General features: G+C 41.6%; 2 protein-coding genes across 8 annotated transcripts; both read left to right on the top strand.

Annotated features, from left to right (window-relative positions):
- Window positions 1–3,702: 3,702 nt before the first annotated feature.
- prdm15 (PR domain containing 15) lies at window positions 3,703–75,858 on the top strand. 7 transcript variants are annotated; one of them, XM_048540692.2, is made up of 26 exons: window positions 3,703–4,163; window positions 14,255–14,325; window positions 18,473–18,515; window positions 19,825–19,918; window positions 21,656–21,809; window positions 22,462–22,614; window positions 24,666–24,765; window positions 28,835–28,948; window positions 33,293–33,385; window positions 35,347–35,556; window positions 36,879–37,026; window positions 39,510–39,691; window positions 40,571–40,665; window positions 42,366–42,453; window positions 42,822–42,989; window positions 44,341–44,429; window positions 45,698–45,829; window positions 51,321–51,455; window positions 52,499–52,668; window positions 54,326–54,405; window positions 55,632–55,751; window positions 57,014–57,145; window positions 58,347–58,430; window positions 66,580–66,755; window positions 73,503–73,757; window positions 75,001–75,858. In XM_048540692.2, exons 3-26 carry the CDS (start codon window positions 18,479–18,481, stop codon window positions 75,526–75,528), a joined length of 3,537 nt encoding a protein of 1,178 aa, XP_048396649.1. In that variant the 5' UTR covers window positions 3,703–4,163; window positions 14,255–14,325; window positions 18,473–18,478; the 3' UTR covers window positions 75,529–75,858. The 7 variants fall into 7 exon arrangements, with proteins under 7 accessions (XP_048396649.1, XP_048396646.1, XP_048396650.1 ...); XM_048540689.2 differs by lacking the exon at window positions 14,255–14,325 and having other exon boundaries at window positions 4,049–4,163; XM_048540693.2 differs by lacking the exon at window positions 14,255–14,325 and having other exon boundaries at window positions 4,049–4,163; window positions 39,573–39,691.
- A 7,057-nt stretch (window positions 75,859–82,915) lies between these two features.
- Window positions 82,916–121,449, top strand: zgc:112083 (uncharacterized protein LOC550461 homolog). Its single transcript, XM_048541084.2, has 10 exons — window positions 82,916–82,944; window positions 87,543–87,753; window positions 88,704–88,930; window positions 95,512–95,623; window positions 98,556–98,708; window positions 108,839–108,916; window positions 111,309–111,429; window positions 116,064–116,202; window positions 117,926–118,050; window positions 120,877–121,449. The coding sequence occupies exons 2-10, from the start codon at window positions 87,597–87,599 to the stop codon at window positions 121,388–121,390; spliced, it is 1,626 nt and encodes a 541-aa protein (XP_048397041.1). The 5' UTR covers window positions 82,916–82,944; window positions 87,543–87,596; the 3' UTR covers window positions 121,391–121,449.
- The last annotated feature ends 4,533 nt before the right edge of the window (window positions 121,450–125,982 follow it).

The raw sequence follows: 125,982 nt of genomic DNA on the forward strand, positions 1-125,982 counted from the left end.
TAATTAGTTGGAGGAGTCAGAGGGCTAAACTAAAGACAGAACGCCAAAGAAACTTGAGCTGTTTGGTTTTAAAAGACAGCATGATTAAATTTACACATTTAATCCAACACAGTAAAAACATATACCTTAATAAATTCATGATACTTCACATTGAATCCTTAAAAATTACTCTGATCATCATCTGAACTAACCAATCACCCCAATGGCCTGATTGTAGTAGACCACCATAATCATCTTGGTCTTCACCATCACCATCAATGAAGGTATCATATCTTGGGCACCATCAGTTCATAGGAAACATTGGGCACATTCGATAAGCCACATTTTTGAAATGACAATATTGGAGTCAAGTTCATTCCACATATCCATTGACACTATATTGTTAAAAGGTGCTCACAGAAATTTACTGAAATGAATGTTTCTCCGCATTGCATTATGAGACTGTTCCAAATCTTCCTAATGTCAACACTGAGAGATTTGTGTATACACAAACCCAAGGGCTGACCAACACTCGTAAGATCACTGGGAATAATTGCCAAACTGGATTTTGTTGATCTCATACAATCCAACAAAAAGGTCAGTATAGAACCTGTCCCGGAGGAGCAGGCACTTTTCTCCGTGCAGTAATCTTAGCCGCAGAACCTTTGATCCATTTCTTGCAATTGATTCTGTTAGGCTTTCTTGTGAATGTGGATATCAATACCGTTCTGAAATTTCTTTTTGGGAATGTGTTTGTGTTTGAATATCATCATTGGCTTTCACTTGTACCACCCACCAGGAACCAATGTGAAATGTGGCCTGTGGCCAGCCGAAGTTACCATGCCATTTTGTTCTCACCAAATTTTTGTCACTGGCATGTCGATTTTCATTGATGTTTAACTCATACCTCCAATGCAGTCTAACTGATTTTCTTGTTTCTGCAAATGTTCCAGGTCAAAACAGTGGATGTTTTATCAACAAATGCAGGTAGTAGATGTGAAATTTGTTAGTAAACTCAGAGAATGCTGCAGAAACTCAGTAGGTCTGGCAGCATCTTTGGGGAGAGAAACAAGACTTTTACAGAGATAATGGGAACTGCAGATGCTGGAGAATCTGAGATAACAAAGTGTGGAGCTGGATGAATACAGCAGACCAAGCAGCATCTTAGGAGCACAAAAGCTGACTTTTCGGAAGGGTCTAGGCCTGAAACATCAGCTTTTGTGCTCCTAAAATTCTGTTTGGCCTGCTGTGTTCATCAAGGCCTGGTTTGGCTCCTTCTGAACTGGGAAACATTAATTTTCTATCTTTTTAGTAATCGTGTGTACCACATAGCACATATTTCAAATTCCAGAATGCTGCTTTTCTTTACTGCTCTGAGGGCATAATTTTGGATGATTCCGCAGGTGTTAATGTGATAATTTTGCCCGCTCATTAACCCATTCCACTGCTTTGTGTTCTCTCAGAGAGGGCACTTGCTTTGGTCTCCATTGCTGTTGTCCTTATTCTTCTTCATACTTTCTAGTTCATTACTTATCTTTCTCCAGTCACTTTCTGGGAAACATTAGACTTTCTTGCTGCTGGATAATTATTAGTCTTCTTGGCTGTAGTTTTTATTTTAATTTGAGCCACTACTTGTTATTCTTCCTTGAAGCCATTGTGATAGACCATGTGTTGCAGGTTAGTCTTGTCAATTGACTGGGATTGTTGCTAGAATTAGTGGAGTGAAAATCTAAAGCTTCCCTTCAAATTAATAAATTGTAGTAAATACCAGTAAGTAATTACCAATCATAATATATTTGATCCCTGAAATACTTTTACATGAAGAATATGGAAAATTCAGGGCTTCTCCTTATGGCAAAAGTTACTTAATTGACTGTTTACACAATTATATATGGTATTTTCTTTTAGTTTTATTTTGTGTTTGGGTTACAGTAGGAACACACAGCTGCCCCACTTCCACAGGCAGTTCATTCGATACTTGCCCTCCGTCTGAAAAAGTCACCTCAGGTCCATTTTAAATCTTTCCACTGCCACCTTAAAACCAAGGCCTCTACTTTAGGACTCCACTAACCTGAGAAAAGACCATGGCTATTCAGCATATCCATTACCCTCATGATTTTATAAACTTCTATAAGGTCACCCTTAGCTTCCGACACTCCAGGGAGAATAGCCCCAGTCTCTTCCTATTACTCAAACCCTCCAGTCTTGGTAACATCATTGTAAATCTTTTCTACAATTTTTTAAAACATTGTTCCTATAATAGTCCTGGATCTAGATCTCTGAACTCCCCATCCGCTTCAAAAAAAGCCTTAAAGTTGGCAAACTTTTACAGGGGAGAAATACCAGCCCTTTTAATCAGCCCAGCCCCAGGCCTAGACACATATCAGGAACAAAAATAGAATTTGCTGGAAAATCTCAGCAGGTCTGGTAGAGTCTGAAGAAGGTGACTCTGAGGAAGGATCACCAGACCCGAAACATTAATTCTGATTTTTTGTTCACAGATGCTGTGAGTTTTTCCAGCAACTTCTGTTTTTGTTCCGGATTTACAGCATCCACAGTTCTTTTAGCTTTTATCTAGACATATCTCGATTGGTACAGGGCAGCAAGAGGCTTTTCTATGCCTGACGTACAAGCCAGCTCTCCAACTGAGAAATATGTACAGAAATTATTGAAGGTAGCAAGGGAGGTTGAGAAAAGGCAGTGGAGTCAAGGGGCTCAGGTTTCACATGCTCCTGGTGGGTGGTACAAGTGAAAGCCAATGATGATATTCAAACACAAACACATTCCCAAAAAGAAATTTCAGAACGGTATTGATATCCACATTCACAAGAAAGCCTAACAGAATCAATTGCAAGAAATGGATCAAAGGTTCTGCGGCCAAGATTACTGCACGGAGAAAAGTGCCTGCTCCTCCGGGACAGGTTCTATACTGACCTTTTTGTTGGATTGTATGAGATCAACAAAATCCAGTTTGGCAATTATTCCCAGTGATCTTACGAGTGTTGGTCAGCCCTTGGGTTTGTGTATACACAAATCTCTCAGTGTTGACATTAGGAAGATTTGGAACAGTCTCATAATGCAATGCGGAGAAACATTCATTTCAGTAAATTTCTGTGAGCACCTTTTAACAATATAGTGTCAATGGATATGTGGAATGAACTTGACTCCAATATTGTCATTTCAAAAATGTGGCTTATCGAATGTGCCCAATGTTTCCTATGAACTGATGGTGCCCAAGATATGATACCTTCATTGATGGTGATGGTGAAGACCAAGATGATTATGGTGGTCTACTACAATCAGGCCATTGGGGTGATTGGTTAGTTCAGATGTAAATAACATCTCTCAGTGAGTTTAATAAAATGAAGACAGATCCTGGGTTTTAGATGTAATAACAGACTGCAAAAGCAAAGAAGTTGTAATGAATTCAAACACCGGTTCAGCCTCAACTGGAGTAGTTCAAATTCCAGGCCACATTTTAGGAAAGATGTAAGGGGTGCAGAAACGATTTATGGGTTACAGGGATGACAGACTTCAGGTCTGACGGTATACTGTGAAGCATTTTCTCTGCGTTCAAAAGCATGAGGGGACTGGACAGAGTAGACAGGGTAAGACTGTTCAAATTGGTGGAAGGTTGGACAACCAGACACAAGCTTAAGAAAAATGACAGGAAGACAAACAGTTTTCCAAATGCAGCGGTTAGGATCTGGTATGCCTTCCCTGTGTGGATGCAGATTCATCTGTGGCTTTCAAAAGGGAATTGCGTGAAGAGAAGCAAATTGCAGAGAGAGACAACATTCGGGTTGCAAGTGCTACTGCGGATAAGTTGGCAGAGCAGAATTACAGGGCCTGCTTGTGTGCTGTGAAACCACGCCGGCAGCGAACTGGAGGAGCGAATGAGGGGAGTTGTAGTCCGCTTCTCCGCCGGACTTCTCTCTGCGAGCATACGGAAAGACTACAAAACCCGACAGACAGCGCGATAAAGCTTTGCTTTTGGGAGGGGAGGGGGAGGAGAACAAAAAAAGGCAAGTCAGGCTTCCGCTCCTGCGCAATTGGGGGCGGCCAGGAACCCGGAGTGAGGATTCAGCAGACTCGAACCTGCAAAATCATAAAAGAGAGCGAGAGAAAAAAAGCGGGGGGCAAAACCCGGCGCGGCGCGGCCCGGCTCCGGGCCCCGGAGGGAGGTATGTTTTTTGTGGTGGGAGTGAAGGTGAAGGGGGTGTGGGGAAGGGTGAGAGAGGGGTATCAGGGGGAGGAGGGCTGCGGACCGAGGGGTAATCTCTGATGGGAAGAGGTTGCAATCTGCCGCTGGTTACATTCTGGAAGGTAGCAGCGGGATCGATACAATGTTTCCATTCCGGCCGCCATTCCGCCTGTTCTTTGTTACAATGTTGCACATGGATCGCTCTTAAAACCCGGCTCCACATCAGCGCGACCGCATGGATCGGCAGGGGATCCGCGGCCACCAAGCCCCAGGACTTCACCACACCACAGTAAAGACAAGCAATCAGAATAAATGCACACCAGAAACCCATTCAACTACATCAACTTCCATTCCTTCCAACAGGACACCACCTCTCCTCTCTCTGGAAGAAATCAGTAATAATCATACACACGGGACAGTGTTTATTATATTCGAATTCACATCATTTTATATCAGAATGCTTGTACCTAATTGGGAATTCCCACACCCACCCCCCCCCCTTAAATTTAATGCATTAAAGATCACACCACTGTTGTGTTTGGTTTGCAATGTTTGTTTCTAATGTGTAAACGTTTGCAGTTTTTCTGAACTGATCACGACATTTTATGCTTTTTCTTGGACTTGGGTTAAGGTATGAGAAGTACTGTATATGATGTGGGAGCTGTGGACACGAGTTGGATTGTCAGGACAGGGTGCAGTCGCTGTGTTGGATGTGACCTTGTCGGCCCTGTCAAAGTGAGGCATCACTGTGAAACCATTGAAATTTTGGATGTTCACAAGGAGAGTTGTTAACATGATTGAGCCTCCCAAAATTGGTCTGGGGCAGATTCCATTGAGCCTTCTGTCTAGGCCTCAGCCATTTTTGCTACAAATTGTTAATTAAGTCAACTGTGGCATTTTGCATCCCCTAAAATTGAATGTAATTTTTTTAAGCCCTGGGAGTATGGCCGTGTAACGTCACTGATGTTGTTGCAGGCATACTAGTATCTCACTTTTGTGTGTGAGTGCCTTGTAATGTAAAATTATATTGGAATCAGGAATCCTCTGTTACTTGTTTGATAATGTAGAAGTGCAAGTTATTTGATGTATTTCATTTTGAATTGTAAGCCAGTGTGTCTTGAAAATGATTTGACTTGTACAAAATAAATTGTGCATGGAATTGTGGGTCAGAGGTGAGATTTGTCAACTTATGTTGAATGGGATGTTGTGGGACCACCATTTATTTATTCTTTGTGATTTGGAGCGTCACTAGCAAGATCGGCCCTTGTCCATCCCCAATTGCTAGACTATTTCAGAGGGCAGTTAAACCGTATTACTGTGGATCTGGAACCAGACTGGATAAGGATGACGATGAAGGGTCTAGGCCCGAAACGTCAGCCTTCCTGCTCCTATGATGCTGCTTGGCCTGCTGTGTTCGTCCAGCTGTACACCTTGTTATCTCAGATTCTCCAGCATCTGCCCCCAGAGCCTTAGGATGATAGTTAGTAAACCAAATGGGTTTTTCCAACAATTACTTCTGGTTTCATGATCATCGTTAGTGAGACTACCTTCAGTTCCAGAGTTTATTCATTGAATTTACATCCCACCAGCATTTTTTGATTCGTTCACAGGATGAGGGCATCGCTGGCTAGGCAAGCCCATCCCTAATTGCCCAGAGGGCGGTCAAAAATCAACTGCCTTGCTGTGGGTCTGCAGTCACACATAGGGAAGACCAGGTTATGATGGCGGTTTCCCTCTCTAAAGGATATTAGTGAACCAAATAGGTTTTTCTGACAATTAACAATAGATTCATGGTCATGACTAGATTCTTAATTCCAGATAATTTATTGAATTCAGATTCCACCATCTGCCATAGTGGGATATGGGATAACAAAGTGTAGAGTTGGATGAACACAGCAGGCCAAGCAGCATCTTAGGAGCACAAAAGCTGACGTTTCAGGCCTAGACCCTTCATCAGAGAGGGGGATGGGGAGAGGACCCTGAAATAAATAGGGAGAGAGGGGGAGGTGGATAGAAAATGGATCGAGGATAAGTAACGTGGAGAGGATTACAAGAGAGTTGCAGTGGGAGAGAGATCCCCTAAGGTTTGTCCAGAGCAAGGAGGGTAACTTCTTCAGGTTATCCAGTTCTCCAGAAAGTTATCTGGGTCTCTGGATAAACATACCAGCGATAATACCACTAGGCCATCACCTCCCTAGCTGCTGTGGTGGGATTTCATACCATACCCCCAGAACCTTAGCCTGGATTCTCAGGATTACAAATCCACTATGCCTCTATCAGTGCCAGGCTATACACCAGTTGTAAGGAGAATGCTCACAACAGGAACGTTTAAATGACAATATGGTTCTTTGAAATGATTTGGAAGTTTGTTGAAAGAAAAAGACATTCAGGAATGGCAAAGATTATGGAAAGGCAGAAGATTGGGAAAGTTTTGAAAGCCAACAAAAGTTGACCCAAAAATAATAGAGTGAGATAATAAACTTTATGGTTGAACTACCAAGTTATATCAAAATGGAAAGTGAGAGCTCCTTTACATATATCAAAAGGAAGAAAGAGGTCAAAGTAAACAGAAGCTTCCTTAAAAGATGAGGTAGGGAAGTAATAAATGGGAACTAGCAAATGGCAGTGGAGTTGAATAAATACTTTACATTGGTCTTTATGGTTCAAAATACTAATAGCATTCTAAAACCATAAAATAATAGGAAAGAAAATGGGGAAGATTGTACACTAACTGACAATAGAGGATAGATAATAGGGAAACACCTGGGAGATGAAGGCCAGTGTCTGCCCTGGACCTGATGGGTATCTACAGAGATAGGGAATGTACTGGTTATAATCTTCCAAGAATCCTCAGATTCTGGAAGCGCCTAGAAAGTGCAAAATGTAACACTTGTATTCAAAAAGAAAAGGAAGCAGTAACTATAGACGAGTTAGCGTAATATCTGTCATTGGGAAGCTGTTAGAGTATTATAAAGAGTGTTTATGTAATGTACTTGGAGATACATAAGAAAATCAAGCCGAGGTAACCAGGCTGTGTGAAGGGCAAATCATGCCTGAAAGAAGTGTTAGACTACTTCAAGGAACTAACAACCAGGATAAATAAAGGGGCACCTTTAGATGGAGTATATTTAGATTTCCAAAAGGTGTTTGCAAAGCTACCTAACATGAAGCTATTTAATAAGATAAGAACTTGTGGTGTTAGGGGATCGTAGATTGATACGGATAACGGATTGAATAACTAAGAAAAAACTGACAGTGAGATGAGAACGGACATATTTGCAGTGTACATTAGTGACTTGGATCAGGAAAGCAAATGAGCCATTGCTAGGTTTGTGGATGATGTTAGAAATAGGTGGGAAATACTATGGGGAAAAATGAATATGCATTTTGGCAAGAAGCATAGAAGAACTGAATTTTATTTAAATGGAGAAAGACTGAAGAAAGCTATAGCACAAAGGGATTTAGGAGTCCTTGTGCATGAATCACAAAATGATATTATATAAGTGCACATGATGGGGAAGGCAAATAGACTGTTGACCTTTATTTCAAAAAGAATTGAATATAAAAATAGGGAGGTTTAGCCAAAACTATACAAGGTATTAGTCAAATGATAGCTGGAATTCCATGAACAGTTTTGTACCCCTATCTAAGAAAAGATATACTGGCATTGGAGGCAGTCCAGAGGAGGTTCACTCAGTTGATCCTGGGTATGGAATGATTTTCTTATGAGGTGATGTTGAGTTGATTGGGCCTCTACTCATTGGAATTTGGAAGAATAAGAGGTGACCTTATTGAAACATACATACAGGTCTGAGAGACTTGATTGGGTAGATTAGATTAGATTAGATTAGATTCCCTATAGTGTGGAAACAGGCCCTTTGGCCCAACAAGCCCACACCAACCCTTGAAGCATCCCAGCCAGACCCATCCCCCTTTCACCCACACACCCCTGAACACTACAGGCAATTTAGCATCGCCAATCCACTGAGCCTGCACATCTTTGGACTGTGGGAGGAAACCGGAGCACCCGGAAGAAACCCACGCAGACAGGGGGAGAATGTGCAAACTCCACACAGACAGTCGCCCGAGGCGGGAATCGAACCCGAACTGCGCTGTGAGGCTGCAGTGCTAACCACTGAGCCACCGTGCTGCTAAGAGATTGTTTTTCTTGTGGGAGAATCATAACACCCCAGGTGGCATAAACTCAGAATAGGGGTTGCCTGTTTAAGACAGATGAACGTATTTTTTCTCTCACAAAAGTAGTGAATCTGTTGAGTCCTGTATTGCAGAGGCTGAATTGTTGAATATGTTCGAGGCTGAGATAGACAGATTGTTTTAATCAGTAAGGAAAAGGCAGGAAAGTGGAGTTGAAAGATTTCGGGTCATCCGTGATCTCCTTGGACAAAAATTTTTCGAGAAACTCAGCAGATCTGGCAGCATCGTTGGAGAGAAAGCAGAGTTAATGTTTCAAGTTCAGTGGTCTGTTTGATGAAGGGTGAATGGACTCAATGTTAACTCTGTTTTCTCTCTACAAATGCTGTCAAACCTGGTGAGTCTCTCCAGCAGTTTCTGTTTTTTGTTTCAGACTTCCAGCATCCACAGTTCTTTGTGTTCAGATCTTATTGAATCATGGAACAGACATAATGGGCTGAATGGCTGGCTTCTGCTTCTAAGTCATATGACTTAAATAGTGCCATCTGTCACCCCGGGATGCCCCTAAGATCATGAAAACCAACTATAAAACCTGAAGTTAAATTGTTGTTGCAATGCAGGATGTGATAATAACTTGGCTTGTAGCAGGCCCCTACAAACAGGAGTGACATAAATGACTAGATCATCAGCTTTTAAGCGAAGAACAGTCACGTTCAATTCAAAACATGAACTCAGTTTCACTTTCTACAGATGCTGCTGAGTTTCTGCTTTTATTCCAGGCACCTCACCATCTTCAGTAATTTGATTCTTTTTTGCTGTTTTTGCATGTTGTTTGAGGGAGCATTATTGAGCGGGAAGAAATAGGCAAACACAAACAGCAATAGGCTATTTATGGTCTTTAACCTGCTCCCCTATTTGATGAGATCTTGGCTGATCTGTGTCATGTTTGCACTTCCCCAAATCCCTGGGTACCTTTGGCATGTTCAGATTTTAGTTCCACCAGTGATCTTGCATCAATTGCATTAGGGAGGAGAGCTTTAAATGTCTACACACTTTTGCATGCAGAAGACTTTCATTTGCCAAAGATCTGGCTCTAAAGCTTAGGCTACATTTGTATATGAATTGAATATGACTGTTCTTCGCTTAAAAGCTGATGATCTGGTCATTTATTTCATTTCTGTTTGTGGGGGCCTGCGTCAAGTCAAGTTATTATCACATCCTGCATTGCAACAACAATTCAGCTTCACGTTTTATAGTTGGTTTTCATGATCTTAGGGGCATCCCAGGGTGACAGATGGCACTATTGTAGACTCCCCAACCAGAAGGAATAATTTGCCTCTCATTGCTTGTCTTCATGCCTGGAAAACTTCAATCTCTTCAAAAAGTTACTGTTCCGAATTCTAGCAAATACAACCCTAGTCTAATGTCTAGTTTCTTAATCTCTTAAACCTCTGGAGTCCATGCAGGTAACCTGTGCTGCACATCTTGAGGGCCACAATGCTGTGGGTTGGTTTATTGAGGGCTTTGTATAACTGAAGTAAGACTTTTATCTTCTCTCATTTTAGCCTTCAGTATAGAAAGGCCAGCATTGCACTAGATTTTTAGATTATTTTATGGAACTATTCATGACTGAATTATTTATTTCCTTGAATGTTAAGTGTCATGGTACTGTTAATGACTGATAACATTTAAGAAGAAATCAAAACACCAATTTAACTCTGCCACAAGATATTTAAACCGGAACATATTTTGTTATGTTTAAAAAAATGTTTAAAACAAATGGAACCAATTTAATAGTATTGTTTATACCTACATTTTATTTACTGAGCTTTACTTCTTAGGCTCCCACAACTGTAAAGAATTATCATATACTTTATGTTAAAGTAATTTACTTCTTCTGATACTACCAAAAGTTGTGCCACAGTCTTCTGGACGTTACTTTAAATCTCAGTTCCAGTTACTTGCCGATGCAAGGCTGTTTATTTAATGCCACTTGGCTATGGATTCCTCAGCCCCTCATTTTGGTCACTTTATCAGTGCTTCCCAGCGAATACTTTTGATTGCTTATGTTTTTACAAGACTCTGTGAGGATTACTGATGATGCCATTCTAAACTATTCCCATGGTCTGTATCCGCCTGTTCCCTGCCTGTTCAGTACTAACAAACCAAACAGGCAGGTTAAGTCTTCTGGAATGTTCTTTGCATTCCCCACTGTCCTCCAGGCAGGTGCACTTTCCTCTGTAGAATTCTTGTGTCAGGAATATTAGCTAAGAGTGCCGTAGTACCTTTATTTAGATGGTGCTCACTTGTGAGAGCTTAGATGTTTCTGTGAGAGCCAATGATTCAGGGTAAAAAAGAAGAGGTTATCTCAAAATCAGTGAGAGAGCCAAATGTTCTCTTTGCAGATGACAGTTGACTCTCACACTGATTTTGAGATAACCTCTTCTTTTTTACCCTGAATTACCTTTTAATTTCTTACAATAGGACTGGTCTGAGGTTGTCAAACCATCAGATTTAAATTTAGTTGGTTTTAGGTATCTAGGGCCTGGTTTAAATTAATTAGCTAAATTCAAAACTCGGTTGTTTTATTAACAATGCCTGCTAGCAGTATAGCCTTTTGATACAATGTTTCCATTTCAAGAACTCTCTATGCATCTATCTGTTGCTGACTGCAGACATTTTCTTAATCTCCAAGCCTAGAAAAAGCACAACATCTTTTAAAGGGACTATGCACTCTTCGCCCCTATCATTTTACAAGCAAATTCTAATATCCTGCCCTCCAATCCACAAGTATTATGCCCAGTTTTGCAAGACTTCTCCCTTCAAGGAAAAATGAACCATCATTATGAAAAGATGGCTTCAAGGTTTTTTTCTCGAAATGTTAATGCCATTAGTACGAGATATGTAGGTCATTAATCTAGAATTACACATTTCGTACTAATTCTACATACCTATATATAACATTCAATGTTACTGTTTCTATTTTATACAAACATTTTCCTTTTAAACCCTCTGTAACATTTTCGCACCCTGCAACATGCACAATCTGTAAATTAAATACTTGTAGAATAAGACTGCAATGAAAGAGTCTGGTGTTCTTGACTTTAAATCTTTCGAAGAATGTCAAAGGGTTGTGATCAGTGTGGAAAACCATCTGTGATAACATTGTTTGTAACATAAACATTAAAATGTTGTAAGGTCAGTACCAAGCTCAATAACTCATTTTCAGTGGTTGAATATTTTCTCTGATGGGTATTGAGTTTCTTTGAAAAGTAACTGTCTTTTCAATTCCACGATAGTCCTCCTGTAACAACACAGCTCCAACCCCTACATCACTTGCATCGATAGCAACTTTTAAGGGATTTCAAGAACTTGAGCATGGCTAAAATGGGTGCGATGGTTAATGCTGCTTTTTAAGTTCTGAAATGCATCCTGGCTTTATTCTCTCCACCGGAATTTCATGTCCTTCTTTAATAAATCTGTCAGTAGTGGGTGACACCATGCTACTAAAGTTTTTGATACAAATTTTCTGTAGAATGTGCTCAGCCCCAAAAATCGCAGCACTGCCTTCTTTGAGGATGGTTTGGAAACTCTTTGATGACCTTCGTCTTCATGCCTCTTGGCATCTCTAATGGCTTTGTGTAGGTCATATCTGGATTTCCTGTAAAGGTCTGGGTCATCTGACTTGAATGCCTGGTCTTCAGAGGTCAGTGGTTCATCCAAGATTTCCAGTTGGGAAACATACAGATTGACTTCTTTCGCATGGAATCCTGTACACACTTGCTCATGAAGTCCGTAATGGTGGAGGTATACACACCTCTAGGTTGTCCATTGAATTCTTGAGTATGGTCTAATCCAATGATTCTAAGCAGTTTTGGAGAAGCTCTCCTGCTGCCAGAGACCAGCACTGTACTACTATTGATGCTGGGTCTTCATGTGTTGGGGCTGTTCTCTGCTTTTGGACTCCCCGACATGAGCTTAAACCCTCCCGAGTAGCCCCAGTAACTATTTCAAAGAAGGGGAGTTCTCCTTAGTGTCTTCAAAGAATATTTATCTTTCAGTTAACATCAGATAAAGAATTCTCCTGGTCGTTATCATGAGGCTGTTTGTGACTTTGCAAAAATTGGCTGCTGCATTTCCTACATTGCAACAGTTGCTCCACTTCAAAAATACTCTGTTGGCTGTAAAGTACTTTGCTGTTCTTTGCGTCTTTCCCTTTTGCTAGGATCTCTGCTAATGTTTGTACTCTTGTATGCTTTTGATTTTAGTTTTATGCAGCCTTTTTATTTTCTGTTGTCAGTGGTTTTGTTTTGGAAATAGAACTTTTACACCTTAGAGATATAAACCAACTCTGTTTCATATCAAATTCTTTCTTGAACTCCCACTAACCTTCTGTCACTTTACCCCTTTAAAATATTTGCCAGTTTGCTGTGGGCAGACACTGTTTAGTTGTGTGGAGATCAGCCTTTCTTAAATCTAGAGTTTCAGTAGCAAAGAACGTAAAAAGTAAGAGTAGGGGTAGAATGGGTCATTTAGCTCTGCAAGCCTGCTCCTTTATTCAATATGGCTGGTATTTGGCCACAACACTTTTTTTCTCTGTCCATTCCCATATTGCTTAGTGGTCCTGGAGCTGAAGATGCATCTTAAATTCATCCGTAGCCTTCTGGTTGCAGAATTCCAAAAATTCAAAACCATCTATTGTGAGTCACTCACCTCCCCATTGTCTCTCTCTCTCTCATTTTCAAGGTGCAGCTCAGGAGTGCGATGGAGTACTGCCCATTGCCTTGATGAGTGCAGTTCTAGGACAAAGCAGCTTGCTTGATTAACATGCTGCTCACTTGTTCAGCAATTCATTCTGCACAAGATATGATGCAGCAACTCACCAAGTCTTCAACAACACCTTCCAAACGCAGCCACCTAGAAGAGCAAGGGCAACAGACACATTGGAACACCACAGAATTTAGAATGTAGAACTGTACAGTACTGGACCAGGCCCTTCGGCCCACAATGTTGTGCTGAACCTCCAATCCAAACACTGTTCTAACTTGGAAAAACATTACCGTTCCTTCACTGTCAGTAGGTCAAAATCTTGACGTCCCCTAACAGCACTGTGTGAGGGCTATACATAGGGTTAATGATAGGTGTCTTTTCCCTAGGATCGGGGATTTCAAGAACTAGGGCGCAATTTTAAGGTGGGAGGAGAGAGATTTAATAAAGACCAAGACGGGTAAATGTTTTTACAGAAGGTGGTTTGTGTGTGGAATGAATTTCCTGAGGAAGGTGGATGACCTTAAAAGACACTTAGATAAGTACATGAATAGGAATGGTTTGGAGGGATATGAGCCAGGAGCAGGCAGGGTTTAACTTGGGATTATGTTTGGCATGGCTGGTTGGACTGAACGGTCTCCTTCCGTGCTGTATGATTCTATGACTTTGTGTAAACTGTAGTAACTTAAGAAGGCAGTCCACTACCATCTTTTCAAGATATATTCTTGTTAGGCAGGGTTATTAAAGTATACGAAACTGGATATAGAATCATAGAAAGGCTATAGCACAGAAGGAGGCCATTTGGTCTGTCATATTTGTGTGGAGTCTTTGAATGAACAATTCAGTTGTGCTGCTTACCTGCCCCTTCTCCCTATAGCCCTGCACATTCATTCTCAACAGATAATAAAGTAATTGATTCTTAAGTGCCTCAACTGAACCTGCATCCTCCACACTCTGAGACAGTACACTTCAGATCCTAACCAATAGTCTTTGGGAAGGTATCACCTCGTGTTACTTCCTTTGCTTAAATCTGTGTCTTCTAGTTCTTGACTGTTTCACAGGTGGGAATGGTTTCTCCCTCTGCACTCTGTCTAGACCCACATACGTTTTGAGTAACTGTGCTGAATCTTCTCTCAACTTTCTCTTCGCTAGGGAAAACGTTCTCAACTCCTTCAATCTATCTGCGGACTTCGCTGAAGTTCTTCATCACTGAAACCATTTCTGTGAGTCTTTTCTGTACTTTCTAACACTCCGATATTCTTCCTAAACTCTGGTGCTCAGAAATGATGCCATATTCCACTTGAGGCTGAGCTAGTGTTTTCTACATTTTTAACGTGACTTCCTTGTGTTTGTACCAGTGCCCCTATTAATAAAAGCCTGGGGAACTCGAAACTTTATTACCAGCAGGTCTGGCACTGGTGAGAAATTCAGTAGAAATGTGCTGAATAACAGTCATACCAGACTCCAAATGTCAGCTCTCATTCTGTCTGCAAATACTGCCGGACTTGGTGAGTTTCTCCAGCATTCTACGCGTTTGTTTCAATGTAAAGCTGAATGTTTTTTTCCCTTTGCAGCTGCTAACCTGTTCAGTTGTGACAGTTCTTTGTTTGTTTTATTTTGGACTTTTAACTTTTGTTTATTGAGAATAAAAGTTGCTTGGTCAATGTTTGAACTGCATCATGTCCACTGATGTCGTCACCAAGTTGAGAGCACATTCGCCTCTGAGTCAGCACATGGTGGTATAGAGTGCTGATTTGTCTGAGAAATGTCAACCACAAACTCTGGGCTGCTGCTGTATCATGCAATAGTGAGGGAACAAACTGTAAACCAAGACCCCGTTTGCTCCTCAGATGGATATGGGAACTTCCAATGGCAGGATTGTGAAGAGAAAGGAAGTTCCCTGGTGCTGTCGATATTCCTCCCAATCTATATCACTGAAGCAGATAGCTTAAAGGCGTTTCAATGCATGAAAATTAACATGATCGAAACACCAACAAAAAAAAGCAGCATAGAAAGATTCCATACATTATTAATTGCTCATTTTGTGGTAACATGCATAACAAACTATTATAAGTGTGAAAATTCCAGATTCTTGGAGACTAGCCTGATGTCAGTTGCTAAGCGTGCTTCCACCTCCATCTCAATCATGTCAAGTAGCCATTTCTGAGAAAGCCTCACATTCTGGAGTATATGCAGAGTTATCTCCCATCGCAGATCAGCTCCACAGCGGCTACTCAGAGTTGAACATCAGACGTTTGGCTTGTAATTTGTTACCTCCCACGGCTGGAACGATTCAAGGTAATGGGACATCAGGATGCTTTTTATTTCTCACCGCCCCATTCACCTGCCCAACCCATAGTTTGGGAACCACTGACCTACGTGTTATCTCATTGTTATTTTCTCAACTTCCTGGGCGCATATTGGTTACTGAACTTCCCACTGTTTTGACCACCATTCAGGAGCGCTTAACCATCTACTGGGATATCCTGTGGTCAGGAGTGATGCTATATAATGCAAGTTCTATCTAGATATAGGTATGATTTTTGATGGTTATTTGGTGAGTCATAGTCTTTGTTTCTCCATCACTCAGAACATAGCTTTGCAGTGTAATGCTGTAGGCTATAAGAGGGAATCACTCAGTTTCCCAAATCTGTTACATTCTGCCTTATCATTTTGAGTTTGAATATGCACATGCTAATGCCCTCTCTGATGAAGGGTCTAGGCCCAAAACGTCAGCTTTTGTGCTCCTGAGATGCTGCTTGGCCTGCTGTGTTCATCCAGCCTCACATTTTATTACCTTGGAATTCTCCAGCATCTGCAGTTCCCATTATCCCTCACATGCTAATTCTGTTTATCTTGTGTTAACTCTATTGCTGCTAGGCAGCTTCTCAGCAGGTAGCACCCTTTTCTTTGTGTACTTAACATCTTTTGGAATTTAGAGTTCAGCACTCCATGGTTGTTACACTGTTTGCTCGGAATTCCAGTAATTAACATTAGCAAAGACATTGACAGGGTGGAAGGCTACCAGGAGAGTGGAATTACTTGAAGAGTAGCCTGTAGGACTGTGCTAGTATTTGCAGGGGTTGGTTGGAAGGAAGGTTTGGACGACGATGCAGTATTTGCAGTGAGATTGAGCATAGTGTCACAGGTAGTCTGTTGAACTGTGCCTGTATTTTATACACAGTCCCTGCATGTTCTGGCAATGCGCAGATCTCGGGATGAATAAATACTCTGCATCAATCTTCATTGTAGAGGGCATTAATGGCATTCCAGGAATACTAAATATTCAGGAAGCTAAACAAAGTAACAGTCACTTAGAGCAAAAGTATTTGGGGAAACTAATGGGACTAAAGACTGATAAGTCCTCTGAAGCTGATGGGTTATATCCTTGGATTTTAAAGGAAGTGGCTATAGAGATAGTGCATGCACTGATAGTCATCTTTTAAGAATCCTTTAAATTCTGGAAGAATCCCAGAAGATTTGTCTTGAGGAATTAACTCAAATGGTAGAGCACTGGCTTAGCATGTGAGAAGTAATGGGGTCGTTGCCCCCATTCTCCACCTTGGTTTTGGGTGACACGGTGGCTTAGTGGTTAGTGCTAGGGATCCAGGTTCAATTCCACCCACAAGCAACCGACTGTGTGGAGTTTGCACGTTCTCCCCGTTTCTGTGTGGGTTTCCTCCGGGTGCTCCGGTTTCTTTTTACAGCCCAAAGATGTCAGGTGGACTGGCTGTGCTAAATTGCCCATAGTTTCCAGGGATGTGTGGGTTAGGCGGATGACCCATGGGAAAACAGAGATGGGAGCAGGTGCTGGTTTTGGTTGGGATGCTTTTTGTAGGGTCAAAGTGGACTTAATGGGCTGAATAGCCTGTTTCCACGGTAGGGTTCCCTATGATTTGAAATCTGATGATGTAACACCTTTGTTCAAAAAGACGAGGAGACAAGAAAGCCTGTTAGCTTAACATCTGTCATTGGGAAAATGTTAAAGTCTATAAGGATGTAACAATAAAGCACTTAGAAATATATAATACCAAGTTGAGGCAACGTGGTTTCATGAAGGGGAAGTCACACATAACAAATTTATTACAGTTCTTTGAGGAGGTAGCAAACATGATAGATAAAGGGGAACCAGTAGATGTAATATATTTGGATTTATAACAGGTGTTTGTTAAGGAAGCACACAGAACGGTACGTGATAAGATATGAGCTCAAGGTGCTGAATGTAGTATACTAGCATGGATAGAGGATCGAATACTAATATTTGGCAGAGCTTGGGTAAATGGGGGATTTTCAGGATGGAAATCTGTATTGAGTGGAGTGCCACAAGGATCAGAGTTGGGGGCCACCATTACTTATGACATATATTAATAACTTGAATGAGGAAAGCGATTGTACTATAGTCAAGCTTTCAGATAAAACAAAAATAGGTGGGAAGGCAGGTGGTGATGGCACAGAAATTCTGCAGAGGAATTGAGACAGGTTAAGTGAGTGGGCAAAATGTCAGCAGGTGGAATGTGATGTGGGAAAATGTCAGGTTATGCATTTTGGCAGGAAGAAATAGAAGAGATTAATATTATTTTAATAGGGAGAGACTGCTGAAAGTTGCAGCACAGAGAGATTTGGGGCTCCTCATGCAGGAATCACAAAAAGCTAGTATAAAAGTTCTAATAGGGAAGTCAAATGGACTGTCGGTCTTTAATTCAAATGGAATGGAGTAGACCTTGCTAAAACTATACAAAGTACCAGTTAGACCACAACTGTAATGCTGTAAACAATTTTGGCCCCCTTATTGAAGGGAAAATATATCAGCTTTGGAGGCATTCCAGTGATAGATCAACCTGGTGAGCCTGGTTATGGCACGATTGTCTTATGAGGAGAGTTCAGTAGGTTGTGCTTGTATTCATTGGAATTTAGGAGATTTTCTTGAAGTACTTAAGATTCTTAAGAGGCCTGATAGGTGCAGAGTGTTTATTGACCCACTTGTGGGAAAGCCTAGGTCCAGAGATTATAATCTGAGTATGGGACTGTATCCATTTAAAACAGAGATGAGGAGGAATTTCTTCTCCCGAGGGTAGTGAATCTGTGGCATTCTTCACCTTGACGGGTTGTTGAATCTGGTTCGATAATTAACTGTATTGAAGGCCAAGACAGACAGATGTATATTCAGTTACAGAATCAAGGGCCATGTGGAAAAGACAAGAAGGTGGAGTTGAGGATTAAATCAGGTATTATCTCATTGAATGGCGGAGGAGACGTGATAGATCCAGTAGTCAACTTGTGCTCCTACATGTTAAACACACGCAAGTTTGAAATTAAAATACTACCTCGATTAACTCCCATGTTCATGGATTGTTTTCTTTATTCTCATAGATCCAGATGGCAGGCGATGGAACAGATGGGAAATTGTTTGTCTGTAAGTATTCAAACATTTGTGGATGAGTGTGCAAAAATTATTGTTGTCCCAGTTGATTTCAGAACCTGTTAAGGTTTTGTTCCTGGAATGTCTGGCAAATAGGTTTGGAATAATCTGTACACAAAAACTGCAATTTAGTGGATGAGCAAGTGAATTACTTTGTTTATACGGCCACCCACACTTGCTCTGAGCACACTGGGTGCGGGAGCCACACATTCTCTGATGTAGGCCTCCTGCATTTCTGGATAGAATCATAGAATCATACAGCACGGAAACAGAGCCTTCAGTTCAACCAGTCCACACTGACCATGTTCCCAAACTAAACGAGTTCCACCTGCCTGCGCTTGGTCCATACCCCTCTAAACCTTTCCTATTCGTGAACTTATCCAAATGTCTTTTAAATGTTGTACCTGTACTTGTATCCATCACTTCCTCTGGCTGCTCACAGACCACTCTCTTATTAAAAAAAAATGCCTCTCATGTTAATCAAATGGGAAAATTATCAGAAAACAAATGACACCAGGAGAAGTTTGTTGGTGAACTGGTTCTCACTGTCCCTTTGCTGTGTAAGAGTCTTGCAGGGAACTAGTTTTTACCAATGTCATCCAGCTCCTACAGTAAAAGCAAAGGACTGCAGATACTGGAAACCTGAATAGAAACAGAGAGCATAGGAAAAGTCAGCAGACCTGGCAACATCTGTGGAGAGGGAAGCATAATGTTTCAAGTCAAATTAATCTTCATTGGAGTTCTGAAGAGCTTGCTGTGAGCAATTTAGCCACTGTGCTTCCAGTGCTGAGCTGATACTTCAGGAGCACTTTTATCTGCTGTTGAGACATCCTGAGGTCAGGAGTGGTACAATATAAATGCACATTTATGTTGCTTCCTCAGCTCCACCTATATTGGCTGCTGTCATTGGAAGTTATTTGGTGAGAAGTAATCTCAGTTTCAACTGAAAATGTTAATTCTGTTCCTCCTGACGCAGACTTGTTGAGTTTTTCCAACAACTTTCTTATTTCATATTTCCAGTATTTTGCTTCTATGAAATGATACGTTTCAGCTAAAATGTACTGTATACAGTGAGAAAGTGATGGCTGCTGATAGGCGATCATTTGTCCTAAGCTGTTGACAACTTGCTCCTGATTATTCCACTGACAAGTTATACAGTTAGTATGTCACTCCTGCATTTGATCTGATATTGCTGTATGTGAATTAGGTATCCTGTCTGATCCAATATTTTTGGCGACATTAAATACTTCAGTGATTGGAAGAATGAATACTCAGAAGGGATCATCTCTCCTTTTATTTGCAGGGTGCGATGACTGTGGGGAGTACCATGACTCAGAGTGTCCTGAACTTGGTCCATTGGTGACAGTCAGCGACTCTTTCGTTTTGAGCCGGGCTCGGTAAGGAGCAAAGGCAGTTGTAAATTGGAAAAGAAATTGCAAACATTATTTTTAAAACCAATGACAATTTTCTATCCCCCTATTTCTGCTGTATTATAACCTGCGAGTTGGGATTGCCATAAGTCAAATGTCCCAGTTAGTCCAATCAAGTGAACAGTAAAGGAATTAAGGATAATGGTGAGCGGGCAGGTAAGTGGATTGAAGTCTCAGAAAGATCAGCCATTATCTTATTAAATGGTGGGGCAGGCTTAAGGGGCTGATGGCCTACTCCTGCTCCTAGTTCTTCTGTTCTTATTATGTAATCCCATCTCTGCTTTGTCCTAGTCTTTCATTCTGTCTTGTTTCAGATCATGGCAATATGGTAGCGCCTTAGGAATTTAGCAAATCCTGAGGCAACCATCTGGGAGATGGTGATACAGTGGTACTGATACTGAACTGGTAATCCAGGCTAATATTCTGGAGTCATGGTTCAAATCCCACTACAACCGCTGATTAAACTTAAAATTCAATTAATCAGATCTGACATTTAAAGTCAGTAATGGTCATATGCTCAATAATGTTGATGGTAACCTTGACAACTATCATTGTCTTAAAAACCCATCTGGTTCCTTAATGCCTCTTCTGTGTTGGGCAGGAAATCTGCCTTCCTTATCCGGTCTAGTTTGTATGTGATTCCAGACCCAAAGCAATGCAGTTAATTTCCGGGTACCCTCCATGTTGGTCAAACGGGCCACGCAACTCAAGAGCAGTTGGGGATAGGCAATAAATGCTGACCTTGCCAGTGATGCCCATGTGCTCTGAGAATAAGAAAAAAAAATTGAGAACAGAATATGTAGAGTTCTTCTTGGCTGCCTTTTGAAAACCTGGTAACTCTTGATCCAGCTGGACTTTTTAAATTTCTTTGCGCCAATAGGATAAATGGTTAAAGTATACTGAATATAGTTTCTGTTGAGCAAGGCTATTTCAGCACTTATCTGATCATTAAAGGAAGAACAGACCATTTACATGGTAAATCAAGGTAATGTTTCAACTCTCTGTGTTTAATTTGAAACCTCATGAGAATGCAGCAGAGGAGGTGTTAAGATTAGTGTGAGAGTGATAACATCCATTTCCTGCTTGACAATATCTTCAGCCACCTTGAGGTTGGTTGAGCTCCCTCTGCAGATTAGCAAGAGTCTAATTTAGTTGAGTTGGTAGAATAGGATGATTATCTTCTGCCAGATGAATGTGCCCATGTGGTTTCCTCCAGCTAAAGTCAACTAACCACTTCAGAATCTGTCATGCTGAAGAAGTGCAGATTGATTTATAAATATACTGATAACATTTGTTGTTTATTGCAAAATGAATAAAATGTAAAACTAGGGAGGTTTACATGCCATGGTGAGAGCATGTCTTGAGTACTGTGTTAAGTATTGATCTCCTTATGTCAGAAAGGACATAATTAAACTAGAAGCTGTTCAAAGAAGGAATATATTTTGGAGAACAGTAGATAGATTTTTGACTGAAAGAAGTCAAAATGTACAAGGGATGGACAGAAAAGTAACGTTGAGGCCAGAATCAGTTCAGCCATTTTCTTAACAACTGGCAGGGCAGCTTCAATGGGCCAAATGGCCTAGTCATGTTCATAATTGATTGTCATTTGTATATTCAAAATCAGATTATCACCAAGCTTTACTTTTCTGGTTAGTGGTGTGAAGTCTGATTTTCTGAAAATTTGGATGTTTTTATATTGTCTAGGTCCTCCCTACCATCTAGTTTGGAGATTAGACAACTGGAAGATGGAAGTGAAGGAGTCTTTGCATTATCTTCCCTGGTAAAACGTACACAGTTTGGACCGTTTGAAGCCAAAAGAGTTTCCCAACTGGAAAAAGAAGCTATGTTTAGTCTGAAGGTGGGTTGAACTTTTCACATTTATTCTGTGCCACTAATCCTTTAGTTATGGTGCTGTTCACCCTGTCCGCTCCTGGGTTTAAGTCCTGACCTGCAATGAGCTTGCTAACACTTGCTGTGGTGAGGCAGTCTTTCCCCTAGAGCCTTGAATAAAGTAATAACTTGCATTTACATGGTGCCATTCCTGATCTTAGCTCAAGATATCCTAAAGTGCTTTAGAGCTGATTTTAAATTATTTCATGAAACAAAGGCACTGTTTTGATGGAAGTGCAGAGCCAATTTCTGTACAGCAAGCTCCCATGAACAATAATAAAATAATGCCTAGATGATTTTTTTGTCTTTTTAAAGGTGAATATTGACCTGGAAGCGGGTTCAGGACTTTGTGGTTTATTCTATAAATGAGGAAACAGGCTCTGTATTAAATCATTGACAATCTAAAGACATGTTGAAACAGTCTCCAGATAATTTTGCTTACTTTAGCAATTCCTTTCCCCTTCATTAACAAATGAACAAGTCCTCTGTCTCTTTCTGCTCTGACCTTGTTGATGGGTACAGCCAAGGTCAGGGGATTTGTAATGTAATCTCTTGCATATAAGCTATTTTGAGAGCTGTACCTGTTACAACCTCTCTGTCAGCTAAATTTTATGTACCAGGTTTTCCAGAAGGATGGACCTGATGTTTATTTTGACACCACAAATGAAGAGGACTGCAATTGGATGATATTTGTGAGACCAGCGACAGATTTTCACCATCAAAATCTCACGGCCTATCAACACAGCCATGACATTTACTTCAACACTCTGCAGGTACAGAGTCAACCAACGATCCAGGCATCCATACGCTCTGAAACTCTTGAATGAAAGTGGAAGGTTGTGGTGGGATCAGATGTGCTTTCTGCATCAACAAGGGATATAAGTGGGATGTTTGGTTGGTCCCTTATCATCAGCCGTGATTGCCTTGGGGCAAGCTTGCCGAACTGAGCGTCATGTCCCCATTCTGGTCATGAGATAAGATTCTGGGGTCACGAACTTTGAGACAGCAGTGGTTATCATGGGGCTCAGAATCCTTTCTGGCAGGTGCAAGGCCCCTTCAAAATGCTTGTATATTTATGTTATTGGTGGGCATAGCCTAATGGATACCTCTCTGAGGCTGATTGCTGCAGCAGCAAAAATAGATAGGAGATTATTTCTTTTCATCACCATTTCTGCCTTTTCGTCACCTCCCACCATGCTTAACCTCTGTCTCTCTCTTCACTCCCACTCCATCATGTACTAAAACTTACCCTGCAGACAACTCTCATCCCACAAATTTCTAGGCTGGGTTTAAACAGTCTGAAACATTAAAATGGGTGCACAGCAAGAAAAAGTTTCATTGAGTCGTTCCTCAGGGGCACAGAGAGAACTTTTGTCTACCATCCCCACTTGACCAAGGGTTTTTCAAATACTTCTCATTTGCTTCTTCCAGAAGGTGGTATGACTGACTAATGAGAAAGATGGTCATAATTCCTCATTGCTGCATGGCCTTTTAGAATAAGCTTGATGAACCAGGCAGTGTTGTCTGGTTTGTCTCTTCATTTGAGGTGCTTTATTGAGACTTGTGAAGTCAGAATTTTTTTCCCATTAGTGCTAAGAATATTGTGGAGTGAGGTGACAGAAGTCTGTAAGAATAAGAAGCTGATAGGTGATTGGATAATATAAACAGTTATGCATTTTGTAAAACAGTAACACAAGGGTGCTAATTTAAAACTCAATTAAGAGTTAACAGAGATTAGCAATGTTATGTTCATACATAAGTCAGTAATAATGTGAGTCATTGGAAGAGAGTTTAAATAATAGCTTGAAATGAAAGGGTAATGTTAAAGATTTTAAGGATAAAACAGAGGACTGAGTTGATATGTAGTTTGAAAGGAAATCTGGGGCAGATCTGATAGACTGAATGACCTGTTTCTGTTTTGTTATATTCACAACTGTGTGTCTCCCCACTTTTCTGAGTGACACTGGTTCCTTAATGGCAGATGATTCCAAAGGCAATGGTGATGGTCCTGTGCCATTATTCATGAATGAGCATAGATGGAGTCAGGAGCTCACATCAACACTTTACAACAATCTATGTTTTTGTCGTGCCTTTACCTCCGTAAAACTTCCCAGACCACCTCACCGGTGCATAATCAGATGCACTGAGACATCGAGAATAGGACAAGTGATCCAGAATTTGTATTGAGGCGGGGAGTCTGGGATGAGGGAGGGTGTTAAAGGAAAAGAGTGAGAATACAGAATAAAAAATGAGATGGCGAACTCCAACTGCTTGGAGGTAAAGTGAGTTGGAGGTATGATCTGGAGCAAAACTCTGTTGAGGTGAGGGAACAATGACGTGTCTTGTTCCTCTCTGGTAGCAGAAGAGATAGTTTACCAGACCTGCAATGATAGCTGTGCCTTCCTAGAATATAGAAGTTTCTTTTGCTTCGTGAAAATGTGTTATTTAGTGATGTTTTCTTCGTCCTTTGCATCATTATTGACCGGATTGTCATTGCTCATGCAGCTGAAGGTGATTTGGATGGTTTGTCTTCTGGATTCTGAACCCAGGATTATTCGAGCAGGACTGTGATAAATCTGGTTTAAGTGAACTAGGAACTGGAGAAAATTGCAGCAGATTCTTTCGACCAGAGGAATTTGTACTTCCTAGTTTCAGAACCTTGATGAATGAGGGTTTAATGTGTGTTTTCTATAACTGGTGAAAAAGTAAAAGAGGTCTAAGACTGTTTAACTTATTGAAGAGGAAATCCATTTATACTGGGAGCTATTGGGATTGGTATGGATTTGCCTACATGTTTTCAGGCCATTTTTTTCCTCCATCACAGGATATTCAGCCTGGTACAGAGCTACGTGTCTGGTATGCTGTGTTCTACGCAAAGAAAATGGGTAAATTAATGCTCAAACAAGCAGCGAATCCTGTGAAAGGTAAGAAATGGGAAGATGGTGGCTGGGACTGGGGCTTGGACCCTGGAGCAATCTTGGGTGTTATTCTTCTCTGACTTCCCTGCTTCTCCTTTCTTATAATTTAACTGCTAAGATTTTGATGGTGTGAAGTAGCAGACCACTGTCCAGATTTGCAAATCACTAAAATGCATCAGCCCCAATTAATTAAAAGAGTTAAACAAAGGAACCTGTTTTTGCAGTTGGAGACAGATGTCAAGTACACAAGCGAGGAAGTATTGATAAATGTGCACAGGACCCCATATAGGTTGTTATTATTGTTTAGCCTTTGGGTGCTATATTATGGGACGGTTAACCATATGAAAAAGCAATGCAATCGATGGAATGTATAGTCACAAGAATGTTTATGGAGGTGAGGAATCTTACAAAATTGAAGATGATCAAGAAACTACTGTGCCTGATTGTGGTCTGCAGTGGTGATATGTCGTTGATATGAATGTCTGATGTATGAATTCTAAACAGGACCTATTCGTGGCTCATTGATAATTAACTGGGAAGCAAGTTCATGGCGATCAGTGAAAGTGTTGTGTGGACTGCATAAAATGACTCTGAAACTGGGTAAAATGGATGCCCACAAATGGAAGCAATTTGCTCGAGATAAAATTGGGGGTGGGGAACATGATGGATCAGTGGTTAGCACTGCTGCCTCAGAACCTCTGGGGACCCAGATTTGATTCCAACCTGAGGCTGCTGTCTGTGTGGTGGTTGCACATTCTTCCTGTGTCTGCATGGGTTTCCTCTGGGTGATCCACTTTCTTCCCACAGTCCAAAGATGTGCAGGGTAGGTGGATTGGCCGTGGGAAATTGCTCCATTGTGTCCTTGGATGTACAGGCCAGGTGGAATAGCCATGGGAAATGCAGGGTTATAGGGATGGGGTTGGGGGTTGGTGGGACTGGATAGGATGCTCTTCGGAGGGTCGGTGTGGACTCAGTGGGCCGAATGGCCAGCTTCCGTGTTGTAGGGATTCTATAATTTTTTTAAAATAGCATGGGACAAGAAATAACCATAAGGTTAACTCCTGGGGCCTGTCACGTTACTGGTGTTGGAAGTAGGTGCCAGCTGAGAAAGTCTTTCTTGAGAAATCTACATCCCCTTTCCATTCAGTGTGCCTGGGTTCCAGTGTGTTCAAATTGGAAACTTTCCAAGCAAAAATAGGTTCTATCTGTTACTAGGCAACTTGCCGCAACAATTTGGTATTTAAGCTAACAGCTTCTATTCTGAAGGACGGATCTCGCCAAGGGTGACGTGTTCCAGTTATGAACTGAGATTTAGAGAAATTATGCAGTTTTATTTCTACCCACTGGAGCTGAGGGGCAGGGAGGTGACCTGACGTGTGTGTTCAAGATGTGAATGGTTTATAGTTGGGTGAGTAAATGGGGATAAATTTGTTTCTGCTGATTTGAAAAGACGTTACTGAATGGGCGCAAATTTTTGATAATCACAGAATCAAATTGACAATCGGTAAATAATGTTCATGAAGAGGATATTTTGCATTCCCTGTTTCAAATTGTGGCAGAGATATGTTCTTTTGAAGGAGCATTTATATGTTTGCTTGGAAAAGAGAAACATAAAATGAAATGGAGATTAAGCAGGATTACATTGAGTTCCCTTTTGTTTTCTTTCTGAGACATGAGTGTCACTGACATTCGTTCCTTGGCCCCAGTTGCCTTTAGGAAGGCGTTGGTGTCCTGACTTGCAGAACCACGACAGCTTATATGGTGCTGTCAGAGCCACAATGTAGATAAGGGAGGGAGTTCCAGGATTTTGACTCTTGTGGGGTGGGGAAAAAAGACCAAGGTGGTCTTCAAGAACAAGTTGGGCGTCGGATCACTGACAAAGAGAACCAACCAAAAAAAATGGACCATGAGATTTCATCCACTGCTTCTCTGGAGGATAAACACCAACATGGACTGGTTGGAATGAATGACCTGTTTCCATTTTAGAATTATTCTGAATGTACAGATGTAGGCACTGACTATTTATCCTATTGCTGTTCAGTAAAATTCTACATGGTTTCTCCTGTGGGATCATGCTGGCGTATGGATTGCTTAGATATCAGATGCCCCTCTATTTGAAGAAGGCCACCTTGCATGATGCTACTGCAGACAGTGAAGTGGGCAGTCGTTCTCCCAAAGCACACAGGGCATTCAGCACACTCTACAAATGAGCGTGGAGCAAACACAGCCTTAGGACACAGACTAAATTCAAAGTGTGCTAAGCCTTAGAGCTCACCGACCATCTGTATGGTGATGAGTCATGTCTCCTATATCCTTCTGTGCCTAAAGGAGCACTTTAACAGCTCTGCTGGTAGGCATCACAAACACTGAAGTCCTGGTAACTGCCAACATGATTTACATTGAGGTCATCCTCCTGCAAAGCTAGCTGCATTGGTCTGACTGTCACTATCTGTGTTGTGTGGAGACCTGTCCACCGGTAACTGGAAGTGAGGGCCTCCATGTAAACAATTCAATGACTGTAATGTTTTCACAAAGGTCTGTAGCTCGGGTTGTGGTTGGAGTTGTTGGTTGGTTTATCGAGTTGTCTGGTTTTTATGTGAATGTCTCCCTTCCAAGTGATGTTGTCAGTGCTGTGTAGCCTCCTTTGAAGCACTGTTGTTCTGTCCCGCTCTGAATTTATATGGTCCAGTCTGTCATGGTGGGCAGTCTTGTTTCTGGTTTTGTACCATAGTGGTATGTAGATGGGGTCTATTTCAACATGTTTGTTCATTGCATCGGCGGTTGAAAACCAGGCCTCCAGGAATTCTCATGCTTGTCTTTGTCTCGCTTGTCCTAGTACTGTAACCTTGTCCCAGTCAAATTGACATCCTTCTATGTTCATAGGATTCCTGCAGACCCCACCTTCACACCACTACGGTACAAAACCAGAAACAAGACTGCCCACCATGACAGACCTGACCATATAAATTCAAAGCAGGACAGAACAACACTGCTTCAATAGAAGCTATGCAGCATTGACTATGTCACCTAGAAGGGAGACAAAATCGCATGAAAACCAGTCAGCTCGGCCAACCAACCAACAACTCTAATTCAATGAAAATAAACCCTTTCTGTGTGCCACATCACTTGTTACCAATAGGAAGTGTAGATTGTGATGCTACATCAGGATTGCCACATGCTTTGAGGCTAAACGAAGATTCAGTATGAAGGAGGATGAGGATCAATCCAGTTAATTTCAGCAATGCATTCTTCACTTGCCCCTGCTTTTGGAGAATCTGCTGTTGTCACTTAGACGGTAACCACCAGTGCATCTACAATCAATGAGTATAACTTGCTTAAAATCTACATCTGCCAAAAAAGCTGGGAGAGAGAGTATCCCTCTGGTACTTAGTTGTCACTCCTAATGTGAGCTGGACACGAATTGATGAGGAGTGTAGGATGGGAAGGGCAATCAGTCCAGTGTTTGTGAGATATCTGCATATCTACCTGTAATAGTTACTGTCTGGCAATCAAGAACAGGAGCCCTAACCAATCATTGTACTTAACACAACGTGGAGTTGGGATAATTATGCCAATTTCGGCACCTAAGTTCAAATCCATCATCTGTATAAACTGGGGTTCAATCTTTGGTTTTATGACCCTACAGGCTGTAAGTCGGAAGGAATGTACAGAGGCAGGTTCTTTACGCAGAGAGTTGTGAGAGCTTGGAATGTGTTGCCAGCAGCAGTTGTGGAAGCAAGGTCATTGGGGACATTTAAGAGACTGCTGGACATGTATATGGTCACAGAAATTTGAGGGTGCATACATGAGGATCAATGGTCGGCACAACATTGTGGGCTGAAGGGCCTGTTCTGTGCTGTACTGTTCTATGTTCTATGTTCTATTACGTTGCTTAGAATCCAGATTACGCTGGCGTGTCAGTAATTTAGACATTTGTAATTGGTACTGAACGTGGATAAATTTGATTGATGACAGCTAATTATGCTATTATTGTAGTTATAATGTGACTAGAACAGAGACTGGTCTTATGTAGATAAAACATCACTTAGTGTCTGTATTTTCTGTTTTCCCCTAGACGAGAGGCAGTGTGAAATCGATGACTCCAAACCTATGCCAAAGATCCAGTCTGTAACATCTTTATGTGACAAAGCATGTGGTGATACCACAGTCTCTGTCTCCTTGAATCCAGGTGAGCTGCGTTGTAACTTTTCACTGCAGTGCAATTCTGCTGATAGACTGAATTCACAGTCAATAGAACTGCTGAGATCAGCTGCTCCAGTAAAGGAGATGGAATTGTTTAGATATGGAACACAGTTAGCAACTGAACAGACAACAGACGCCACATGACGAACCGGTTCTGTACTAATAGCCTGAGGAAGCCAGTGCTGAATTCTCCAAAATATTTTGAGTCTTAAAATGGCCTGGACAATGGAATGAGATTAAATGTGATAGCATTAAGAGGGGAGAGGAGCATCTATTAGCTATGTCCCAGCCATCATTAATGTGAAGCAGGCTTGGTGGAACAACCATTGCTATACTGACTATAACTTAAATAAGTGAAATCTAACTTTGCCATTTTGAAGTCATGTCTACTTGACTTAAAGGCAGGATAGTGAACCGGTAATTTTGTTGGTGTAATGTGACTCAAAAGAGAAATCCCGATAGAATCAGTGTCAGGTATCTCCCACACCAGACACCTCTGACTGATCCCACTTAAAGGGGTGTCTGGGAGGAGATTGCTCAAAGTCATGTCGTTCAGGACTCTTCCTGATTGTCAAACCAATGTTCTGACTCAAGAGTCACTATCTCACCCAGGTTCTGTGCTCTTCTTATAACATGGTCCATTGTAAATTAACTCCTAGCAACACAAATCAGCTGCAAAGTCTTGACTCCGACTTAGTACCTCAGGTGTGGTGCTGTGCTCAGAAAGGTATGATCCATAATCAACTCCTCAGCACTTGTGTTGCTTAGCGACTGTCACATTTAAATTCAGTGATGGCTTACTCATTTTCTTTTTCCTTCTGTGTGTTGTATATCAAAGACTATTATAATATTGCCAAGTTATAAAAGACATAAAGAACTTGCATCCAGTTCTAGAAAGTGGTGGGAGATTTCTACCTTTTTGTGAGCTACATCACTGGAAGAACTGCAACAGTAATAATTTGTATTTACATCGTACCTTCAGTGTAATAAACTGTAACCAAGACTTTTCACAGGATCAGTTATCAATCTAGATCTTGTACCAAGCGACATAAAGAAGTGTTAGAGCAGGTGACCAAATCTTGGGTGTGGGCAAGACTTCAGGAGAAACTTATAGCGAAGAAGCAGAGAGCTTTAGATAAGGAATTGCAGAATATAGAGGTGAGCCAGTGCACCCACTCCTGCAACAATCAAAATCAGCCCAGAAATAGATGTGCGTTGAGGTCTCAGAGGGTTGTTGGGCCAATGCTGCATTCTCTCTGCAAGTGCTATCTCACACAAAAAACTGTTCACCCTTCACTCCAATGCCCATTGACTTGTTCTGCTCTGGGTCCACCAACTACCTCAATTCTAAAACCTCGTTCTTGTATTCTAATTTCTCTGTGATCTTTCTTCTCCCTACCTCTAAACACTCCTCTGGATCTATAATGCAATATTTCCTCCAATTCTGATCTTTTGCACAATCCATTTTAACTGCTCTGTAATTGTCAGATGTGCCTTCAGATGCCTAGTGCCCAGACTTTGGAATTTCTTCAGTGAGCTTCTCCACTCTTCTCCTTTTAAGATGCTGGTTTTATATCGGCCTCTTTACCTCCAGTTCCAATAAGGAGTTATCTTGGATTCAAAATATTAACACCTATAATCATTTAGTAGTACAAAACTTATGCATTGTCAGGCACGCATCAGGACATGTCGCAAGAATATCAATGTTCAGGGGAACAACATTTTATATTCTGTACAGAAGAGTGCTGAATCTGAGAAATCTGCCACGAGGGAGGGTTTCTCTATTACTGTCAGTATACAAATTGGGATTCGTTTAGTTAGGTGCATAAAAGATTGGCCTCACTAATAACCTTGGAAATAGGTTCCAAGCCATTTTCTCACCTTCCAGCTTGATATTGAAATGGGATACATCATAGTCATCTTGAGCAATAATGGCAATAAATGAATCTGATCATTTCTCACTGTATATTGTGCAAACTGCAATAACAAGTGGGCATAATTTTAAAGTGAAAGGCAGGAAGTTCAGATGGGATTTGAGGAAAACATTTTTAACCTCGCAGGTGGTGGAGGTCTGGAATGCACAAGCTGGGAGGGTGGTTGAGATGGGAAACCTCAACCTTCAAATTCTCATCCAAGTACTTGTTACAATATCATAATATTCCAGGCTATGTGCCTGGTATGGGAATGTGGAACTAGTCTAGGTGATAGAATATTTGTTGTGGGGTTTTGACTTGATAGGCCGAAGGGCCTCTTCTATCCTGTATGATTCTTAAGAAAAAACCTAAGACCGCCATTTTCTGACCTAAAAATGCTTGGTTTACCTTAGGTTACCCTGAAATGGTAATTTACCTTAAAAAAATTAAGCAATAGCTGAAGCTACACAACTGGTGTTCATTACAAATAGGATGTTGCCATCAAGGCAAAAAGACATTCTTCCAATCATTAGAAATGAATAAACTGGTATATATTGCCGCAAAGACTGACCAATTGTATCAAACCACATATCCCTTCAGTATTTACAACAGGCAAGTGTGCCTAATATAACCAACCAGCCTGCATTTGCAAAACTCAAAAGTGTCCAACTTTAGTTGTGATTGGATAACATTTACTAACTAATCCTGTGTATGCAAAGAATTACACTTACAACCAGTTTAAGATTCTCAGTCAGCCTCCCAATGTGTATACTTGTCTTTATGGGAAACTACATGCATTGATATAATAAGCCATGTTCCTTACAGACAGGCAAAAAACACGTACATATATTCCGCCAGTTTGAATTTAGCAAAGTAGTTAACAGGAAAATATCTTGACCAATCAAAGTCCAACGGCCTGGTTTGATTTTGGCAGTTAATTGTCAGTCATCATTCAACTAATGCATTCTCCATGGCAATGCCTCTACCAATCAGAGTCCACTTGCCAATCAATTGGCACTCTCTTCTCAAACAGTATGATAAAGTTGTTGCTTTTCATCTCGATATTCCTGCAGATTGGATCGATAAGTGTGAGATCTTAACTTTTTTTCTTGTCTCCACAGATGCTGCCTGACCCATTGATTTTCTCCAGTATTTTTGGTTTTCATTTCAGATTGCTAATATGAACAAATTATCTCCTTATCTCACTTGGTCTTCAGAAGAATGAGGGGAGATCTCTAGAAGCCTGCCAAATTCCAGCAGGACTAGACAGGGTAGATGCAGGAAGCATATTCCCAATAGCAGGGGAGTCTGGGGATCACATTCTAAGGGTATGTTGTACACCATTTAGGACTAAGATGAGTAAAAAATTCTTCTCCCAAAGATTGGTGAGCCTGTTGAATTCACTACTAATGAAAACAGTTGAGGTCAGAACTTTGCATGATTTTAACAAGGAGTTGGATATAGTACTTGGAGCTAAAGGGATCAAAGATCTGGGGGAAAAGTAAGAGCAGACCACTGATTTGTATGATCAGCCATGTTCATAATAAAGGCAACGCAGGCAGGAAGGATTGAATGGTCTATTCCTGCTCCTATTTTCTGTGTTATTTCTTCTGTACTTTAGCATACCAGGAGCATTGCGTGTGAGCTTATAGCCATCATCTCTTGAATGGTGAATTATTGTTGTAGATTGCAAAGTGACTCTTTTGTTCATACTTTGCGTATTGGAAATAGTCCCATCTCCTAATGGTAGTCTATACTTTTCCTTGCTGGAGCAAGAGGAGAAGGAATAGTCCTGATTTTATTGCTGGCATCGCCGTACAGCTGAAAGAGTGCAGACAAAGGATGGTGTAAGCAACAATCTTATCAAGGTTCACCACATGTGAGAGGCTCCTACAATTCAAGCGGTCTCTGGGCATAAGGCAGTGTTAGGATGCTACTTGCAGTGAATGCATATTGGCTGTAGTGACTATCATAGTAATGCTAAAATGAGCATATAGGAAAGCTGGAGGGCTGTTGAGTTGCAGTGCTAATGTCCCTACATCTGAGCCAGGAGGCCTGGGTTCAAATTCCACCTACTTCAGGGATGTGTAATAGCATCTCTAAACAGGTTGATTAAAAGAAATCTAAGGGAAAACCTTGTGCTACAGAATAAAGAAGGCTAATTAATACACCACCTTATCCATGCGGTAAGAATCTCCATTCTTCCCCATTTCTTAAATGAGTGGAGGATTTTACCTTTGGTATCCTACCTGATAGTACTCACCTTGCAAAGTTTAACTATGTTACATGCGATACACCACACTGTTGTTAATCCATTACATGTGAGATGACTGTGGCAAATCTTGTCCCCACTCCCTTTTAGTTATAAGTTTAATATTTTCTGTCACTTCATATTTTGCTTTTTTTTCTAATAACAGATAAAGAGAGTGGCGTTGTCCATGCTGTGGACCCAAACCAGTGGTCTTGTAAAGTCTGTTCGGCTGTGTTCCAGGAACCTCAGCTTCTCACAGGTGAGAGCACTTACATTTTGCCTGCTATACTGAGCAGTTGGATCCAGGAATTGGTGATGTGGCCTGATTGAAACATATCAAAATTGTAAACTAGAAAGGGTGGATGCTGATGGAAGGTTTCTTGCATCTGGGAATATCAAGAATATGGGATTGAAATCCCAGAAAAACTGGGTTAGCTGCTTGTGAATGGGATGAGGAGAGATTTTCTTCACTCAGCTTTGTGAATCTTCAGAGTTGTCTACTTTACTTCGGGGATCTGTAAATGCTTTATAGTTGAGTACCTTTAAAATAGGGCTTTATAGATCTTTGCGTACAAAGGAGATTGAGGGACGTGGTGATGGTAGAGGTTAACTGTGATGGTAACTTAGTGGTAAAATGGGCCCAAAGGGTAAAGTGGCTGACTTTATCTCCTATTTTTTGGATTGAAAAGCAGTAGTGATGATGACTTTAGGAGCAGAATTTCTGATAAAGAGCATGCCAACAATTTGCAAGGTGCAAAATTAAAGCAGATGATGGTCAATAAAAGTAAATGCAAAGTCTTGCAAATTGGAAAGAACCAAATGGAGGGCATAGTTGATGAATGTTGTTGATATAGCTCAGGACGTATTCAATAGCAATGTGGCAGTAATGGCAGAGAACTGCAGTAAAACCAAACAATACTAACACATCACTATGTGATATTTTCAAATTTGTCAATTAAATCATGAGACTCCAAAACAGAAATTGCTGGAGAAGCTCAATAGGTCTGGCAGCGTCTGTGGAGAAAATCAGAGTTAAAGTTTCAGTTTGAGTGACCCTTCCTCAGAACAGTTGAATGGCCTGTCTCACCTGAGCCCCAAAAGATGTACCACCAAATGTTACTCTGTGGAAATTTCATCATAACAGGTAGGAGCAGATGTAGGCTATCGAGCCCATCAAGTCCACTCTGACATTCAGTGCGATCTTGGCTGATCTAATAATCCTCAACACCATTTTCTTGCCTCTTCGCCATAACTTTTGATTTCTTTAACATTTAAAAACCTGCCTGTTTCAACCTTAAATACACTGAACCTCACAGTTTCTTCAGCCCTGTGTGGTAAAGAATGCCACAGATTCAGTAACCATTGAGAGAAGAAATTCCTCCTTATCTCTGTCTTAAATGGGTGACCTCTTATTTGAGATTATTCCTTATGGTCCAGGACTCTCCCACAGTATTCTTATGTGCTGTATTTTATCAAAAGCTTTTTGGAAATCCAAATACATTTCACCTACTAGTTCCCCTCTATCTATCCTTTTTGTTATCTCCTGAAAGAATCCTAATGAATTTGTCAGGCATGATTTCCTCTTTGTGAAGCCGTGTTGACTCTGTTTGAATAAACAATGTATTTCTAACATTTTGCTGTTACATCTTTTATGATAGATACTAAACCTTTACCACTTGGAACTGTGTACAATCTATAGCTGAATCAAATTTGGGTCCAACTGGTATTAATTCCGCAATTAGAATTTGCGGTTGGGACAGATAATTGAAACAGGAAAGGCTGGGAAATTACATCGGTGTAGATCTTGACCCTGAACATCATGTATAAAAGTTGCTGGTGAGTTGGCAAACCATTTAATGAAACTTCCAGACATAATGAGAACTGCAGATGCTGGAGAATCCAAGATAACAAACGTAATGAAACTTCCATTTCTTTGGATGTCAATGGAATAAGGAAAACTTGACGGGCACAAAATGAACCTTCCCTGAGAGAAAGTTAACACCTACTTTGTTACTTTAGAATCAGTAATTCTGCTAACAGACCTACTATATTTTTCCCACGTTTTCTGACCCAATTTCAGATTAACAGCATTCATAAATTTCTTTTCATGTAACCTTCATGATAAATGATGGTATATTCACCAGCAGAATGCCTTTGGCAATGAGCACTTTTGTTTCGTAAAAAATATGTGTAATTTTTTAAAAATTTCAATTGCTGCAGACCATCTGATGAGTCATTTGGAGCAGGCCCAAGGAATGCCAACCCTTGTGAAAGATTCAATTCCAGCTAAAGTCGCAGGTCCTCTCGATTCTGACTGCCCAGATGTCATTGAAAATTCAGAACAGAAGTCCAGGGCCAGGAGACCTCGAAAGCCAAAGCTATGTAGGGAAGAGCCTGAGCCAATGCCTGCAGACATGAATAATGCCGCAGGTTTGGAATGTTAGAATACAAATTATATCTACCTTCATACTATTTAAACCTTTATCTTGTCAGTAACCTATATGTTAGTTAAAGTTTTGTTTTTAATAAAATTGTTGCTGTTTGACTAAAGAAAATTGGCTGATTGTATCTCATTTAATATTAGAAATGAGTCTGAGACTGATTGGTTAGGTTTAACATTTTGTTAGAACCAGTGGATTAGTGGAACTAGAGAGGAATCAATGCACGCTCTCCTCCACCTAGATTGTAACAATGTGTTAATGTAATAATATCTCGATGGTATTAATTAGGAGATGACTGTTGTTCAGGACACTGAAAGGACTACCCACTTTACTTTTATTAGGCCTGTGGGATTTTTTTAAACCCACTTGAAAAGGCATAGGGGACCAGAGTTTAACTTCTCTTCTGAAAGAAAGCACCTTCTGAAGTGCAGCTTTTCCCCCAGTCTCAGTACTGCATTGGCTGAGCAACCATAGATATATGAACTCATATTTCTGGAGAAGAGTTTGAGCTCAGAACCTTCTAATGCAAAAGTGGGAGAGCTTTAGGCAAACACCTGATATTCACAGAGATGTTAAAGTAGTGACAAGAGGCTTGATATTTTGGAAAAGTAGACCAAATAGAGCTGCTGTGAACTTTAACTCTATTTATTATATATATTTTAAAACTATATCAAACAACTGTAGTTTTGAACCAAGTTTGGGTATTACTGTCTTGGAAGGACATTAAGGCTTTGGAGAGGGCATGGAAGATATTTAATGAATGGTTCTGGAAATGACTGAATACAGTTACATGGATAGACAGGAGAAGCTGCATTGTTCTTTTTGGAACAGAGAATGCTAAGAGGACACTTGCTAAAAGTATTTTCAAATGATGAACGGTTTAGAGAGATTAAAGATAAACTCTTCCAATGGCAGCTGTGTTGGCAAACAGGGCACAGATTTAGGATGACCACAAAAGCATCAGAGACGGCATCAGAAAAGCTCATGCATGGAGTTAGGATTTGGAAAGTACCTTCAGATAGGGTTGTGATTTCAGATTCAGTAATGGACTTCAAAACAGAATTAAGTAAATAACTTGAAGAAGAAAAAGAATTGCAAGGATGTAGCGAAGGCATAAGTAAAAGGGTTAAGTGAATTGTTCTTTGGAGGAACAAGTCTAAACATCTTGGGCCAAATTGCCTTATTCTGTACTGAACTGTTCTATGATCTGTTGGCTTGTCAGAGTAGAATCTTGATTCTAACAGTAACATTATAGCTTTAAAACCTACAACATCAACCTTTTCTAATCCTTTTCCCTGTTTTTTTTTGCAGTGCCTGCAAGTGTTGTCAAAGCTCCTTCAAATGTTGTACCTTTGGAAGCACCTGTATGTGAAGGAAAATTGGGTGAAGTGTTAAATCATGGAAAAATGTTGCGGAATGGCCGTCATGTGCGTCCCAATTTGAGGCAAGTCCCAAGAAGGTGAAGATTTTATTTATTTGTCCGCTTCCTTATTGCTTTCTCACTTATCCTGTTGCTGCCTCCCACTCACCCCTGCCTTTCTGGGGATTTGGGAACAATGACAGATTTTAGAATATTGGAATTCTCCTATTTGAGAGACTACTTCAGGGTGGTGGAAGTCATGGATAAGGGAACTGAGCTTTGAAATCAGAACTAAGTAGTTCAGATGAAAAACTAGAAAACATGTCTTCAAACAAAGAACAGTAAAAGTACATAAACCTCTCCCAAAAAGTAGATTCTAGCTCAGCTGGTAATTCAGATAGTTCCTCTTTGAGTTCTTTAGGGTAGTCTCCTAGCCCTGGCCTTCTTCACCTGCTTCAACACAGATCTTCCTTCCATCAGAAGGTCAGAAGTAGGATGTTCACTTATGATTGCACAATGTTTCGCACCATTTATAACTATTCAGATACTGAAACAGTCTGTGTTTGAGCTGACAAGTGGCAAGTAACATTTGCGAGGCCAAAAATAGAGAATGTAGCCATTGTCCCTTGGCATCCAAATGAAATTACCATCACTGAATTTAGCATCAACATGCTGATGGTTGCCATTGACTAGAACCTGAACTGGACTAGCCATATAAATACATTGGCTACAAGAGCAGGTCAGAAGTTAGGAATCTTGCAGCAAGTAACTCACCTCCTGACTCATGAAAGTCTGTCCACCACTGACAAGGCACAAGTCAGGAGTGAGATGGAATACTCCCCACTTGCCTAGATGAGTGCAGCTCCAACAACACTCATGAAACTTGACACTGTCTAGGACAAAGCAGCCTGTTGTTTGGTACCACATCCACAAATGCTCACTATGGCCATCGTTGATGCTCAGAAAGAGCCCTGTCTACAAGAAGCCTAATAGTGATTCACCAAAACACCTGACTTGGAAATACATTGCTGTTCCTTCACTGTTGCTGGAAATGCGTCCTTAACAGCATTACCTGCACCAAATCGACTACAGTGGTTCAAGAAGGCAGCTCACCACCACCTTTCCAAAGGCAGTAATTGGTACCCAAATCACATGAGTGAATAAAAATACTTCAAATAAGAGATCAATCAGTAATGATACTCTTGAATAGAGAAGTTGTCCGAATGGTCTACTTCTATTCCTGTTAATTGTATATGTTGCTGATGCAGCATGTAAGAACTACTGGATACCAAGATGATTTAGGGCAAAATCATCTCGAATAAGTGTTGCCGCTCAAGGAAATTTGGATCTGAATTGAGGAGATGCAGTCTGAGGCAGAAGGACTGCAACATATCAGAGAGGGGGGGTAGGTTGCCTGGGCACTTTGCTCCAGGAAGCTGGACACAATTCTCAACACTCGATAATTTAAATTTGGTTTGTGATCAGGGATAGGAGGCTGTGACTGCTGGTGAAGGTAGGTTTGAGGACCCTAATCCAAGGTTCTTGCAAGCTGTGTCGGTGACACTGGGGACTTAGGGAGGTGAGTGAACTGACCATGGCAGCTTGGTACTGGGAGTCATTCCTGTGGGGGGTGGGGGAGAAACAGAAATGTGGTAATGGTCAAGGACAGTATATTTTGGGGGAATAGATTTTTTTTGTACTGACATGGGTTCTAGTCCTAAAGACTCACGAACTGCCTGCCTGGTACCAGGATTAAGGACATCTCCTTGGGGCTGTCGAGGAACCTTTAAGTGGGTTGGGAGGAATCTGTGGTTGTCCGTGTTGGTCCTAACCACTTTGATAGGATAGATAGGAGGTTCTGCTGAAAGAATTTGAATAATTAAGAGTTAAATTGGAAAGCAGAACCTCCCATTTAGTAATTTTTGGATTGTGTGAGCACCAGGAAAACTGATATAGAGTAAATAAAGTCCAAGAGTTAAATATGTAGCTGAAAGATTAGTGTGGGAGAAATGGTTTTCAGTTTATTTGTACATGTATCATTATTGGGCTGGGGCGGGGGGAGCTTCTTTTAAACTGCTGGGAGCAATATTTTTGCAAATTGAAGACCTTGGGCTGTAGAGGGCTTTAAACCAATTAGAGTTGGAGGAAGAGTGCTGGGGAGGAGATTCATGAGCTTATAGAACAAAAGGTTGGCAACACTGCAGAGCAGCTATTAAGGCAATGATGCCAAGAGTGGGACAGAGTGGATATGGTGAAAAAGAAACCCTAAAGATGCTAAAAATCAGAAACAAAACAGAAATTGGTGGGAAAACTCAGCAGGTCATGTTCTGAAGAAGGGTCGCTGGATCCAAAACGTTAACTCTCTTCACTGGACCAAAACCGTTATCTCTCCTTTCTCTTTGCAGATGCTGCTAGATCTGCTGAGTTTTCTCAGCAATTGGCTTACCTCTGCCCTTAATCTTATGATAACACTAACAAGGGTTAATTCTACTTATTTCTGTGCTGTAATTTCAGTGTGGTCCTGTGGATGGAGACATTTCTTGTATTTCTTAATCCATTTCCACCTTGTGATTTTTGTGAAGGAATGCCTTTATAAGCAGTGCAATGCAGTTGAAGATGATGTACAGTCTTGTACCATCCCACAGGCCTGATACACGCAGAAAGATCTTAAGGGGTCTCGGTGACCAGCGAGTCTATCAGTGCCATCTCTGCAACAAGTTTTTCAACAACAGCAGCAACCTAAAGAGGCACATTCGTTCCCACGGTAACTTCAAGTACTCTTTCCTAGAACAAAGAAATGTTCCAGGCAATAAAATGACTGCTGTGTATGTATGTTTCCTGTAAATGTAAACACCTGTGTTATCACTAACTAGGGAATCCTTTACATAAATACACAATACTCCCCCAATTCTTAAAATTTAAAAAAAACCCTATGTACTTAAGTTCAGGGTGTGATGCCCCATGATGGGGTATGGCGTTAGGGCACCTGCTAGTTCTCTGGTACCTTGGTCTCGTGGTGATTTTGCATGTACCGATAACCACTTCAACTCATCCAATGCTTAGGAGTATCTTTCAACAGCAACGTCTGGGTAGCAAATGACAGTGACAAAATTCACACTTGTTGCTTCTAGCATGGTTATGTAGCACAGGTTAGACACAACAGAGTCTGCTCCACACAGCTTCATTAAGAATTCCCAGATGAGTTGTAACATGGCCTAGACACAGTGAGAGCCTTGTCATGTGCAAGGGGTCAGGAAGGATAAAGCTCCCTCCGTTGAAGCCTTGGTAAGGTATAATGAGGAATAAAAATGAAACAAAGTTCCTTTCAGATTTATGTTTGTTGAATATGACCTCAAACTGGTGGGGGCAAAGTAAAATTTCTCCAACGCTGGTCTTTACTTAATGGGATTCATCACTAAGATATACTGACCAATCGATATTGAATTATTATGTTCCTCTTTATGTAGTGACCATTAGGTTCCCTTACATAATCTGCAAAAATTGAATCATTGAATTATTTCTGTCAAATCACTGATGGGCGGAAACCTGTAGAGGTTCCCTGCTGATCTCTGCTCGGCCATGCTGGATTGATCCTTTAACAACAGGGTCAGAACATGTTCATTTGATTCTCCTCTGCCCACAGGTGATAAACTTTATAAGTGCGATGAATGTGAGAAGGAGTTTAGCCGGAAGGAGAGTCTGAAACAACATGTCTCTTACAAGCACAGCAGGAATGAGGTGAGAGACTGTGTTGAAATGCCCTATTTTTGAGTTTCCCACGGTAACATTAGCAGTGCTCACTGCAGTGAGCTGGGCTAGAAAGTAATGTCGTTTTCCACCACCCCACCCTCCCCCACCAACAACCACCCCCATGTTTGTGCTTTGCAACAAAAGGAGAAGATAGTAAACAGACCCCTCCTAGTACATCTTGTAAAGTGCTCTTCGATCATTCACTGGAAACCTTTGTTTTCAAATTATAAAACTGTAATAAAGATCATCACAATCTTTGAGCAGATGTCGTCAATCAGGAAGTTGTTCAGGTGGATCTTATAAATCCTGGGATTGTATAATGCATGGAAGGTAGAGGGAGACAGGCAGACTTGCATTTATATTGAGTCTTTCGCAACCTCCAGTGTCCAGAGTGCTTTATAGCATGATGTACTTTAGACGTGCAGTCACAAAAGCGATAATGTAGGAACCAAGGGAGACAAATTGTACACAGCAAGATTCCACAAACTGTTATGTGATTGTGAGTTAACCATTCATTTCAGAGACGTTGATTGAGGGGTAAAAATTGACCAGGCCAACAGGATTGTTTACATTCATCAGAGAACAACCAGAGTCTCAGTTTAATATTGTTCAAAAGATGATACCTCAAACATTGCAGCACTCTGTTCAGTACTGTACTGGAGCGGCATCCTTTCCTTTTGTACTCATTTCTTCGGTTTAGGATTTAACACCATCCTCCAAACTCAAAAGTTTTCCAAATGTGCTGGAATTGACCGGGTAGAGTTGTATGGTTATGAGATCCGAGAAGAGGCAAGAGTAATATTAAGTGAGGTACAATAAAGTATTATATTTGCAGTTTAGAGATTAAGTCTGAGAAGCCATCTACTTGCATCTCTTTAGAATGGCACAATAGAGTTTGAGCACTTGGTTACAAGGCTGTCAAAGGCACCAGCCCATCTCATGCCGTCCATCTTTGACACCACCTGTTACCACTCTGCCCATGAAAATCCAATTATCATCAACCTGGAGATAAAGTTTTGTTTCATACACACTGAAGTATGAAACAAAATCTTCCCGATCAATAATTAAATTTAAAACCAAATTTGACAGCTTTACAAAGAATGGACTGAATGGTCCCCTTCTGTGTTGTAAGACTCTGTAATTCTCAAGCAGAGCTTTCATTTAATGTCAACACCCCTCATGTGGGAGTCAAAAGTAAAAGTAAACATTTGTTGAATTGGTTGCATTGGGGCTACAGGAGGCACATGTGAAACATAACTTCCTATTTAATGAATAGCCTATTTCTTTGCTGTAAAGTTCTGTGAGATTCATGTGGTAGCCATGTTACAAGTGTAGGAGTGTTTAGACATGATGCTGATGGAGCACTCCATTTAAGGTCACGGCTATTGGTATATGTTTTATCCAGATACATGTTTGAATATTTATAGCATAAAATCTCTATGATATTCTAACTTCCAATGTTCATTTTTGACATCAATAGTTTTTCAAACCTATATATTGCATTGTATTCTAGTTTATAGCAGATATCATATTGTTAGTATATACGTAAAATTATTAAACCAGTTACACTGTAGATAACATTATTGTGCTACTTATGGTGTGTGCTGGTTAGTAAAGCAGACAACCAGGAGCTGTGTAATAGTCATATCTTTTAATGTTATTATACTGTGTCTGCTGATATTCCCCAGGTGGACGATAGCTACCTGTTCCAGTGTAACACCTGTCTAAAAGCTTTTCGTATCAGGACTGCACTGGAGTTTCACAACTGCCGAACAGGTAAATGAGGTAAATTTGCTGTTGGTGGAAGCGGATAGGCCTGTAAGGGACTGTTGTTAGCACAGATGAATTGTGTGAAAGCCTTGACTAGCATGACCCCTCCCTGTTTCAGTGGTGCTGAGGCCAACTTTAGTCCAGTTATTGCTCAGCCTGAGATTAGCTTACTTAGCATAGATCAAATAGAGAAGTTGCTGAGAATTTCCTGGTCATCTTTACTTAGTCAGAGGAGTTTAGAGCTTGGAGAAATCCTGCCAAACGGTCTCCCTTTGAATTGGACTATGCTGTTGTTGTGAAAATCCCTGCTTGTGCTGCAAGCTGTCTTGCAGCTAATTAGTCTTCTGCATCTTTGTATGCTTTTCTTTATTTAGATGACAAAACATTCCAGTGTGACATGTGCTTCAGGTTCTTCTCAACCAACAGTAACCTCTCAAAACACAAGAAAAAGCACGGGGACAAGAAGTTCTCCTGTGACACCTGTGGAAAGATGTTCTACCGGAAGGATGTCATGTTGGACCACCAGAGGCGTCACACAGAAGGTACCTTATGGCCTTTGATCTTGACCAAATGTATTGGTTTGTCCATACAATGTAGGCCTCTTTGTAACAGTTATACACATTGTTGATTACTTCTTTTTTGGGTTCAATTAGAGCATTGATTCTTAGCATCCTCCTTATTTAATGTGGGATTGTATGAGATTCAGAACATAGGGATAGTAGAACATCATTCAGCACTTTGTGAATGCTCTACCATACTCTTGGGTCATGGTTAATCTGCATTTCAACTCAAATAAATCTGCCACTGTCCTATATCCGAGATAATGGGAACTGCAGATGCTGGAGAATCCGAGATAACAAAGTGCGGAGCTGGATGAACACAGCAGGCCATGCAGCATCTTAGGAGTACAAAAGCTGATTTCTGATGAAGGGTCTTGGCCCGAAACGTCAGCTTTTGTAGTCCTAAGATGCTGCTTAGCCTGCTGTGTTCATTTAGCTCCACACTTTGTTATCTCGCACTGTCCTATATCCTGTGAGCAGGAAATATCTGTTGATCTCACTCTTGAAAGCTCCAATTTTCCCATCAAGAACAAAATTTCTAGATTTCTGCTGCACAACACTGGATAAAATGCTACCTGATTTTACTCCTGAACAGCCCAGCTCTAATGCTGTTGTGTCCCCTCGAACTGGCATCCCCCACAAGTCAAAGTAGTTTTTCTGTATTGACCTTAGTAAATCTCTTCATCACTTTAACACTTTTGTTTGTTAACATGATCACAAGTGCATTTTTAAAGTCATGCTGTAACTGGCACGGTGGCTCAGTGATTAGCACTGCTGCTTCACGGCATCAGGGGCCTGAGTTTGATTCCACCCTCCGGTGACTGTCTGTGTGGAGTTTGCACCTTCTCCCTGTGTTTGCGTGGGTTTCCTCCCACAGTCCAAAGATGTGCAGATTAGGTGATTGGCCATGCTAAATTGCCCATAGTGTTCAGGAATGCATAGATTAAGTGAGTTATAGGGGGATAGGCCTGGATGGAATGCTCTGAGGTGTGGACATGTTGAACCAAAGGGCCTGTTTCATCATTGCAGGGATTCTATGGATTAAACTGTGTATCTAAGGCTCAGAGCAGATAATGAGTTGGGAGCCATGAGCATTGTGGTCAGCTTTTCAATATAATTCAACAATCAATATGTGGTCTCAATAAAAAGAGCCATTTGGAGTCTGACTTAATTTGAAATTTAGTACGAAAACAATATGAATGCTGTCCCATTCCTGACTGCTCAGAATAATTTATCCTTTCTTAAACAACTGTACTCAACTGCTCGTTGCATCTGTATAGTGGCAAAGCAACTATTTTTAAATGGACTTGTATACAATTTTTTTTATAAATAGGTGGCAAACGTGCCAAAAAAGACGAAAGCGAGACCAATGGAATGGTGAAGTATAAAAAGGAGCCTTCAGGGTGCCCTGTCTGTGGAAAGGTACAAACAGTGATGGACACTTTACAATGGCTGTAGGAATATGAGGGATTATCATGTGCGTTAAAAAATTGTCCGCCATCTAACAATCAATCATTTCCTTTTTTGCCTCATTGTGTCTAGGTGACATGTAATTGTTGCCACTCAGTATCACTGAACTATCTGCCAAATTCCTAAAGCCTCCATTTTGATTCTTCACTCCTTCCCTCCCCTGTTCGCTGCTCCTTTCCTGCAGTTACTGCCCTATTCTTAGGAATTGGTCCATATTGATAGCAGGTCTTTGTCTTTATTTGTGGAATTGTCAACTAAAAGGGCAGGTAAAAGGTGAGGGGGCGGGGAGGGGGGAATATTCTGAATTAGAAGTGCTTCCACCAAAGACTTGCTTTTCTCTGTGACTGTGGTAAAGGAGTCATACCAGCATTACCTCTCAGCCGATTCAGTCCTTTTCAACTGTTTGCATGATGTCATATTTGACCCAAGATGAGCTTTCAACAATAATCTATGCTGTCACTAAGACTGCCTATTTCCACCTCTGTAACATCAACTGACCACCCTTATTTAACTCTGCTGCCACTGAAACCTTCTATCTGTGCTTTTGCTGTCTCTGGTGTTGACTATTCTAACACGCATGACTAACCTACTACATTCTCCCATCTTCCATTAACTTGAGGTCATGAAAAACCCTTACTGCCTGTGTCCTAACCTGTACTATCCTTCACTCCTGTGGTCACAGACCCACACTGGCACTCAGTTCGGTAATGCCTTGTTTTTAATGTGTTCATCCTCTATTTGAAATCCTTTCATGACATTACCTCTCCCTATGGCTGTTATCTCCTCTAGCCCTCCAGGATCTTCGTGCTTACCTAAGTGTCTTGGGCATTCCTTATCCTAATCGCTCCACCGTTGGTGACCATTCCTTCATCTGCCAAGGCCAAAAGCTCAGGAATTTCCTCCCTACATCTTTTCACTTTTCTCTATTTCGCTTTCGTCCTTTAAGATACTCCTGAAAATCTGTCACTTTGACAAAGTTGTTGGTCGTCTGCCCTGTAGCTTGGTGTCTTACTTTGTTGTGCAAGGGGCTGTTGTTGCATCATAGGCCTTATATAAATAAAATTCGTAGTTATAAGGGTGGTGACAACCAGTTTGATAAGATGACAAGGCTGCAACTTTCTGTTTAGTATGTGGACGTAAAATGATTGCAAAAGATGGGAGAAAGTATTTACGAAATATGATGCCTGTTGACATGCATCCTGTTTTAAATTTTTTGGCAGGTATTTTCCTGTCGCAGCAACATGAATAAGCATTTGCTGACACATGGGGACAAGAAATACACCTGTGAAATCTGTGGACGCAAATTTTACCGCGTTGATGTCCTGAGGGACCACACCCATGTCCATTTTAAGGTACAATCACAATATTTTTAAAGGTTAGGAATAAGAAGGTACTATAACTCGTTAATCAAATGATTGCAGTTAATGTCCAAAGCAGAGACCATGAACATTTGGTTGATCTTGTGTCTAAATTGACTCCCAACTTTCTGCAGAAAAAATAATTAATATTCTACATACCTCACATATAAGTCAATCAGCATTTTAGGTAAAAGAAGTCCATCGCCCACCCTCTCGCATCTGAAGTCAAACCTGCCCTGGTGCAATCTGCTTGTTGATATAACCACAGAATAGCCCACCACTGCAGGTGGCTGTTCAACTCTGCAAGTTTGCATTTATCAATATTTAAAGTCACGGCTAACTCCTCACTGGTGTGCAATGAATTTCTTTCGTGTTAATTTTGAAGGTGGTTTTGGTGGAAACAATCCTCAAACGGGTAACTGTTTGATAGCAGGATGCTGGGAAAGGGTGATTTCACCCCTTAAATGTTAATTGTGTTAAAGAAGTAGGGGTTATTGTCTGAGAATTAAGGCCAGGCCAGACCAGATGTTAGGAAACACTTCTACATATAAACGGTGATAAATGTTTAAAACTCTCTTTCACAAATGGCAGTGGATGATAGATCAATTCCTAATTTTAAACTTGAGACAGATAAGTTTTTGTTAAGCAAGGGTATTAAGGGTTATGTGTCAAAGTTGGGTGTAGGGAGTTAGATCACAGATCAACTATGATCCCAGTGAATGATGAAACAGGCTCAAGGGGCTGAACAGCCTATTCCTGTTCCTGCATTCCTAAAAGTTGACCTGTACATTTTTGGTTTAAAACTTTCATCTGAGTAACTTGACTTTTAAATAATCAATAACATCACACTCCCAGGTGAAAAAAAAATTTTAAAAAAAGGTTATTGCTATTACTGAGACTTGGTTGAGGGAAGGGCAAGATTGGCAACTAAATATACTTTAGGTTATAGATCCTTCAGGCAGGACAGAAAGGAAGGTAAAAGAGGTGGAGGAGGTCCATTACTGGTCAAAGAGAATATCACAGCTGTGCTGAAGGAGGGGACTATGGAGGACTTGAGCAGTGAGGCAATATGAACAGAGCTCAGAAATTGGAAGGGTACGGCAACAATGTTAGGGTGTACTACAGGCCTCTCAATAGCAAGTGTGAAGTAGATGCACAAATATGTAGACAGATTATGGAAAGATGTAGGAGCAACAGGATGGTGGTGATGGGAGATTTTAATTTTCCCAACATTGACTGGGATTCACTTAGTGTTAGGGGTTTACATGGAGCAGAATTTGTAAGGAGCATCCAGGAGGATTTCCTAGATCAGTATGTAAATAGTCCAACTCAGGAAGTGGCCATACTCGACCTGGTGTTATGGAATGATCCTGGCCAGGTGGTTGAAGTTTCATTTGGGGATTACTTTGGGAATAGTGATCACAATTCCGTAAGTTTTAGAATACTGCTGGACAATGATGAGAGTGGCCCAAGAGGAAGAGTGCTGAATTGGAAAAAGGCCAATTACAGCAAAAGTCGGCAGGAGCTGGGGAATGTGGATTGGGAACAGCTGTTTGATATGTGGGAAGCTTTTAAAGAGAGGTTGGTTAGAGTGCAGGACAGACATATCCTGTGATAATGAGGGATAGAAAGGGCAAGATTAGGGAACCATGGATGACAGGTAAAATTGTGAGACGAGCAAGGAGGTAAAAGGAAGCATACATATGGTCTAGGCGACTGAAAACAGGCGAAGCTTTGGAAGAATATCGGGTAAGTAAGACCAATCTGAAACTAGGAATTAAGAGGGCTAAAAGGAGTCATGAAATATCTTTAGCAAACAGGGTTAAGGAAAATCCCAAAGCCTTTCATTCATACATAGGAGCAGGAGGGTAAAAAGAGGAAGGGTTGGCCCACCCGAGGAGAGGAACATGACATAAGTTGAGGTTAGGGATAGATGTTTGATTACTCTAGGTCAAGTCAGCATAAGGAGGGGGAAATGTTGGGTATTCTAAAAGGCATTAGGGTGGACAGGTCCCCAGGTTCAGATGGGCTCTATCCCAGGTTACTGAGGGAAGCGAGAGAGGAAATAGCTAGGGCCTTAACAGATATCTTTGCAACATCGTTTTGAGCACGGATCAGCTCCCCGAGGACTGGAGAATTGCTAATGTTGTCCCCTTGTTTAAGAAGGGTAGCAAGGATAATCCAGGAAATTATAGACCGGTGACCCTGATGTCAGTGGTGGGGAAGCTGCTGGAGAAGATACTGAGGGATAGGATCTATTTACATTGGGAAGAAAATGGGTTTATTAGTGATAGGCAGCATGGTTTTGTGCAGGGAAGGTCATGTCTTACCAACTTGATAGAATTCTTTGAGGAAATGACAAAGTTGATAGATGCAGGAAGGGCTGCAGATGTCATATACATGGACTTCGGTAAAGCATTTGATAAGGTTCCCCATGGTAGGCTGATGGAGAAAGTGAAGTCGCATGGGGTCCAGGGTATACTAGCTAGATGGATAGAAAACTGGCTGGGAAACAGGATACAGAGGGTTGTAGTGGAAGGGAGTTTCTCAAAATGGAGAACTGTGAACAGTGGTGTTCGACAGGGATCCGTCTTGGGACCACTGTTGTTTGTGATATACATAAATAATCTGGAGGAAGGTATAGATGGTCTGATTAGCAAGTTTGCAGGAGACATTAAGATTGGTGGAGTAGCAGATAGTGAAGGGGCTTGTCGGAGAATGCAGCAGAATATAGACAGATTGGAGAATTGGGGTGGAGAAATAGCAGATGGAATTCAATCCAGGCAGACATGAGGCGATGCATTTTGGAAGATCCAATTCAAGAGTGAACTATACGGTAAATGGAAAAGCCCTGAGGAAAATTGATGCACAGAGAAATCTGGGTGTGCAGGTCCGTTGTACCCTGAAGATGGCTACGCAGGTCGATAGAGTGGTCAAGAAGGCATAGGGCATGCTTTCATTCATTGGACGGGCTATTATGTATAAAAGTTGGCAGATCATGTTGCAGTTGTATAGGACTTTGGTTCAACCACATTTTGGAATACTGCATACAGTTCTGGTTGCCACATTACCAAAAGGATGTGGATGCTTTGGAGAGGGTGCAGAGGAGGTTTATCAGGATGTTGCCTGATATGGAAGTTGCCAGCTATGAAGAGAGGTTGAGTAGATTAGGATTATTTACATCAGAAAGATGGAGGTTGAGGGGGAACCTGATAGAGGTCGACAAAATCATGAGAGGTATCGGCAGTGTGGATAGCAAGACGTTTTTTCCCCAGAGTGGGGGACTCAATTACTAGGCGTCACAATTTCAAGGTGAGAGGGGAAAAGTTTAAGGGAGTTATGCGTGAAAAGTTCTTTACGCAGAGGGTGGTGGGTGCCTGGAACGCGTTGCCAGTGGAGGTGGTAGAGGTGGGTACGATAGTGTCGTTTAAAATGTATCTAGACAGAAACATGAATGGGCATGGAGCAGATGGATACAGATCCTTGGAGAATAGGCAACAGGTTTAGATAGAGGATCTGGATCGACGCAGGCCTGGAGGGCTGAAGGGCCTGTTCCTGTGCTGTAATTTTCTTTGTTCTTAGAACCAAAAGAACTGCGGATACAATAAATCAGGAACAAAAACAGAAGTCGCTGGAAAAGCTCAGCAGGTATGGCAGCATTTGTGAAGAAAAATCAGAGTTAATGTTTCAGGTCTGGTGACCCTCCCTCAGAACTACCCAGCTCTGAGGAAGGGTCATTGGATCTGAAACGTTAGCTGTGTATTTTTTTCACAGATGCTACCACACCTGCTGAGCATTCCCAGCAGTTCTGTTTTTGTAACTTGACTTTGACACGGTAACATCTTCAGGCCACTGGTGCCATTCGCTGTCTGGGTTCTTACTTGGCAATCGTAATTAAATTGAAACTCGTGCAGTGATTATATTCATTGGTACTGTTGTACTCCTCCTCCTGAACTTACTGATTAGTAGAGTTCAGTTAATGTAAGAATGGTAAGCTCAGCCTAAATGGTCAATCTTTCATGCATCAACTTAGTCAATGAGTATTGGCAGCTTTGAATAGCCATCACTTTTAATCATGATCCTGTTCTTGTCATGGGAACTGAGTGAGATGAATTGTGAATTGCTTTCAATGTGGAACATCCCAGATGTGGTCTCACCAATGCCCTGTATAACTGAGGCACAACTTCTCCACTTTTCTATTCAACTCCCCTTGCAGTAACTAAAAACATTTAGATTTCCTAATTACAAACTGTTGCTGCATACTAATCTTTTGTGATTCATTCATTCATAGAGCCACCCAGGTCACCCTGCGTCTCAGAGCTCTGCAATCTATCACTATTCAGATGATATGCTTTTCTTTAATTCTTCCTGCCAAAATGGACAATTTCATATTTTCCCATATTATTATTCTCCATTTGTCACATCTTTGCACACTCACATATCCTGTCTAAATCGTTTTGCAACTTCCTTATGTTCTGTTCACAACCTACTCTTCTCCCTATAGTGTGTCATTGGGAAATCTAGAATTCATACCTTCCATCCCTTAATCTAAGTCATTTATATAAATTGTAAACAGCTAAAGTTCCAGCATCAATCCCTGTGGTGCACCCATCTTTACAATCTTAACAGTCACATTTATGCTTACTGATACCTGTTAGCTAATCAATTTTCTATCCATGCCAACATGCTGCTCCCTACACCATGAATTTTTATTTGCCAGAATAACCTATGATGTGGCACTTTCCAGAAGGCATTTGATAATCTAAGTTCAGAGTTTTTATCCAATTTATGGTGCCTTCTCAAAGAATTCCAATAAATTGGTCAAACATGATTTCCCTTCCACAAAACCAAGTTGACTCTGCCTGATTACCTTGAACATACCTAAGTACACTGTTATAACCTCTTTAACATTTTTTTCTATGATAGATGTTAAGCTAACTGGCCGCAATTTTCTGTATTCCTCCCATTTTGAATAAAGGAGTTCTGTTAGCTAGCTTCTGGTCGAATGGCACTGTCCCTATATTGAGGAAGTTTTGGAAAATTAAGCCAAAACACACTAACTTATCATTCCAGCCTCCTATTTTGAAACCGTAAATTCTCGTAATTGATTACAGATCCATCCCTATGTCCTCACTCCTTCTTGTCTCTGTGACTTCCTGTCCTTGTTGAATACCTTTCAGTGTTGTGTGTGAACACCAGTTTATAAATATAAAATTTTTGTGGTAGAAGCGGAATGCTTTTTTTACAAAATTATTGTCAAGTACTGACTAGAGTACATGATTGTCTATCGGTCACCTTTTGGTTATGATGCAAACGCTATACTAAAAGCCCAGTGCAGTGTTGCCCTGTGGCAATTGTAACTGAGGTGCTTTCATGAGCAAACTTGCATTGAGGCGTATGGGTTGACTCAGAGAGGTGTGGGAGTCATACAGCAAGGTTGATCCTGTCCTTTACCATATTGCATCTTCCCAATTCTTGTGTGCAGGACATTCCACTGATGAATGAGCAGCAACGAGAGCAGTTTATCAGCAAACTCGGGATCACTGCAGAGGAAACCGAAGAACAGTCTGATGGAGTCAACGAACCCATTCCACATAAATACAGCTGTAAGAAATGCCAGGCAAGTCTCTTTGTCTGTTATTAAGAATCCTCAATGAAGGACATTTAAAATCCTTCCTTCAAACCTACTTCATTGAGTAAACACTCAGTTACCTGTCCAATATCTCTTAATGTGCCTTACTATGAAATATTGTTTGAAAATCCCTCCTGTGGATTGTCCTGACATGTTTCACCATGTTGCAGGGACTGGGACGTTATTGTTTTAAGTGACTGCTGACATTATCACTGTCAGCCAAATTCTGACTTCTCCATCAGGAGGGTTTGTTTTACTGTTTGTATTTCTATATAAATTGCAGTAAGTTAGATACCCCCAATACCCATTCAGTTGTTGTATGTGAAGGAGCTGTCTACAATTGTGGAGTTGCCCATTTCAGACACCAATGAGGAGAAATATTTTGTCATAAAAGGTCTTAAGTCTTTGGAGCTATTTTCGTCAAAACAAACTGGATGCCAGGTCTTTTAATATTTTTTAAGATCAAGTTGCATATGTTCTGTACAAGCTGAGGGTGAAAAGTTATGGGATTGATGGTAATGTGAAGCAATTAGATCAGCAGAACAGGCTCAAGGGGCAGAGTAGCCACCTCCTGTCCTTATTCCTATATTCCTAAATAATTAAATAGGGATTTGTTCAATTTTTGAGACGAAAGTGCAGCTAACTGCACATGTGCAGCTCTTGTCAACCAGTGTGCATGCATGTAAGTAGCACAGAATACCAACTTCTGATATACTGATTATTTGATTGAGATTTAATCAGGTGACTATGAGACTTGAAGTGTCAATGAGATTAGGATCCCACTTAACACTGCTCTACAACAAAAACCAAAATTTCTGGAAAAACTCAGCAGGACTGGCAGCATCTGTGGGAAGAAAGCAGAGTTAACGTTTCAAGTCCAGTGATTCTTTTTCAGTCACCACAGTTGAAATGCTAACACTGCTTTCTTCCCATTGCTTTCCCACCTGAGTTTCTCCAGCAATTCTTGTTTTTGTTCAAGATCTCCAGAATCCACAGTTCTACTTTACTTACCATTCTGTTGCTATTTACAGGCCACGTTCGCAAAAGGGAGTCAGTATTTGAAGCATCTGATGGAGATTCATAAGGAGAAGGGCTATGGATGTACAATCTGCAATCGTCGCTTTGCACTGAAGGCCACGTATCATGCCCACATGGTCATTCATAGAGAAGAACTGCCAGATTCTGACCCCAATGTGCAAAAGTGAGTGGCATTAAATGCCAGTAATGCTTTATGACGGACTCTGTATATGTCAGCTGCTAAACTAGGGGTCATCCCTTGCTATACCTGAGGGCCTCAAAACAAAGTTTGACATTATCCATTATTATTTCTGAAGAAGGGTCTAGACCCAAAACGTCAGCTTTCCTGCTCCTCTGATGCTGCTTGGCCTGCTGTGTGCATCCAGCTCTGCACCTTGTTATCTCAGATTCTCCAGCACCGGCAGTTCCTACTATCTGTGCTACATTATCCATTTGGATAGGATCAAATATAAAATACACACACGCCTGTGCATTTCTCAAGATTTACAGGGACCAAGTATGCCCAGGAATACTGCTGGAATTGAAGCTGCTAGACCCTTACACAGTGCCAGCACTTTAATGATTCTTCTTGTGTGTAAAATTGTGATAATTCTATTGGATAAAGCTTCAGCTTGCACAGTTATTTGAACTTGGATGCTAAGAATTACGTCTACCATCCTATTCTGGTGATTATCAGACCTGTTGCTCTGTCCCTCTTGGGTCAAGTCATCTACTGAGTTACTAACCGTATTGAATTAATTAATGATTGATACCCTTGTGCGAGGTGAAAGTTCTCCAGAGACCCACTGCTGGAAGTATGGAAATGTGCAAAACTCTGAAGGAGAGGGCTGGACTTGGCTTGTGATCCCTGCTATAACTGTGGACTCTATAATTGGGCAGATTCTAAGCTCACTCATGAGGTAAATATTAGAGCAAAGGCTTGAAAACAAGCAGGAAGTCAGGGAAGAAAATGCAACGAGGAGAAAGAACCAACATACTGAGTTGTTGTTTTGCAGTGCAAAATTGAAAATTGCTTAAAATAGACGCAATTTTTTCAAAGCCTTTCATCTTGCACTTATCAGGACATTAACAAGAATACAAGCGTAATGGGGAATAACATTTTCTATAGTATGAGAATAGCGTGCTGAATGGTTGGCAAGTGGACACTAACTGATAAAGCTTTGCCATGGAGAATGTGCCAGCGAGATGACTAGCAGTTAACTGCCACGTTTTGTTTAGACTTAAGCAGGCAGTTTGGCTGTAATTGGTCAAAACAACCACAATGAGTTTATGCTCCACTTAAAGTTCCTTCCCACCTGTTTCTGTGTAACACCATCAACATAACCTTCTCTTCTTTTCTGCCTCATGTATTTGTCTAACTTATCTTTAAATGCATCAATGGTATTCACCTCAATTATGGTGGTATTCCATGTTCAAACAGTTCCCTGGATAAAGATGTTCCTTCTGTTTTTCCTGTCAAATATATTAATTATCTTTACATTTTTGGCTTAAGTTCTGGCTTTCCCAACAAATATCTCCATGTCTTCACTGTCAAAGTGTTAATTATCTTATAGGTCTCTAACAGATCATCTCTCAGTTTCTTCTGCTGAAAAGAGGTCTGGGTGTTTCAGTCTTTCCTGCTGTAAGTCAGCACCATCTCATCAGTCCATTTTATATCTTCTGCAGTGCCTCTAGCTCCTTTGTATCAGTGAGACTTTTTTTTGTTGTAGCAATGGCAAAGGCTCTGAACTAATTTCTCAAAGGCCATAATGTGCTGGATTTATTCCTGTCTGATCTGTTCCATCCCTGTGTTGAGTCATTTGATTGTATTTCTGTTCCAGGTACATCCATCCCTGTGATATCTGTGGAAGGATCTTTAACAGTACAGGGAACTTAGAACGTCACAAAATAATCCACACAGGTAAACCATATCATTGTACAAATCACTCTTCCAATTGCTCCAAATCCTTACTTTCTCACACCTTATGAAAACAAAAATAAGATTCAATTTTTAATTAAATCTCAATCTGATACTTCTTTTTTCAAGACTATATGTTTTAATTGGGGTAGGTGGGTGGGTGGTATGACATTAACCGTAAGGATTGTGGAAAGCTCTTGTGTTCAATCTGATTAACTCAGAATATGGATTCTTTTTCTCCACTTAAGCTGAATTTACGCCCCTCCTGTTGTTACTTAAGTGGAGTAATTTACAATGATGTGAAATCACTTACAATGACAGTAGTTTTCCACAACTGCTTGAAGCCAACTGTCTAAACCTGTAGATTTCCCAAATGGTGGATGAATCAAAAGATTTTTAATTCTGACTGTCGGGGGAAGCACCAAATGTAGGCTAGGTGTGGCTTTCTTCTGCAGTCACTTACTGCTGTGATTGGCTGCTGATTGTGGCCAGTTAAAAGGCAGCAATGACAGATAGAGGCAAACAGCACAGAAACACACCCTTCAGTCCAATTTATCAATGAATACCCCCACAAATCCTCAACTGATCTAGTCCCATTTAGCCCATGTCCCTGTAAACCTTTCCTATTCATGTACTTATCCAATTGTATTTTAAATGTTGTAATGTATCTGCAGCTCACTCCACACGTGCACCATTCTCAGTGTGGAAAAAGTTGCCCCTTTGGATCCTTTTATATCTTTCCCCTCTCAGCTTAAACCTATCACCTCTAGTCCTCTGTTCTTGGAAGCAGAAAAAACACACCATTGCAAAGGAGATTTAATCAATTATTTCATCCTCCTAAAGACTACAAGCTTGCTTTGTATTAGATGATGAGGTTGTTTTGAAGGTGCTTAGTTATTCTTGGAGTGAAAACATTTTGGAGATGCTTTTAGTTACTCTTGGAGTAAAAAAGTAAACTGCTACAGCACTCCTGACATTCAAAGCAAAAAATGAATGATCAAAATGCTAGGACACAAGGAGAATACCAAATTTGGTTTACACTATGGTACAGTATTATCCATAACTAACTGTTGATGAAAAGCTAGCCTAAAAGTATCTCTTGTACTTTATTTAGACAAAGGTCTGTGATGATAAACTGTTTCTGTGTGTTATCAGACATCAAAAATTACCTTTTCTTCTGTCGTTTATCTATTCTGGATCATGTTTCTATTGTGTTCGTCCCTGTTTAGGGGTGAAGAGCCACACTTGTGAACAGTGTGGGAAGTCATTTGCCCGGAGGGATATGTTGAAGGAACACATGAGGGTGCATGACAATGTTCGGGACTATCTGTGCGCAGAATGTGGGAAAGGTGAGACATTGGAGGAACTATTGCTTATCATATACAAGCTGCACTGTGGAAGAGTTAAGCTTGGTCTGAGGCAGCCTGCTGCCCATATGAGATTGGGAGACTAGAGTAAGAACTGTTTGCACAGTGTTGTCACCACTGGTGCAATCTGGGGTCATTCTTTCTTAAAGAAGAGTCTGTGTTTTGAAAGCACCTTTCAAGAATTTGGCATCACCTAAAATGCTTTAACAGCCTATGTAGTAGGAAGTGAGGCAGCCAATCTAAGCACAGCAGGATCCCGCTAAAAGCATTGCAAAACTGTTAGGGATAGTGAGAGATAGTTATTGGCAAGGGCAACTGCTTTTGTAGTCTTCTTTGAAATTCTGCAATGTGATCTTTTACATCTATTTGAGAAATGCTGACTACTCCCCTCCAGTGTCTCTCTCTCTCTCTCTCTCTCTCACTTTGTCCTTCCTTGTCTCTCACTTCACTGTCCCGACCTCTAGCGATCCCATGTCCTCATCTTCCTCTCTCCGACCTTCTTTCTTTCCTGTGTCACACCTTCTCTCTCTGTACTATCAGTAACTGCTCCCTTCCTCTGTCACTGCCATTTTGTCTGTTTCTCTCCCACAGCAACTTCCCTTCTCTTTCTTTCTCTCAAAAGCTGGTCCCTCTTGAAACATACCACCCTCACTTTACTCATGTGTGCATAGCCATGTTCTGTCTCTCCATCACCTCCCCCACCCCACCAACCCTTTGCACTGCACCTTGCCTGTCTGATTCAAGCATCTCCTTCCTCACTGTGAAGCATTCTCTCACTATTTTGGGTGTTCTTTTTCTCTGTGATGACTATCTCCCCCTCTCTTTGCAGCACCCTTCCCACTCTTTTCCACTTATGATCACACTGTGGCCTTGGTGTGTCTTGAAGATTTATTAAAAATTCCAACCGATGACCTTCTAGAATCCAGATGCATATGAGACTGTGCCTAAGGAAAAGCCATTGGGACATCACATGCTTTCCCTTGACAGGCAATGGATAAATCCTTCAATGCCAGACATCGTCTTCCCACCCATACTCATCCAAGATTGCTTTGCAGTCTTTAAGTGAATGAAACAAATATATAATAATTTGATGAAAATCCTTCACCCCCTTTCTCAACACATATATAATCCAGTTCCTTTTTTCTGCTTGTCCATTTACTAACCATAGGAGTTCTAATTTTCCACTTTGCTGAAATCTTGTTAATTTTGTAACAATGTCCATTTCTTTGCTATTCTGTGTCCAGGAATGAAAACGAAGCATGCTCTACGACATCACATGAAACTCCACAAGGGCATCAAAGAATATGAGTGCAAAGAGTGTCATCGGAAGTTTGCACAGAAAGTCAACATGCTTAAGCACTACAAGAGACACACCGGTAACTATTGACACAGTAGCCAGGGCTAACACCAAAGACAGTATGACTTTTATCTGCTTTGGGGTGTGTGGGTTATAGGTGGATGGGTCTGGGTGGGATGCTCCAAGGGGCGGTGTGGGCTTGCTGGGCCGAAGGGCCTGTTTCCACACTGTAGGGAATCTAATCTAAAGTAATCTATATTGAGGGCCAAGAATCTCTTGCTTCAGAAGGTCTGAGTTCTACTCGAGTTTAAGTTTGTCACAGATACAGTCCTCCTTAGTACTCTGCGTCATTTGGTTAGGGGACTGTGTTCTAACTAAGAATAGCAATAGACAATTCTGCTCCGCAAGCCAATCAGCTATTTCAGAATAATTAATTTACTTCTTAACTCCAACTGCTGCCCTTGGCTTCTGATCTTTTTCTATCTTATCCAGGCAAAAATCTCTGGTTTAAAATTATTAACTGAGTTTATCATCCTGAGGTAAAGTGATTACTTTTGAAGAGGAAACAATAATTGCGTCCACTCTGCATTTTCTTCAAGTACCCGTAGGGAGAACTACTCCCAGGAGAGAATTGAGGTATTTTATGATGGGGAGGTTTGCTACTTGTTATCTGTGGTCTGAAAGATGTCTGTACCAGAGATTAGGTGAAGTAGAGGATCATCACACTCCCCTTCCGCCTCTGTACGGCTCTCAGGAACAACTTCTATTTATATAGCACATCTACTATAATAGTGTCCCAATGTGCTTCATGGGAGCATTTTCAAATAAAACTTGAAACTAAGCTACATGTGTCACTGAGACAAGTGAACAAAAGAGGTAAGTTTTAAGCATCTCATTGAAGAGGAGATAGATAAGTAGGCACAGAAGTTTGGAGAGTGAATTTGGGCCTCAGTGTCTAATGGCATGATTGCCAAAGGCAGAATAATTAAAAATTGTGGTTGCATTGGAGGCCAGGATTAGAGTCGCACACTGAGCTTGGAGAGTTGTAGGGTGAAGGAGACTCCAGAGATACACAGGGGCAACGTGATGCAAGGACTTAAAAATAAAGGGTTGGTTTTCAAAATTCAGTGAGAGAGCTGGCCTAAGAAACCAGGACATATCTCAAAGGGTTGTCAGTTTCTACACGTGCTACATAGTGGGGTAAAACCCATTGTAATGTGTGCTGATAGACACTGCATAATGTATTTTTTAACATGTATAATTTTTGTTTTATTCTGCAGGTGTGAAGGACTTCATGTGTGAGCTGTGTGGGAAAACCTTCAGTGAGAGGAACAGTATGGAAAACCATAAACTTCTTCATACTGGTGTGTTTGCCAAACTAATCAGATATTATTCAAACTGGGATCAAGTGTATCACCCAGTTTTGGATCAGTCACTTGAGAAGTCTACTTTTTACTTTAAATTCTTTCCAACTAACAGCTTAAGAAATGTTATTACACACTTGGAATGGGTGGGACTTGAACGTGGGCCTCCTGGCTCAGAGGTAGAGACACTATCATTGCAACATAAAACTCTAAATCGACTTTTTTTGATAACTTTTTTGGTATCTTGAAGAGCAAATAGGTTGATTTTTATTTACAGTGATGATGGAAAGCTATGCATGGATGTGCTGAAAGAACAGTGAGGGGTAGAGCTATTTAAGATTAGCTGTTTCAAAGAGCCAGCACAGACACGAGTAGCTGATTTCACTTCCCTCTTTCCTAAGGTGTTGAATAAATGCTCATGAAAGATGAGTTATAGGCTGGCAGGCTAACTTGTGGGTGCAATTGTATCCGTACAGAATAAGGAATTGGGCTGCAAGCAGGGGTCTGAATTGTTTATCTGTGTAATGTATTGTGAATTTGCAGGAATGAGTCTTGAGAAATTATTAGTGAAAGATTCAATACAATATTGCCTTCTAACCTTACTTTAAATGTTCCCATTGAGCAGATTTTCATTACGTTGCGAGGATAACAGAAAACTAAAGGCTCCATATTGGAATGTGCGCAGCAGTCATTAAAAAAAAATTCAGGACACATTGCCATTAAATTATGTTTATTCTTTTTGATGACAGAGATATGACTGCATGATAAATATTGAAGGCTATGTGACATTCAAGAAGAGTAAGAAGCTAGGTGAAGGTGGAGGAATAGCTTTGATAATGTAGAACAACTTTTAGAACAATAGTTAGAGATGACCTTGGTTAAGGAGATCACAGTGAAAAAGGGTGAAGATAAGGAATAGTAGGAGAAAAAGAATCCTCTAGCTAGAGTGGTCCACAGAACTTCTAACCACAATAAAATCATGATGCCAAAGTAATATGAGAACTATTGGGTGATTGTGATAAAGGTACAGCAATAATTATGGGTGATTTTAATCTATGTTATAAACTGGAAAAATCAGAATGGCAATAGTAGCCTGGATGAGAAGTTAATAGAAAACTCTTGAAAGATTTTCTTTGAGCAGCACGTTTTGGAATCAGCTAGAGAGGTTATACCAGATTTGGTAATGTATGTGTGACAGGACTGATTAATGACCTCAGAGTAAAAGCATCCTAGGTAGCAGTGAGCACATTATGATTGAATATTTACATTCACTTTGAAAGGGACAAGTGGGTCTAAGACTTTAGTACTTTAGATTTAAATAAATGCAACAATATGGTATGAAAGCTGAGATAGCTGAAATGCACTGGGATACTAAGCTATGGGACAGAACAGTAGAGAAGTAGTGGTAAAGGTTTTGGGGGATATTTTAAAATACTCAAAATATTTCTATTATAAAGAAAAATTATAAGAGAACCCAGCATTTAAAAGAAGTTAAAGAAAGCCTCAAAATTATATAATGCATAAAAATTAGTGGCAGATTGATGATGGACACAATATAAAGAATGGCAGAGAATGGCTAAACTATTAATTGGGATAAGAAATTAAAAGTGTAAGAAGAAGCTAGCGAGAAACAGAGAGGCAGATAGTAAGGGTTTACATTTACTCCTTTTGAAATACTCTAAAACCCCTTTAAATAACTAAGTGCTAGTCCTCTAGAAAGTGAGAATGGGTAGTTAATGGCAATTAAGAAAATGACAGATGAAATAAAAACCTATAAGAGGGTACAAAAACATTCCAGTAATAGCTGTATGTCAGGAGGAAAAAGAGATTGACGCACTTGTTAAAATTACAATCACTAGAGAGTAGTCCTGAGCAAATCGCGAGGGCAGCCTTGGAAGCTTTTTGATTTTAAAAGTCTTACCTCGCGTGATTGTGGCCTTTCAGTTGTTTCAGCAGTGGGAGTCTGGGAGAAAACGCGAGGGCAGTCTGGGAAGGTAAGCTTCCACCTGATAAATTTGGGAATTAACTAATACCCGAGACACTACATGCATTGTGTCTCCCACCCTTCCACCTTCTCTAACCTAATAATAATGACTAAGTGTGGTGAGCAGGTAAGCTATTTGCATTTTGTTTCCTCATCTCTTTGTTATCTTTCGGGGTGGTCAGCCAGACGCCAAATCCTCTGGGAGCGGGTCGGAAGGCAAAACCAGAGTCTGTTTGAGTGTATGACAGAGTAAACTTACTGAGCAGAGAACACTGCGAAACTAAAAAAAACTAATTAATTTTAAATAATTAACTAAGTAGAGATGGCAGGCCAGGTGATGTGTTGTAGCTGTATGATGTGGGAGCTAGCTGATTCCATTGAGAACGTCAGTGACCACATCTGCAGCAAGTGTTGACTGCTTGAGGAGCTCCGGCTCAAAATTGATGAGCTGGAATCCGAACTCCAAACACTGCGGCACATCCAGGAGGGGGAGAAATACCTGGATGCTGTGTTCCAGGAGGCAGTCACACCTGGTAGATTAACTAATGTTAATTCGATTGGCGGGCAGGGACAGCAGTGTGTGACTGTGAGTGAAGCAGATAGAGGGACCCTGCAGACAGGAACACAGGAGCAGCAGCCCTTGATTTGTCCCACACGTATGAGGGACTTGCTGCCTGCATGTATGAGGAACAGGGCTGCAGGAAGGATGAGTCAACTGACCATGGCACCATGGTCCAAGAGGCCATTCAAGAGCGGGGAGCAAAAAGACAGATTGTGGTTGTAGGGGGTTCCATCATCAGGGGGATAGACATTATCCTTTGTGAGCAGGATAGAAAATCTCGCATGGTGTGTTGCCTGCCTGGTGCCAGGGTACGAGACATCTCTGACTGGCTTGAGAGGATACTAGAGAGGGAGGGGGAGGAACCAGTTGCTGTGGTCCGCATAGGTACCAAAAACTTAGGCAAGACTAGGAAAAAAGACCTGTTTCGGGATTATGAAAAACTAGGAACAAAATTTAAAAAAAAAACACGTCTTCAAGGGTCGTAATCTCTGGATTGCTGTCCGAGCCACGTGCAAATTGGCATTGGGAGGCGAGGATCAGGGAAGTAAACAAGTGGCTAAAAGAGTGGTGTGGGAAAGAGGGTTTCTTTTTCTTGGGGCACTGGCATCAGTTCTGGGACAGGAGGGATCTATACTGCTGGGATGGACTCCACCTGAACAGGGGCGGGTCCAATGTTCTGGTGAAAAGAATAAATACGGTGGTTAATAGGACTTTAAACTAGTAAGTAGGGGGGAAGGGAGAAGTGAGCAGAGAGGGAGAATAACTATTAACGTAAGGCAAAGCAGCAGGTTAGCAGGTGACAAGGAAGCTTCAACTCCACTGAAAATTAGGAAAAAAGTTAAAGGGAAGGAGAACTCAAGAGCTGTTAGTAATGGAGGTAACAGGACTTAAAAAGAAAGTGCAAAAACTGGCATAAGGGCACTTTATCTGAATGCTCGGAGAATTTGAAACAAGGTGGATCAGTTGACGGTTCAAATCATGGCAAATGGGTATGATTTAGTGGCCATTACAGAGACATGGTTACAGGATGGTCATGACTGGGAGTTAAATATCCAGGGGTATCAAACTGTTCGGAAGGACAGACAGGAAGGTAAGGGAGGTGGTGTTGTTCTGATTTTTAAGGATGATATCAGGGCGGTAGTGAGAGATGATATAGGTTCTACTGAACAAACATTGAATCCATTTGGGCGGAAATTAGGAATAGCAGGGAGGAGTCACTGGTGTAGTCTACAGGCCACCAAATAATGACATCGTGGTGGGGAGGGCAATAAACATAGAAATAGCTAATGCATGTAAAAATGGTACTGCAACTATCTTGGGGGATTTTAATCTACATATCGATAGGTCAAACCAGGTCGGTCATGGCAGCCTTGAGGAGAGGTTCATAGAATGCATCCGCGATAACTTCCTTGAACAATATGTAATGGAACCTACAAGGGAACAAGCTATCCTAGATCTATTCCTGTGTAATGAGACAGGAATAGTTAATAATCTCACAGTAGGGAACCTCTCAGAAGGAGCGATCAGAGTATGGTCGAATTTAAAATACACATGGAGCGTCAGAAGATTAAATCCAGTACCTATGTCCTGTGCTTAAACAAAGGAAACTATGAAGGAATGAGGGAGGAGTTAGCTAAGGTAGAATGGGAGCAAAAACTTTATGGTGGGTCAACTGAGGAACAGTGGAGGACTTTCAAAACGATTTTTCACAATGCTCAGCAGAATTATATTCCTGTGATAAGGAAGAACTGTAGGAAAAGAGAGAGCCAGCCATGGATGTCTAAGGAAATAAAATTGAAAAAAAAACACATACAAAAAAGCAAGGAGTAGTGGGAAACTCGTAGACTGGGAAATCTTTAGAGGCCAGCAGAAAGCCACAAAAAAAGTTATAAAGAAAAGTAAGATACATTATGAGTGTAAACTAGCTCAGAATATAAAAACAGGCAGCAAATGTTTCTATAAATATGTAAATCGTAAAACAGTGTCGAAGGTAAACATTGGTCCTTTAGAGGATGAGAACTCCAATTTAATAACTGGGAATGAGAAAATAGCCAAGACATTAAACAGTCATTTTGTGTCAGTCTTCACTGTGGAAGATACAAATAACATGCTGAAAACTAATGGCAAGAATGTTTTAACAGGCGAGGACCTAGAAACCACCATTATCACTAAGGAGGCAGTGCTGGGCAAGCTAATGGGGCTAAAGGTAGACAGGTCTCCTGGCCCTGATGAAATGCATCCCAGGGTACTAAATGAGGTGATGAGAGAAATAGCAAATGCACTAGTAATTACTTAACAAAATTCACTGGACTCTGGGGTGGTTCCTGTAGATTGGAAAACAGCCAATGTGATGCCACTGTTTTAAAAAGGAACTAGAGAAAAAGCCGGTAACTATAGGCCAGTGAGCTTAACTTCGGTAGTGGGGAAAATGCTTGAATCATTAAGGGAGAAATAGCAAGACATCTGGATATAAATTGTCCCATTGTAAACACCCAGCATGGGTTCATGAAGAGTCAGTCATGTTTAACTAATTTGGTGGAATTCTTTGAGGACGTTACTTGCATGGTGGACAATGGGGAACCTCTGGATCTGGTGTATCTGGATTTCCAGAAAGCATTTGACAAGGTGCCACACCAAAGGCTGCTACATAAGATAAAGTTGCACAAGTATTACAGGTAACATATGGCATGGATTGAGGATTGGTTGACTAGTAGAAATCAAAGAGTAGGGGTAAATGGGTGTTTTTCTGGTTGGTGGTCAGTGGCTAGTGGTGCGCCTCAGGGATCAGTGTTGGGACTGCAACTGTTTACAATTTACATAGATGATTTGGAGTTGGGGCTTAGTGTGGTGTGTCAAAATTTGCAGATGACACTAAGGTGAGTGGTAGAGCAAAGTGTGCAGAAGACACTGAAAGACTACAGAGGGATATAGATAGTCTAAGTGAGTGGGCAAAGGTCTAGCAGATGGAGTACAATGTTAAGTGTGAGGTCATCCATTTCGGAAGGAATAACAGGAAAATGGACTACGTTTTAAATGGTAAAACATTGCAGCATGCTGCTGTGCAGAGAGACTTGGGTGTCCTTGTGCATGAATCGCTAAAAGTAGGATTGCAGGTATAGCAGGTAATTAAAATGGCAAATGGAATTTTGTCTGTCATTGCTAGAGGGGTGGAGTTTAAAAACAGGGAGGCTATGCTGCAGCTGTATAGGATCCTGGTGAGGCCACACCTGGAGTACTGTGTGCAGTTTTGGTCTCCTTACTTGAGAAGAGAAATACTAGCACTGGAGGGTGTGCAGAGGAGATTCACTTGGTTGATCCCAGAGTTGAGAGAATTGGATTATGAGGAGAGACTGATTAGACTGGGATTATATTCATTGGAATTCAGAAGATTGAGGGGAGATCTTAGAGAAACATATAAGATTATGAAGGGAATAGATAAAGTGGAGGCAGGGAGGTTTTTCCTGCTAGCAGGTGAAACTAGGACTAGAGGGCATCGCCTCAAAATAAAGAGAAGCAGATGTAGGACTGAGGTCAAGAGGAATTTCTTCACCCAAAGGGTTGTGAATCCGTGGAATTTCCTGCCCAGTGAAGCAGTTGAAGCTACCTGGCTGAGTATTTTTAAGGCAAGGCTAGATAAATTTTTGAACAGTAAAGGAATTAAGGGTTAAGGTGAGTGGGCATGTAAGTAGAACTGAGTCTCAAAAAGATCAGCCATGATCTTATTAAATGGTGGGGCAGGCGTGAGGGGCCAGGTGGCCTACTCCTGCTCCTAGTTCTTATGCAAACTGGTGGGTTGACAAGTATCTGGTCCTGACGGACTTCGTTTTAGAGTCTTAGAAGAGGTAACCAATGCAATAATAGATGCTTTGGAGTTAATTTTTCAACGTTCATGAGATTCTGTAAAGGTCCTGTCAGGCCGGAAAGTTAAAATAAAAGACTTTTTTTGTTCAGGAAGGAAGAGAGGCATAAAATAGGAGATCGTAGGCTCTGTCATGAGGTAACTGTTAGAATCAATCTTTCAGGAGTTTATAGCTGGGCACTTAGAAAATGTCAAGGTAATCAGGAACTATTTGTGAATGGGAAACAATGTTCAATCAATTTATAGAAATTCTTTGGAAGAATAATGTGTGTTGTGAATATAGGAGAGACAGTAGATATAACGTACTTGGATTTCCAGAAAATATTTGACAAGACGCTACATAAAAGATGTTGCACAAAGCAACAGCTTATGGTGTAGGGATGACACATTAGCATGGATAGAACACTGGCTGACTAACAGAAAATGGGGATTATGCATAAAGGCATCTTTTATATGATTGGCAGGATGTGACAAGTGGAATTCTATAGGAGTCCATGCTGGGACCTCAGATTTTGACAATGCATGTTAATGACATGGATGAGGGGAGCAAAAGCATTGTAGCTAAATTTTCAGATGACACCAGGGGTAGGAAAATATGTTGTGAGAGTGACATAAGTAGGTTGTAGGTGGATATAGATAGATAGATTGAATGAAAGGGCAACCAATATAGCAAATGGAATATAGTGTGGGAAAATTTGAAATTGTTCACGTTGGGGAAGAAAGAGGCAGCAGAGTTATTTAAACAAGAATGACTGCAGACTCGAGAGATGCAGAGGAATTTGCATGTCCTCATTCATAAACCACAAAAAACATTAATGTGCAGGTGCAGCAAGTAATAAAGAATGCTATCCTAATGTGGGCAAAATTGAATATACAAGTGTTTTTCCACACTTAAAATGGATATTGGTGAGACCCACATCTCAAATACAATTTTAATCTCCTTACATAAATGTGTTGTGCACAGTTTGGAAGAGATTTACTTGTTTGATGTACAAGTAAAATACTGTAGATGCTGGAAATCTAAAATAAAAAGAGAAAATAATGGGGAAACTCTAGATTTGGCAGCATTTCTGGATCAAGATACAACTTCAGATTAATTTCAGATCTGAAGAAGAGTTGTAATAGACTTTAACTCACTTTCTCTCTCCACAGGAAGTGCCAAACTTGCAGAGTTTCTCCAGCACACTCTTATTTATGAGACTGATATCTGGAATGAGCAAGTTGCCTTATGAGAAAGGTTGGACAGACCAGGCTTGTTCTCACTGGGATTTTGAGGAGCTGAGCTGATTTACTTGAGATCCTGGAAGGTTTTGACAAGGTGGACATGATTGAGTCCAGAACTAGGGGATACAGTTTAAAAGTTAAAAATTGCCCTGTTGTCACCAAGAAGCAGAGAATTTTTTTTTAAATCTGAGGGTTGTGCAACTTTGGAACTTTGTCTCAGATGGATGTGCATTCTCTGAAGTATCTTTAAGGTGGATGTGGATAAATTCTTGTTAGTCAATAGAATCGAAAGTTACTGGGGTAGACAGGAATGTAGAGTTCAAAAGACGAACTGATCAAATGTGATCTGATTAAATGATGGAACAGGCTTCAGGGGCCGAATGGTGTCATCCTGATCCTAACTTGTATGTTCACATTAATTAATACTTTTACTAACATCAATTTCAAGCAGCAACCACCCCAGTTTTAAACCCTTTCTTTTGTCTTTCCTTCCTTCTCCATTCACTTTTCCCACACTCAGTTGGAAAGCAGTGGACCTGCAGTATCTGTGAGAAGAAGTTTGTCACTGAATACATGCTTTTCAAACATATACAGTTGACTCACAAAAAGGTGGAGGCCCAGAACTGTCACCTGTGCGGCACAAAGGTTTCTACACGAGCTTCAATGAACAGGCACATGAGGCGCAAACACCCTGAGGTGAGAGGTGTTTGAAATCGACTAACTTCTAGAAACTCTGATGATTGGAACAGCCCATTACTTGGGGCTGGTGGGGGTTACAACACTAAGACAGACATCAGCCTGTTAGTCTCTGTCTTACCAACCGAGAAGAACATTTTGTTAGACATGAGTTCAGTGCAGAACTCTGACCATGACAGCACAATGTAATGAGTGTTCTGGAGTTTAGATGTTACAGGGCTGAATGGATAGACGATGAGCTACAGAATAGTGGTAGAGATGTAGATGTTATTGTAAGTAGGATACAAAAGTAAGGAAGTCATGATGAATATTTATAGAACACGTTTTTCTTAGCTGAAGTGCTGTGTTTAGTTTTGGGCACTGTACCGTAGCAAGGATGTGAATGCTTGAGAAACGTGATCAAGCATATTTAGGGTAATATTTCCAGAGATGTGGAAGTCATGTTGGAGCTGTGCAAAACGTTAGTTAATTGGAGTGTTGTGTGCAGTTCTGTCACCACACTATAGGAAGGATGTGATTGCACTGGAGAGGGTGCAGAAGAGATTTACCAGGACGTTGGCTGGAACGGAGCAGCATAGCTCCAGAGAAGAGGCTGGATAAGCTTATGTTATTTTCTTTAGCGTTGAGAGGGGACCTCATCCAAGTGTATAACATTATGAGGGGCATGGTCAGGGTGAATAGAAAGCAGCTACTTCCCTTGGTTGAAAGGTGAATAACAAGGGCAAAATTTTAAGGTGAAAGACAAGAGGTTTAAAGAGAGTTTTCTTTTCATGCAGAAGATAATGGGAATCTGAGATGCATTGCTTGAGAGAGTAGCAGAGGCAGAAAATATCACAACGTTAAAAATGATTAACACTCCAAATGTCATAATGTTCAAGGCAATGGGCCTTATTTTGGAAAGCGGGAATTTGGGTATAATGAGAATTGTTTTTGTCAGTTCAGACTTGATGTGCTGAAGGACCTCTTCTGTCCTCTGTGATTCCAAGGGATTTGAGTTATCCAGATAAATTGGAGAAGCTGTAGTTATTCTTTTTGGAGATAAGAAAGTTGAGAGGAGATTTCACAGAGATTTTATAAAATCAAGAGGAATCTTGACAGTAGATTTGAAACTGGGTAGAAAACTGGAGGACCAGTTTAAAGCGATTGGCAAAATTAAGAAGAGATGTAATTGGGAGCTTTTTTACGCAATGTCTGAAAGGCTTAGCAACCAAAGGGCAGAGAATGGCCACGGAACCAATGCAATAGGGTTAACATGAGGAGAAACACAGAGTGTTTCAGATCCGTAATGTACTGCCTAAGAGCACTGTGGACACAGGGTCACTCATGGTATTTAAAGGGAATTGGATAGAGATGTGTAGATTAGGTGGGTTACAGAGGCATGGGTCTAGGTGGGATGCTCTGAGGTTCGGTGTTGACTTGTTGGGCCGAAAGGCCTTTTACCACACTCTAGGGATTCTCTCTGAGCAAAGAACAAAGAAAATTACAGCTGCGCCAGTCCAGATCCTCTATCTAAACCTGTCACCTGTTTTCCAAGGATCTGTATCCCTCTGTTCCCTTCCCATTCATGTATCTGTCTAGGCATATCTTAAGTGATGCTATCGTGCCTGCCTCTACCACCTCTGGCAATGCGTTCCAGGCACCCATCACCCTCTGCGTAAAGAACTTTCCACGCGTATCTCCCTTAAACGTTTCCCCTCTCACCTTGAAGTCATGACCCCTAATAACTGAGTCCCCCACTCTGGGGTAAAAGCTTCGTGCTTTCCACCCTGTCTTTGCCTCTCATGATTTTGTAGACCTTAATCAGGTCCCCCCTCAACTTCCGTCTTTCTAATGTCAATAATCCTAATCTACTCAACCTCACTTCATAGCTAGCACCCTCCATACCAGGCAACATCCTGGTGAACCTCCTCTGCACCCTCTCCAAAGCATCCACATCCTTTTGGCATTCTCCGACAGTCCCCTTCACTATCTGCGACTCCACCAATTTTAGTGTCATCTGCAAACTTGCTAATCAGGCCATCTATACCTTCCTCCAGATCATTTATGTATTTCACAAACAAGTGATCCCAACGTGGATCCCTGTGGAACACCACTGGTCACAGTTCTCCATTTTGAGAAACTCTCTCCCACTACACCTTTGTGTTTCCTGTTGCCCAGTCAGTCCTCTATCCATCTAGCTAGTACACCCTGGACCCAATGCAACTTCGCCTTCTCCATCAGCCTACCGTAGGGAATCTTATCAAATGCCTTACTGAAGTCCAATTATATGACATCTACAGCCCTTCCTTTTTCTATCAACATTGTCATTTCCTCAAAGAAAGAGTGAGTGAAGAGTACTCCATCACATTCCTGACTTGTGTCTTTTTCACAGTGGACAGGCTTTTGACAGTCAGGAACTGAGTTATTTGTCTGAGAATTCCCAATCTCTGCTTTTGTAGCTGCAACATTCACGTTTCTTGCTAACTGTGCATGCTGGAATGGATAGAGATAGAGGAAGCTGATGTGCTGAAAATTTTGTCAAACATTAAGATTGACAAGTTGCCAGGCCCGGACCAGATTTGTCCTCGGCTGCTTTGGGAAGTGAGAAATGCAATTGCTTCACCACTTGCGAAGATCTTTGCATCCTCGCTCTCCACTGGAGTCGGACCTGAGGACTGGAGAGAGGCAAATGTAATTCCTCTCTTCAAGAAAGGAAATAGGGAAATCCCCGGCAATTATAGACCGGTAAGTCTCACGTCTGTCGTCTGCAAGGTGTTAGAAAGGATTCTGAGGGATAAGATTTATGACCATCTGGAAGAGCATGGCTTGATCAAATACAGTCAACACGGCTTTGTGAGGGGTAGGTCATGCCTTACAAACCTTATCGAGTTTTTTGAGGATGTGACTAGAAAAGTTGATGAGGGTCGAGCTGTGGATGTGGTGTATATGGACTTCAGTAAGGCATTTGATAAGGTTCCCCATGGTAGGCTCATTCAGAAGGTCAGGAGGAATGGGATACAGGGAAACTTAGCTGCTTGGATACAGAATTGGCTGGCCAACAGAAGACAGCGAGTGGTAGTAGAAGGAAAATATTCTGCCTGGAAGTCAGTGGTGAGTGGAGTTCCACAGGGCTCTGTCCTTGGGCCTCTACTGTTTGTAATTTTTATTAATGACTTGGACGAGGGGATTGAAGGATGGGTCAGCAAGTTTGCAGACGACACAAAGGTCGGAGGTGTCGTTGACAGTGTAGAGGGCTGTTGTAGGCTGCAGCGGGACATTGACAGGATGCAGAGATGGGCTGAGAGGTGGCAGATGGAGTTCAACCTGGATAAATGCGAGGTGATGCATTTTGGAAGGTCGAATTTGAAAGCTGAGTACAGGATTAAGGATAGGATTCTTGGCAGCGTGGAGGAACAGAGGGATCTTGGTGTGCAGATACATAGATCCCTTAAAATGGCCACCCAAGTGGACAGGGTTTTTAAGAAAGCATATGGTGTTTTGGCTTTCATTAACAGGGGGATGGAGTTTAAGAGTCGTGAGATCTTGTTGCAGCTCTATAAAACTTTGGTTAGACCGCACTTGGAATACTGTGTCCAGTCTGGTCGCCCTATTATAGGAAAGATGTGGATGCTTTGGAGAGGGTTCAGAGGAGGTTTACCAGGATGCTGCCTGGACTGGAGGGCTTATCTTATGAAGAGAGGTTGACTGAGCTCGGTCTCTTTTCATTTGAGAAAAGGAGGAGGAGAGGGGACCTAATTGAGGTATACAAGATAATGAGAGGCATAGATAGAGTTGATAGCCAGAGACTATTTCCCAGGGCAGAAATGGCTAGCACGAGGGGTCATAGTTTTAAGCTGGTTGGTGGAAAGTATAGAGGGGATGTCAGAGGCAGGTTCTTTATGCAGAGAGTTGTGAGAGCATGGAATGCGTTGCCAGCAGCAGTTGTGGAAGCAAGGTCATTGGGGTCATTTAAGAGACTGCTGGACATGTATATGGTCACAGAAATTTGAGGGTGCATACATGAGGATCAATGGTCGGCATAACATTGTGGGCTGAAGGGCCTGTTCTGTGCTGTACTGTTCTATGTTCTATGTTCTAACCGGAGAAGAACAAAGCGCCAGCTACAGGGAAAGCATGCTTGAGAGAGTCTGGTTGAGTTACTCTCTGTTACAGACAGCTTGGATATTATGGCCCACTGGCTTCCTTTTGTGCTGCTTCTGTTATCTGATTTTCTGGAGTTTTGAGGCTAATATTGCTAGAATGCAAGGCACCTGATGTCCTAACGTCTTACACACAATTCCAGCACCATTTATTTGCCAACAGTGTCCCGTTGTATTTGTGCAGCAACAGAACAAAAGGGCTAGATTTTACTGGGTGCTCTGAGATCTCTGGGACTGTTCGACAAGAGCTACTGAGGGTCCAGAGCCTGCACTTGTTGGAAGCTGCATTTCAATCCTCTGGAAGCAGCCTCCAAATTAGCTGTCTCTGTACTTGGAGCTGATGAAGGGCTCCCACTGGTGTGGGATCTGTATCAGAGGATCAGCAGCTCAGGAGCTTTGGTAGCCCCGCTGAAAATGATGAGGCATTGCTCAGACTTCGGGATGGTTGTAAGAGTGACTGCTCTGCCAGCAGCAAAATACTGGTGAGTCGTTTTAAATTTCTCCTAATTAGGACTATAATCATCTCAACTGGGAGCCCATCTCTACTGGAATTACCAAAGGACAAGGAAAATCCAAACTTAAATATTAATAAGTCAATAAATGCAGAAATATGGTCGTGTTATGAACCCAGCTTGATAATTATCAGATTGGCTAATTACATTACAGTCCAACAATTTGGTTGCCAAATGCCACAAAACATCACCACAGCTACATGTTTCCACACTAAAATCAAGATGAAGGAGGCCAGTCAGTCCATCATTATGTCCCAGTTATTCAATTAGTCCAGCATTCCCTGCTCTTTCCCAGTAGCCCTGTGCATTCTTCCCTGCAAGCATTAATCTGATTGTTTTCAACATTACCATTGAATCTATTTCCGTTACCCTTCCGGGAATGCAATCCGGACCATCTCAATCCACTGAAATAAGATTTTAAAAAGTTTCCTTGTGTCACGTCTGATTCTTTTAACAGTCACCTGTAATATGGAACCCTGCAGCCCAATGGTATGAATGTGGACTTCACAAGCTTCAAAATCTCCCCTTCCCCCACTGCATCCCAAAACCAGCCCAGCTCGTCCCCGCCTCCCTAACCTGTTCTTCCTCTCACCTATACCTTCCTCCCACCTCAAGCCGCACCTCCATTTCCTACCTACTAACCTCATCCCACCTCCTTGACCTGTCCGTCTTCCCTGGACTGACCTATAGCCTCCCGACCTCCCCACCTATACTCTCCTCTCCACCTATCTTCTTTTCTCTCCATCTTCGGTCCGCCTCCCCCTCTCTCCCTATTTATTCCAGAACCCTCTCCCCATCCCCCTCTCTGATGAAGGGTCTAGGCCCGAAACGTCAGCTTTTGTGCTCCTGAGATGCTGCTGGGCCTGCTGTGTTCATCCAGCTCCACACTTTGTTATCTTGGATTCTCCAGCATCTGCAGTTCCCATTATCTCTGATCACAATTTTAACCTGTGATATGTGTCCTTTGATTACCAATTCTTTTGCTGCTTATTTAATTGTTCAATAAAAACCATTTATAATTTTGAACATCACCACCTAACTTCATCCTAATTTTCCCTGGTGCAAACTTCTCCACTCCGTCCACAGTTTAAATCTCTTAAAATATAAAACTTCCTGAGATGAGTGCCTGGAGTGGAACATTTTTCCAATTCCTGTTGTGTAGCATATGCAGTAAATGCTCTCGTGCTGGTAGCCATACAGGTCTTGGGTCAGATTGAGCGCACTTAGTACAGACTGTACCTCCCTCAGCATCACTGATGTTCTTCAGCCCTGTCCTCTCAACAATGCGCCTGATCCAGCTCATTTTATTTTTCCCTGCACCTGCTGCTTTTATGGGTTTATTTGCGTGGGATTGCAGATTGGTACCCTTTTGAAAAGACTTCTGTTCTTAGGAAGTGAACCAGCAGAAGGTGATTTCCATCAGCCCATTGTCAGGACTGGATTTGAACTCAAGATCACAAGCAGAAATATGTTTATTTCACCACTGTTTTGTCAAACAACTGCTACCGTTACAGTTGAACTCTCAATAGGCAATCGAACAAATGTTTGAAAAGTTTGAAGCTATATCATGAAAGAGTGAGGCAATGTAATTAATTGGACAGCATTTTCCAAGAGCCAGGACAGGCAGAATGGATCAACAGGTCTGGAATGATCTGTGAATGCTGAAGTAATTGATTCCTGCTTGTTATGGTTGTGTCAGTGCGTGTGCTTGCGTATGAAGGTCTTGTGGCACTGAGGGGCTCTGAGCCAGAAGCTCCATTTGCAAATTCCACAGCAGGACTTGATGGACAAGGAAGGTGCATTCCTACATGGCCAAACAGGTCAGACATCAACTTGCAAGGCCAATAGAAAGAGTGGGAAAGATTTCTGGTCAGCTGTGTGATAGATAAAATGTTCGGGTTTCTACTACCCACTGTCCTTGGTTCCTAATTATAACATGCATGTAATGGTACAACAGCTTAACAACTTGCATTTCTGGAGTGAACTGTAACACGCCACCACTTTTTGTGTGTGTGTGTGTGTGTGTGTGTGTGAGATTGACACTCAGTACTTGACAACGGTTATCATTAACTTATTTTACCCTTTTCTTCTTGCAGCAAGACATTAGCTTGCATGACAGTGAGCTAACAGAAATGGGTGAAGTGAAGAGATCAAAACGAGGGCAAAGGAAGAAATGGAAGACAGAAGAAGAGGAGGAGGAGGATGAAGATGAAGATGAGGATGAAGATGAAGATGATGAATCAGCAACAGCTGCTGAAGAGGCAACGATGTACACTTACACAGACAAAGAAACTGGTTTCACAGGAACTGTTGATGATGAGACAGATTCTGCGGTACAGAATATGAGTCAGGTTAGTGAGGGATCATAGTAGAATCCTAATTAGAATGTGTATGTGATAATCAGTGTATGCCATGATGAAGTTACTCACTGTTTAACTTGGGTCACTAACAGAGAACTCCCACTTTCAAATGAGGGTTGCTGTTCCAGTAATTCCTTTTTAAACAGCACTACGGAGACATTGACTCTATCAGTCATCATTCAGTTGGTAGTAGCATCACTTCTTGACTCACAAGATTTATGGTCCAAATCCCAACCTAAGAACTTAAGCAAAAAGCATTAGCCTGATGACAGTGTAAGGAAATTCTGTACTGTTGGAGATATTAAAAGGTGAGGCCCAGGCAATCCTATCGGATTTATGTGCAAACGCTAAATTGAAGCAGAATGGGTGGTTATCCCCAGTATCCGAACCAATATTTATCCTTCAAACAACATTATGAAAACAGATTATCTAGTCATTATCACGTTTTTGTTTGCAGAAGCTTGTTGCACACAATTTGGCTGCCATGTTTTCTTATATTACAACAGCGAATACAAAAGTGTTTTGAGATTTGCAGTGGTGGTGGAATATGCTTATATAAATACAAGTCTTTCTTTAATGCTCCACTGATGGTAAAATTTAAAAAAAAACACTTGTATTTGCACACCTCCTTTTATGACTGAAGATGTATGAAGACACTTTACAGCCAGTTTTTGTAGACAGTACTGTAATTCAGGAAATGCTGCAGCTAATTTTCTCATAGCAAAGACCCACAGTTAGCAATAAAATTATGTCTAGGTAATCATTTCCAGTGATATTGGTTGGATGTTAAGCGAGGGCAGCATGTGAACATGCGTACCATCATTTTTTATTTCCCTGCCAAACCACACACCATCCTGAGTTAGAAATATATTTCCATTCATTTACAGGAACTAGTGTCACTGGAACTCCTTTCCTAACAGCACTGCAGGGGGTGCTACACCAAGGACTGCAGTGGCTCAAGAAAGCAGCTTACCACCAACTTGATGTCCACACCCTGTGAATGAATTTTTTTTTAAAAGTACCATCAGGACACCGAGCTGAACTCCCATTCTGTTCTGATTTTTGTTGTGTGTACATCTTTTACATTTCTTACTGTAGGGCAGCAAACATATTTGAAGTGTTTCAGATGATTTTGTTGCAAATGCAGCTGTATAAATGTATATATTCTATTTTTCTGGTGATTAACTTGTATTCATGACTTTTTTTAAAAGGAAATTTATTTTCTTTGATCTAGGTGGTCGTGACTCTTGGAGATTCAAATGCTACCACGGCAACCAGCTCTGCTGGGCTGACTAACATCGCAGTCTCCCCCAATATCAGCACAGTGGCTGGCACCCATTTCACCAACCTCCAGCCCATCACGGTGACCAACCTTACGCTGCAGGATCGTCAAATGCAGCTTGACTCTATCCTGACGGTCAGCTTTGACTCTATCAGCGGTTCCACTGTGGTGCACAGCCGGCCAATGGAGATCCAGATCGAGGCACAGCCGGCAGCTGCCCAGCAGGCTCACTCCCTTGCCCAGTCCATGAACCTGACCACCTTCGTCAACTCCATTGCCCCAGTGGAGAGCTCACTGGGTGAACAGCAGCATGCCATGACCTGGAGGGCTGTGCCACAAGCCGGGGACAGTTCTCACCACATCCTCCAGGCACAGCCAGCCCCTGCATCAGCACAACAACAGCAACAACAGCAGCAGCAGCAAGTTCAGATTCAGACACCACAGGCCCAACAGACCCAGCAGCAGATATACAACTTCTAAAGAAATTCACTCTGCTGCACACTCATACATAGACGCCCAACACAACGTCAATTGTGGCCGACATTCAGCACTTTTACTCAGGGGTTGGTATAGACACCCTCTGCCAATCTGCACCAGACTTTATTGATTCTACAACATCAAAAACCATCCTCAATCACTTTTCTCCATTCTACACAGGTTTCCAGTTTGGGAGGTGTCTACATAAACACAGCAGATGTCTTGAGTGTGATTATTTGTGATTTAAAATGAACTTTTTTTTAAAAAAAATTAAATCCTTAAAACAAAGCAGATTTGAAGTGAAAAATAAATGTACCTACAATTCTGTGACAATCTTGAGATGCGAGTTAGGTTTTGTGGATGGGTCAATGCAGCTGCCGACTCTAGCTCTGGGTCATTGTGTCTTTGTTTTTCATTTGAATGTATATTTTGCTTTATCACTCATTCATTTACACTGAAATCTATGTTTTTTGAAAGAAAAGGAATGATTTTAAAGCTGGCATTCATCCGTTTCAAATGATTGTTAACACGAGCTGAGAGATATTACTGATGTGAAAATCCAGGGCTGTGCTTCTGGAATCTCTCTTTCCTGCTTCCACCTCTACACGTCCTATATTGTAGACACCCACCATCGGGCACGTATATATACATACCTAATTGTTGTATGTATTACTTATTTTCAGTTCCTTACACTCCTTGTTAGAGAAGGATAAAAATGGTTCAGTTGTGCAGCACACTGTCTAGTACACCCATTAAAAGTGACTGAATGCTTACACTAATAAAATTGAAGGAAACATCATAAAACTGCAGAAAAACATTCAGTAATAAATCTGCTAAAGCACAATTGGCTGGTATCTAAGAGCATGCTACCTCCCTTGTTTCGATGCCATTTTCTCCAATGAATGTAAATGCTAGAATACTCTAGGATGCCCCCCTCACATTCCACACAAGCCAGCAACCACCTTGCATCTGACTTAATGGACATATGTTCGTGCAGATAGTAAACACTCGCAGGGCTATCAGATCTAACCTCTACTTTTTGCCATCTGAACTGCATACCTTTCAACATTACATAGAAATTGAGAATCCAACTGACTAGTTTTCGCAATAGTACATGTTTACAAAGGGCAAACATTACAACCACAGGTGTTACCCTGTCTGCTGGAAATACTGAGATCAGGCAGCATCTGTGGAGTAAGAAACAGTTATGTTTCAGGTGAATGACCTTTAATCATAACCAGAAAATGTTAGAAATAGACTGTAAGCAAATGAAACCAGATAGGGGTTGGAGCATTAAAACAACCAAAAGGGAGGTTTTTTTTAATTTACTTGTTAGATGTGGGCATCATTGGCTGGGCCAGCATTTATTACCCATCCATAATTGGTCTTGAGAAGGTGATGGTAGATTGCTGTCATGAACTGCTGTCGTCTATGATGTGGGTTGTCCCACAATACCATTAAGGAAGGAATTCCCAGGAATTTTACCTAGCGATAGTGATGGAACAGTGATGTATTTCCAAGTCAGGAATAGTTAGTGGAGAGGAAATTGAAGGTGGTGGTGTGTCCATGTATTTATTGCCTTTGTCCTTCTAGATGGAAATGCTCATGGGTTTAGATGGTGCTGACTCAGGATCTTTAGCAAACTTCTGTAGTGCATATTGCAGATAGTATACACTGCTGAGTATCAGTAGTGGAAAGAGATGTTTCTTTACCTGTCCCATTATCATTTCCTTTGGTTTTGCACTATGAATTCTTTTGTCATTTATCTCTCCTGTTGTTGGCCTAATCACATAGCTTCACTTCTATCTTTTTCCCATTATCGTCTCTTTTACTGTCTTGAAACCTTAATTTTTTTTACCGAGTGCTGATGAAAAGTTAATGTTTTAGGTAGAGATGACCTGTTTTTCCTAATCTCATACGCCTCAATCTAACCTGCTGTCTTTCCACATTTTTTATAATAATTGAGCTGGTCTTTTTGATGATATTAGTTGTATATTTGAATCTAGTTTTTAAAAAAAGCCTTCTGCTCTTTAAAGTAGATTGACTTTATCCTGGAGTCATAAAGAACTGGCTAGTGAGATATTTGGCTTAATTTTCCAAAATTCCCTAGTTACAAGGAAGATTTCACTAGATTGGAAAAAGATTAATATAACATTTAGTTTTATTCTAAATGGAAATGAAACATAAAGGAGGAAACAAGGGCCAGTTAGCTTGATATTTCTCCTAGACAATAATTTAGAAGCTATTATTATAGGCATTACAGGAAGACAAAGTAAGCAGGTGAATGAGAAATCATGTTTATGCAGAAAATGAAGACTTGTGGAATAGGGGATAACATATAGGCATGGAAAGAAAATCGGCTGGCTAACAGGAAAGAGAATAGGGATAAATGGACAAAGAACTGCAGATTCTGGAAATCTGAAATTTAAAACTCTGTGTGCTGGAGAGACAAAGTGGATCTGACAGTAGAGAGAAAACAGAGTTAACACTTTGAGTCCAGTGACCCTTGCGATAAGTGACTTGCAACAAGGGATGGAAGGTATTGTTGCTAAATTTGCTGATACCATTAAAATAGGCAGGAGTGGAAGTTGTGAAGAGGACATAAGGATGCTGTAAATGGATAGGTTTAGTGAGTGGTCAAAGGTTTGGCAATTTGAATATAATGTAAGAAAATTAGAGATTGTCTGTTTCAAGCAGAAAGAACGGTAAACGTCACCTAAATGGGTAAAGATTACAAAGCTCTGAGATGCAAGCATCTCGGTGTCCTCATGCATGAATCACAAAAGATTAATATCTCAAAAAGCAAGTAATTAGGACAGCTACCAGAATGTTATCATTATTGTAGATAGTGGAGAAATCGGGAATGGCATTAAACAGGCAATCAGAGATGCATGCAGTAAAGCTGCATCATTTATTATGGACTGCTATAATTTTGTATATTTGTTTTGATTTATTGTGGTCAAATGTGCCTAAGAACAGTGAACACCTTTATCTTGTGAGTAATACAGACAGATCTTAGTAAACAAGGACATACAGATCATCGATAACAACGTGTGGAGATGGAGGAACACGGCAGGCCAGGCAGCATCAGAGGAACAGGAAAGCTGATGTTTTGGGTCTGGACCCTTCTACAGAAGGGTTTTTCCTTTTCTGAAGAAGGTTAGAGACCCGAAATGTCAATTTTCCTGCTTCTCTGATGCTGCCTGGCCTGCTGTGTTCCTCCAGCTCCACACCTTGTTATCTCAGCCTCCAGCATCGGCAGTTCCTATTATCATACAGATCATAGGGTGCTTAGACAGAGCAAGGTATGCCAAATAAGATCAACATTATTTGAAGTCAGAGAGTCCATTCTTCAGTCTAATAACAGCAGGGAAGAAGCTGTTCTTGAACCTGTTGGTATGAGTGCTTCAGTTTCTGGATCTGCTGCCTGATGGAAGAAGTTGTAGGAGAGCATTACTGGGGTGGGAGGGATCTTTGATGATATTATGAAATCATACAGCACAGAAACAGACCCTTCACTTCAACTAGTCCACAGTGAACATAATCCCAAACTAAACTAGTCCCACCTGCCTGCTCCTGGTCCATATCCCTCCAAACCTTTCTTTTAAATGTGGTAATAGTACCCGCATCCACACTTTCTCAGGAAGTTCATTCCACAAGCAAACCACCCCCTGTGTAAAAAAAATTTGCCTCATCTTTTCTAAATCTCTGTCCTCTCATTTTAAAAATATGCCCCCTCATCTTGAAGTTCCCTATCCCAGGAAAGAGAAAACTACCGTTAACTATCTGTATACCTCTCATTATTTTATAAACTTCTATCACGTTGCCTCTCAACTTTCTGTGTTCCAGTGAAAAAAGTCCTAGCCTATCCAGCTTTTCTTTATAACTCAAACTTCCATACCCGGCAACACCCTGGTAAATCTCTTCTGAACCCTTTCCAGCTTGATAATATCGAGCAGTGTTAATGAAGTCCATGGATGGTCTGAGTTATGCTCACAGCGTTCTGTAGTTTAATGTGATCCTGAGCAGATACCAGGCCATTATGCACCCAGATAGTATACTTTCTATGGTGCCAAGTTGGTGAGGTTCCTTATGGACATGCTGAATTTCCTAAGCCCACTAAGGAAGGAGGTGTTATGTGTGTTGTTGTCCAATTGTTTTGTTCATTTATTCCCAGAATGAGGGTGTTGCTGGCTGGGTAGCATTTATTGCCCATCCCTAATTGCCCAGAGGGCAGTTAAGAATCAGCCACATTGCTGTAGATTAGACCAGGTAAAGTGGGCAGTTTTGTTCCCTAAAGTACATTCGTGAACCAGACGGGTTTTTCCAACAATTGGTAATGGAGTCATGATCATCATTAAACTCTTAATTCCAGATATTTATTGACATCAAATTCCACCATAAGCCTTGGTGGGATTCAAACCCTGATCCCCAGAACATTATCTGGTCTCTGGATTAACAGTCCAGCAAAAATACCACTTGGCCATTGCCTTCCTTAAATATTCCAGAGATGAGTGTGGGGCTAGGAAAATGGCTTCCACTGTGAACCTGTTACGTCAGTGACCTGTTACTGGGCAGTTGGTCATTAAGGCACGTTGCATGTGCTTTCTTTGGTACTGGGATAATGGTGGTCTTCTTGAAGCATTGGGGATTTTGGCTTGTAGGAGGGAGATGTTGAAGGTGTCCGTGAATACCTCCACCAGCTGGTCTGCACACGATCTGAGTGCATGGCCAGGGACACTGTCTAGGCCCATTGCATTCCTTGAGTTGATACGACTTGATCTGACGTCTGGGGCAGTGAATGAGGGAACAGGTGAATGTGGGGCTGTCTGGGCACCACTGGCATTCTGTTTGAACCGTTGTAAGAGACCCCTTGGGGTTGAGGGACCATAGGACGATAGAATTCTCCATCCAGATTCAGTATCCTGAATCTTAAGGAAACTAAAATGGTATGAGGTGTGAGTTGGCTATGATGTATTTGGTAATGTTATTAAAAGGAATTACAGTGGATAGGCAATGACAAACATTCAATTCCTGTCTCACACAAAAGTGCAAAGGGAACAGTGCCACACCCTGGCTTAAGAGGAAAGTTACAGCATTAGATGCAAAAAAAAGCATACAGATTGAAGAGGAAAAAAATAATTGACCGGGGGATTAAGAACAGTTTGGAAGACAGCAAAGAACGCTGATTAAGAAGCAGAAAATAAAGTATGAGAGTAAGTTTGCAGGGAACATAACTGTCAAAGTTTCTCCAGATAAGTAAAGAAAAAAAATTGGTGAAAACTCGTATACCCTTGACAGTCAGAAATGAGGGAATTTATAATGGAACACAATAACATATTAGATACAATGAGGAACACAGGATTTAGTGACAGGGAGGAACTGAAGCAAATCCGTATTAGAAGAAAACTAGTGTTGGAGAAATTGATGGGATTGAAGACTGACAAATCCCATTTAGACAGGCTGGCTGAGTTGGCAAATGCAGCATAATGTGGATGAATGGGAGGTTATCCACTTTGGTAGCAAAAAGAGGAAGGCAGATTATTACTGGATTGACTGTAAATTCTGCGAAGGAAATATTCAACAAGATTTGGGTATCCTCATGCACCAGTCACTGAAAGTAACTGTACAGGTGCAGCTGGCAGTAAAGAAGTCTATGCTGGCTTTCATAGGCAGAGGACTTGAGTACAGGAACATGGTTGTCTTGCTGCAATTGTACAGGATATGGGTGAGGCCACACCTGGAATACTGCATACAGTTTTGTTCTCCTTATCTGAAGATGAATGTTCTTGCAACAGAGGGAGTGCAAGGTTAACCAAACTGATGCCTGAAATGTTAGGATTGAGGTGTGAGGAGACATTGAGTCAGTTAGGACCATATTTAGAGTTTTGAAGAGTGAAGAGAATCTCACAGAAACCTATAATAGGTTCTAAGAGCAATGGACAAGTTAGATATAGGAAGAATGTTCTTAATGATGGGGATTCCAGAACCAGTCTAAGGGTAAGGGGGTAAACTTTTCGGATTGAAATGTAGAGGAACATCTTCGCCAGGAAACGGTGAGCCTGTGGGATTCACTACCACTGAAAACGGTTGACGCCAAAACATTGTGTCTTCAAGGAGGTAGATACATTTCCTGTGGGGTGGGCAGTTGGGATTAGGGTATTGAACTTGTTGATCAGCCATGACCATATATAATCAATAAGCCTCGAGGGGTCAAATGCCTTCTATGTTCCTATGAAACCACATCTGAAGTATTGTGCACAATGGAATGAACCTTATTCAATGAAGGATATAAATTCATTGGAAGCAATTCAGACAAGTTTTATGAGACTAATAATTGAAATGGGTGGACAGGTTCTGGGACTGTATTTGCTGGAATTTAGAAAAGTAAAAGGTTTCTTAATTAAAACGTAAGATGGCTGAACAGTGTTGGATAGAGTAAATATGGAGAGGATGGGAGAATCTAGAACTTTTTAAAATTCATTCACAGAATGAGGGCATTGCCAGCTAGCCAATACGTACTGGTTCATGTCAACCACATTGCTGTGGGTCTGGAGTCACATGTAGGTCAGACCAGGTAAGGATAGCAATTTGCGTCCCTAAAGGGCATTAGTGGACCAGGTGGGTTTTTCCCTGAGAATTGGCAATGAATTCACGATTGTCATTAGCCTCATTATTCCAGATTTTTATTGAAATTCAAATTCCACCATCTGCGGCAGCAAGTTTTGAAACCAGGTCCCCAGAACGTTGGGTCTTTGGATAAACAGTCCAGTTACAACACCAACAGGCCTTTCCCTCCCTTTGGTGTCATTATTTAAAAAATAAGGAATCGTCGCACCTAAAATAGGTGTAGTTTTCCAAAGAAAAATCAAAGAACTGCGGAAAAAGCCCGCAGGTCTGGCAGTACCAGTGGAGAGAAAGAGTTAATGTTTTAGGTCCAAAGATGCTTCTTCAGAACAGTATTTTTCTCGTGGATTGTTGTGATCTTCCTCAAAAGGGGGCGCAAGCAGAGTCCTTGATTGTCTTTGAGGTAGAATACTTATTGACAAGGTTATCCGGACTAGGCAGGAAAGTGCACGACTTACGTCAGGCATGATATTTTAGACGAGGCGTGGCCCAGGTACGAAGGGCAGAGTGACCGACTCCGTTCGCGCATCCTGACTGTTCCACAAATGCCCCCGACAAAGATGGCAGCCTTGCCGTAAGACGTGGCCTCACTCCGTGCGTGGTAGCTCGCGGCGCGGCCATTGGCTGGCCCTCCGCCGCTGCTCCCGCTCCCTATTGGCGGAGCGCACAGGGGTATGATGGCTGGTGGAGGGAAGGTGGAGCCGGGCCAATGGGTGCGGGGTGGGGGCGGGACGTCATTGAAGGCGGTAAATGCGAGGGTGAGCGGCGCGGGACGGAGACGTGGAGAAGGGGGTGCGCGGCTCGTTGGGTTTGCGGAGGGGTGTGCGCGTGGACAGCTCGTGGCGTTGGGCTCGGGGTTGCGGGTGGAGGTTTGGGGCGCGCGCACGCAAGTCTCGGGCTGGGTGAGAGCTGCTACGCGCCCGGGTCGTTGGGCGTTGCGGGCCGGGTTCCCCCGGGTTGTCATAGCAACGGGCTGTGAGGTGAGCGCGCGGGCGGTGCGGCCTGATCGTGAGCAAACCCTGAGCTGGAGGTGAGTGTCAGCGTAGACCTGCTGGTTTAAACGGACAGGCGTTTATCGGCCGCTTTCCCACTGAAAGTTAGGAGCCAAGTTTAGGCGATCAGGGTCAGGATTGATAAGAGGACCAGGATTGGGAATCCGGGGTCACCATTGGGAATTGGATCGGGGAGTCACCGTTGGAAATAGAATCACCGTTGGGAATGGCATCAGGATTGGGATTAGGATCAGGGAGTCACCAGTGGGAATGGGGTCAGGATTGGGATTAGGATCAGGATTGGGATTAGGATCAGGGAGTCACCAATGGGAATGGGGTCAGGATTGGGAATAGGATCAGGGAGTCACCAATGGGAATAGGATCAGGATTGGGATTAGGATCAGGGAGTCACCAGTGGGAATGGGGTCAGGATTGGGAATAGGATCAGGGAGTCACCAATGGGAATAGGATCAGAATTGGGAATAGAAATGGGGAGTCACCATTGGGAATAGGACCATGGAGTCAACAATGGGAATAGAATCAGGATAGGCAGTAGGATCAGGATTGGGAGTAGGATCAGGGAGTCACCACTCGGAATTGGATCAGAATTGGGAATAGGATCAGGGAGTCACCATTGGGAATAGGACCACGGAGTCAGCAATGGGAATTGAATCAGGATTGGCAGTAGGATCAGGGAATCACCATTCGGAATTGGATCAGAATTGGGAATAGGATCAGGGAGTCACCATTGGGAATAGGAATGGGGAGTCACCATTGGGAAGAGGATCAGGATTGGGAATCAGGTCAGGTAATCACCATTGGGAATAGGATCATGGGAACAATGGGAATAGAATCAGGATTGGGAGTAGGATCAGGGAGTCACCATTCGGAATTGGGAATAGGATCAGGGAGTCACCATCGGGAATAGGAATGGGTTGTCACCATTGGGATTAAGATCAGGATTGGGAATCAAGTCAGGGAATCACCATTGGGAATAGGATTTGGGTTATCATTATGAATAGGATCAGGATTGCATATAGGATCAGGCAGTCACCATTGGGAATAGAATCAGGATTGGGAATCGAATCAGGAAATCACCATTGGGAATAGGATCAGTGGTTACCATTGGGAATAGGATCAGGCAGTCACCGTTGAGAATAGAATCAAGGGGTTAGCATTGGGAATAGGATCAGGGAGTCACCATTGGGAATAGGATCAGGATTGGGGTCGTCATTGGGAGTAGGATCAGGATTGGCAATAGGATCAGAGAGTCACCATTGAGAATAGGATCCGGATAGGGAATAGGGTCAGGGAATCATCATTGGGAATGGGATCAGGGTTACCATGAGGAATAGGATCAGGATTGGGAATAGGATCAGAGAGTCACCAGTGGGTATAGAATCAGGGAGTTACCATTGGGAATAAAATCAGGATTGGAAATAGAATCAGGGTCACCATTGGGAATAGTATCAGGATTGGGAATAGGATCAGGGGTCATCATTGGGAATTGATTCAGGATTGGGAATAGAATCAGGGTCATCATTGGGATTTGGATCAGGATTGGTAACAGGATCAAGGTCACCATTGGGAATAGCATTAGAGTCAGTTATAAGATCAGGGGCCACCATTAGAAATAGGATTGGGGGATTAGGGGTCAGGATTGGCTGATAAATAAGGGGTGAGGATCCAGGATAAAGTCAGGAATGGGGTCCTGATTAGCGATATGATCAGATGTCAGGATCGGGATTAGCATCAGTGGTCATGATCAGAGCTAAGGGATAAGACTGGGGTCTCAGTTGGTAATCAGATTTTGGACAGGGCCTGGATTGGGATATGATTAAGGTTGATGATTGGGTTCAGGGCTAAGGGGGATAGGATCAGGGATTACCACTGAGGGTAGGATCAGAATCAAGTATCAGTTGGATTTTAGGATTATGTTCATTTTTGAATTCAGAAATTTGCTAAAATACTGAAAACATTCCACAAGTTCGGCAGTCTATGGAGACTGAAATGTTGACATTATATCAGAACTGGGAGGTGTTACAGATTATAAATCAACAGAAATAAGTAAAATTATTATTTCTTGTAGGCTATTAGTCATTCATTAGAAGTATAAAAACAATATGACATGTTCTAAAAATCTGAAACTAAAACAAGTCAGCATGACTGGCGGCATCTAGAGAGAGCGGGAGGGACAACAATTCTGGAGATTAATGACATCAAGAGATATGGGGATAGCGTAGGAAAATAGCATTGAAGTTGATGATTGCCATGATCTGACTGAATGGAAGAACAGGTTTGACAGGTTGAATGGCCTATTCCTGTTTGTGTTACTAAACAGTTAAGTTCCAGTTCAGTGGCGTTCTGATTAAAATTTTAATCAACCTGAAAAATTAACTCCCTCTCTCTTCAGATGCTACCAGACCCACTACTGAACATTTCTAGCATTTGCTGATTTTATTTCATGAGACATAGTTCATCTTAAATCTGTTTCTGTTCGTAACTATAATATTCCGACTTTGGTAGTATGTTAATAATGATGTACAATACTTTCTCTCCAAAAGTTTAATGTTTTAACATGTTTGCTGTGATGTGATTGCTTGCAACACACTGTGTGGTCTAATCATTGTTGTTTAAATTTTATCTTTACTTTTTTTATAAAATGTAAATGTTGTTTATTCTTAGGCTTCATTTACTTACACTGTTGATGCCACTCTTCGACTCAAACCAACTGTCCAGCTAACTGAGCAAACTGACCCTCATACTGTACTGGCTGAAGTCACCATGAAGATTCTGCCTTCTCAATCCCACCCCTCTCCTGAGGTGTGGTGACTCTCGGTTAAATTCACCACCAGCCATCTCTCTCTAATGAGAGCAGCCCTGTAGTCCTGTGGGACAATGGTGACTTTACCCCATTGTATTTTCAGGAAATTATTTGTTAGAAACTTTAGACCTCTGCTCATCTACATGTTACATTTCCCTTTAAACCGACACTCCTGTTCCTTGTCCTGTCACAGTTGTGCATGCTAAGTTGCTTTTGCCATCTATTAGCAGCCTCATGGGGCAATTTACACACTGCTAAGGTGACTAGATGGAAAATTCAGTAAGTTGGAGAGGGTGGCAGTGTGACCTTGGTTCAAAGTCAGAACCTTCAGGGTGCATGTTTTGGGCCATGGAGGCTGCTTTCCTGACTGTGATGCAGTAATTGGGACAATAAGCATCCTGCTGTGATGCCCTCCCCACCTCTCGCAGGATAACTGCCTCTGTTCCAGCCCTGGCAAAAATACAAAAAGTCTACTTAATTGGAACTCCAACTGTTTAAATTGACTGCTTCCACTCAGTGGACATCTAGTCCACATCCGAGCCCAGCCCTGGAAAACATTCTTCCAGTGTTGCGAATCTGTCTCAAACCCACTCTTCCCTCCAACCCTATCACCATGAATTAAGGAAAATGTGGCCCTTTGACTTTGTTTGTCTCATTCTCCGTAGAAATTATCTCACCTGACAAGTTCCATTAGTTTATATTTTTATTTTAATTTCTTGAATCCACAGTGTTTTGCTTTTGTCCGGTACTTTGTTTGGTATACTACTAATTTTGTGTCTGTCAAGTTGAGATATTGTAATGCCCCATGCTGAAATGTTGGCACATGTTGAAAGCAATAACTCTCATGGCATTTCCTCTTTCAGCAGTACTGCTGATTTGAGCAGAACGTATTTAATGCCAGTCCTGAGGAGATGTCCGATAGAGCAGTCTAAAGCATTAGCGCAGACTGAATCATTGAAGAATGTGGATGTTGGGGTGTCTTGGCGCTGTTCAGCAGAACTTCCCTGTTCAGTGTCCCCATCAACACGCCTTCTCAACTAATATAAGTAACAAAGCAGATCAACATTTTCTTTATCCCTTGGCAGATTGCTGGTCTTGCTGAATAGTGATGCGCTTCCTCACTTTATATTAAAATAAATTGAAATGCGGCACATTGAATCAACATGATAAATATTGAAATTTCTCCTTGTAGTGACGCTTTCTAGAATTTCAGTTGGTCCTAAAAGTTGTGTACATTTTCATTCCCAACAAAGGTGTGCCATTAATGTAGTAAATCCCTTCCATCACTTTTTGCCAGTATTTGAAGCTAGTTTGGCTTAGCTGAATTTCTCCTAACGTTATTAGAAGGCTGTTCCTAATTTGCACAAAATCGTGCACATACAACATTCTCAAATTACCTGGTGTCCTTGAACAAGGTGGTTTACTGTTTTGATTCAAGCCGGCCCTGTAGGGCACTATTCAAACTGGATCAAGTGTGATTTTGGATTTTGTTTCATAACAGTGGGAATGATGAGAGCCAATCTGAGCTTTTGTATCTGGGGAAAAAATAATATAGGAAACTCTTTGTTTTGCAGTATCTGCAGTATTTGGTGAAAAGAACTTCCTGAATGGAATGATCTGGTTGGAACATGGCCCCAGGAAAAAGCATAAAGTACTTGGAACTGGTGCTGCCCTGCGAGTGGGATGGCTGTACCTTTGTTGGGAAGACAATGGAGGAGTTCTGCGACCACATAGCTGTGCACTTGAAAGAACATGTCAATGAGTATGACAGCTTCGGAGATTTAGGTAAACGTCTGTTGAGATCACCCTTGAGCTTAGTCCCTTTTCCCTCCCAATTGTCTCTTTTGTTTTAATCTTTATCCCTCACATCCTTTTCTTGATTCCCGTTACTGTGTGGTTCCAGAGACTCTAGTGCCCACTGATATCTCATTCAAGTAATTGATCTTTATGTGTGAACCTTTCCCCTGAAGAGCAATAGAACATTTAATAAAATGCTGTATGTTCATATTTATTGCACACCTTTTCATAGATTCAATAACATTTTTATGTCTTTCTTAATGCTGTATAGAAGGATTCTTAAAGTATGCTCTTCTATTGACAATTTGAAGAGAAATTCTCCTCTCTGCTACTTCATACAGTGATTTTCAAGTTTCAGTCTCTAAACCACTTGTCTCCAAGTTCCGTGTTAAGAGTTCCAATCCAGTTGTGTTTTAATCCTCCCTGGCAGTGGTTAAGATTTTTGGTTCATATTGCCAAGAAACCAATAACTAACCCTTAATTAGCAAAGTGTGTGAGTCAGAGTTGAGTGAATTCACTGAGAGAATTGTGGGGGAGGAACATTGAAGCGAAGATCTTTGAAGTGATGCAGGTATGGTTAGCTGCCTGAGCCTTTATTTTAGTGAAACAGTACCTGACACAGGTGAAGGTATGTAAAGAAGTGCATGGAGAAAGGCTTAAATATCCAAACCGTGATTCAGATCTGAAGAGAAGCAGCCATTTTGTATTTCAGCAATTATTTTGTTGTCTGAAGCATTGTGAAAGTTCATAGGTGCATTCAGTCTTCTCTGATTGAACACTTTTTTGTGGGAGTGTCTCAAAGCAGCAGTGCATTTCCTGTGCTTAGAAGAGCACCAAGGATTAGACACCAAAAACAAACAAGGATTGATTTCTAGACTCATAGTGAAAGATGATTACATAAAATAATGAGCTCCTTTGCTCTTACGTTCCCCTTTCAGATGAGTACCAGTGCCTCTGGAGGGGCTGTGGCTTCCTGGCTGTAGAAGGCCCCAATGAGCTGGTGGTGCATGTAAACTTCCACAGCTATCATGCTAAGCTGAAATATTTTGGCTTGGAGCTGCAGCGCCTACGTCCAGATCTTCCTGTGTGTTCTCTGGACAACCAGAACCAGAACTTGATTCCAGAAATTGCAGAAACCTTTACCTGTCAGTGGGAGCATTGTGATGTGAGTATCAATTTACTTGCTTAAAATCTTTAACAGGGTAGATATGGAAAGTTGTTTCTCCTTATGGGAACATCTAGGACCAGAGACATAATTTCAGAGGAAGGGCTGTCCAGTGAGGACAGAGATAAGGAGGAGTTGGTGGGATTATTTTCTGTGTAAGGCTGTAGCAGCTGTGTGTTTAGGTAAATTCAGCTCTAAAATAGACTAAGATTAATCTAATACTCTAAGATTAATCAGGAATTAATGTTCATGGTAAAAGGGAGGAATGTGGACTTAAGGTTATCAGATCAGCTATGAACCGGTTGAATAGTAGTGTAGACTCAATGGGCTCAATGGCTTACTCCTGCTCCTACGTCTTATGTTCTTCAGTACTCATGTTGCCATTGGGTGGTTGTTTAAAAGATTTATTAGCAATTGAGATCTATAAGAAATATCCCAGAAATTCAAAACCTCATAAATGGCTGGATGATTTATACTGCTTCTCTGCGACTACAGCTTGCCTTTAACCTCTCTGATTTTCATGAGATTGCAGCAGTTACACTATTAAACTAAAATTACCACAGAACGTTGGGGTATCAAAACATAAGGGCTTTTTAAATGATGAAATTTACGTGGTGCCTATATGTTTATATTCTGGATGTCTATCGGTCAGCATGGACAGGATGGGCCAAATAGCCCCTTTCTGTGCTATGTCACTTCTATGGCTCTTTATCTTTTAATTTTTGTTTCTCTCTTATCAAATAATTCTTACCCTCTCATTTTTCTTTCTGTACCTAACTTGCTGCTTAGTTCATCCTGTTCTCCATTATCATGTTTCTTCCTCGGTCTTTGAATCTCATTTATTAAGGAGACAAGACCTTTAGCCCCATCATTTACCAAAGTCCTGTTGACCTTGTCATAAGCTCACCAACTTGCACTTTCACCATTTGGCAATGGAAGCATTTTTCGTGCTAAGGAGTGAGAGAATCAAACCCCCTTTTCATCGAGCACACACCAAGAAGTCCTGCCACTATGAAGTCTGGTGAAAGAATCTAAGAAATATTTTTTGTTCCTTACAATTTATTTTCTAATTCGGAGGCATTGTCTCTTTCTTAACAGGGTTTTACAGACAATTGACACCTACTGGCATCTTGCTTTAACTAACAGTACCAGCAGGCTATAGACTGAACAAGACAGCACATCAGAACCCGATCATTCGTTGCTTCATGCTGTCTATTTTCCAGAGCAAATCATATAAAAATCATTATACTTGAACCTTGTGATCAGAGATAATGGGAACTGCAGATGCTGAAGAATCCAAGATAACAAAGTGTGAAGCTGGATGAACACAGCAAGCCAAGCAGCATCTCAGGAGCACAAAAGCTGATGTTTCGAGCCTAGACCCTTCATCAGAGAAGGGGATGGGGAGAGGGTGATGAAATAAATAGGGAGAGAGGGGGAGGCGGACCGAAGGTGGATAGAGGAGAAGATAGGTGGAGAGGAGCGTACTGGTGGGGAGGTAGGGAGGGGATAGGTCAATCTGGGGAGTATGGACAGGTCAAGGAGGCGGGATGAGGTTAGTAGGTGGGAAATGGAGGTGCGGATTGAGGTGGGAGGACGGGATAGGTGAGAGGAAGAACAGGTTAGGGAGGCGGGAACGAGCTGGGCTGGTTTTGGGAAGCAGTGGGTGAAGGGGAGATTTTGAAGCTTGTGAAGTCCACATTGGTACCATTGGGCTGCAGGGTGCCCAAGCGGAATATGAATTGCTGTTCCTGCAACCTTCGGGTGGTATCGTTATGGCACTGCAGGAGGCCCTTGACCGTGTCTCCTGCTTTTCCCGCAACACATTCCTCACACCCCGCCCCAGCAATAACCGCCCTAAGAGAATCCCCCTTGTCCTCACATACCACCCGTCAACCTCCGAATACAACACCTCATCCTCCGACACTTCCGCCATCTACAATCTGACCCCACCTCCCAAGACATTTTTCCATCCCCACCCTTGTCTGCCTTCCGGTGAGACCACTTTCTCCATGACTTCCTCGTCCGCCCCACACTCCCCTCTGACCCCACCACACCCGGCACCTTCCCCTGCAACTGCAGGAAGTGCACACTTGCCCCCACACATCCTCCCTCACCCCCATCCCAGGCCCCAAGATGACTTTCCATATTAAGCAGATGTTCACCTGCACATCTGCCAATGTGGTATACTGTATCCACTATACCCGGTTTGGCTATCTCTACATTGGGGAAGCCAAGCGGAGGCTTGGAGACCGCTTTGCAGAACACCTCCACTCGGTTCGCAATGAACAACTGCACCTCTCAGTCGCAAACCATTTTAACTCCCCCTCCCATTCCTTAGACGACATATCTATCATGGGCCTCCTGCAGTGCCACAATGATGCCACCCGAAGGTTGCAGGAACAGCAACTCATATTCCGCTTGGGTACCCTGCAGCCCAATGGTATCAATGTGGACCTCACCAGCTTCAAAATCTCCCCTTCCCCACTGCATCCCTAAACCAGCCCAGCTCGTCCCCGCCTCCCTAACCAGTTCTTCCTCTCACCTATCCGCTCCTCGCACCTCAAGCCGCACCTCCATTTCTCACCTACTAACCTCATCCCGCCTCCTTGACCTGTCCGTCCTTCCTGGACTGACCTATCCCCTCCCCACCTGTACTCTCCTCTCCACCTATCTTCTCCTCTACCTATCTTCGGTCCTCCTCCCCCTTTCTTCCTATTTATTTCAGAACCCTCTCCCCATCCCCTCTCTGATGAAGGGTCTTGGCCCGAAATGTCAGCTTTTGTGCTCCTGAGATGCTGCTTGGCCTGCTGTGTTCATCCAGCTTCACACTTTGTTGTACTTGAACCCTGCCTTTTTTTATTGATTTATAGGATGTGGGCATTGATGGCTAAGTCAACAGCCTGATAAAGGTCAATTGTAGCACCTTGACTGCCATCTAGTGTGGGTGTGAGTGTTGGCCTTTTACACAGCTTGTGCTTAAAAAACTGAGAGGAATTTTGGTTATCAGTTAAAGTAACAAAGGAGCTGTCAGTTTAACATAACAATCTAACTGGTGCACTGCTGTCCTAGCAGTAAGAAAACTTGCCACTGTAAGACATTGGGTTGAGCCTGACTGATATAATGATTGATTTGATTTATTGTCATGTGTACCGAAGTACAGTGAAAAGTTCTGTTTGCAAGTACTACAGGCAGATCATTGTAAACAAGGACATAGGGCGTTTTGACAGAGCGAGGTATACAGGTTACATTGCACAGGATGTGCGTGAATCAAGATCAACATAAACGAAGCAACATTATTTGAAGTTAGAGAGTCCGCTCTTTGCTCTAATAACAGCAGGGAAGAAGCCGTTCTTGAGTTTTTGAGAAGATTTGTAGCCCAGGTTGTGGATGAGGTTGTAGACTTGCTCGCTGAGTCAGTGTGTTTGATTGCAGACGTTTTGTCACCTTGCTAGGTAACATTGTTAGTGTGCTTCCGGTGAAGAGTTGGTATTCTGTTCTGCTTGTTATTTATATGCCTCAGTTTGCTGGGGTGGTTGGCATCTCTTCCGGTTCTATTTTTCAGTGGTTTGTATATTGGGTCCAGTTCAATGTGTTTGATGGAGTTCTGGTTGGAATGCCAGGCCCTCAGGAATTCCCTGGCATGTCTCTGTTTGGTTTGTGCTATTATAGATATGTCGTCCCAGTCGAATTTGTATCCGTCTTTGTCCGTGTGTATTGAGACCAGTGGCTAGTTGATGTTTGTGTATCCTTATTGTCAGTTTTCTTCCAGTTTGGACTTTGTAGTATGTCTCGCAGTCCTTCCTTGGTATTTTGTGTATTATGTTAGTTTTTGTGAGTTGTGGGTATGGGATCCTTTGCGTTCATCAGTATCTGTCGCAGGGTGGTTGTTGGCTTGTGGGCCACTCTGATACCCAAGGGACTGAGTAGTCTTGTATTTATCTCTGAAATGCCTCTGATGTACGGTAGAGTGGCTAGTGTGTCTGGCTGTGTTGTGCCTTCTTGATTTTTACGCTTTTTGAGTATCCATTCCTTTAAAAACTCTGCATAATTGCACGAAGCAAAACAGGAGCGCTTATATTCAGTTTTTAAAAGGAATGGATACCCAAAAGGCACAATCTGCCATTATCTCCACGGCAGAGCACAACAAGAAGACACAACACTGCCAGACACACTAGCCACCCTACCGTACATCAGAGGCATATCGGAGATGGCCACAAGACTACTCATCTCTAGGCATCTGGGTAGCCCACAGACCAACGCCACCCTACAACAGCTACAGATGAACATAAAGGATCCCACGCACACAACCAATAAAACCAACATATTATACAAAATATCGTGCAAGGACTGTGAGGAACATTACAACGGCCAAACTGGAAGAAAACTGACAATAAAGTTACACGACCACCGACTAGCCACAAAGAGACACGACCAATTCTCACTGGTCTCAGTACACACAGAGAAAGAAGGACACAAATTTGACTGCTACAACACAGCCATACCCGCGCAAGCCAAACAAAGACATACCAGGGAATTCCTGGAGTCCTGGCATTCTGACCAAAACCCCATTAACAAAAAAAAATTGAATAGGACCCAATATACAAGCCACTGAAGAACAGAACCAGAAGTGATGCCAACCACCCCAACAAACCGAGGCATATAAATAATAAGCGGGACAGAACACCAATGCTTTACTAGAGGCGCACTGATGATGTTACCTAGTAGGGTGTCTGCAGTCAAACACACTGACTTGGTGAGCAAGTCTACAATGTCAAGCTGTTCTTGAATCTACTGATGCATGTGTTAGCTTCTATATCTTCTGCCTGATTGAAGAGGTTGTACGTGAGCATTACCTGGGTGAGATGGGTCTTTGATGATGTTGGCAGTCTCTCCACAGCAGTGAGACGTGTAAATGGAGTCCATAGATGGTAGGTTGGCTTCCATGATGTTCTGGGCTGTGTAAATACCCTTCTGTGATCAGAGATAATGGGAACTGCAGCTGTTGGAGAATCCAAGATAACAAAGTGTGGAGCTGGATGAACACAGCAGGCCAAGCGGCATCTCTGCTTGGCCTGCTGTGTTCATCCAGCTCCACACTTTGTTATCTTACACAACCTTCTGTATTTTGTTACAGACCTGGGCAGAGCAGTTGCCATACCAGGCTGTTACATACTCGGACAGTATGCTTTCAATGGTGCATCTTTTAAAGTTGGTGAGGTCCTTAAGGACATGCTGAATTTCCTTAGGTATTGTTGTGCCTTCCGGATAGACTCATCTGCATGGGAAATCCAGGACAGGTCATTGGTTATCACCACTCCGCTGCTATGAACTTGACACTCTCAACCCTCTCAACCTCAGCTACATTGATTAGATGGGGCCATGTCCTCCTCCTTTCTTTCTGAAGTCAGTGATCAGTTCCTTAGTTTGGCTGACATGGAGAGAGATAATCATTCTATAAATCATGGCTGAAAGGTGGTCTCAACTGTACTTTCCTGTCTGCCTTTCTGTGCTCATCATTACCTGATGTGGCCAATACATGACATCAATCCACACTAATGTTTTAAATGATTAATTGTCCATTGCCAATGGCCCAGCAAACAACTTAAAAGTTGAATTAAATTTGGAACTACCAGGATTTGGCAATAAACGCCGACTGCCCAAAAATGAAAGATTTTTGGTTTAGTCAGTCAAGTTTATGGATATTAACCAGTGATTACCTATGAATATCAACTCAAGACAGCAATATGTTTTACTATTGACAGTCACTGATCCACAAAACTACCTTGCAGAAATTACTATCTTTAGGAATGGAGATGAGAATAATCTTGATGGAAGGGTGTTGAAGAAACTATAACGGGATTTCAGTTCTCCTTGTATTATGTCATAGAACTTCAGAAGTAACTCATTGTGAAAGAAAGAACTTGAGTATAAAGTGCCACTCATAGCCATAGGATAGAGTGTGCGTTACTGAATGTATTTTATTGTGTAAGTGTCATGACATTGAAAGCAGTAATTTGTACACAACTATGTGGCAGAAAACAGGTTCAGACTTATTGCTTGAGAGATAAATATTGTCAGTTTCCCTGCTGTTTTATGTTAATCCAACACCTTAGAAATGTCCCGACCCAAAACGTCAAGCTTTCCTGCTCCTCTGATGCTGCTTGGCCCGCTGTGTTCATCCAGTTTCATGCCGTGTTACCTTAGACAATGTACAGTCTTACAATATAGCACTAAGTGTAAGATTTGTCCTCAAGTCTCTAGCAAACTTGATCTAACAGTCTTTTAAGTCTGAGGAGAGAGTGCTGCTCACTGAATTATGCTGAACACTATTGTAATGAAATTTGAGGTGTTTCAATATGACAGTACATTGTATAACTGGGAGTATTTATTCTATTAATTGCCTTAAACCTATCTGGAATTTCTACATTCTGAAATACTTGTGAAGTTGAAGTGTCGATGCTTGATGAATGTACGTGTACTCAAACCTTCAAAGGTAACACCTGATGGTGGAACCTTGTTATATTTGTACCCCTAATTGAAGTACTTTGGTTGTCTATTAATTTGTGTTTTCTTTCTAGAGTACATTTGACAATCCGGAATGGTTTTACCGGCATGTGGACATGCATGGACAGTGTACAGATAAAGAAAGCCTTCCAAACAAAAATGAAACCATTTCATGCTGCTGGAAAGGTAATTGACTGATGCAGATATTGAAACAAGTTAGAAAGTTGGAATTTTAATTCTGGACTCCTAAGCTTAATTTTATTCATTTATAATTGAAACCATGTTTGTCTAAAACTTTTCTAAACATAAAAGGTAGAAATTACAGATTCTTTATTTTTAATTTAAATAGAAAATATTGGTGATAATCAGCAGGCCTGGCAATGGAAAGAGAAAAGGTTTAATGAGATGGTGCCAAACCTACAATGCATTCTGCTTTTATTTTTTATTTCTAGCATTCTCAGTACCTTACTATTACTTTTGTTGGAAACAACTTGCTTGCATCCTAGTTGAGGTTATTTCCTAATTCATTTCTGATGCACCTCTTATCTAGAGATGAACACTCTGGAATGATGGTTTTCCCCCCACAGTGTGGAATGCCTCTGAACCTCTCAGACCACATTCCCAAAACAGTATTCTGTGGCAGACAAATCCTATATGCCATAATATCCTCCCTCTGCCTCCATGAGCCTGGTTATAACACTTGAGATGAAAGGTTTGCAATTGTTGGTGTTTTAAATAGCTCACTTAAATAACAAGTACTGAAAGATCACAGAAGACTCATTCTCAAAAAAAGCTGACAAATCTTCTTGGTATCCCTCCAATATTTATCATACAGTGGACTCCTAAAACAAACCTGGTCATTTATTTTGGTGCTGTTTCTGTTGTCTTGTACACCAATTGCCTCCCACATTTCCAGCAAAAGTGTCTGTACTTCAGACGTACATTGTGAGTTGTAAAGTGCTTTGGGGTGTGAAAGTTTGAAACAAACGTTTCTTTCTTTCTCTCAATCCTAGGTGATGTTTATAAATTTAAAGAAAAAATGCGTATATACAACACCAATGTAGCATTTCTTTGTTACGAAGCTGAAGTGTCAGCTTAGATTGGGACCTCATGCAGTTCAACCTTTTGAGGCAAGACTGCAACTAATAGATGAAACTGACACCAGGAGAAGATTTGTTAATGGATCTGCCTGATGCCTCAGTTTTCACAGTACAAGACACTAGCAGCATACCAGAACTTCAAGAAAGTCAGGGGGCAGAGGTGACTGTAGTGATCATCAGTAAGGAGAAAGTGCTAGGGAAGTTGAAAGGTCTGAAGGCAGAATAATTACCTGAACGAGATGGACTGCACCTCTGAAGGAGGACACCTCTGAAGGAGGACACCTCTGAAGGAGAGAGCTGAAGAGATTGTAGAAGGTGATCTTTCAGGAATCATTACAGTCAGTTAGGTCCCAGAGGACTGAAAAATATTTAACATTATATCCCTGTTTAAGAAAGGAGGAATGCAGAAGCCAGAAACTTTAGGTCAATTAGCCTGACCTCGGTCATTGGTAACATTTTTGAGTCCATTATTAAGGATGAAATTGCTGAGTGCTTGGAACTGCATGGTAAAATAGGGCAGAGTCAACACCGCTTCATCAAGGGGACGTCATACCTAACAAATCTGTTAGAATTCTTTGGAGGTAATGAGCTAGTTAAACAAAGAAGAGCCAGTAGATGTGATCTGTCGGGATTTCCAGAAGGCCTTTGACATAGTCCCGCACAGGAGGCTGCTAAATAAGGTAAGAACCCATGATGTTAAGTGCATGGACAGAGGACTGGCTTACCGGCTGAAGGCAGAGTAAGGATAAAGGAGTCTTTTTCAGGCTGGCAACCAGTGATTAGTGGAGTTTGGCAAGGGCCAGTGTTGGTGCTAGAACTGTTCACATCATGTATTAACGATCTGGATGAAAGAACTGACAGCATTGTTGCTAACTTTGCAAATGACACAAAGGTAGGTGGAGGGGCAGCTAGTATTGAGAAAGCAGGGAGCCAGCGGAAGGTCTTGGACATGCTAGGTGAGTGGGCAAAGAAGTGGCAGATACAATATAGCGTGGGAATTTGTGAGGTTGGAAGTATAGAGATGCTATAGGTTTCGGAAATCTGAAGCACAAAGGGATTTAGGAATCCTGGTTCAGATTCTCTTAAGATTAAGATGCAGATTCACTTGGTGGTTAGGAAATCAAATGCAACGTTAGCATTCATTTCAAGAGGGTTAGAATACAATAGTAGAAATGTACTGTGGAGAGTGTATATGGCTGTGACCAGACCACATTTGGAATGTTGGAAATAGCTGTATGCCCTGCATCAAAGGAAGGATGTGCTGGAGAGGGTCCAGAGGAGGTTTACAAAAATGATCCCGGATATGAAAGGCTTGACAAAGGAGCAGCGGCTGAGGTCTCTGGGTCTGTACTCAATGGCACTTAGAAGAATGAGGGGGGATCTGATAGAAACATACAAAAGACTGAGAGGCCTGGATAGAATGGATGTGGAGAAGATGTAGCTATTAGTCGGAGAGACTAGGACCTGAGGCCACAGCCTCAGAGTGAATGGAAGACCCTTTAGAACTGAGATGAGGAGGAATATTTTCAGCCAGATGGTAATTAATCTGTGTAATTGATTGCCACAGAGGGCTGTGGAGGCCAAGACATTGAGTATATTTAAGACAAATAAATAGGCTCTTATTTGGTTGAGAGATCAAGAGTTACAGAAAGAACGCAGGAGAATGGGGTTGAGAAACATGTCAGGCATGATCAAATGGTGGAGCAGACTCAGTGGGACAAATGGCCTTCTGTGCTCATATCTTATGATCTTATGGATAGTAGTTTGCAACTTGATTCATGGGAAATGTTTTTGCTTCCCTTCTCCCAATGTATCCCTTCACTGTGTCAATTTAATTCTAATGAAATGGTCATCGAATGACTGGCACAGACACAAAGGGCTGAGTGCAAATCCTCACCACGACAAAACCGTGCTGTAAGACATTTGAAAAATATGTATGTTTCCATTCTGTTTCCTGCCCCAAGAATTAATTACAGATTTCTCTAAACATTTTCTTTTGCATTTTATTCATGCTCCAGGTTGTGGCGCTACGTTTAAAATCAGATTTAAACTTCGTGAGCACCTGAGGAGTCACACACAGGAGAAGGTTGTCTCCTGCCCCAACTGTGGAGGAATGTTTTCCAACAACACCAAGTTCTACGACCATGTTCGCCGGCAGACCTCGAATGAACGTATGTGGTTGTTACAACTGAACAATTAAATTGTTAAAACATATTAACTTTTGTGGTAACACAGTGTGGAGCTGGAAGAGCACAGCAGACCAGGCAGCATCAGAAGAGTAGGAAAGTTGACAGTTCGGGTTGGGACCCTTAGGGTTTTGGTTTAGGAAGTTGTACTAAACTTTCTGGTTTTTATTTAGTTGGCGTGCGTAACTGTGGAATTTATTGAGAATGGAACTAACGGAGAATGTTTCTGTCGTTGAATATCTCTCTTCTATCAGTAATTTAAATTCTGCCCTGGGGTGACTGTCTGTGTGGAGTTTGCGCATTCTCCCCATGTCTGTGTGGGTTTCCTCCGTATGCGCTGGTTTCCTCCCACAGCCCAAAGATGTCCCCGCTAGGTGGATTGGCCAAGATAACTTGTCCATAGTGTTCAGAGATGTTTAGATTAGATGGGTTATAGGGGGATGGGTCTGGGTGGGATGCTGTGAGGGTTGGTGTGGACTTGTTGGGCTGAAGGGCCTGTTTCTACACCGTAGGGATTCTTCTTCTTCCATAGTCTGTAGATTATTAAGGTGCAAAGATGGCCTTTACTAGAGTGATGTGCCCTTCCTGTTGGATGTGTGAGATTAGGGAGAGTTTCCATGTTACTAGTGATTATGCCTACAGGAAGTGTGTTTGGTTGTGAATCCTGTTGGATTGCGTGGATTGGTTAGAGTGGCAGTGAGAGGCAATGAAGAATTTACAGGAGCTAGGGGTGTAATGGATTGCAGTTGCAGGAAGGGAGATAAACTGCAGATACAGTTAAGTAGATGGATGACCTCCAGGAAAGGTAGACAAGGTAGGCAGGTAGTGTAGGAGTTTCCTGTGGCTATCCCCATCTCAAACAAGTGTGCTGTTTTGAAAAATGTAGGACCTGATGGACTCTTAGGGGAATGTAGCACTGACAGCCAGTCTTCTGGTACTGAGACTGGATTTAATGTAACGAGGGGTACACCAGGTTCCAAGCAATTGATTGTGATGGGGGACTCTGTAGTCAGAGGCACAGACAGATGTTTCTGCGGCCGACAGTGGGACATTCGAATGGTGTGTTGCCTCCCTGGTGAGAGGATCAAGGATATCTTGAAGAGGATGCAGAATATTCTCAAAGGGGAGAGGGACCAGCAGGAGGTCGTTGTACATACTGGAACTAATGACATAGGAAGAGAAAAGGACAAGATTCTGAGGAGAATGTATAGAAAGGTGGCAGGAATTTAAACTGAAAAGGAATGAGTCAAACAGTCAGGGCAGGCAGGAACAAAGCAGAGAATGAGGTAGGACTGATAAATTAAACTGCAGTTACTGCAATGCAAGAGGCCTAATAGGTAAGGCAGATGAACTCAGGGCATGAATGGAGACATGGGACTGGGATATCATAGCAGTTACGAAGATGTGGCTTAATATTCCAGGGTATAGATGCTATAGGAAGGATAGAATGGGGGACAAGAGAGGAAGGAGAGTGGCTTTTTTGATTAGGGATAACATTATGGCTGTACTTAGGGAGGACATTCCTAGGAATACATCCAGGAAAGTTATTTGGGTGGAACTGAGAAATAAGAAAGGGATGACCACCTTATTGGGATTCTACGGTACAATCCCAATGGTCAGCGGGAAATTGAGAAACAAAGTTGTAAGGAGATCTCAGTTATTTGTAAGAATAATAGGGTGACGGTTTTAACTTTCGAAACATAGACTAGCACTGGCATAGTTATAAGGGCTTGGATGGAAAAGAATTCATTATGTGTGTACAAGGAACTTTTTTGATTCAGTACGTGGATGTGTCTATGACAGAAGGTGCAAAACTTAACCTCCTCTTAGGAAATAAGTCAGGGCAGGTGACTGAGGTGTCAGTGGGGGAACACTTTGGGGCAAGTGACCATAATTCTATTAGTTTTAAAATAGTGAAGGAGAGGGATAGACCGGATCAAAATGTTCATGTCCTAAATTGGAGGAAGGCCAATTTTGACATGTAAGGCAAGAACTTTCAAAAGTAGATCTGGGGCAGATGTTCGCAGGTAAAGGGAAGGCCTTCAAAAATGAGATAACGAGTCCAGAGCAAATATGTTCCTGTTAGAGTGAAGGGCAAAGCCGGTAGGTGTAGGGAATGCTAGATGACTAGAAAATTGAGATTTTGGAAAAGAACAAGAAGGAAACATATTTCTGATATAGACAGCAGAGATTGAGTGAATCCTTCGACAAGTATAAAGGCAAGAGGAGTATCGTAAGAGATATATCAGCAGGCAAAAAGGGGACAGCTTTGGCAAATAGGGTTAAAGAGAATCCAAAGAGATTCTACAAATGCATTAAGGACAAAAGAGTAACATGGGGGAGAATAGGTCCCTTTAAAGATCAACAAGGCCGCCTATGTGTGGAACTGTAGGAGATTGGGAGGTTTTAGTTGAGTATTTTGCATCAGCATTTACCACGGAGAAGGATATGGAAGATAGAGAATGTGGGGAAATAAATAGCAACATCTTGAAAAATGTTCACATTACAGAAGAGATGGTGCTGGACTCCTTAAAATTCATAAAGGTGGTAAAATCCCCAGGATGTCAGGTGTACCCTAGAACGCTGCACGAAGCTGGGGAAGTGATTGCTGAGCCCGTTGCTGAGATATTTGTATCATTGATAGCTGCAGGTGAAGTGCTGGAAGACTGGAGGCTGGCTAATGTGGTGCCACTATTTAAGAAAGGTGTAAGGAAAAACCAGGGAACTATAGAATGGTGAGCCTGATATGAGTGGTGGGCAAGTTGTTGGAGGAGATTCTTAGGGACAAGAATACATTTATTTGGAAAGGCAAGGACTGATTAGGGCTAATCAACACGGCTTTGTGAATGGGAAATCGTATCCCACTAGCTTGATTGAGTTTTTAGAAGTAACAAAGAGGGTTGATCAGGGCACAGCAGTGGACGTGACCTATATGGCTTTCAGCAACTCTTTTGACAATGTTCCTTATGGTGGACTCATTAGCAAGGTTAGATCACATGAGAAACAGGGTGAGCAAGCTATTTGCATACAGAACTGACTTGAAGGTAGAAAACAGGTAGTGGTGAAGGGTTGCTTTTCAGACTGGAGGCCTGTGACCAGTGGTGCGCCACAAGGACTAGCACTGGTCCACTGCTTTTCATCATTTATATAAACGATTTGGATGTGAGGTATGGTTAGTAAGTTTGCAGATGACAGTTGGAGGTGTAGAGCACAATGAAGAATGTTACGTCTAAGTACAAGGGGATCTTGATCAGATGGGCCAGTAGGCCAAGGAGTGGCACATGGAGTTAGTTTAGATAAATGTGAGGTGCTGCATTTTGGAAAGGGAAATCAGGGTAGAACTTAAACACTTAATGGTAAGGTCCTGGGGAGTGTTCCTGCACAAAGAGACCTTGGAGTGCAAGTTCATAGCTCCTTGAAAGTGGATTCGCCAATAGACAGGATAATAAAGAAGGCATTTGGTATGCTTGCTTTTATAGAACTTTTGAGTATATTTATTTATTCTTTATACTAATATAGATCTTTATTGAGTGGGAGGTCATGTTGTACAGGGCATTGGTTAGGCCACTATTGGAATACTGCTTGCAATTCTGGTCTCCCTATTGTAGGAATGATGTTGTGAAACTTGCAAGGGTTCAGCAAAGATTCACAAAGATGTTGCCAGAATTGAAGGATTTCAGCTATAAGGAGAAGCTGAATAGACTGGGGCTGTTTTCTTGGAGCGTCAGAGGCTGAGTGGTGACCTTATAGAGGTTTATAAAATCATGAGAGGTGTGGATAGAGTACATAGACAAGGTCTTTTCCGTAAGGTGGGAGGGTCCAAAACTGGAAAGCATAGGTTTAAGGTGAGAGGGGAAAGATTTTAAGAGGAACCTAAGGGGCAACGTTTTCAGCAGAGGGTGGTGCGTGTATGGAATGAGCTGCCAGAGGAAGTGGTGGAGGCTGATACAATTTCAATATTTAAAAGGCATCTGGATAGGTACGTGAATAAGAAGGGTTTATGGGCCAAAAGCTGTGAAATAGGACTGTATTTAATTAGGATATTTTGGCCAGCATGGACGGGTTGGATTGAAGCGCCTGTTTCCGCACTGTATATCTCTATGATCTTTATGACTGAGTGTTGCCACCATTGTAATGAGTGAAAGTAAAACATTGCGTAGCACTGTTTCAAAGAAGAGCAGGAAATTTTCACTTCGGTCTGTAAACTAAAACAAAAGTCAGGTTGTTATCTCTTTGCTGGGTGTAAGATCTCTTTGTACCCATATTGCATTTCCTACAGCTCATCACATGTATAACAGAAAGAAAGATTTGCATTTATATAGCATCTTCCCCAAAATGAAATGTTCTGAAACACTTTATAGCCAATTAAGTAATTTTGTAGGAACTGCAGATGCTGATGTTTTGGGCCGAGACCCTTCTAAAAAAAATTTTCTGACGAAGGGTCGAGGCCCGAAATGTCAGCCTTCCTGCTCCTCTGATGCTGCTTGGCCTGCTGTGTTCATCCAGCTCCATACCTTGTTATTCTCAGATTCTCCAGCATCTGCAGTTCCTACTGTCTGTGAAACAATTTTAACCCCACTGCAAAGCCTCTTCTAAGGATGCCTACCCTGAAGAAATTACCCTCCTCCCTCTGAAAGAACTTTTCTGACAAAGGGTCCAGGCCTGAAACGTCAGCCTTCCTGCTCCTCTGGTGCTGCTTGCCCAGCTGTGTTCATCCAGCTCCACACTTGTTACCTAAGTAATTTTGTAATCAGTGCTGTAATATCGATTGAGGAATAAATATTGGCCAGTGCTAAGTGGGATAACTCCCTAGCCAAAAAGAAAAATAAAGAACTCTGGAAGCTGGAAATCTAAAACATAAACAGAATTTCCTGAAGAAACTCGGCAGGTCTGGCAGCATCAATGGAGGGAAAGCAGAGTCAATGTTTCGGATCCAGTGACCCTTTTTGAGAACTGATTGTAGCTAGTAAAAGGTGGTATATATGTTAAAAAGGTTGGGTAAGAGAGAGAGGAAACGATAGGTGGAGATGGAGCCCAGAGAGATAGAACAGCAAGCAGTCAAAAGAATGGATAATTGTGAGCCAGAGAGAAGGAAGAGCTACTAATATGGATCACTAGTGGATGAAAATGGCATAGTGCAATGAAAACAGCCCATGTAATGAGAAGGCCTGGGTGTGGGGTTTGGGTATGGAACATGGAAGCCTGTGTGGATTTTAAGAAGAAGGTAGAAGCATGCTGTTCAGGCTTGGGGGATTGTGAGCTTGGAGGCTGTGTGGGGCAAATCACCAGATCAAAACCCTGTCAGAGAGAGGAACAGAACTTCTTCACGGTGGGCATACCTGGAAGAGATGTTGCAGTGAGTTAAACACTAAACAAAAAACAAAGAACTGCTAGCGAGTTTTGAGAAGATTTGTAGCTCAGGTTGAGGTTCTGGATGTGAGTTTGCTAGCTGAACTGGAAAACTAACCTTCCAGCTCAGCGAGCAAACTCACATCCAGAACAAGAACTGCGGACGCTGGAAATCTGAAACAAAAATAGAAATTGCTGGAGAAACTCAGCAGGGTCACAGGACCTGGAACGTGGACTGCTTTCTCTCCTCAGATGCTGCCAAACCTGATTAACTTCTCCAACAACTTCTGTTTTATTAGGGTAGCTCCCGCTCTCCTTCAAAAAAATGTGTTGTGATCTTTCGTGTCCACCTGAGAGGCCAATAAGCATTTATTTCACAACTCATTTAATACATAGCATCTGCAAAAATATAACACTTCCATGTAATACATCTGCCCAGACATTGGTGTTCAATCTGGGCAGTGGGAGTTGAAGTGATAACGGTGGTATTCCATAACAATTGTAATTAATTCAGGTTTGCAAATTAACTGTGCTCTGATAATAAGCATTGATGCTAATGTGAAAAATGACCATGTCTTCTCAAAATCAGGACTTAGATCTTTAGGCAAGGATTTTAAAAAATATCATTGACATTCAATCCAACTATGTTATCATTTAATACTTTTAGAAACTTTTGACCCTGAATTTCCCTGTTAACTGTAATGTTGACTCCTGGCCACAAAAGCAATCCCTTCCCAGCCATATAAGTATGGTATTGCGTAGAAATAGGAATTCAGTCTAGCTAGTCTATGTAGGTGTTTGTGGTTCTCTTGAAACTCATCACCAGTCTATTTCCTCTTACTCTTTCAGCCTGCGGGCAGGTGCCTTAATTTTTTGTAGTTGGCAAATTGCTGAAATTTCAAGTCCTGAAAATTTTATAGTTCCTACTCCCTATTATAGAAATTCTTCTCACTCCTGCACTCCAAAACCTGTTTCATCAAGAATACATTAATATTAAATACCTGGAATACACATTTACAGCGCAAGAAGGCAGTCTGTTCCATAGGAAACTGCAATACGTACACCACTTCAACAAAGTATATCTAAACTTCTAAAATACAATCTCTTGCTCCCAAGCTGTTCTGGTTTGGCACCAAATAAATTTTCCAAGTTAGTCTGACTTTTGATTTGTAAACATTGATTATGCTGAACAGTACTCCCATATTTGCCTCTTTCGTTAGGGCTGAATTTGAATCACAAATTTATTAATTTAATGCCTATTATTGTCATTATTGCTTTTCATGCCATATGACAATCTCCAACAGGAGAGTAAATGTCTCTTGACATTCAAGGGCTTCATCATTGCTGAATCCCTTATTACCCTGGAAGGGTTACCAGTGACCAGAAACTGAACTCTTAAGTGGACCAGCCATTTAATACAGTCATTATAAGTGCACATCAGAGGCTGATAATTCTAAAGCATGTAACTGTCCCTGTCCACCATCCGAAAGGCATGAGTCTCTTAGATGGTTACTCCTGTGGTGTAGATCATTTGACCCATTGTATCTGTACCAGTCAACAAAGTTCTGGCTGCACTAATTCAGTTTTGCAATTCTTGGCCCATAGCTGTGAAGACTATGGCAAAACAAATGAATACTAAATAGTGTTTAATTAACATAGAACATTACAGCACAGTACAGGCCCTTCGGCCCTTGATGTTGTGCCAACCTGTCATACTGATCTCAAGCCCATCTAACCTACACTATTCCATATGCTTGTCCAATGACGACTTAAATGTACTTAAAGTTGGCGAATCTACTACCATTGCAGGCAAAGCGTTCCATTCCCTTACTACTCTCTGCGTAAAGAAACTACCTCTGACATCTGTCCTATATCTTTCACCCCTCAACTTAAAGCTATGCCCCCTCGTGCTCGCCGTCACCATCCTAGGAAAAAAGCTCTCCCTATCCACCCTATCTAATGCTCTGATTATTTTATATGTTTCAATTAAGTCACCTCTCAACCTTCTTCTCTCTAATGAAAACAGCCTCAAGTCCCTCAGCCTTTCCTCGTAAGACCTTTCCTCCATACCAGGCAACATCCTAATAAATCTCCTCTGCACCCTTTCCAAAGCTTCCACATCCTTCTTGTAATGCGGTGACCAGAACTGTACACAATACTCCAAGTGCGGCCGCACCAGAGTTTTGTACAGCTTCACCATAACCTCTTGGTTCCGGAACTCGATCCCTCTATTAATAAAAGCTAAAACACTGTATGCCTTCTTAACAGCCCTGTCAACCTGGGTGGCAACTTTCAAGGATCTGTGTACATGGACACCGAGATCTCTCTGCTCATCTACACTGCTAAGAATCTTACCATTAGCCCTGTACTTTGCCTTCTGGTTACTCCTACCGAAGTGCATCACCTCACACTTGTCTGCATTAAACTCCATTTGCCACCTCTCAGCCCAGCTCTGCAGCTTATCTATGTCTGTCTGCAACCTACAGCATCCTTCGTCACCATCCACAACTCCACCGACCTTAGTGTCGTCTGCAAATTTACTAACCCATCCTTCTACGCCCTCATCCAGGTCATTTATAAAAATGACAAACAGAGTGGACCCAACACCGACCCTTGTGGTACACCACTAGTAACTGGTTTCCAGGATGAACATTTCCCATCCGGGATGATCATTTCCCATCAACTACCACCCTCTGTCTTCTTTCAGCAAGCCAATTTCCGATCCAATCTTTCAGCAAGCCAATTTCCGTTCCAAGATTTTTCTGACTCGACCATCCCCCAAACAATGAGTTCCAGACTCCCATCCATCCGCTGCGTGAAAATCGTTCTTGTCAACTCTGCTCTTAGCACTCTATCTCATATCTTTAATCTATTTCCCCAAGTTATTGACCTGTCAGCTAATGGAAAACGTGCCTTCCATCCTATTTGTGCCCCTCAATCGTGTACACCTCTATTTGATCCTTTCTCAACCTTTGTTGCTGTAAGGAAAACAACCCTAGCCAATTCCTCTTTCCTCATTGTTCAGACCTTCTAACTGAGACAGCATCCTGGTAAATCTCCTCTGCACCTTCTGTAGTGCAGTTACATCCTTCCTATTCTGTGCATGCAGTACTCCATTTGAGGCATAATGAACTACTGAGGGACCATGTAAGTCAGGAATTTGGTGGAATATCCTTCTTTTACTTAGATGAATGCAGTTCCAACAACAGTAAAAAAAAATCAACAACATACAGGATAGAGCTATCGAATTGATCTGCACCTAATCTCAATGCCTATACCTAGCACAGTGATAGCAATATGTACCATATTAGTATACATTGTAGTAATTTGTCAAGGGTTCATTGACAGCATCAGCACTTTTTGAATCTGTGACTCTACCATCCAGAAGAATGCAGACTGCACAGCCCACAGAACACCACCACCTACAAGCTGCCATCCAAGCTACACCTCTGCCTGACTTGGAGCTATATCACTTGTTTTTCCAATGTTACTGGATCAAACCTTGAAATTGTCTTCCTGAAGTATTGTTTGCATACCCATGCAATATAGACTGCGTGGTTCAAGAAGGCAGCTCGCTACCACCACCATCTTTCGAGCAATTAGGGGTGGACTAGGTAATGCTAGCCTAGTCTGGGTTGACCTTATCCCATGACTAAATTTAATGAGAAAACAGTTTTCAATGCCTTGATCTTCTTTTAAAGATTGCAGCAGCAGCACAACGTAAATCTCACTGCAGAGATCATTGCAATGAATGTTGATGTACAACTCCTGCGATATCAATGTTGCTGCCTGTTGCCAATTTTGTTTTGTGCGTTTGGTTAATGAGTGTCGAAAATTATCCAGTCACGGCATCATAGATCATGTCATCACTGGATGTCTGTTATCCACATGGACCCATTAATTAAAAAGGGACATTTGGCTGACGAGATTCAACTATCTCAAAGTACATCACTCATTATTTTCAGGCCATTCTTTTGCTTCACTAGACAGTATAGAACTGAAATACTTGGAAAAATTCACGGCTCCATCCCTCCCTTTTTGACCTATCTGTCTCCTCTCCACCTATCTGCTCCTTTATCCATCGTCCAACCACCTCTGCCTCTCTCTCTCTATTTACTTTGGAATCCCCTTCCCCTCCCCCATTACTGAAGAAGGCTCCAGACCCGAAACGTCAGCTTTCCTGCTCCTCAGATGCGGCTTGGCCTGCTGTATTCATCCAGCTCTACACCTTGTTATCTCTATTTGGAAAAATTGTCTGTTTGACACCAGTGCTCACACCTCTTGTTTCCATGATCAGTTGCTTATGGTCTGTCTCAAGAACGGCAAAGTTGCTGTTAGGTTGCTATTACCTTTCACACTGTTGGAGTAAGGCTGTGATTGAGCATGGTTCAATAGAATGAATGATCTGTGAATCTATGTTCAAATTTCTTTTCTACTCCCAGCTAATGAATATCATTCTTGTGTTGAACAACAAATCTTTTGCTACAGTTGTTTCACTTTACTTCCATCTCCCCACATCTGTTGTGACCCAGCCAATATCCTGTCTTAATTTTTTAAATTGTATTGCAAGGGGACTGTCTAAAGATTGCTGGCATGTATGAGAAAGTGAAATTAAACAAAAGTGAAGTTTGCTGATATGGTATATTATTTCCATATGGATGAAGAGACAGTCACTCACAAAAGTATTGAAAATTTATACTGATCTCTGAACTCTACACTGGTGTACAGAACATATTTAATTTTAACTAAAATTTGTTTAATTTTAGAGAAGACCTTTCCCTGTCAGCACTGTGACAAGCAGTTCGCCAATGAGAGGCTGCTAAGGGACCATGTACGAAATCACGGTAAGATGCATCAGTGCATTTGCTAAAGTTTGAAAGGGCCAATGATATGGTTATTGAATTCTATCCTTCAGTGGTGTGAGGGGCACAGGTCATGTTTTAATTGCAAAATGTTGTCCTCGTCTGCCAGACTGTAAAATAAACGTCTACCAGATTTCTTCAGTGAACTCAAAAAACAACCTGTTTGCTAGGAACAGACCTCATCCTTAAAGCAAGTGGCAACTACTGATTAACACATAGTTTAGTTCTGGATCACAGCTATATCCCCTTAATCCCACGTATACACTTGCACTGCTCCTGCAAATTCATTTGATTTCCAGAAAAACCGTGCAAATTACACTTTTGACTTCCATCATTAGCAGTTGAATGACAGCTCACCGATTGCTGAACACATTTCCAGGAAATCACATGATTTCATTCAGCCCAGAAAAGTGTCCAAATAATTCCGTCTCCTCTAACTCCCTTTATACTTTTCTTAACATTGATATGTAATCCCTACACTTGCTAACCTTAAGAAAAATAATCATGATATGATATTGAGCACAGACAAACACTGGGACAAAGTTAGAAAGGGAGTAGTGATCAGAGATAATGAGAACTGCAGATGCTGGAGAATCCAAGATGACAAAGTGTGAAGCTGGATGAACACAGCAGACCAAGCAGCATCTTGGGAACACAAAGCTGACGTTTCGGGCCTAGACCCTTCATCACCTCTCTGATGAAGGGTCTAGACCCGAAACGTCAGCTTTTGTGCTCCCAAGATGCTGCTTGGCCTGCTGTGTTCATCCAGCTTCATACTTTGTCATCTATAAAGGGAGTAGCGTCTAGAGTGCTGGAACAAATTATTCCACTGCAACAACAGCACTGGCATCTGTTAGACAATGTGATACAGTTGCTCAGGTATGTCTTCTGCCCGCAAAGCAGGACAAATTCAAATTAGTTTACATTTTTATTTTTTCCTTTGCTGTCTTGCTTAAAGCACATTTTTTTAAAAATTCTGTTGTCTTTGTCTTCATGTGTTTTAGAATTATTACTTCTAGTTTAAAGTCTTAGTCCTTTCTCTTAGCCAGGATCAGTGTTCTAGCCTAATTCAGGTGGATCCATTCCATCCAATGTGCTGTGAAATCAGATTCCTCTTTCACACATCACTTGTTCAGCCGTGTGTGCACCTCATTGATCTGCTTATCCCCATGTCAATTTATTTGTGACTCAAGTAATAATCCATAGAGAATAACCCTAGGAGTCCTGTTTTCCAATTTAGCTCTTCACTTATAATGCTCTCTGAGTAGTGCCCCATACCAGTTCTTTCCCATGGACCAGATTGACAGAAAACTTCTACCTGTGCAGAATTCAAAGCTGTCAAAGCAAAAGAATGACTTGCAATTACATACCATCTTCATACCTTTAGGATGCTTTGCAACCAGGTAGAAAATGCAGCAGTTATTTTGCCCAGAGCAAGGTCACACAAAAAAAGTCATTATGAGCAGATCATCTGTTTTTACTGATGTTAGTTGAGGGATAAATATTGGTGACGACCTTGGGGAGAACATGCTCAAGCACTTCTCTGTATAATGCCTTGGAATTTTGTATCCTGTTTTGAAGGGCAAAGGTAATCTAGTCCGAAGGACACCACCACTTGCTGTGTGACACTTCCTCATTACTGTAATGGAGTGTTGTCCAGACTGTTACCTTGTAAGTTTTGGTTTTTGATATCAGAGAATAGTAGGCTCCCTCTGCTTTTGCTTACCGTATGTCATTGCTTGCTCAATGCTGTTCATACAGAGACATTGGCACTTGTGTTGACCATGAGGTGCACTGTAATTGTTTAAAGTTTTGAATTAATTATTATTGAGAGCTATAATTGAATTTGGAATTGAATCATTTGTAAGAGAACTTTACTCAGTGCACAAATGCAGCTTTCTAAGGATCTAATGGTTGCAAGGGCCAACTATAAGGTTATTGAATTCTATCTTTCAATGGTGTGAGGGGCACAGGTCATGTTTTAGTTGCAAAATGGTGTCCTTGTCCGCCAGACTGTAAAATAAACATCTACCAGATTTCTTCAGTGAACTCAAAAAACAACCTGTTTATTAGGAACAGAGCGTTATCTTAAAGCAGGTGGAGTTTGCACTGCGCTATATTGGGTTTCCTCCTGCAATCTTTAATTTGTACTATTCCACCCACCTCTACAGAATTCTAGGTGCATCATCTCATATTTAGAAATGGATTAGGATCTAGACTCTTCCAAGTCATAGGATGGATGGAGAGAGGGGAAATTTAAGAAGGGAAAATAAGTATAGAGAAGAGGGGCAGAATAATAATTTTCCCAAAACAATTTGTACCCAGGAACAACAAATTTTTTTTTTAACAGATTAATTTGTGCTTCTGTTGTTAGTGAACCAGTTTAAATGCCCACTCTGCGACATGACCTGCACTACTTTCTCCTCATTAAGGACACATATCAAGTTTCGCCACTGTGATGAGAGGCCATATGCGTGCGACTTCTGTGAGAACAGGTAAGTGTTGTAGTTGTTAGTCAAATTGCTACTACACTATACATGGCTGATCCAGTAATCTTGGCAAACATGACCGACGGCGAGATATAGAGTTGAATTGGGCAAGATGTTCATCAAGGCCCGTAGAACAGCAGAGGAACAAACTGGTTGGCCGACCATGTCTGTGCCAACCATGATGCCATTCTTAACTAATCCCATATGTCTGCATATGGTCTGTGTCCATCTATTCCCTGCCTGTTCATGTGTCTGTCTGAACGCTTGTTAAACATTGCTACTGTATCTGCTTCTACTATCTCCCGTGGCACTGTGTTCCAGGCACCTGCCACCCTCTATGTAAAACAAAATTTGACTCGCATGTCTCCTTTAAACTTTTCCTATCTCACCTTAAACCTATGCCTCCCAGTATTTGGCATTTCCCCCTGGGATAAAGTCTGCAACTCTCCAACTTATTCATGTCTCATAATTTTATATAATTCTATCAGATTGCCCCTCAGCCCCCGATGCTGTAGCAAAAACAATCCACGTTTGTCTGACCTCTCCTTATAGCTAATACAGTCTGGTTCAAGCAACTTCCTGGTAAACAAAGATCTGCAGATGCTGGAATTCTAAACATAAACAGAAATTGCTAAAGAACCTCAGCAGGTCTGTCAGTATCTGTAGAGAGAAAGCAGAGATAACATTACAGTCCAGTTCTGAAGAATGGTCAGTGGACTGAAAGCACTACATCTGCTTTCTCTCCACAAATGCTACCAAACCGCTGAGTTTCTCCAATAATTTCTCTTTTTGTAACAACATGGTAAATGTCTTTTGCACCCTCTCATGCGCTTCCCTATAGTCTGGTGACCAGAACTCCACACAGTACTGTAGATGTAGACTAACTAAAGTCTTTTACAGCTGCAACATAACGTGCCGACTTTTACCCTCAATATCTAACTAATGAAAGCAATCATGCCTTATGCCTTCTTTACTACCTTATCCACTTGTGTTCCCACTTTCAAGGAGGTATGGACTAGTACTCCAAGATCCCTCTGTACATCAGTGTTCCTCAGGATCCTGCCATTTACTGTACACGTTCCAGTTGCATTTGATCTCCCAAAATGTATCACTCCTACTTCTCCAGATTAAACTCCATCAGCCATTTCTCCACCCAACATTCCAACTGATCTATATCCTGATGTATCCTTTGATAACTACAATTTTCGTGTAATCTGCAGACTTAGTAATCAGACTGGCTTCATTTTCATCCAAATCATCTATATATATTACAAACAACAGAGGTCCCAGCACTGATCCTTTTGGAACACCATTGGTCACAAACCTCGAGTTAGATAAACACCCCTCCAAAACTCAACGTCCCGATCATTTCGCAGTAGTTTGTATGTTTTTCTGAAGTGATGCAGTGAGAATCTCACTAGGCAGTGGTGAGTTCCCAGCTGACTCTTGAACTTACTCTTTCAGCATCTTGTTAACAGCCAAACCCACTACGAGTTGCTATTGTAACAAACTCAATGTGTAAAAACTAGCTGTCGGGAAAATTCGACATGCAAACCAGAGCATCACTTACTCGAAAAGTCCTTCATGTTATGTACCTGGTACCTACCAATGTTTCAGTATCTCTGCCGTGTTCCTTCGGCCCCCACTACGCCCACTCCATACCCAGGGCTATTGGCATCCAGTATGTATCAATCTCTGTGAACCCTCATGGCATATATCCAGTCCACTTAGAAGAAACTTCTGCATTTCAATACTGTGCCTCAGGCTGCATCAGCCACTGTCATTTCAATACAAAGACACTTGGTACTCAGAGACGCACACCCAGCTCATGGATTGGACTCGGCTACATCCTTCGGCTCTTTGCTCACTGATGTAGCACTCACTCATTCTGCGCCTGCTTAGATGTTCCCAGCATTTTTGCTTGCCTAACTTTTTTGCACGTTGCTTCCTTAGCCAGAGATATCGACCTTTTATTACTTTCTCTTGCTTGTCATTTAATGTAGAAACAAGTCGGATGTTTGTCACAGTTGTCAACAGGCTTCAGTGTAGTCAAGAGGGTTAACATTCACTCATGCATTTCTGGCTCAGTAAGTCAAGGGCAGCCTCCAATACCAGTCCAGGCTCTTTTCAGGGCACTCAGTGAGTCAAGATCCTCTGGTCATAAAGGAGTTGAATGATGGGCAGTTGAATGATCACCTGTCTTGACTCTTTCTCCCCTGTTGTGGGCTGTTTTGCTCCTGGAATGAGAGAGAGGCAGGTAATACAAAGATGCAAGTGGATGGCGTAGCTATTACAGTTGGTGCAGGTGGACAGGTTTCCAAAGCAATTAAGTAGGCCTTGCAGATGATATGCAGGATTAATGATGTTGTAGGTTGATGTGAGTGAAGGCGGGTGGAGAAGATGTTGCATAAATTAGTGAGAGTGGTAAATCCTTGGTGGATGATGGGTGCAGTACCATTCCTCCAGATGACTGAGACTCTTTTCAACTGGGTGGCAACCTCAGACCATGCTGGCCGTTCAGACTTCTGGGCAGTGGGCTGGACTAAAGATTCAGCTGTCCGTTCCTTTGACCCAGTCCCACTCAAATGCTGAGGACAAAAGCTTTGGTCCCTTGAACCCTCATCTTAGCTGACATTGTAAAATCTCTCTCCTCAACTACTTGGTTCTTCTCTGTCAAAGACTGCACCTCAAAACCTGTTTTGCAGATTCAGCCTTGACCCTTTTGTCCTTCCAAATTACTGGCCATCCCCAACCTCCCATTCATTTTCCCAAATCTTTAAATGGGGTATGGTGTCCCAGAATTGTGCCCTGTGACCCCCAGCATGATTTTTTTAAAAATTGTGCTTAATCATCAGCCACCAGGCTGAATTTGTGTCTGTTTTTCCTACTGCTCATTCCCTTGATCTTGAGACATTGGTTATGTATCCAGTACTTCCTTGTCTCAGACCAGCAGGCTAACACAGAAAGAAGCAAAACCTTAGACCTGCCTGATTTCTTTGACTCAAAAGACTGACTGAAACTTGTCCTGCCTAGCTGCTCATTGCTGGGTAGTGAGAACAGGCAAGGAGCAGTCCTGTACCTCCATTTGACTAGAGCTGTTCAGAATCAGGTCAATGTGGCACAATTGAGAGAGATTTTTAGTCTATTAAATTTGATCAGCTTATATATGCATTGTTGAAGCATGTGCAGTATAGCAAGCTGTGACTTGTTTGAGATGATATCAGAATGTAACAGCAGGGCATAGGGAATTAAATTGTTGCATTGGGATGTTTAACGGAATATGGAGTTGCCCAAAGCCACAGAAATTATTGTTCCTCTGCTCCATTTAATTTTGTTTCATGTTTTCATTGATCCTCTTAATGTGAATCCATATAGTGAGCAATTCCCTGGACCAGGTTGACAGAAGTTAGTTTAGCTGTGACTTAGTCATTAAGATCAGAGAACCGTGGGAACGGATCAGTATTGCTACTTGACGAGGTAATCGTTGTGTTTGTTTTGAGGCAGAGCAACAGCTTCCAAAAGAATTCTCCTTTCATCTTAATCGACATGTTAACATTTAAAAATGAGAAACATAGAAAATAGAAGAGTAGGCCGAAAACAAAAATGGAAGTAGCTGAAAAAACTCAGCAGGTCTAGCACCTCAGTGACACAAAATCAGAGGTAACATTTCGGGTTAAGTGACTCTTCCTCAGAACAGATTCTGTTTCACCAATTTCTATTTTTGTTTCTGATTTACCACATCTGCAGTTCTTTTGGTTTTTATTTAACAAGAGTAGGCCTTTTGGCTCATTGAGACTACTTTGCCATTCGGCGTGGTCACGGCTGATCCTCTGTTCCAACACTATTCTCATGTTGCCTTCCTAACCCCTTGACACCTTTACCATCTGTAAATCTATTTCTTTCCTAAATATTTCAGTGACTTCTCTTTCACAGCCTTCTGTAGTAAAGAATTACATGGGTTCAGCACCCTCTGAAATTTCTCATCTCATCTCCTTTGTGTTCTGTGATATTAGCGTACTCCTGTTTTATGCAGAAGTGACCAGGTTTATGTTTTTGTTTTTCATTCTTGTAAGTCTGAAATAATTCATGGACACCATACAACAATACCAGGGCTATCTAAATGTCACAAGCTATCTAACTGATCTGTGGATGTACCAGCATGGCATAGCATGGCATGGCTTACTGCCACTATCTGATGTAAAATTATGGTTTGGCCATAAGTGCTGGCATTGCTAGTGAGGATCACATCCCATGAACAAGCAGATAAAAAGTCTCTGATTTTCAGGTTTCCAGATTGAAATGTCAGATCTTGTGATTTCATAGGTGAGGTCAAAGATGAGTTGGCCATGTTAAAAGGATAAAGTTACCATTGTCCTACCGGACCATAGCGCTGCTTTTTCATTAGACAGAGAGAGATGATTGGTGACGGTTCAACCTGAGGATCACCACACTTAAGGCAAGAGTAGAGTTTGAGAAGGAGGTCCTTGATGGTAACCTCAGCCAGTGTGAGAACTGAGCACATGCACTTGGCATCACTTTTCATTGTGAACCAGCCATCCAGACAGGCTTGCTAAGCCCAGTGGCCATTTCTTAAAGTTTTCCTATTTTAAAATTGTTTCTTTTTGTCACTCACTTAACAGTTTTAAGAATTTGTACGATCTGCGAAAGCACATCGAAACGCATAATGATGAACCTACATACCGCTGCAGCTCAGATGGCTGTAACTTTAGTGCCCGCAGTGTGCAAACCCTGAAACAGCACTACAGGAGAATACATGAGGTACGTGTCGAAGTGACAACTGGTTTATGCAGGATTTCATATACTTTTACCTTAGAGACCATAGTTTGAACTAACTTCAGGTCAGTGGCATGGAACTCTTTCCTTCCTCTTAGCCTTCCGTTTTCAGTTGTTCCTTTTATTTATGTCTATCTGTGGTTCTTCATTATCCCTTGGAAACTGAAATAGAGGGTAAAATTTCTTAATTTTGCCTAAATTAATTCTGTGGCAAACAGTGACAATGAAACCAGTCGACTGCAACAGCATGTGAAAATGCTAACAATATTATTGGACAAGTGGCAGATGGAACTTAACAGAGAGAATTGTGAAGTGATGCGTTTTGGTAGAAGGGATATGAGAGGAAATAGGGACTTAATGGCACAGTTTTAAAGAGTTTGGGGTTAGAAAAACCTGGGGGTTTACTTGCACTGATCTTTGAAGGTGACACGACATACTGAGAAAAAAGGTTTGATAGCAGCGTTCAACAATATAACAGGGCTTAGTTAAGGTAGGCCAAGCAATGTTGTTCACATTTGATATGGATTTTATTGTCATGTGTACTCAAGCACAGTAGTACAATGGAAAGTGTATAATGTCAGTACACTGCCATCTTAAGTACAAAGGGAGGTGGCAGCAGCAGCAGCAATGATGGCCTCGTGGCCCAATGTGGAAAGAGCAAGAGGCGCAAAAAACTTAGATACAAAGTAGTAAAAGAAACAAGGTTAAGCATTTAAGCATTAAGCAAAAAATGTTAAGTATTACTTTCAAAGAATATGTAGAAAAATAAAGAAACAAGGTTGTAGTTAACATTAAAGTTGTTCTTAGTATAGACCAGAAAAGAAAAGGAATGAAGTTAGAAGTTCAACAGTTTTTGATGAGTCCTCTGCTTACCTTGCTCTTTGGGAGACCTCGTCTGCCTGTTCTCGATGCCGCCTCTGTAGATACCAGGAGCCTCCCTCACCTCCCACTCTATCCACAGTGGGCCACAATGCCATCATTGCTGCCGGTGCTGAAGCTGCTAGCTCCCTGATCTCGTCCTGCTACCTCCGGAACATGCCTGAGCAGGACCCACTTGCACATTGAGATATTGTGATGCCGGGCCGAGAGATCGCCACAGGCTACCGAGAAAACGAAAGACCAAGGGACATGGATTTGAAGTTTTCGGCAAGCTATTTCAAGGCAACTTGAAGATTTTTTTTTAACGCAATGAATGATAAAGACCTGAAACTGGCTACTGATGAAAGTTGTGGATAAAAGTGGAGTTGATTTTTAAAAGGATGGACACTTGATGGAAATAAACTTGGAAAGCTAGGGGACTGAATAGATTGTGCTACAGGATTTGGCATGGATTTATTAGGTAAAAGATCAATCTCCTGTGTGTTTTATATTTGAATCTTGGTTAGTTTCTGTCACAGAAATTTGTATTCATGGATAGAATTATAGCATCTTTTGATTTTGCTACTTAAGAGCAACTGGACAGCTTGTGTTAGTGAGTTCAGAAACATGTTGTTGAACTACTTGGTAATAAATGGATTTTTCAGCATGGCTTTTCCCTATTGCCTGGTTACCATGTTACAGGATAATAGCTCTTAGGAGGACAGAGACCACTAAAGACTTTATATAATAGCCCTAAATTTGTAAAGGAAAAAATGTACTACTTCAAAACATTTTCAAGTTAACAATGCAATAGGCCTCTATCTTAGTCTATAGTCTCTATCTTATTCAGGGAGAAACAAAGCCTCGATACAAGTGCCACATTTGTGCCAAATGTTTTTCTTGGGCCTATACACTAACAATGCACCTACGTAAGATGCACCAGCTGAAGTGGCCTTCTGGACATGCACGATTCAGGTAGGATAATATCATTTGTCCAGAGCGAAAGGGTGTTGTCTTAAACCAACAATTGCTGATGCCATTCATTCCAGTGAACTGTATCTAACCCTTGTGTGCAGAGCTAAAATGTTTTGTTTCCTTCTGCATCAACAATGATTCAAGAAAGGTCACTGCTAGTATACAGTCAATGTGTATGTACATGTGTACATTCACAGTGGATAGATACCATCTGAAAAAAGAAAGTTAGATTTAATCTTTAGTTGAGCGTTCTGGTCAAGGTTCTTGGCTCTGGTTTCGAACTTTAACCCCCATAAGCATAGGTCCTCCATAACTTGCCCTTCTGCTTTCTACAACCTAGATAAATTTTACATCTGTTACGATCCTGGCATTGAGCCCAGTTAAATGCTGACGCCACACATAATATGAACCTGGTATGTAGTGGGATTGGAACCTTCCAATTCAGAGACAGGAGAGCTATCAGCAGCAAGCCACACCATTGATTTTGTAGTACTTCTTTGAAAAATGGGTGGGGCCAATTTGTTTTACTGCAAATTAAAAGAGGTATGAGATCCCACCTTAAATAGAAATAAGGTTGGCCATTCAGCCCACTTTAGTTAATTTTTTGGTCAAGATGTATCTAGTTGACAGTGGAATGTTAATATTCTGAGTGTAGAGGGGACCCAGATACAGAAATGAGAAACTTAAATCCCAGTTGTACAAACTACGATATGGGATGGCAAATGGGGAATTATCTTAAAAACCATATATAAAACAATATAAAGGGGGTTCAAGTGGATGGACTGGCCTGTAGGCAGACACAGTGGTTCTGCATCGAGCATTGCCAGACATAAGCAGGATTTATGGTGGACAAACAGGCGGCTGGAAGAACACAGCAGGACTGGCTGCCGTGGAGGAAAGGAAAAGTCAATGTTTCGGGTATAACCTTCCGAAATGTTGACTGCTCCTTTCCTACAGATGCTGCCTGGTCTACTGTGTTCTTTTAGCCTCCTGTTTGTATACCTTGGATTCCAGCATCTGCAATTTTTTTTGTCTCTAACCGTAAGCAGGATTTATGTTGTTTTCTTGTTCAAATATTTAAATTCGGCTTTCAGAAATAAAATCTGTCTTCAGGATTGTAAACTTGTCACTATAGAGGTCCCTTAATCCCATCAACTATAAACCACCTAAACATTGTTTGCTAAAGTCTTATCTGGCAGGAAGTCACGGTGTTAATGCTTTTTAGTTGTGTAATTCAATAATGGCCAACACATGTTGGGGCAGAATAATGGGAGACTCATTTTACACTTGTCTGTACAGCTGCAGTAAATGATTAAAGTGAAAAGAGCTTAACTTCTCAATTTGAAAAGTCTCCCACAGAAAGAAATTTTAAAAAAATGTCTTTCCCATTGTAGCTGGGTGGTGCTATGGTTAGACCTTGAACTTTCACCTTTGTTACCTGATTCAGATCCAAGTGGATAAAAATTCTTTGTTCAGGATTCCTTGTGAATGAGATGGGCAACCTCTGTTCCGTTTCAGGCGGGTATAACAAGGTGACAACTTAATTGTTCCCTACAATTTGAACTTACCTTTTGAGCTTTGTGTTCTGATAAAGTGAAGAATGTTAGTGCTGTCCACTTTGTTCCATTGTGTGCAAGAGACAATTTCAGAGGTTGCAGATGTCATAAATATTGGAAGAATTGTAAATTATGAGGAAAACAGTGTAGAATTCTGGAAGTACAAAGATAAACTGGGGAAATGGGCAGATAGAGTGGCTGATTTGTTCCAATGTAAGGAAATGTTAAGTGATGCATTTTGGTGTAAAAACATTGAAAAACAATGTAAGATTGGATACAGTTCCAAAGGGGGATACAGGAGCAGAGGGATCTGGGTGTATATGTACACAGATATTCTAAGTGGATGGACGTAGCGAGAGAGCATTAAATAAAGATGAATGTGTCCTTGGCTCTATTAGTAGGGTCATTGAGCACAGGAACAAGAAGATCATGTTGAAATTGTATAAGGCTTATCTTGTGTGCAGTCCTGGGTACCTCATTATTGGAAGGATTGAAACGTATTGGATGGAGTGCAGAAGCAATTTACAAGAATGGTTCCAGGGAGAAGGAACTTCAGTTATGAGGATTGATTGAAGAATTTGGACTGTTCTTGGAAAGTGAAAGGCTAAGTGGAGAACTGATAGATGTTTTCAAAATTGTGAGCAGGTGGGAAAGGGCAGTTAATGAGAAATTGTTCGTGCTCATAAAAGGAACAAGAAGGCATAGATTTAAAGGGATCTGCAAAAAAGCAGTAAGTGCGAAATGAGGAAAAAACTTTTTCACAGAATGAGTAGCTTGGGTATTGAATGGATTGCCTAGAAGTGTGATGGAAGCAGGTTCAGTTGAGGCATAAAAGAGGGAATTGGATGTTAATTTGGTTAGAGACAGTAAACCAGGCTAAGGAGAAAAAGCAGGAGACTGGCATGAGGTAATGATGCTTATTTGGAGAGGCAGTGCAGGCACGATAGGCCAAATGACCTCCTTCTACGTTGTAACAATTCTGTGGTTTTGGTCACCCGGTAAATCTGAGTGAGATTTGCCTGTTTAATGCTATTTTATGCTATGCTAGATTAAGGCTGCCTTGTTGATTTCCCACAGAAATAGCTCTGGCCACAAGACTTTCAAGTCACTTGGGTTGAACCCAGTTCCAGAGGTGAAAGGTCAATGCTTCCACCATTATGCCACTCAACCACAACCCTTCCACCTTCCCCAGTCCCCCTTTCAGATTAAAGATTATAGCTCTGATGATGAAAATGGATCCCACACTATTTATTTTGCTTTAACTGTCCAGATACAAGGAACATGCAGATGGATATTTGCAGTTACATGTGGTGCGCTATGAAACAGTTGAGCTGACTCAACAGATCATCAAGGACTTGGAGAAGAGGCGAGGGCCCCGAAGGAAGGTGACGGAAGCATGTCTCCATACACCAGAACCCCGCCGCAAGACCATCTCTGTAAAACCCACAGCGGGCAAAGCAGGCAAGGAGGAGGAGGACTACCTCGCAATTGCCACTCGGCTGCGGCGTGCTGGGCACCAGGAAACTAGCAACTTGCCAACCAGGCCTTCACTGAAGGCCCCTCAGCCAGCGCAGTGCAACTCCCCAGAGCCCCCCAAAATGGGTGAGCAGTGTTCAGAGATTTCTGGAAATCACTCTCCAATCTATTCTGTCCTCCGTAATGTATCCCAGTCAGCATCTGGGCATCCTGCTGCTCCTGAAAGGAGTGAAGCTGTCCCCTCTCTTGACCCTGTTGACACATTGGAGAAGGTAGCGCGAGGTCTTGGTATTCAGATAATTGGATAGTCAGAGTTGCCAGTAGCAAATTGCTGAAATCCAGGTCCATAACTTCTTTAAACAGTAGTTGCACAAATAAAGCTTGGTGGTGGGTTGGGGGGAGGGGGGTGGGAGTTTGAAGTTACAACTTAACAGGGTCCTGCTGCCTGTATATTAACAGTATTGAGAGGCCAGAGCTTGCTGCATGTGCGGATATTTCAGAGAACCATCAACACGATGCTAGAACAAATTCTTATTCTTGCTTAAATAAAAGCAGAATACCGTGGATATAGGAGATCTGAAATAAAAACAGGAAGTGTTGGTGAAACTTCGTAGGCCTGGCAGCATCTGTGGAGATAGAGACAAACAAAAAAACAAAAAAAAATCATTCTGAGCTTTCATTCTGACTGCACATGTTGGAAAAGGGCTAATGAAGCCTGTTCCTTTATCTGTCTTCCAGAGTTTTTGGCAGGGAGGAACAGTTTGATTTACAATTGTATTGAGATTGAGGGAATGACAAGATAGGTTCAGATGGTGTGGGCCCTTCTCACTAGCAAAGGATCCAGCAAAAGCCAATGCCTATTAAGGTCATGTTCTACATACAAAAAACTACCCTAGACCCTTCAAAGAATATCAATGAATGCCCAGCCAAAGTAGGAAATATAAGGATCCTGACTTATCATTCTGATATCCAACTGATTATTTTAAATGAAATTCAGTGTCTTGGCTGCAGTCAGTCTTCCTGATGACCTACTGTAGCTGTTAATCCCTTGCTGTAAAGAAAAACATCCAACCCAGCACCATTTCTTTTTTTACTCTTGTGTCTTAACACATTGACACACACTTACTTTATCCCATTTAACAGTGACCTATATTGAGACGTTAATGTTTTGGCTGCAGAGCCAGCGGAGATATATGCATGAACTGGTGTCTGCTGCATATAGTAGCTCAATTAAATCACAGATGGCATAGATGTCACTCTGGACATTGGGTCAGATGTTAATCTAAGACCTGTTGTCCCAAGCACTATATAAAAGTTAAGCAGGTTGCTCAATGAGTTCAGGGTTCAACTTCTGATTCCTTAGAGGAACTTGGCTGGCTGACTGCCCACTCATCACTGAGCCATCTCTGGAATGGTGCCCTCACTTCTCTTACAATCCCGTTTGTTTCTCTCCAGAATGTGTCAAAATTATCCTGTGATATTCCGTCTATTTGATCATCTGAAAATCAGCTTTCTTTTTGTGCCCAATCACTTTTTCTTTCATTATTTCTTTCATTTTACTAAAAAGAAAATATGGCTTTTTTGTTAGGCTTTTTTAACTTTTAGGAAAATTTCTCATGGGCCTTCATCTGAGATTTGACTCATTCGTCCTCAGACAGTTATAAGGTAGTTTTTCTGTCATGTTTAAAACAATATCCTATTTATGTCACAGTACTGCCTTCATCAATGGCACAGAACCACCCCAGCAAGAGATAAATATTCAGTGGCTGGTATCAGTGTAATTTTTAATCTTGCTTCATCTCCATACTGCCTTCCTTTTCAGTGTGTCAGTGGCAATGATTTCTGCCCGTTAGTGTGAGGTTGTGGCAGAGGCTTCGAAACCATCTGCAAGTCCACACCCTTAACTGAGAATCGGGAGACCTGGCTATTTCATTAATACCCTTCTGAAAAAGAAACGGATGTTTAAATGCTCTCTGGTCTATATGTGTGACTCCAGTTCCATACCGTTAAATAAGTACACCTACATTTTGAGGATGATTGCAGTGCCATTGTCCACACTGCAGCAGATTTGCTAGCCACTTTCAATCTCTTCAGTTCTGCATACAAGAAACTTAGCCTGTCCTTGAATGTTGTGAAAACAAAGTTGGTACGTCAACCCACAGCTGAACAACCAAATATTCCACTTGCCATACATGTTGAAGGAGAAACCCTGGAATGTGTTGAACACTTTCCATAACTTGGTTGCCAACTCTCTTGAAAGGACATTCTTGAAAGGCTGAGCTAAATTAGCCTTCTAAAAAAAACTCCAGCAGCAACTATTTTGTACAATAAAAACCTCTGCCACTCAACAACTGTCCTCATGTACAAAGCAATGGTCACCACACTCCTGTATCCCTTCAGCAAAGACTCTCACCCCACCCTCCGTTTTTAATGGGAAAGTGTTGAACAAATGCTAATATCCTTTTTGAAGCTGGCTGTACAAGCATTCAGGCAAATCTCAAATCAGTTGGATAGACCCGAATGTTACGTGATTAGCTGATGTGTCTTCACTGCCAGAAGAATCAACTCATGTCCAGTGTTCAAAGAGAGAACAAATACATAGTTACAAAGACACTGAAATCCATGAGTTGCAGCAGCATGGATGTTAGAAATGGGGAGAAATGGTTGTCACATGTTTAAAATAGCCATAATTTGTCCATCAAACAGCATCATACTTTGTGTCCAAACACCTTCATTATGAGGTAGAGCAGCAGGACTGAAGGGAAGAAATGGTGGCAGAACTTGCACCCTGTATCCCATTACCTCTTAGGATGTCCCACTCCATGTATCCAAAGATTTGCAGATCGAGAATCACTCTCTACTGACACATGAAGACTCACTGTACAAACTCTCAATCCTGAGTAGATGATGCCCTCAAAGTCAAGGGACAGCCAATGAAGGCTTTTGACACTTAACTGCCTGCTGATATGGCCTGACAAGTTACTCAAAAAAGGAGGGTGGGCAAGAATACCAGGGCAAACTCCATATTTCAAAGTAAAGTAATTTTTAAAAAAATATCTGGGGCGGAATAGCTGCATTTCATTGCAGGACTGCTACAACTGGAACCTCAGGAAACTGTTTAATCTTGTTAAATGGGAATTATCCTGGTCAACTTACTTGGACTTAGTGTACGTTCCATTGTGCTTGTCTAACTGTCGTTTTACTTGCTGTGAAGCTTCTCCATGTTTCTAGGACATGTGTGGAGGATAAGGTGTGAGACATGTGACATCTAGGCTGGACTTAAACTGGGGCCTCAGCCACAAGTTTTCAACCAGTGTGGCAATGCAGAACCTCCAGTCACTTTGCACCTTCCAGAATTTGAACAATAACAATGTGCCACAAATGTTGTTTGCCTCCTACTGCATTGTGCCAGCAGCATTTTATCCTGATAATGCAATAGTTGTACAGAAGCCCTAACAAACTACTCCTCCTTTGCTCATTTTGCTGACTCCTCCTTAAAAATGATGGTAGGACTTGTTTCCAAGGGAAGTTGCCAAGTTCCGAAAACCTGACAGGGTGCTTTGATTTTTGACTGGAAGTGGAAGTTTGGGTTCTGTGCAGTTTTGCTAAATAACACTGCCACATTGTAAACTGGAAATAAAATGGCAGTGTAGTGGTAGATGTTTGGTTTACATTTCAGAAATTTTAACATAGCTTATTGGAAAAGAATAACAGGCTATGCAGTTTTAAAACTGAACAAAATGGTAGAGCCTTTTGTGACATTGCTACTTTGTTTTGGGTTCAGATCACAGCCTCAGTTATGCACTGGTACCTTCTGTATTAACTATTATTGTCTTCATTCTGTAAAATTCGTAAGTAATGATCCTGTAAAACCTTCCATCAAATGGAAGATTTTTAAACTGTGAAAATAACTTTGCGTGTTTGTTTTAACATATCTTGTCAATGGAATAAATTGTAAACTTGTTTTGACTATGATTTCAGCAATGCCTTTGTGGTCCTGGTGTAAAATCTCTATACTATGTCCTCTTGAACTGTGGAAGATACCCTGTACTGTGAATTTCAAGTTTAATGTTGTAAACATGAGCAATTTATAATAGCAGCTTGAAATAGATGGCGTTGAAAAGATTGCCATTAGTAACCAGTTGTGATGCCATAGAGTGGTAGTTCAAGCCCTGTGGTAGAGCTTTTGCTGGTTAAAGGGATCTTCCACCATGAACACGAGGATTGCAGTATATTTTAGTAATTACGAATGGGGGCATGTGTCTGAATACTAGCCCTATTGTGAATTTTACTGCTGTCTTTTGCAATTAGTGGGCTACCTCAGCTTGGTGACTGCACTGTTATAAATATGATTCACCTAGAGCTGACTGAGGTGGGTGTAATTTTATGATCCTTCCCAATAGTGTGCCTCATCCACTAGGAGCACACTCCCACACGGCCCTGCAAGTGCGGACATGTAAAGTTAACACTTGTGTGCACAACAGATGTTTAATTCTCTGATATTTGTAATAGCATTTGACCGGGGGTTGCTATCTAAACTGTTTTTAACAAAACCTCTGTAACTAGAGACACTTTTGCTGTGTACAAAAGTTTTGATAAATTAATGTTTAATTTACTTGACAGAACAAGCCTAACTTTTAGTCCCAACTGAGACCCTGCTAGTTCTGTGGAGGAATTTACCAGCGGGGCATACAATTAGCTCACTTTTTCTTCAGTAGATTTAGGGATGGGCAGTAAGTCACTACCTTTGCTAACAACGCCCTTGACTTAAGAATGAAATTTTGAGAAGTACACAGTCTACTCACTGCCTCTTTAAACAAACAGTCCTGGTGTTTTAAGAGCACTCAGGGTTCATTTTATCAGAAACAAAACTATTATTGAATACTCAACGGGCAATATT

This window comes from Stegostoma tigrinum, chromosome 12 (genome assembly GCF_030684315.1).
Source record: "Stegostoma tigrinum isolate sSteTig4 chromosome 12, sSteTig4.hap1, whole genome shotgun sequence".
Classification (NCBI taxonomy): domain Eukaryota; kingdom Metazoa; phylum Chordata; class Chondrichthyes; order Orectolobiformes; family Stegostomatidae; genus Stegostoma; species Stegostoma tigrinum.

Bases quoted from the DNA above. Each gene is read 5' to 3' on its own strand.
- zgc:112083 (XM_048541084.2), top strand. From the start codon at position 87,597: ATGGCCCCAGGAAAAAGCATAAAGTACTTGGAACTGGTGCTGCCCTGC. The intron at 95,624-98,555 runs GTAATTGACTGA...TTCATGCTCCAG, and splicing joins CATTTCATGCTGCTGGAAAG to GTTGTGGCGCTACGTTTAAA. The intron at 111,430-116,063 runs GTAAGTGTTGTA...CTCACTTAACAG, and splicing joins TGCGACTTCTGTGAGAACAG to TTTTAAGAATTTGTACGATC.
- prdm15 (XM_048540692.2), top strand. From the start codon at position 18,479: ATGGCAGGCGATGGAACAGATGGGAAATTGTTTGTCT. The intron at 18,516-19,824 runs GTAAGTATTCAA...TTTTATTTGCAG, and splicing joins AGATGGGAAATTGTTTGTCT to GGTGCGATGACTGTGGGGAG. The intron at 58,431-66,579 runs GTGTGTTTGCCA...TCCCACACTCAG, and splicing joins CCATAAACTTCTTCATACTG to TTGGAAAGCAGTGGACCTGC.